General features: G+C 37.9%; 2 protein-coding genes and 1 pseudogene across 8 annotated transcripts; all 3 read left to right on the top strand.

Moving 5' to 3' along the window:
• Positions 1 to 1,858: 1,858 nt before the first annotated feature.
• RNF6 (ring finger protein 6) lies at positions 1,859 to 11,303 on the top strand. 7 transcript variants are annotated; one of them, XM_045567595.1, is made up of 5 exons: positions 1,859 to 2,195; positions 2,712 to 2,868; positions 4,589 to 4,793; positions 5,619 to 5,714; positions 8,500 to 11,303. In XM_045567595.1, exons 3-5 carry the CDS (start codon positions 4,607 to 4,609, stop codon positions 10,260 to 10,262), a joined length of 2,046 nt encoding a protein of 681 aa, XP_045423551.1. In that variant the 5' UTR covers positions 1,859 to 2,195; positions 2,712 to 2,868; positions 4,589 to 4,606; the 3' UTR covers positions 10,263 to 11,303. The 7 variants fall into 7 exon arrangements, with proteins under 7 accessions (XP_045423551.1, XP_045423549.1, XP_045423552.1 ...); XM_045567593.1 differs by having other exon boundaries at positions 2,709 to 2,868; XM_045567596.1 differs by having other exon boundaries at positions 1,859 to 2,230; positions 2,790 to 2,868.
• Positions 11,304 to 22,338: 11,035 nt separating this feature from the next.
• On the top strand, positions 22,339 to 128,609 carry LOC123649097 (phospholipid-transporting ATPase IB-like). The gene is made up of 35 exons (XM_045567009.1): positions 22,339 to 22,439; positions 27,100 to 27,199; positions 29,581 to 29,679; positions 30,717 to 30,762; positions 35,691 to 35,731; positions 38,241 to 38,314; positions 43,518 to 43,587; positions 48,864 to 48,991; positions 49,855 to 49,966; positions 51,575 to 51,729; positions 53,591 to 53,604; positions 54,507 to 54,634; positions 55,670 to 55,747; positions 60,787 to 60,875; positions 61,626 to 61,701; positions 62,696 to 62,801; positions 63,362 to 63,444; positions 64,652 to 64,701; positions 66,606 to 66,675; positions 70,605 to 70,689; positions 71,806 to 71,945; positions 76,894 to 77,032; positions 79,720 to 79,784; positions 84,040 to 84,212; positions 85,317 to 85,500; positions 90,531 to 90,641; positions 94,300 to 94,374; positions 98,711 to 98,833; positions 102,448 to 102,526; positions 108,316 to 108,377; positions 114,280 to 114,336; positions 116,971 to 117,078; positions 122,505 to 122,593; positions 126,314 to 126,412; positions 128,585 to 128,609. Exons 1-35 carry the CDS (start codon positions 22,339 to 22,341, stop codon positions 128,607 to 128,609), a joined length of 3,234 nt encoding a protein of 1,077 aa, XP_045422965.1.
• On the top strand, positions 95,621 to 97,596 carry LOC123648869 (annotated as a pseudogene).
• Positions 128,610 to 130,444: the final 1,835 nt, after the last annotated feature.

Here is a 130,444-nt window from a genome sequence, read left to right as displayed (position 1 = left end):
TTGAACTGCTCAGAATAGGTAAATCCATAGAGACAGAAAGTATATTAGTGATTACCAGGGGGTGAGGGTATGGTGGGGTAGGAATGGGGGTGGTTGCTAATGGGTGCAGGGTTTCTTTTTGGGGTAATGAAAAAGTTCTAAAGTTAGATGGTTGTGATGGCTGTACAACTCTGTCAATATACTAAAAACCACTGGATTGTATACTTTAAATTGGTGAATTTTATGGTATGTAGATTCTCTCAAGCTGTTAAAAAGATGAGGAAATGAAGAAAATATTTTTAAAAAATATTTGCCTTAAACAGTTAATATTCAATTTATTAGCTCCAAATTCAATGCCCTAGTTATATCTTAGGCTTTTAAATTTACTTTATAGTAAATATAGAATAATTTATACTATTATTCTAGTGATAAATATAGTAAACTTTAACAGTCATTTGGAATTAGCTTTTCATGAACTTTCAGTCTCATTCACATACTTATTTAGCCATCTTCAAACATTTTAAACTGTATTTATCAATTTTATATTTCATCTTGTTCATAAGATAAATTCAAATATTGAATTTAACTCCTTCCTGAATCCTTAAATAATTTTTAAATTAATATTAATAAAACTTCATATGGTGAGCTTCAATTTCTCTTAGCTGTTCTGATGTTATCAATAAATTTGATTTCAACTTAAACTTAGAAGTCTAGATCAACTACTCAATTTTGCACTTAAAATTTTAAGGCTGTCATACTATGAAGCCAAAATCTCTTAAACATGACAAGTACATAGTTCACCATATACAGAGAATCCTTTTAATGTTACCAAAGGAGTGTGGGAGTCTCCAAAAGGGACATCTGCCTAGTTTTATGTGTGGATACTGGATTGGAGAGTGAGGTGTCACTTAGAGGTATCAGGAATAATTCTTTAAAGATGAGATCTGAACTGAGTCCTGGGAGATAGAGGAAATTAGTCAGGTAAAAGTGGGGTTAGGGGTTGCTTAGGAGTTTCCATATCTTGAGGAACTTCAGGTAGTTACAATGTACTAAGACATCAGTCTTTAAAGTTATGTAGCAGAGAAGATCTTGAAGGGCCTTATAGGTTGTGTTATTTCTATGTTTTCATTTTAGTATCTATATCAATATGCTGATTTTTACAAACCTGTCAATATACCCCTACTACACTGGTGGCTCACCGATGCTAAGGACTGCGTCTTATTTGTAACCCGCGTGACCAGCATAATGATGAGGATATAGCAGTTCCTCAAAGGTTAATACAGGAATGAATGAAAGGACGAACAAAGGAATGACAAATAACAGCAGTGCGAGCACTGTCCAGCGATTAAGTCACCTGGATGTTTGGATGTCAGCAAAGGGCCCCATATCAGGCTGGGCAGAGAGCTAGTCAGGATCTTAAGTAATGGTGAAGTGAGTTTGATAAGCGTCACATCTCAGAAATGAAACCAGAGAGAGAAATGTTGGGAGTTTCAAACTGCTTTCCTCGCGGGAAAGTGAAAAAAACACAAATATAAGCACTTTAGAATTTATTAAGGTTTGTAATTTCCAGGTCCCAATGACCAGTAAGGGAAACGGCCTGGCCGATTAGTACGTTACACCCGGACAGTAAAGACAGATAAACAGACCGTTGGGTGCATTCTGTAGCCGGGCCGGCAAACAGGCGACACCAAAGCGCAGAGTAGGCGCTGGCACTTTTCAAGCGTGGAAAGCAGGCTGTGTCTGTGCGAATAAGCGGCTGCCCCGAGCGCTGGGCGACCCGGTATTTGGATTCGAAGAAGCCCTGTGACCGCGGCGCTGAGAGGGCGGAACGCGGAACGCAGGCACCCGGGATCCCGCCGGACGCAGTTTCCAGCCGCACTGTCGAGCTCCCGACCGGCGTGGAGCGTCTCCCTCCGCGGAGGGGGCAGCCTGGCCGTGGGCTATCGAACCGGCCTTCGGGGAAAAAGGGCTGGGGCCTGCCGTTCCTCCTCCGTTAACATGCCCTCCAGCAGGACCACCCCAGGCTTCCAGCTTCTCTGCTCAGTGGACGATTAGCGGGCGCAGCGGCCTCCGGAGGCAAGCCTCTCCCGTCTCCCAGCCACAGCCTCTGGCCCCTCGAGGACAGCCGCCTGCCGCAGACTTCTCAGGGCACTAGGCGGACGCGAGGGAAAGCCCCGAGTCCCACCACTACTTCCTGGAGACGCCGACGAAAGCAGGTCAGCCTTCGGGCCACCCACCTCTTCTCCAATTGGTTAGCTGCTCTCCTTATGCGCTCCCCTAGCTGGTGATTGGTTCAGAGACGCCGTCTGTCACCTGCTTCCCTGCGGGAATCTAGGTCGCTAAGGGAAGCGTTACTTGAGGCTCGGTTGGAAAGAGGTTGGTCGGGCCCCTGAGCCCAGTTTAATTGTAGTGACGACCGTCCCCCGGCGCGAGCTTCCGTCGCAACGGCCAGGAAGGGAACCAGTAGCGGGACGGAGGGTGGGAGTGGCAAAAAGTGAAGGTTTAGAAGTAAACTGGAGACACCTGACCCTGGCAGCGTCTGAGTGGGACTGGGATAGGGAGGAGGAAGGCCTTTGAGAGAGGAGGCGTAATCCCAGGAGCAGTGGCCTAAGTTTGTTGTGGGAGAAAAGAGCCTTGCGTGAGATTTTTATGACCTAATTGTATGGGGAGCTAATTTTCTAGGTGAGCGTCTAACAAAATCCATTGGAGAATTTACTTTGTCTTTGCAGCAGAGTTGGGAGACTGCCAGCCGTTCCCGGCCTTCAGAAAGACAATTTATTGAATAATTCAGCTGTCTTTTATTGCTTCAGATGGGCAGCTCTCAAAAAAGGCACAGTTGAAGGATGGATACCATTGCATATATTAAAAGCATGTTGAAAGGAAAATAAGGTATTCACTTTGATTTAATTATGGTTAGTTAAATAAGAAAATTACCTTTGAAGAGAAGCTCTTAAGTTTTGAATGATATTAGGGTAACTTGATTTTATGATATGTTTCAACTTTTTAAAGTATTTATTACAAAAGTCATTATTACTGCTGTACCTACCAGATATGCTTTGTTAACTATGGTCCTGATTATTCTGAAAATGGAAAGAAATCTTGAATTTTTAGTAATATTAATTTGCATTTGAGTGGAGAGTGCTACTAGATAATTCGTTCAAAATGACATAATAACCACTATGGAAAAAAATGCTTGAATGTGTAATGTAATGTTAGAATGAACGTAAAATTGGATAGTTGCTTACTCCGCAGCAGTTTCAACCTGTAGGCTAATTTTACTTTATATTTAAAGCAGCTTGCTTATTAAACACCTGGTGTATTTTGAGAGGCAGAGTTGAAACTGTTGCTTCACTGGCAGCCGACCCATTTGCGCCTCCAGCCTCTATTGAGTCAGGTGCTATATTACTCATATCCCTAGTGACATGCCAAAAATTGTCGAGGAATAGTTTATTTCAACTGCACAACTCCCACATTACCTTTTAACAATAGACCTGGGCCCTACCCTGGAATATTCTAACCGGGGATTGGGGACGAGATCTGGGGCATCTGGAATTTTAAAAATATCCTCAAGCGAGTTTGTTAACCATTGCTTTAGTCACTATTACAAGTCACTAAATAGGTGTGTTTAAGAAATTCCACAATATTTATGAGACAAACCATTTTCTCCCTTGATTTCCTTATAATTTAATAGTAGGCATCTCAGGAATGACATTTAAGTATAATCCAAAAATAGCCTTTGCTTAGGCAAGGTCGGGAAGTTTCCCTGGCACTCTGAAACCCATGGGACTAACCATTCCAGGCTTAAGGATGAGGCTTAATATGGGGAGACAAAGCGCTTTGATGCATTTTCACAATCCTCAAGAGCCATGGACGGTATATTGTTTCCTGTTGGGTTTCAAAGTCTTCCTGGTAGGCTTTAAGGAGGGATCAACTCCAAGTCCATTCAGTAGATATAGTAGGCTGAATTATTTTCACCTCAAAGAGCAATGGGGGCTAATATTACATTTATGAGCCTTTTTTGGAAAGAATACCATGCTGGAAAAAATGTAAATTATACCTTCCCAATAGCCCTTTACTTATTAAGTAAAGAACATGCGTAATTCAGGCCTAAAATTTACGTGAACATAAATGAGGACTTTTAAACCAACTTTACCAGAGAGTCAAAGAGGTAAAAAATGAGATAGTCACTTTGGTACTTAGGTATGAGAAATATGTGATGAACCCAAATCCAGTTTGATTTAAATGATAGCTTTAGGCAAAGAAGTAGGTCCAATTGTGTTCTATCTCCTAGAAGTTGTTTTTCATTTTATATGTAAGTTTCTCACTGCAAGATTTTGAAAATAAAGTATTTGAATAGGGGACAAAATTTAAAAATAGAAAAACCTATAAGTTAAGATTACAAGAGCCAGGTGTTGTGGTGTGTGCCTATAGCCCCAACTACCCAGGAGGCTGAGGCAGGATGATCCACTAGGGCCCACAAGTTTGAGAACAGCCTGGGCAACGTAGTGAGACCCTGTCTCTTTCAAAAACAAACAAACAAAAAAAAAAATCAAAGCCATATGTAGTCCATGACTTAACACATTGGATTTTGTATATATTGTTTGAACAGAAGGCCAGGAATCTCAGTATGAATCAGTCTAGAGCTAGACCAGTTGGTGGTGGTGAAGAAACTCAAGACTACAATCATCGTGAAAATGAGAGAAGATGGCAGCAAGAGCGTCTCCACAGAGAAGAAGCTTTTTATCAGTTTATTAATGAACTCAATGATGAAGATTATCGGTTAATGAGAGACCATAATCTTTTAGGCACCCCTGGTAAGAGATGGGTTTTTCATCATTAGATGGACAGATTTCAAAACAAGGAGAGTTATATATTTTTTTCCTTCTTCCCTCTCCCAAAATATAGTGTATTGTGTTTGTGAGTTTAAGAAGTTTTTAATATAACAAAGTAGAAAATAACTGGCTTCTGTGTGTTATAAGTAGATGAGAATATTAGACATGGAGTACTGTTACACAGATGCCAGACTAACAGATTAATGTACATCATAGTGTTAAATATTCTCATATATAGTCCTATTTCTCTTAAATAATATTTGTATAAATAAAATATGATTTTAAACCCAATTCTAACTCATTTGGAATGTTACAATTTATTCAGCTGAATTAATAACCCCCCAAAGTCCAAAGTGCTCCATAAAGTTTTTACAAATTCATTTTACAAATGAAGTAGCAGAAATTTGTATGTTATATATTGTATGTTTATATATTGATGACCTATATAATGAAGTATTGGGGTAAAATTCAAGTAAAGAATTGAAGTTTTCTTTATAAATACTTCCTCCTTAATTTCTTTTTAACTGACAAAAATCTACAGAATTATAGTTTATAGGTTCCTAAGTGTATCAACTGAAAGTACCAATTATTCAAATTAAATTTTAATAAATTTTAGTAAAACAATAAATGAAGCACAACCAGACTGATGTACATTTGTGTCAGTTGGATATTTTTAACTCTTCGATTTACAGAACATATGAAAATAAGACACTGTCTTCTACAGGTTGCTAAAAATTAGTCTTTTGTGAGTTCTCATAAAACCTGACAATTTAAAATTCTTAAATGAGCAATTTTTCATTGTTTTAGGAGAAATAACATCAGAAGAATTACAACAGCGGTTAGCTGGGGTCAAGGAACAACTAGCATCTCAGCCTGACTTGGGAAGTGAAACAAACAACAGAGGTACTGTGAACTCCATTCCATAAGGAATAGGCTTGATTGGAGCAATTATAGAAATGAAATTACTGGATCTTGTACAATATGTTTTTAATGTTTTCTGGTTTTAATGTGATATTCATTCAGATGATATTTGTGTGAGTACTATATGCAAAGCTGTATGGTTAGGCAGTACAGGACAGAGGAGTGACTACAAAGATGTCTTATACATATTGCTTTCAGGAACCTTATGTATATGAAATAGTATACATTTCAGTTAATTCCTAGCATAGTTCTTTTTAATCTTAGAATGTACGTACTTCTTCCTTTACAGTGATGTAACTCAGCTTTTAACAATTTATATTCATGCCAAGTGCAGTGGTACATGCCTATAATCCCAGCTACTTGGAAGGCTGAGGTGGGAGGATTCCTTGAGCCCAGGAGTTTGAGGCTTCAGTGAGCTATGATTGTGCCATTGCATTCCAGCGTGGGCAACAGAGCAATACACTGTCTCTTCAAAAAGAAAAAAAAATTGGCAGAAAAAATAAGAAGTGAACTAGTAAAAAAAATTTTTTTTTATGTAAGACTGAGAGTCAGGAGGAAACCTGTTTTTGTTGGTCTGTTTGTCATTTTATTGAGCAAACACTAATCCATAATATAAAAAGTTCTTATAAAAAACAAAGTACTTGTAAAAAAATTTCAAACTAAATAGAAAGATAAAAGGGTTAAAAGTAAAAGCCAACTTTCATGTCCCTCTTACCAGTTCTTCCCTCCCCAGAGCTATTTATTAGTAGTAGTTTCACATATTATTTCAAAGTCATTGTATTTGTTACAGTAAAGTCTGTATAAAAACCCCAAAATGCAATGGCTCAGCAAGATAGAAGTTTATTTCTTTCTCATGTTAATAGTCCAGGAAAGGAAATCCTCCTGGGACCCACCCAGCTAGCAGAATGGTGCTACAACTGTGCTGTCCAGTGTAGTAGCTACTAGCCACATGTGACTGTTTAATTTAAATTAATTAAAATTAAATAAAATTTAAAATTTAGTTCCTCATTCATACTAGCCACATTCAGGTGCTCAATAGTCACATGTTGCTAGCGGCTTCTGTATTGGACAGCACAAATACAGAACATCTTCATTACTGCAGAAAGTTTAATGGGACACCACTGCTCCAGGGTATCATATGCATAATCAAGCTACGTCACAACTACATCTAGGTTTTAGCTGTCAGGAAGGAGGTCCAGGCACCAACCTGAAAACAAGATGTATCACTTCTTTTCCCAGGCCATTTATCAGAACTCAGTCACATAGCCACACCCAACTGCCAGGCTGTCCACTTACTATACTTTCACAATGGAAGAAGAGTAGGATAGATTTAAGTATATAATTAGCAAACTCTTTCACACACACCATGATCACCACATTCCAGTTAATCAGTGAAGGAAGTAGCATTTAGAATGATGTTTACCTGCCCTTTACTCATACCTTCTTCCAAACTAAAATAGAAATTGAATATTAACACATTTTATTCTTTGTGTTCAGATTTATAAATTGTACTATATTGATACAACTGTTAATACTGGTCTTTTGAATATGTTTTAATGGAAAATGTAGTCATCAAATGTAAAATAGCTCATTATCTTTAGCATATAGCTATGGTTGCTGTTTATTTTCTCAGCACCAGCAGCTGATTAACAACTGTAACTTCAACATTTAAAAAATTTTTTTATGAGAGATTGCATAATGAAATGAAACCAAAGCAATCTCATTTAATAGCTATTTTTGAGTAGATCAAACTTTAAAGTTGAAGTCTGTATAGTTAATGTGCTAATGCTTTTCACTGAGGTTTTACACTTTGTATACTCCCCTGTATATAAATGGAAAATCTGAGCTTGGCACAGTGGCAGTATCATAGTCAAAGACTTTTATCTGGGACACATCTATTTCTAAATTGATTCATTGAAAAATATCAATTGAGAGTCTGATTTGTAGCAGATACTGTTGTAAAGGCTGGGGATTTAACAGTGACTAAAACAGTACAAAAATTTTTGTCTTCATGGATCTTGTATTCTAAATTAATAGAAAATGTATCTTATTGTGTATAACAGCTAACATTTATGGACTACTTCCTATGTGCCAGATATTATGCTAATTGTTTTGTATACAGTGTCTTATCCTCATGGTAACCCTATGAGATTGACACTATCTGTAATTTATTGACAAGGATACAGCCATAGAAAACTTAAGTAATTTGCCTACAGTCTCCCAAATACAGTAATGTGGTTCTAACATTATATTCAGAATACCAGATTTCCTGATATGTACATTTTTGGCAGCTTCTGAGAAATAGGATACAATTCCTAAGGTTATAAAAATACCTAGTTGCAAAGATGTTGATTCAGTTGGTTTTTCCAGAAAGATTCCACAAATACAGGATGAATTTTACATACAGTTTGCTGCTTTTATTGATATTACTGTATTGATAAAGCAATTTAAATGTACAATTTTAGTAGTGGATATATTTCTCACTCGGCTTAATATCTTGCCCATAATAGGTACTTAGAAAGCAGGAGTAATGATTTCTCTACAGCTTTGCATAAATGCTATTTAAAGTTTTGTAATTACGTAAGTAGTTTAATTTTTATAATATACTTCTGGTAGTATATACTTTTAGTTTTTTGCCATTTTTTCATTAAAATTCACAGATGTTCTTTAATTTAGTACAAACATTTTTCTTACAAGATTCCAATAAAGAAAGAAAATAAGGTAGATTTTAGGAGTTGATCTTAAGGTGATTTGATTTGCTTTCCAGACTCAGAAGTCCCTAGAGAACATTCAAATGAAGATTCTCTGCTAGAATGGTTGAACACCTTTCGGCGCACAGGAAATGCAACTCGAAGTGGACAAAATGGGAATCAAACTTGGAGAGCTGTGAGTCGAACAAACCCAAACAGTGGAGAGTTTCGATTTAGTCTTGAAATCCACATAAATCATGAGAATAGAGGATTTGAAATTCATGGAGAAGATTATACAGGCATTCCACTTTCAGATACTAATAGAGATAACACTAGAAATAGGCAGCAAAGGTCAACTAGTCCTGTGGCTAGGCGAACAAGAAGCCAAACCTCAATGAATTTCAGTGGTAGTAGTGCCAACATTCCAAGGACTAGGCTCAGTTCAAGGAGGCAGAATTCAGGGGAAGGCTCTTTCTCAACATTAGGAAGGTTAAGAAATGGAACTGGGGGAGCAGCTGGCATTTCTAGAACTAGTGCTCCACACACTAATTTCAGTAGTCACACAAACCAATCAGGTGGTAGTGAACTCAGGCAAAGGGAGGGGCAACGATTTGGAGCAGCCCATGTTTGGGAAAACGGGGCTAGAACTAATGTTACAGTGAGGAATACAAACCAAAGATTAGAGCCAATAAGATTACGATCTACTTTTAGTAGTCGAAGCCGTTCACCAATTGAGAGACAGAGTGGCACTGTGTATCATAATTCCCAAAGGGAAAGTAGACCTTCACAGCAAACTATTAGAAGATCTGTTAGGAGGAGAGGTATAACTCGTGTCTTTTTAGAGCAAGATAGAGAACGCAGAGGTACTGCATATACCCCATTCTCTAATTCAAGACTTGTGTCAAGAATAACAGTAGAAGAAGGAGAAGAACCCAGCAGATCCTCAACTGCTGTACAACGACATCCAACAATCACTCTGGACCTTCAAGTGAGAAGGATTCGTCCTGGAGAAAATAGAGATCGGGATAGTATTGCAAATAGAACTCGATCTAGAGTAGGGCTAGAAGAAAATACAGTCACTATTGAAAGCAATAGTGGGGGCTTTCACCGAACTATTTCTCATTTAGAGCGTTCAGGTATTCGAACCTATGTTAGTACCATAACAGTTCCTCTTCGTAGGGTTTCTGAGAATGAGCTTGTTGAGCCATCATCAGTGGCTCTTCGGTCAATTTTAAGGCAGATCATGACTGGGTTTGGAGAATTGAGTTCTCTAATGGAGGCTGAATCAGAGTCAGAGATTCAGAGAAATGGTCAGCATTTACCAGAGATGTACTCAGAACTGAGTAACTTAGGTACAGTTAACAACCACAGTCAGCACAGTGAAGGTTCCTCTCGAGACAGGCAGGCCCAAGAAGACAGCACTGAAATGCATGGTGAAAATGAAAACACTCAGCCTCATACCCAAAACAGTGACCACAGAGGTGGCAGGCAGTTGCGAAATTCAGACAATTTAGTTGAAACTGGAACACTACCTATTCTTCGCCTTGCTCACTTTTTTTTACTAAATGAAGGCGAGGATGATGATCGAATACGTGGTTTAACCAAAGAGCAGATTGACAATCTTTCCACCCGGAACTATGAGCATAATAGTATCGATAGTGAACTAGGTAAAATCTGTAGTGTTTGTATCAGTGACTATGTAACTGGAAACAAGCTCAGGCAATTACCTTGCACACATGAATTTCACATTCATTGTATTGACCGATGGCTCTCAGAGAATTGCACTTGTCCAATCTGTCGGCAGCCTGTTTTAGGGTCCAGTATAGCAAACAATGGGTAGTGATGGGATCTATTCAAATGCTGTATTTTAGTAGAGCTGAGTATTCAAGAATAGTTTTGCTGAGTTATTTGTGATGAACTAACGAGGATGAAAAATAACAGATTATAGTTTGAACTATTTTTTTGTGTGCTTTTTTAACTTGTTAAAAAGAGGAAATTTATATAAAATTTAAAATGCAAATGTTAAAGTATCCAAAAGTACAGAATAGTTAATATTGCTAGAACCAAATAACCTCTAAAATGTTTTTATTTTGGTAATTTTGTTATGTTAAGCACTTTTGTATCTGTACAATTCAGTAGGTTAAAAGTCAATCTTCTTTTTCTTAATAGTACAGCAGACTTGGACTTTCAAGTTTCATAGGCTTAGTACTATGTCTAGACATTGGTGTCTATGTTTTCATTTAAGTTTTTATTCTAAGGACAATATCTTTTCATGAAAGTATTTGGCTGAGTGTTCGCTAAATACATTTAAGTTATTTGAAATGTTAAATTTAATATGCAGCATACCATGTGTATATATATAGGTATATAATTTTAAGGTTAAAATAGTCTAAAAACTATAAGTCTGGTTCTAATTTAAGCTTTTGAGATAATACTGCATATGGCATAATGTTTAATATTGGCAAGATCATTTCTGAGAGAAAGTGGATTAAGAAATAATTTAAAAATAGAGATAGTTTACTGAAGCGTCTCTGACAATCTGACTTATTATACAGCAAGCAATATATGATACTAAAGTATTTATTTAGAAATGAAAAATTTAGAACATATAGGTTGTTTAACTTGAGTTCTGCCTTTTTGTAATGTTTTTGAAAGTGCAAACAATTCTTTGGGTTATTAAGTAAGGTATACAATACGCATGGTTTCTCAAATTTAGTTTTAACATCTAAAAATGTCTAAAATCAAATGTATAGATAATAAGTTTACTTGGAGGCCAAAAAACTTTAATTAAAACAAAAAACCTTTAAGAGAATGTAGAATTTATATAAACACAAAATATGCATTGAAGATCTATTTCTAACAATAAATATTAAAACAAAGACTGTATGTGAACTATTTTTTTCTATTGCTCCACTGTGCTTTATTCGCTTTCAAAATATTTATTTTGTACTAGGTGCCAGGCAGTGTTACAGGTGTTGAGGATTCCCCAGATGACAAACAGGCAAAAGTCCCTATCTTCATGGAAAAGCCGTCCGTATTTGCTCTTAGAAATTGAAAATCAATGATTATTCTTACCTTCATAATTGTTTATGAATATATGACACAGTTTTCTTGTGATACTGCTTGGTCAAAATCATAAGAACAATACATCAAGGCCAGATTCTGTGTGATTTAGAAATATCTCCACATTTACTTTTACTTTTTCATGTGATTATGTTCAATTCATTAGGTTAGATGCATGCCCAGGAATGTTAGAGGGAGTGTGTTTAATAATACCTGGAGTGAACAGTTTTTGTAAAAGTTGTGACTTTGGAGTAAATGATTTATGTAGGTCAGTTACAGGACATAAGACTGGGAAGGTTGATTTGGACCTGATTTGAAGGCTTTACATAGCATACTAAGGAATTTTTATTTTATATTCCAGACGTTAGATGTCCTGTGACAATTTTAGTGGCACATGGTAAGATTGTTTTTAATGTTTCAGGAAGATTAGTACAGTATACAGAATACAGGGGAATGGAGAGAGGGAAGCAAAGAAACCATAAAGGAACTATCGTGATAAAAACCATCATTTTTATTATCAGTTATCATCATCATTACTATCTAACCTAGAGTGATGGTAATGAATGAGAAGGGTATAAAAACATTGTTTAAAAAAAAGAAGATGTTATTTGGTCTCTTGTTCAGTATAAAGAGGTGGAAGAGAATCATATGTTCATGGATGACGAGACAATCACCTGAGTGGAGGAGAGAGAGCTGACCCAAATGACCACTATAAGGAATGCCCATTTGGACATCTTAAACATATCCTAAATCATACATCTCACACGCTTAGTTCAGTGTTATCATTTGTCCCCAATATGAGGAGAGGCTAAATCCAGCATTTATTTCTTATATGGATTATTCCTCAGGAAGTTCTATCTCCCCTGGCCTGATTGGTTAGGAAGATTAAGAGGAAAATAAAGAGGGAAATGAAAAAAAGTAGGGATACAGAAAAAAGCACATTAAATCTTTGTTTGACTTAGTCCTTTGCAAGACATAATACTGCTACCAGCATGGGAAGAAATCCCAAATAGGTGTTTGAAACAGAACTAAGTTGTGTACTGTATGGAAAATTCCCTGAAAGTAGCAGCACAGCTTAATAAATTTTGTAAATTGATATCCCAGTTGAGAACAAAGGGTTTTCTTTAATATTTTTATTCATGTACCAATAAACAAGGCAGATGACAAATACAAAGGCTCATTAACCTATTTATAGCTCTATTTAGTAATGATTGTACATTTTGTGGTTCCAACATAGAAAGGAACAAACAGTTAGAAATTCATTTGAATATTATGTTCTGTGTCAGGTCTGTAGAGCTTGTTCTTTATAGTGTGGCTGTCCGGCAAGCATCTATTTCTAGATTGCCAGCTTTCAGCTGCTCTCCCACAGTTACATCCTTTTACTCTATTTTCTTGTTGCCCAGATTTTCTAATTTCAACTAGCATTGTTGTGACCCTGGCTTATCACTGTTAGGTCATTTTCCTTTCAGTATTTACCATGAATTCATATTTAAATTTCTCAAGATCTCCTTGAAGTATTTTTGCCACTTAACATAGTAATTGGCAGAGATTAGTCACTTCACACAGCCATTTGCCTCCAACGCTGGTGCCTTTCCCTGCATGTTGGAGAAGCAGAAGTGCCTTGGGAAGTTTTCAGTCTAATTCCTCCTAAAAATATTTTTATAATTTTATAGCTTTTTTATATCATGTGTTTATGATTACCCTAATTTCCATATGCAAATACATCCTTCTGTCTCATGAATGGTCCTCCTGAAAGATATAAAACAGAAGCTGTCGGCTGGGCGCGGTGGCTCACGCCTGTAATCCTAGCACTCTGGGAGGCCGAGGCTGGTGGATCGCTCGAGGTCAGGAGTTCGAGACCAGCCTGAGTGAGACCCCATCTCTACTAAAAATAGAAAGAAATTATCTGGCCAACTAAAAATATATATAGCAAAAAAAAATTAGCCGGGCATGGTGGCACATGCCTGTAGTCCCAGCTACTCGGGAGGCTGAGGCAGTAGGATCCCTTAAGCCCAGGAGTGTGAGGTTGCTGTGAGCTAGGCTGACGCCACGGCACTCACTCTAGCCTGGGCAACAAAGTGAGACTCTGTCTCAAAAAAAAAAAAAAAAGAAGCTGTACTATAAAGATGAATCCAGAAAAGAGATGAATGAGGCATCTGAAGATGCTGCATTAAGGAACAGAGTTAGTTTATACTGAGTATGGGGCATTTTCATGCGTATTACTCCCAGACAAGAACATCTAATGAACTTCTAATCTTCTTGCATCTCTCCATTTGAATAATCTCTGGCTAGGAGAGAAAGAAACTAGAAACAGCACTCCACATGGAGGGGTAGTAGTTATTCCCTTTGCAGTGACAGGAGGCTCACTTGGGGTCTCTCCATCAGCCCTGTCTAACCCTGGAAATCAGAGAGCTGGGGTATCTGGGTTAGAAGATTTCCCAGGAAGCCAGATCCACCTATCATTGAGAACATCATGATGATGGCCATCAGAAGCAATTGTTTCCCCAGGCTAGAGACAGATTGTGAGTTATTTTCAGTGGATATGAGTGTGTTAGTTCCCGAGTATATTTGCCTTTGTGATAATTGGGGATCCATAATTACTTTAAGCAAGTTTTGTTTTGAGTATTAAATCTGTGAAGACTGAGTTGCCCCCTATATTTTTCTTATTCTTTCTTTGTGTTAAAATAACATCATCATATTTCCTCCAGAAAATAACACTTTTAGATGTATTTTTCCTCTATTGTATTTATGTCTCATTTGAAGATGGAGTAACCTCTTGGCTGCCCAGTACATATACACTGCTCCTTCTCACATATTTAATTGTAAAAGTGCTCCTACCTAACCCTAATTCAGCTGTCTTCTATGTAATTCCAAACATATTCACACTCTCCCCTGTGGGAAACAATCTAAAATCATATGTAGCTTCTGTATTACGAAGTGACACAATTTAGCCCCTCTGAGTTCAGGTTTTCTATGTAGTGTCCATCCCTCCATTGTCTTGGATTTGATCAGGTTTAATTGTGACTCCTCACCATCCTGCAGGTTATGGGATAAATGATAAAAGTAGCTTCTATCGACCTGATACAGTGAAGTGGAATAAAAATCAAACCAAAAGTGGGGAAAGAAGTGCCATACATTGATTACTGGTACAGAATATATGCCATACCTTGCTGAGTAAGCTTAGTGGGATGGGTAATAAAAACAGTCTATAAGAATTCTCTTTGTTGACTCACTTATCTGGAGGTAGAGTACATTGTCTGGTCAGCCAATCTGGCTGGCTCAGATCCTGAGTAAGGGCCACCTTCAGAAAGGCACTGAGGGAGTATCTCCCTCTGGGTGCTGGTGGTGTAATGGTGGGCAGGGGGTTGAGGGAATGCTGGTGAATGGCTTTGATCTTGGCACTTCCATGTTGGGCTTGGTTCAGGGACTGCCATAATGTTGAACAGTCATAGGTTTCTATACAACAGGGTAGGGACTTTTTTGACAACATAACTTCCTTAAAACTGTGACTAGCTCCTCAACAACTTAATTTGGGATCTTGTAGCCGATGCCAGAAATCTTATATTATTATTAATTTGCTAAAAGAATAGCCAGGGTATTACTACACCTTTAGTTTTTTTTGTTTCTTTGTGGGGTTTTTAGCATTTTTCTCAAGAGGATCTTTCTATGACTCTAACTCTTAGCTAAATAGAGTTTGCTTCTGGAATAATTAGGAAGATTAAAGAAAAGCTCCCAACTATTCCCAAAGGTGTCACCCTTGTCCTTTCATTGCGTTTCAGACCAGTGCAGTTTACAATAGGAAGGAGGCATCGTCATTTTTGTCTGTAGGGTCAGGGAGAATGACCTTTTCACTCTAACCAGTTGGGATCAAGTCCACTGCAACCATGTGGCTTGGAAGGGATTAATTACATTTTTCTTCCCAGCACTGAATGACTAGGTGTTCCTGATAAATCTGTGTTGGGGCATCTCCAAGACCATACCCAAATTTGGTGATCCACTAGAAGAACTCACAGGAATCACCATGTAGTGGTGCTCACAGCTGAGATTTATTACAGGGACAAGCTATAAGCATCATCAGCAAAAGAGAAAGGTGCATGGGATGAAGTCCAGAGGAAGCAAACTGTTTTGCAAAAGGGTTGGACCATTTTCCATTCCTACCAGCAATGTACTGGACCTAGTGCAAAATAAAATGTGAGGTCCATTGTTCAAAAAACAGGAAATATAAAGCCTTTTTCTTCTGGAGTCGCTCTCATAGAAAACTGAGATGATGTGCTGGTTATTATTATTAGCATTCCTGAGAGATCTGTCATGGTGGTTTTTTTTTTAATTTTTCATGCTATTAATTATTAGGATGAATTTTACTGCTGTTTCATCTTTATGTTGTACAACACCAGAGTCTCTGCTTTCAGTTATTTGGGTATATACCCAGAAATGGAATTGCTGAATCATATGGTAATTCTATTTTTAATTTTTTGAGAAACAACATGATTGCTTTTACTCACTTTGATTCTTGCCGAACTTCCGTGTTGCATCATGTCCACCAGAATTCGTGCTCATGGGACACGGCAAACACTGTCTGCATGGGGCAGCAAGGAGCAGCTGACGCCTCCCCGCCCTCCCCACGGCCGGCGCCCTGGTGCGCCCCGGACCGAGGACTAGCGCGGCTGACCCGCCGCCCGCTTTTGGGGAGCAAAGCGCCGCGACGCCCGCGACAGCCCAGCGAGCGACGGCGGCCGAGGAGGCTCAATCCTCAGGCAGCCCCGTCAGCGCCTTCACCGACGGGCGTGCGCGTGTACGTGCGTGCGTGTGTGCGCGCGCCTATAGACTTGGATCAGGAGCTTCGCCGCTGTCCGTCCGTGGGGGGTGCCTGGGGCGTGGCGTCGGGCACAGCCCCGGGGCTGCCGCGCGGGTGACGAAGCCGACGGCCCTCGGAGCGTCCGGCTCGCCGGCTCCGCGTCACCTCTTGGCGTCGCAGCCGCTGCTACCTCCTCGCTGAGAAACGCGACTGCGTGCGGTCCCCTCACCCTCTGCGCTTTTAACTGCTCGGAGCCTTAAACGCTCTGGCGTTTCAAACTCAGCATTCCAGATCTGTCGGATTTCCAGAAATGTCTTGCTTGCTTGCTTGCTTGCTTCTCTATATAAAAAATCTGGTTTCGAAATCTTCTGCAGTGTGTGTATCATGACTCTGACGTGTTTAGGCCACCTAGGGTAATGAAAATTTGCAATGAGAGCGTCAGTAAATGGCTTGAGTTCTTACTCCCGATTAAAGCCTGTGACTGGCGTCCCCATTGCATTTTAGAATAAACCTAAAATCTTTACACCTTCTCCAGCCTCTGCGTGATCTGTCCCCCGTGGCCCGGCCTACAGCCGCCCAGCTCCCTGCCTCCCTCCCCACAGGCGCCAGTCGAATGACCCTTGTGCACTTCCTCAGGGACACTTTTGCAGTTTCCTATGATTGAAAGATTCTCGTCTCTCTGCCAACCTCATTCTAATGATTTAGACTTCAGCTTAAAGGTCCAAAGCTTCACTGGTCTTCCAAAACTGTATTGTCCTTTGGTCTTACAACAATGTATCGTTTAAAAACAAGTATTTTGTGTTTATTTGTTTAATACCTATGTTTACTAGACAGCAAGTTTCATAAGAGCTATTTCTCTTTTGCCTCTTACTGTATTTTCCGAACCTAGTAGGAGCTAGGATTTAACTGAATATTCTGTATACTGAATGTCAGGGAGGAAGGAACTTTCCAGAAGTGTGATTATAGATCTTTGATTTTGGAAAGGTGCAAGTTTCGTAGTTTGGCATAGAGGAAACAAGTTTAGAATCATGTTTCTAAACTTTTTTGATAGTACGTTACTTTTAGTAACAACTTTTTTTTAGTATGTACTCTAAAAATATGTATATTTATTTGTTTACAAATTATAAAAATGTAATGCATGCTTACATATATTTATGTATTATTATAAAGAACACACCAAATAGAAATGTTGAAGAGCTAAGATGAAAATAACTAAAAATAAAAGTTCTAAAATAACTTCCTGCCGCTCACTTTTGAAGACAACTAGGTAGTTTGTAGGAAAAGGACTGTCCTCTACTGGTAGAGGGCGGGTAAGGACATTTGCTTTGCATTGCTGCCATCTGGTGAATTACAGGGGTCCACCATTCGTGGCCTGTGTGGTTGTGTACTCTTAGCATTCACAATCTACATTATTTTCATTCAGAGAAAATGTAAGATGAGACATTTTTTCAAGCCAGCACATCTTTAAAAGGTAGGCATACTCTGTGCAGTCATAATGGATCAGGAAACATTGAAACATTTGCAAGTGGAAGTGATTCAAAACTGAGTGTCCATCATTGTAATGTCATGGTCAATACTCTATAAAAGGGAAATAATTAATTAATCTATTACCATGTGTCAAGTCTTCCAAATTTTTGCACATGGAAGACAACTAAATTATATTTTTGTAGTTTTGATAGTGCAAATGGCTTTTTAAAAAGTCAACATTCACATTTTATTTCCTTAGACCAGACACTCCCGGGTATCTGCAGGGAGTATTTTCACAATAATACTAAGATGTTATTTGCCTTTTTCATTGAGTTGACATTTGGTGTAAAAGCAATGGGAGTAAAACTGGAGCCTTGGCACAGATCCAGGCAATGATGAAGCAGTAAGTGATGAAGTAGTAAAAATTGTTAATTTTAGTAAGTCTTGACCCTTGCATGTCTGCCTTTTTACCATTCTGTGTGATAAAGTGGGAATTATGCATAAAGTAATTCTGGTTGCATTCAGAAAGATAATTGTCTTTCTCAATAGAGGAAAAGCATTTGTGAGATGTTGGAGCTCTCAGCTGAACTATGTTTTTCAGGAACGTATTTGAAAGAGTGATTGACAAACTGGGCTTTTTCAGGCTTGGATATCTGGCAGACATATTGTCACAACTGTAATAAGTGAGCATGCCACTCCAAGAAAAACAAGTCACAGTATCATTGCTACTGATAAAATCTGAGCTTTCAAATAAAAATGACAGTTTTGGAAATCTTGTATCCACCTCCAAGAACTGAACAGTTTGCCAATACTTAAAGACCTTCTGTTAAGATCAATGGCAATATTAACCAATGTGATTGAGAAAATTCAACGAATCAATACTTTCCAGATTACCAATGATTTATGTTACAAAATTGTTCATGGGTTACAGATCCATGCAAAATGCTAAATAGGCCCATGGATTTTCAGCTAATAGGATGCAAGAAGTTCATTGATAGGTTTCATATTCCTTCCAATTGTTTTCTATCAGATATTAAAGAGATGTGTAAAAATGTAAAACAATGTCATTCTTCTCACTGTATTATGTTTTATTTTTGAAAGCATACTTAATTTTTATAAAAACATTACTTATGTTAACATGTAATGGCTTTATTAATTTAAAATACATTAACAAATATTAAAAATTTTTCTCCATGCTTGTAATTTCAAATATTGGTTACATATCAGTAGAAATAACTCCCATAAACAAAAGCTCTTGGGGTTCTACCATACTTTTTAAGAGTATAGAAGTTTCCTGAGACCATAAAGTTTATGAACCAATGACTTAGACTACAACAGTATTGGCAAAAATTGTCAATTATCAAATGTACATTAATTTCATGTTGTTTCAAGTGAGTTACTGTCTCTCTTTTTCAATAACAAAGCCGATTATATTTTTTCCATCGTTTTAAAAATTGACAAAAAATGTATACACTCATGATGTACAACATGATGTTTTGCAATATGTGTTCCTTGTGGAATGGCTAAATTATGCTCATTAACACAGGTATCAAGTGAGATATTGTCTTATGGTGTGTTTGCTCCTTGGTAAGGTACATAACATGCTTGTTTTCGCCCCTTGGAAAAAAGATGAGTTAAATGAGTATGGAGGTCTCTTTTATCCTTCTATGCTAAGTTGCAAGGGTGGAGATTCTTCAGAGGGCAATGAAAGCCCAGCAGGTGTAAGGGCACCGTGGAATTTGTGAACACGTGGGGGAGGGCGCGGCCCAGCCCTCAACCGTCAGCGCTCAGGGGCATGCTGGGAGGGTTCTCCCCTCATTCCAGGTGAAGACCAGGGACCACGATCTGGTGTTAGGGCTGTTTGTGCTGTGCGGTGACATTCGGGACGTTAGCCCCAGAAGATCAGTTTTCTAATCCGAAGTGGTCTCCCCAGCCTGAGACCGGTGAGTAACTTTGTTTCATTTTGTGTTCCTTTAAGCAGGCAGCGGCTCTCCAGCAGCTACAGTAACTGAACCTGAGCACATTCTCAACCGCCAGGGCTCACCTGGCCCCTCAGCCCCGTCAGCCGCTCCTCCTCTTGCACTCCAGGTTCCTGAGAGGGTGAAATCAGCGTCCTGTGCCTAAATGGCCAGAGAGATAAATTCATGTGTAATTTATCTACTGCTTATAAATATCCTAGTAGCTTGTACTGTAACTGTTTGGTGGATGCTAATACAGTCCATGCGATGTGTGTGTGTGTACAAAATTCAACACACACTTATATTTTCACTCATACTTCAGAATAAACAACGTTTAACTTTTGTTATATTTGCTTTCAGGATTCTCTCTGGATTTTCTCTATGCTTTTTTTTTTTAAAGAAATAAATCATTAGAGATAAAGCAAAGCAAACGTCACCTTTAACCATTACCTCCAGCTCATTCCTCTCACCCCTGACCCCAGCAACTACTGTTACGTAGGTGTTGTGCATGAGTTTAGTCCTTTATTAGGTCTAGAATTTTATATCTATCTATAGATCTATAAGCAAGATATTATATTGTAGGTATGTTTTTTAAAAAAGTTTACATAAATGATTGAATAGGACACATATATCTATCTTTTTCACGCTGTTCTTAGGTTTTTGAGATCTATCATCATTATCTATTATTGAAAGAGTCACTCTTTTTAATGTCTCTACAGTATTTCATTGTATGATTACCATGGGTTTTATTTGGCTGTTCCTCTATTGGTGGGCATTAGGTTTTCCCATTTCTCACTGTTATAAACAGCACTGAAATGCACATCTTTTTTCATATCTTCTTGTATACACATATGAGTTTTTAAAAGCCATAACTTAGGCCAAGTGCAGTGGCTCACGCCTGTAATCCCAGAAATCTGGGAGGCCAAGGTGGGAGGATCCCTTGAGGCCAGGAGTTCAAGACCAGCCTGGGTAACATAGCAAGATTCTGTCTCTATAACAACAAAAAGATGTAATCTAGAAGTACGTGGTTTGCTTTTCAAATTTATTTTACTGTTTTAATGCACAAATATGTGTTAGTTTTAATGGTCAGATTAATTAGTATTTTCCTTTATGGCTTGTATTTTTTGTACCTTTTTGAAGAAATCTTTCCCAGCCCTGGATATAAAAATGTCACTAATATTTTCATTTAAATATTTAAAGTTTTGCTTTTCATATTTGGACCTTTAGCTTACCTGGAATGTATTTTGTGAGCAGGGTACGGTAAAAATCTGTAACATAGTAAAGTACCTGCCATTTTAGAATCCTAGAGAACACTTCATTGTAAGAATTACAATTAATAATAGTATAAAGAATAAATTATAATAATTTGTATCAAGTATCTCCAGTATTTTTTATTTAAGTGGTCCAAGATGCAAAGGTTGTTCTCTAGTACCAGTCCAGGTGGGATGTCAATTCTGTCACCATGACTCGTAATGATGATAACCTTTCCTTTTAATGAAAGATTCTTGCCCAATGTCACATCTCCTGAAACTGTGAAGTGATCCAATTCAAGCATAACTGGTATACCTTAAAATCTTCTTAGATAATCTAGAAGCTTTGTAAAAGAAGTGCCTAAATTAACCAACCATACTGTAGGTCAGGTGAACATGCGGATGAGGCAAAACTTTGTAGCCCAATTCATTCGACTTCTGAAGCTTTGGTTGTGCGCCGCCCAGTCAGGTGTTGTCATGGAGAAGAATCGGGCCCTTTCTGTTGACCAATGCCAGCTGCAGGTGTTGCAGTTTTCAGTGCATCTCATCTATTTGCTGAGCAGACTTGTCAGATGTAATGATTTTGCTGGGATTCTGAAAGCTGCAGTGTATCCAGACCGGCAGCAGACCACCACACAGTCACCATGACGTTTTTTTGGTGCAAATTTGGCTTTGGAAGAGCTTTGGAGCTTCTTCTCGGTCCAACCACTGAGCTGGTTGTCGCTGGTTGTCATAGAAAATCCACTTTTCATGTCACAATCTGATGGAGAATTGGTTTGCTGTTGCGTATAACAAGAGAAGATGACACTTCAAAATGACGATTTTTTTTTATTTTCAGTCAGCTCATGAGGCACCCACTTATCGAGTTTTCTCACCTTTCCAATTTGCTTCAAATGCGGAATGACAGTAGAATGGTCGACCTTGAGTTCTTCAGCAACTTCTCCTGTAGTTGTAAGAGGATCAGCTGCGATGATTGCTCTCAATTGGTCCTTGTCAACTTCCGATGGCCGGCCACAGTGCTCCTCATCTTCAAGGCTCTCGTTTCCTTTGCAAAACTGTTTGAACCACCACTGCACTGAAAGTTGGTTAGCAGTTCCTGGGTCAAATGCGTCGTTGGCGTTGTTAGTTGTCTCCACCGCTTTAGGACCCATTTTGAACTGTAATTTGCTTTTTGTCTAACATCACCTAGTCAGATTGCAGGTCACAGGGGAGGGAGTGGGCAGGAGAGGAGCTGGTGGCTGGGAGAGCAGCCTGCCCCCAGGGGACCTGCCACGGCTGACGGTGTGAGCCTGCCTTTTCTTCCATTTCTGTGTGACGCCCCTGTGCCTTCTTGCTGCAGGACCTACTCATTTCTCCGTGGAGGGTCAGAAGGAGGAGTGAAGGATGAGCTGGCAACAAGCTCTGTATGGCTCAGAAGTGACAAAAGCCCGCACCATTTACATCAACAATCCCCTCAAGAACAGTTTCTGCACAAACTCGATCAGGTGAGAAAAGTGTATGTAACTGCGGGAGACGGGGGAGGAGGAAGAGCGGGCCTTCCTCTGTAAAACGAAGACTTTGTGGGATACATTTGTGTGATTCTGTGCTTCAGGCTGCAATAGTTTTCTCAAACCTCGAGAAACTTTAAATCCTCAAGTTCACTTAGCGGGGATCTGCCTTCTTCTTGCCTTCAAGGCCCCTGTCTCTGAATGGCCTCTGCTCTCACTTGTTCCCGTCACAGCTGTCACCACGCCACCCGCTGCTGATTGGCAACTCTTTAGCAACACCTACAAACACCAGGGAAAGTGACTCCCAAGGGGACCTCACAGATCTCCTGGGCTCCCCACCCCCAGGCTGAATTGGGGGTTGAGCATTAGGCTTCTTAAGAGTTCTGTTTCCTGCAGAATTTGCTGAGCTGAGTCCTTACTCTGGAGGCAGAGTGAGATGAAAGCTTGAAAGAAAACTATTCATACTTTTTGAGTGCCTACTTTTCTTTTTTCAACCAGGCACTAAGACCACGGGTTGGAGGCACTAGCTCTGCAGTCTTTAAGCTTTTGATTATGAACTAATCATATAGCTTAAAAAATGCATTACTCACATGACAAGAAAAGGAAGATTCGTGGAGGCCAATAAATGAAGGCAAAGCAGAAATCCAAGGGGGTGGGGATATGAAATGGGTGGCTGCTCTGGGGACTCTGCACAGCGCAGGTGACTCGGAGTTCCAGTTGTAAGGCTCAGCTGTGGCAGAGCAGTGATGCCTCGAGCCGCACAGGGTGCAATGGGAGTGGGCAACCCCGCCCTTGTAAAACCAGGACTCTGGGGGGCTGCATGCTAAGTGGAGGGAGAAAAAAATTGAAATTCTGCCTTGCAAAAGGGATATAGTGAGGAAACTTAACCGCTCTTAAACTTGGTTCTGAGTTTAGGCAAAAAAATATTAATAATTATTAATATGCACTGACCATTTTTCCATGGTTTTGCTGCTTAAATTGATATCTGTGTGATCCAGAAAAACTCAAGCTTAGAATATGGTTTAGATGCCGGATTGCAAGCATCCCCAGGCATGTGGCAGGAGCAAAGGCAAATGGTATCTGGGGGATGCTCAGGCCCTCACAGTCTTCCCAAGATGAAGTTTGAGCAAATCTGAGCTAAAAATCTGCCAACACATGAGAAACCAAGATGTCATTAGTGAGAGGCAGTAGAAAGAATGAAACAAATAAATCAATGCAAGCAGAATCAGACTTTTAAAAGACTATAGGTAGAAGAATTATCAGGTAGAGAATATAAAATAAGAGTGTTTTCTGCTGCACATGATTGTACAATATGTTTAAAGGGATAAAAGAAGATATTGAAAGTATGAATGAAGAACAAAAGACTTTTTAAAAAAGACTCCAGTAGATTTGGAAAAGGAACATATAGAGCCTAGAAATCAAAACTGATAAACTGCTAAAAAATCTCAGTGCATGGGGTAAAAAGAGGGTGGGTGGTGGGGAGACACAACAAAAGGCAGACTTCGTGTACTATAAAACAGGTACGAGAAAATACTCCTGACACAACATAGAAAGGTGAAGAATTGCAAAATATTAAGGAGTCGTTCAGAAACGCTAATGACAGAATTAGCAGCTCTAGTCTGTATCAAATCAGAGTACCAAAGTGAGAGAATAGAGGGAATAGGACAGACATTATTCAAAGAAATAATGGCCAAAGTTTTTCCAGAACAAATGAGAGATGTGAATCTTAAAATTCAGAGATCACAATAAATTCCAAGCATGGTGAGTAAAAGGAAATCCATGCCTGATTACACGATATACAGAACAAGTGAGGGCCCAGTGTCAACCTGTATGTTAAATATTAGTTAGTCATAATTGCTTTACTTTCAGATTAAAATATGCAAATACTAAATAGAATTTTTAGCATTTTTCCCAGTGAATTATTTGGAGTATCCCATTTTTGTGACTACTCTAGCTCTTTTTATACTATTTTTCCTAAACCATGAAGGACATTATTAACTCATTTTATCATAGGTGAAACTGAAGCAGGAAGAAGTGTATGATTTTCCCTTGATCACCTGGCCATTAAGTGTCAGGGTCAGAATAAAAGCCAGCCTCTTTGATCGAAAAATCCATTTTCTTTCCACATTAGTACCCAGTGTCTCTAGTTACAGATGCTAGTAGATTCTTAAGCATAACAATAAGTTTTATGTATAGTCAGGGAAATTTAGGGCCAGGAGGGATCTCAGATTATCCAGAACAGAAGAAATGAGAAGAAGTAGAGGTGTTGAGAGGTGAGGGCTCCAACTCCAGAGTTAGTGGAGTGAACCAGGTCCCTGGACAGAGTTAGTCTTGTGCCCTTTCTTTGTGAAATTTATTTAGGGAATTTACCAATATCTTCCTTCTTAGATGCAAATACTTTTGGGTATGATAAATATGCATGAAAGGCTAGTTTTAAAATTATCCGTCTAATTTATTCTGAAGTACTCACAGATGAAATTACATGATGTGTGAAGTTTGCTTCAAATAATGCAGGGGTGGGGTGAGAAGTGGGCAGTATGGACAAAACAAAGCTGGCCACAAGCTGATAGCTGTCGAAGCTGGGAGACAAGTGTGGGGGTTCATTATCTTTCCAGTCTTTCCATCTCTGTATGTATGAGAAAATATCCACAATAAAAAAAAATACTTAAAAGTTAGCTGATCAATAAATACTTTAAAAAAAGAAAAAATCCATGTGCCATAGGGACGTTGTCAATATTACAGTCAGGTGTGAAACATGAACTGCCACTTATTTGACAAGTCTTAAAACAGCTCTTTATTCTAAAAGTACTATTTGCAGAATTATATCATAACTTCTCTGGAATTTCATCTTATTTTGTTTAATGTTGTCTCATACTAATATTTGGTTTCACCAAAATAGAATTTTAAGACCAATTAAAAATAACTGGAGCTGGTAGGCTTTGGAGAGGAGCAAAATTCCTCACTGGAAGAGAAAACCTCTTCTTCCAGTGAGGAAAAACTTGCTTTGATGGGGAAATGTTATTTCAACAGTAGCTCTGCCCCGATGCTGTGTTCTGTGTTCTTTTAAGAGATGGTTAGTCAGGTACTGCCACAACAGGAAATACAAGAGGCTCAGGAAAAAAGCTTATTGTACTCACAGGTCTTAGAGAGGGGTCACCACATGCCACACAAGGTCACAGGGAAGCACCGGGTTTGGGTCAGGAGGCGGAAAGACAGGAGCAGGAAGAGAGCTTAGGCCACAGACTTTCTTGGGGTTTCCATGGGAAAGGCAGGGCAGGGCAGGGCGCACAGTTTAGGGCTGACTAGTTTAAATAAGTCTGGTACTCTTTGTACACTAGAGATATTAACTCCTTTTTCATGTGTGCTACCTTTTTTCCCCAGTTGGTTATTCATATTTCTTTCCTAACAGAACTTTTATATTTTTATGCAGTCAAATTTCACCCATTGCCGTTGTGACTTCTGGTTTCCCTGCAGAGTTTAAAATGGAACTCTCTGTTCCAAGACTGTATATAGTTATTCATGTTTTATTCTAATATTTGAATCCTTTATTTTTAAAATTTTATTAATGTGTTTATAGCAGCTTTATTGAGGTAAAATTCACATATCATTTAATTGACTCAATTTAAATTGTACAATTTGGTGGATTTTAATATATTGTCAGAATTTTACAACCATAACCACAACCAATTTTAGAACATTTTCTTCACTCCACAAAAACTCCGTACCCATTAACATTACTCCCCATTCCCCCAACAGCCCTAGGCAATCTTTTTTGTTTTTACTTTAAATTTTTCATCCAAGTGGAATTTATTTTGCTGTAAGGAATGAGGTGGACACCAGCTGAGTTTATGTTCCGATTGGCTGACCAGTCGTTTCACCTCACTTAACCCCCTTCTGTGCTGACTCTCTTTTTGGACTCAGCCCACCCGCACCTGGGTGAATAAACCAGCCGTGTTGCTCCACATAGCCTGTGTGTGAAATGTGTCCTTTGGGTCATTCACCCTTTCACTTTTAATGATAAAAAACCCGTGAAAGGGAGAAAGGAGAAGAATCAATGTCTATTGTTACTCCTGAAACTGAAGACAGAGGTTCACTAGGAGAGTTTTATCATAAGCAGGACAAGCCCTTAGGAAGTGTGGGATGAGTCTTGCTTGTCACCTGAACATAGATGTATACCTAACTTTTTATCATGTGTGTCGATCATTATTTGTCTTCTCCATCAGGTTGTAAGCCCGGAAAGGCAGGGAGCTTTGTGTTTTCTCTGGTGTATTTCAAGCGCCCAGAATCATGCCTGGCACACAGTAGTTACTCAAGAAATATTTGCTGAGTGAATAAATGAGTGAATAATCTCAATCATTAGTGAAATCAAAGGTGGAGTTCCTCTTCATCTTTCCCTTTGGTTGTGTTCAGACGACCTGCCTCTCTCCATGTCTGCTATACTCATAGCACTCAATTCCTGAAATGGGGAGAATTATTCTTCTTTTATTCTGAAATTGTTTTCTGCTAACAGTGAGTGCTTTATATAGGACAAAATATCTTTTAGGAAAGGATTGTTTTATAAACAGGTTTTATTTTTAATACATGTTTCATGTTTTCCATTACTGGTTTTAGTGTTCAGAATATCAACTGACAGCGGTATTTCTCTTTTCACCCACAGCACAACCAAGTACAGCTTGTGGTCATTCCTCCCACGGTATTTGTATCTGCAGTTTAGCAAAGCTGCCAATGCTTTCTTTTTGATCATTACTATATTGCAGGTAATATTTTTGAACATGTTATTAGATTGAGATTATTAGATAGTCTAAAAAACACTTGTTAAAAGCTCATTTAGCTGAAATAAGAGTTTGATGCAGAAAACAGATTTAAATACTATAAGAACAGAACTCTCTTCTCACAATATTTAAATCATTAAGTGAGACACTGAAGCTCTATTTTGGGGATGAAAACCCTGTGGATGCACAGCGGATGAATTGGCCCACAGTTCATCCTAACTGAGGCCTTTAATGAGATATTATTGGGGAAACTTTGGTCATCTATGCCACCTCCATAACAGAATAATTTTATTTTGAAAGGAATAATTTAAAGGAAATCCAAATAGTAGTCTAAAATAGCATCTTTTCGAAACAGTTAAATTCAAGGCTTTCCATAGTCTGGTTTATCCCTGTTTGTTCAACTTTGTTTCTAGCATGAACCCCACAATCCAACCAGGTATGTCTCCTCCCAATTCCCCAGTTTTCTTCGTATTTCCCGATCTTGGCACACACTATCACCTAAACCTAGAAGGCATTTATGTGGCTATATCCTACCCATCCTCTTAAAGGCCCAGCTCAAAGCCATCTTACTCCAAACTTCACCAAATGCTGTAGTCCACACTAATTTCTCCTTTGTACTGTAAATGTCTGCAACAATGATTTGTGCTAACATATAATAACTGGTTTTATTTCTTCCAGCAAGCTATCAATTCTTTGAGAACATACATAGTATCTTAGAAACTGCTAGGCTTTGGGATAAGAACTGAATAAACTTGTTGAATTGGCCTTAAACAGAAGAATTGGATTCAGTAAACATTTATAGAGGACACATGGCATGTGTCAAAATCTGTTCATGGACTTAAAAATTTAGGGATGAATGAATGACTAGACATAGTGCCTGCCCCTGTAGGGCTCAGAGTCTAACACATGAGTATTTTAAGACATAAAGTGCTGGAGGAACAGGGCCTGCTTCTGGCTTGGGGTGAGTGATTCGGGAAAAGCTACAGGAGAGAGGTGACATTTGAGCCAAACATTAGAGGAGGAGGAAGTTAACAGTAAGCCTGGGTGCCAAGGACGGCCTGGGGCGCCGGGGACAGCATGGAAGCTGGAAACAGGGGCCACCTTCCTGAGGCGGATCGGGAGCCATGGGGATGGGGAAAGGCAGCATTTTTACTCCCGGCCCTTTTATATATTTTGAATTGTGAAGCACGTAAATGTGTTACCTACTTTTTCATCTGGTATGTGGAGTGTTCCAGAAACAGCAGAAATTTGGTTTGGGGAGCAGAGGGTAGAGTCCAAAAGAAGCTAAAGGCATCAGCTGAGGCCAGGTTATAAGGAGTTGGTGTGTGGCCCTCGGAAGCTCGACTTCGTCACAGGGATGGCGGGTAGGCAGTGACTGTCGCAAGGAGCATGGTGGCGCGGACAGCTCGGGTTAATCTCAAATGAGGAAAAGACAGGGAGGCGTCTGCGGACAAAGCGACCGGCTTGGAGCTGCACGGTGGACAGAAGAGGGAGTTAATCGATAGCCTAAGACGTCCAAAACGGACCCCTTTCTTCCTCGATCACTCAGATTCCCTTTAAAGTTGTTCTAAGCACCATCAGGAGCTTCTGATAGACTCTATTTTGCTACATTGTGCACAGAAATACTAATAATAGGCAGAGATAATAGGGCAGTATGGAGAGTGCACACAGGCCAAATCTGGAAACTGAGGCCTAAGAACTTGCCTCAGTGTCGCGCAGCCTCAGTTTCAGTCGCTTTACTTCCCGTATTTCATGCGGTGGAGCCGCGGGAGCAGCGGTCCCCAACCTTTTTGGCACTGGGGACGGGTTCCATGTAAGACAATTTTCCCACAGACGGCGGTGGGGTGGGGGGTGCGGCTCTGGGGCTCCGTCCCCAACAGGCTGGACCGGTGCCTGTCCACAGCCGGGGGTTGGGGACCGCAGCCCCAGAGCACAGCACATAATTAATCTGTGCTGGGGAAACAATATTCTCCTGGGCCTGCAAAGCATTCCTCCTTTGCCCAAAAGGAAATAAGGTTAAGATACCAGGCTGTCTGGGTTTCTCTGCTTTGAAAAGATGCTATTATAAATTAACATTTAGGTTTTGAGCTATTCCTTTCAAAACATAGTAAAAGTGTCCTATCAGGAAGGTGATGGATGAGTGAGGTGTTGTTTAGCAGTGGCACCGGCAACTTTTCCATAAGGTGGCATTTAGCCTCACCCGCAGTGGGTGGCTTTGACATGCTAAGAGCTTCCTTCCCCTTTCTGTTTAATGTGCCTGCTGTCTCCATGACCCGGGCGGTGCCACTAGTAGTGACTTTGAGCGTAAGTAAAATATAACAAGGATTTGTGGTAAAATTGACAGTGTAATTCTGATTGCTTTGCAGCAAATTCCAGATGTGTCTCCAACAGGAAAATATACAACTCTCTTGCCTTTGATGGTTATTCTTACAATTTCGGGCATCAAAGAGATTGTGGAAGATTATGTAAGTTTACTGTTAAAGAATGAAATGCTCTCAGAATATAAAGGTATTGTTTATTGCCCTTTTTGTCAGGCAGTTGGTTGGAACTGGTATAATTCTTTCAAGTCTAGTTGGTGTGAAGAGTGAATTAAAGTTTTGAGTGTCCAAATTTTAAATTATATACTGTTTGGCTTCTATATTTGAGAGATTAACAGGACTTAATAGCTGTCATAAGAATTATGATAGTGTCTGTGGAGATATAATCCAATTTTAGGTGAAAGTCTTAAATGGCTAAAAGGAATGTTCACATAAATTATGCTACATTTTCGTTTCATTTTTAGCCTTGTCACAGGTACACGGAGATATTTAATACTGTTTTCTGCTTCCTCTGCACTCACAATCCTAATGCTCATTTTCCAGAATTGCTAGCTGTTATCATTGGCATGCTTCTTTCTGATTGCTACATCCTATAAAGATATGACACCAGTGAGACCTATTGAGTTGTCCTTTGGGTTGGCTTATCATATGAAAGAATTTTTCAAACTTGATCAAAAATCTTAGGTTAAGTTGGGGCAAAATCCAGAATTGCTAATTATATGTTTAACCCAATATGATCATTATAAGTAATAAATAATATGCTAACATTTCACATAGTACTTACTATGCACCAGGCACATTGTACTGTGCATCCCTCTCCTTTTCCCTCTCTCTCTATCCTCCCCCCCTTCTGTGTGTGTTTATACTCATTTAAATGGAGGCACAGATGGGTTTATTACCTAAGAGGTTGCATTAGCAAAGGGCAGAGCCAGGATGCCAGCCAAGGCCCGCTGGCTCCAGAGTGCACACACTTCACCACTTTGCTGTACTCCCCCCCACAGGTCACATCTCGACTGAGGGAGCCACTTGAGGACAAAATGAAACTGAAGTCAATTATAGCCAAAGAGGACTTCACAATTACATTGGCTGCCTCTATTCTTTCTTAAAACTGCTATGTCTTGTATTATGAATTGAAGTATTCATTGTGAACTTTGGATGTAATGAATTTTTTTCTCCTGTAACAGAGACGACATGTGGCAGATAAAATAGTTAACGCAAAGAAAGTAATAGGTAAGCGTGTTGGTAAATTTTGTGTGTCAACTTGAGTGGGCTTCAGGGTGCTCAAGTATTTGGTCAAACATTATTCTGGGTGTTTCTGTGAGAGTGTTTCTGGATGAGATTAACATCTAAATGCATAGACTGAATGAAGAAGATTGCCTTTCGCATTTGGGTGGGTTTCATCCAACCAGGTGAAGGTCTGCCTAGATCAAAAGGGCTGACTATGCCCTGAGTAAGGAGAATTCTTCCTGCCTGCTGGCCTTCAAACTGGGGCATTGGCTTGTACCAGCTTTTGGACTGGAACTGAAGTGTCGGCTCTTCCTGGGTCTCAAGCCTGCCGGCCTTTGGCTTGGAGCTATGCCATTGGCTCTCCTGGTCTCCCACTTGCCACTCTGCAGATCTTGGTACTGTGGCCTGTAATCACATGAGCCAACTGCTTATTCCTTATGATCTCTCTCTCTGCATGTATATCCAGTAGTGAAGAGAGCACTGACGGTCCATGAGTGATCTGGCTACAGAGATATGCAAAATATCACCATTAGATAATCCTAATCAACCACTTGCAAGAAGCGAGGATCTGGGTGTCCATGTGTATGATACTTTTAACCATTTTTGTCAAACTAATGAGTTTAAAGAGGTTGACTGTTTGCTCTTACTGTCACCCACAAAGTAGAGAAATACAAGGAAGAAGTCAGGAGTTTGAATTCACAGCTGAAGCACAATGTAAATGGCTTGAAAGCTCTTACGTGTGCCTTGAAGGAGACCCTTGTCTCCTGCAGCCACGGGGCTGCGATTGCTCACAATCAAACCCAGGATCTCATCCTGCAACTGGCTGAATTACAACACAACTGGACTTCCAGCTACAGGGTGTCTGCTGTTAAAGTGAGAACATGGATTGGGGAGCACTGCGATCCCCCAGGTTGGGATGGGGATGTGTGGGAAGACCTTGATGACACTGGGGACACTGAGCTCCTAAATTGTGACGGGTCTTCTTTGCCAGCAGAAGCAGCATCTCCACCCACAGCGGTATCAGCCTTTCCTCCTCAGTCTGAGAAGGTCAGTCTTGCGTTCCTGAGCAGACTTGAATGGCCTCCCCTGAGACGACCGCCTTGCAAGACAGTGTTAATTCTCCTCGTGACCCAGCCCCACCGCCCTTCTTTGCCTCTAGACTTACAACTAGACTTCCGTCCCCGCAGGACCCTAAGGGCAAAGTACAATGTGTGACTCCCGAGAAGGTGCACTACACGTCAAAAGAACTACTTGAGTTTTCTAACCTACACAGACAGAAATCTGGGAGACATGGGTGGGGATGGATATTAAGAATGTGGGATAATCACAGGAGAAACATAAAGTTGGATCAGGCTGAATTCATTGATATGGGTACACTAAGCAGAGAGTCTGCATTTAATGTGGCAGAATCTTGGGAGTTAGAAAGGATTGGGGGTTGGTTTTTTGGCTGAAACATGGACCAAAAGGTGGTTCACAGGGAGTGAGTTAGAAATGCCAGAACTGCCTTGGTTTAACGTAGAGAAGGGATTCAGAGGGTTAGGGCAATTGGAATGCTAGAGTGGATTTGTCATCATACCTACTCATTTACCCTGGGAGGGTCCAGGAAACACACCTGTCACCATGACTGTGAGAAATAAATTCATGAGGAAGCCCCAGCATCCTTGAGGAACTCTATACTCACTCTTCTCTGTAGGCCAGCCCTTATTGTGGGAACTGTGGCCGCTGAATTTGTAAATCTAAATGCAGTGGGAATAGTTGGATCCAAGGGTAGCTGCGGCCAATTGGCAGGTGGGTTACCGCAATGGACAGCAGAGTCAATGCAGCCATCAGGATAGTCTGACTTCCAGAAACCCATGGCATTGGCTAGTTGCTGGGTTCCCTTTAGGAAGGACCTGAAACACTGCCAAAAATTTATACTATTTGTATTTCTTCCAGCCTTCCCCAAACGGACCTAGAGTCTTTTTACCAGAGTAACTGTGCATTGGGGAAAAGAAAATAATCAGACATTTTGAAAGCTACTGGACACTGTCTCTGAACTGATTCCAGAAGACCCAAAATGTCACTGTGGTCCACCTGTTAGAGCAGGTTTATGAAGGTCTGGTGATCAATGAAGTTTTTTCCCATGTCTGCCTCACAGTTGGCCTTTACCTTCAACAAAGTATCACATTGTTTCATTATATTGATGACATTATGGTGACTGGACCTAGTGGGCAAGAAGTAGCAACTACTCTAGACTTACTGGCAAGACATCTGCATGTCTCAGGGTGGGAAATAAATGGGACAAACATTCAGGGAATTTCTTCTACCTCAGTGAAATTTCTAGGGGTCCAGTGGCATGGGGCATGTCAAGATACACCGTCTAAGGTGAGGGATAAATCGTTGCATCTGGCCCCTTCCACGACCAACAAGAGGCACAATGCACAGTGCCTCTTTGGATTTTGGAGGCAACCTATTCCTCATTCAGGTGTGCTGCTCTGGCCCATTTGCCAAGTGACCCAAAAAGCTGCTAGTTTTGAGTGGAGCCCAGAACAGAAGTCTCCACAAAGGTCCAGGCTACCATGCAAGTGGCTCTGCCACTTGGGCCAAATCATCCAGAAGGTCCAATGGTGATGAAGTGTCAGTGGCAGATAGGGATGGTGTTTGGAGCTTTCGGCAGGCCCTTGCAGGTGAATTGCAGCACAGGCCCCTAGGATTTTGGAATAAAGCCCTACGGTTCTCTATGGATAACTAGTCTCCTTTCAAGAAGTAGCTTGTCACACTACTGAGCCTTAGCAGAGACTGAACATTTAACCATGAGCCACCAAGTTACCATGCAACCTGTGCTGCCCATCATGAACTGGGTGTTTTCTGACCCACCAGGCCATAACGTTGGGATGCACAGCAGTTCCCTATTGCCAAGTGGAAGTGGGATATATAAGATCAGGCCCAACAGGCTCTGAGGCACAAAGAAATTACATGAAGAAGGAGCCTAAGTGCTCATTGTCCTCCCTCCTGTTACACTACCTCCTCTCTTAGCCTGCACCTATGGCCTCAGGGGAGTCCCCTATGATCAGCTGACAGAAGAAGAGAATGCTTGGGCCGATTTTACAGATGGTTTTGCAGGAACCACCTGGCAGTGGACAGCTGCAGCCCTATAGCTCCTTTATGGGACATCCCTGAAGGACAGCGGTAAAGGGAACTCCTCCCACTGTGCACACCTTAGAAAATGCACCTGGTAGTTCACACTGCTTTGAAGGAGAAATGGCCAGACCTATGATTGTATTCTGATTCGTGGACTGTGGCCAATGACTGGATGGTCAGGGACTTAGAAGAAATGTGACTGAAAAAAATTGGTGACGAGGAAATTTGGGGAAGAGGTAAGTGAAAAGACCCCTATGAAAGGGTGAAAAACATAAAGATATTTGTGTCCCATGTGAATGTTTGCCAAAGGGTGACCTCAGCAGAGGAGGATTTTACTGATGAGATGGATAGGATGATCCATTCTGTGGATACAGTCATCTTCTTTCCCCAGCCACCCCTGTCATCACCCAGTGGGCTCATGAACACAGTAGCCAGTGTGTCGGGGATGGAGGTCACGCATGGGCCCAGCAACATGGACTCCTATTAATCAAGGATGACTTAGCTATGTCGTTGCTGACTGCCCAGTCTGCCAGCAGCAGAGATGAACACTGAGCCCCTGATAGGGAATCATTCCCCAGTGTTCAGGTTGATTATGTTAGACTGCTTACAGACCTTGTTATTAATATTATCTTTATTTGGAGACCAAATATTGTTTAAAAAGATGCACCAAAGGGGTGCCAAGTTGACAAGGGGTGAACTTGTGTTGGTTGATTTCAGACGTCAACTTGACTGGGTCATGGGGTGCCCAGATATTTGGTCAAACATTATTCTGGGCGTTTATGGGAGGGGTGTTTTTTTGGATGAAATTAATATTTGAATCGGTAGGCTGAGTAAAGCAAGTTGGCTTCCATAGTGTTGGTGGGCCTCATCCAATCAGTTGAAGGCCTAAATAGAACAAAAACTCTGAGCCTCTCCAGAGTAAGAGAGTTCTTTCTGCATGATGGCCTTTGAACTGGGACATTGGCTTTTTTCTGGAACTGAAACATCGGCTTTTCCTGGGCCTCAAGCCTACCAACCTCCAGACTGGAACTATACCATTGACCCTCTTGGGTCTCCAGCTTGCTGACTCACTCTGCAGATTTCGGACTTTCAAGCTTTCATAATTGAATGAAATTCCTTATACTACATCTCCTTCTCTTTCTAAAAACACATCCTATTGGTTCTGTTTCTCTGGAGGACCCCAACTAATACAGTTGAGATACTAGATTGAGCTTTTATTCCCACTCACTATGAGAAAATATCCAATTCACCAGGTATATACATACAATATGTTTTATTGTAATAAAGACAAATATTTTGTGACATATTTAAAGAAATATAGAAATAACAAAGAAGGAAACACAGTTTTCAAATATTAGAATCAACAATTATGTTAATCAGAATAAAAGTAAAGAAAAAATATGGGAGGGATGGAATAGTCAGTATATGAGCAATTTTGTCCTTAAAAAGATCTAGGTGTTACAGATTCTCTTCCAGTCCTAGTTTTGATATGTGCTATATTGGTAACTAATTAGAAATATATTATCTTGCTTTTCAGGCTATTAACCTGATAAGCAAGATAATATATTAATATAGCCTCTATTTGTCTGTCATTATGTTACATTATCTTATATATATTGTTCCATTTTAGTAAAGTGCATATGAACACAATTTATATACTCCTGCAGTGTATGCAAAAATTAAATTAACAAAGACAACACTTTATAAAGAAATCTATCCAGTTTTTTTAATCTATTTAGTAAAAGGTATTACTATTTTGAACTCTACCTAACGGAATAATTATAATTAATACATAGCTGTTTCTTTCTCAGTGTTAAGACAGAATTCATGGCACATGATTACGTGGAAAGAGGTAAGGATGTATTTGAACTGTTAACTCAGTAATAAGCACCTACTTTGTATTTAAAGTTACAGATTTTTACCTGTGAAATACATCTTCAAGAACTATACTATTATCTCCGTTTTGTAGATGAGGAAGCAGAGCATCCTCAAGAGTATCTTGCTCAAGGTCACCCAGCTAGTGAGGATGAAAGTGGGGTTTGAACTCCAGTCAGTCTGTTTGGAAGTCTGCCTGCTCCCCAGCGTACCTTGGTGTTATCTCTGTGTCATTGTGGAGAATATTTAAAGATAGTGCTTCACAGATGGTTGCCCAGGGTTCAAGTTAGTCTTTATCTAGTGAATATCTCAGGGAATGTCGTAATGAATATTTGCTGTTGGAATATGCCTTCGTCCATTTGAGCTGTTATAACAAAATACCTTGGACTGGGTAACTTACAAACAACAGAAATTGATTTGTCACAGTTCTGGAGGCAAGGAAGTCCAAGATCAAGATCGAGGTTCCAGCACCCCCACAGATGGTGCTGTGTCCTCACACAGTGGAAGGGACAAGGCCATTCCCCAGGTCCTCCTTTGTAAGGGCACTAATCCCACTCATGATGGCTCCATGGCACTATCATATCGGAGGTTAGTGGTTAAACACACAAATTGTGAGGGACACATTCAGATTACAGCAGGATATAACCTAGAGCCACACTGAGTGTGTCTGGGCCTACATACTGACTTTGTCCTCTTCAGTAAATAATTGATGACATATGTCAAATTCTTGGAGAGCTAACTCTAAGAATGTTTTGATTTCTAAGTGTCATCAATATTTCTTTCCCTGACTGAGACAAAAGCAATTGACTCAATAATGATTGTACTTTGCTCCTCTCACTGGGACTCAGAGTAAGAAGCCATGGGGGGGCAGCACCCCATTTCCAGTGGCAGAGTCTCGGGAGCTGGATCCGTGCGTGGAGACAGGGCCAGGCGAGGAAGCCAGACTGCAGCGCTGGGCTTCCTGCTGGGCAGAAAGTGGCCGTTTGCTTGAGCGCTTTGTATCCCCAGTGCCTTGCCCTGGCAGAACAAGTTAGGCAGCCAACGCCGGGGATTCTTGTCTCTCTTGTCCTTTCTGTCCCACCTGCATGGTACAATCAAATGGAGCAGTTTGAACACGAGGAGCTTAAAAAAGGAAAAGGGAATTAATCTGGGGGTGCTGTGGGCAGAGATGAAAAAGAGGGTTTTTAAGAGATGTGGTGGTAATGACTGCCCTTCAACAGGTCTGCTTTCGGGTCCTTGGGTACCTACTTTTCTACATCAATGTTGTTTTAATTGCACTGTTTCAACTTGTCTTATTATAGCCTTTGGTGGATCTTGCTACAAGTTAGTTGTTTATGTAAGTTATAAATGCTTTATTAGCCATCGCATTGAGAACCACATATAAGGTGTCAGTGTTTTATTGTCAATCTTTTTCTCTCCTCTAATGTTGAACTTGTCCTCTACATTTTTAAAGACACATTGCAGATTTTAAGGTTCTCACATTGATCTGAGTATTTAATTAATCTGTGGCTCAATTATTAATTAAGATAGGAATGATCTGTTGAATTATATTATATGAAAAATCCAGTCTCCTTGTTCTTTGTTTCCTCAGCAAGACATTATTACTATTGTTTTTTCCATATAGGTCCAGAAATTGGTTTAGGAAAGAATTTTGTGCCCCTGCTGTTCTAGCTGCCTGGGAAGGGCCTGCTAGTTTAAGAGTTATGTCATCAGTGCTTGGCACAGCATAAGAGCACCAGTGTTATAGAATAAGTACACAAGAAGAAAGCGTCAAGACCTTATAATGCTTTCCCTGTGTATTGCACCAAGTGTTTACGTTTCTCCCTCTTATTTACAAATTAGAATTCATCTATACCTTCGATCATTCATTCATACATTCAGTGCTCACTACAAAGCTCTATGCCAAGCTCTGGGAATTCACCTGGGGGTGACACAGGCATTTTCTCTGCTCTCACAGAGCAGCAGAGAAGGGACCATTAAGCAAGCAATTGCAGTTGTGAAAGTGTATGAATACCATATCATTGCAAAAATAGCACTGCCACTTTCCTTTTTCACCTCCTTCCTGATGTTGAAATGTCCCATCCTAGAGCAAGATCTGTCAACTGCAGCACTATTGACATTTCAGAACAAATCCTCTGTTACAGGGACTGTCCTGTGCATCGTGGGATGTTTAGCAGCATCCCTGGCCTCTACCCACTAGATTCCAATAGTCTCGTCCCCACTACCTCACTGTTGTGACAACAAAAAACGTCTCCAGACATTGCCAAATGTCCTGGGTGGATAGGGAGAGCAAAATCACCTCTGGTTAAGCACAAGTGTTTTAGAGGAATGAGTCCATCAGAAAATAAAATCGTTCTAATGTAGCTGAAATTTATTAGGATGGCTAGAAATATTTCACACTGTACTTTTTCTTGAGAACATTTGACACATTTTGCCTCTGTGCTTTTAAAATTCATGCTTCCATCTTCTCTCTCCTGGTTTAAAAGGTGAATGTGGGTGATATTGTGAAGACCTCAAACAGGGAGTTCCTTTCTGCAGACATGGTCCTGATTTCTTCCAGGTCAGTTATGTTTGTGGGCGTATAAGGAACTTTTATTCTGAATTGGAAATTTTAAGAAAACCAAAAAAGGCAGAAGGCACTTTTCTCTCCGTCACGCTTTTCACCTTATAGACTCGTGACTGCAAACTTTCCTATACAGGGACAGAGAGTAACTCTGTTCAGCCTTGTGGGCCACACGGTTTCTCTTGCAGCTGTTCAACTCAGCCTCTGTAATGACAGAAGCAGTGTAGGCAATAAGTAAATGAATGAGTATGGCTGTGTTGCAATAAAACTTTATAAAGCAGGCAGGGGCTGTATTTGGCCTGTGGGCCAACAAACTAATCGATATGTTGCTTAGTGATACATACAAATGTTATAATGAAAGTACAGAGAAAATCAAAGGAATGAATATCAAAAATATTAACATAGTTGTTATTTTGGGGAGAGAGAAAGAAAAATGAAATTGAAAGGCCTTTTAGGTACTGTAAATAGATTTCTTAACCTGTAATATATATAAATAAATATTCATTTTATTATCATTCATAAAAATAAAATTCATAAAAATAAAATTATTATCATTCATAAAAATAAAATAATTTTTGAGTAAAATATATTATACCCTATAAACTCTTGTGGGTATAATATATTTTACTCAAAAATTATTTTTTTTAGTTTTCTTTTTCAAATTTATAAGATATATATATATTTACTAGACTTGGCTTTTGTTTTTAAATTATGGTCTATTACTAGAAACATTTTCAAGTAGGTACCATCTTTATTGGCTTCAGAGTTGCATATATCATAATCAAATTTAGTCAATATTATAAAAAATTGGAACCATTTGTCTAAGGGAAAAATCTGGGGTATATGAACAAGCTTTACCACTTGGAATAGATATTTTCTATTTGTGTTCTTGGTTCTTTCATCTCTTAGAAAAAAAGAAAAAAATCTTGCATTATCTTTTTACATGGTGGTTGTAAAAAGAGTGATGAAAAAGAAGAATGAGAATATGCTTTGAAAGTAGAAATACTAGTACATGGTTCTTGGCTACTCTAGGCTTGGATAAAATAGTAGTAAAATGATTGTGATTCTGAGTGTATTAAATAAATACAATATTTCTAATTTGGTAAAGGAATATTACAGGCCTTTAAAAAATTTAATGTTTTATAATGGCTAATTCACACAAATATTTCAAATTTTAGAAGGTATGAAAGGACATCCAGTGACATCTCCTTCTCTCCTCTGTTTCACTGCTATCAGACAATCAATGCAATTATGTTCCTGTATATACAATATTTCCAGAGATGTTTATGTTTATACAGGCAAATACATATAATACATATACCTATATTCCCTCTTGTATTCTGCATGCTTGAAGATTTCATTTGTAAATGAATGTAGAATAATTTCTTTTTCTAGTGTCTTAAGGTGGAAGGTTAGATAATTGATTTGAGATCTTTCTTTTTCTTTATTCCTTTTTTTAATGTAGGTGTTTCACAGCTGTACATTTAATTCTAAACACTGTGAGCAGCCTCCCATATGTTTTGTTATGTTGTGTTTTGCTTTCATCACCTCAAAGATTTTTCTAATATTTCATTTGATTTCTTTTTAACCTGTTTTGATTTCCTTTCAATTTTCCATTAGACTATTGCTTAACTTATATCCATTGTGATCAGAGAATACACTTTGTATGATTTCAATCCTTTAATTTTATTGCGGCTTGCTGTATGGCCTGGCGTATCCTGGAACATGTTCCACGTGAGCTTGAGAAAGGTGTGTGTTCTGTGGTTCTATGGGGGAAAGTTCTATAGGTGTCTGCTAGATCTAGTTTGTGTACAGTGTTGTTCAAGTCTTCTATTTCCATGTTGATCTTCTGCCTAGTTGTTCTAGCTGTTATTGGAAGCAGAATATTGAAGTCCCCAAGTATTATTGCTGAATTGTCTATCGCTTCAATTCTGTGGGTTTTTGCATCACGTATTTTGGCCTCTATTGTTCAGTGTATATGTTTCTAGCTATTATATCTTCTTGATGGATTGGCTCTTTTGTCATTTAAAAATATTCTTCCTCTCCAGTACCAAATTTGTCTTAAAGTCTATTTTGTCTGGTATTAATATAGCCAAAACAGCTCTCTTAGTTATTATTTGCATGGTATGTCTTTTTCCATCCTTTTAATTTCAACCTATTTGCATATTTGAATCAGAGTGAGTTTTTTGTAGACAGCATATATTAAATACTATTTTAAAAAAATCCGTTTGCCACTATCTACCTTTTAATTGGGGAATATAGTTCATTTATATTTAATGTAATTACTGATAAGATAGAATTTACATGTGCCATTTTAAAAATATATATCTTATGTGCCTTTTATTCCTCAGTTTCTCTGTTATTCCTCAGTTTTTCCTAAATAGATATTTTATGGTATCATTTTAATTTATTGTTTTTCTTACTATATATTTTTTAGTTATGTTCTTAGCAATTGCCTTGGGGCTTATCATTAGCCTCTTAATTTACAGCTATCTTATTTGTATTGATATCAGTTTAGTTCCATAATATATAAAAACTTTGTTACAAAATAGCTTTGTTCTCCTTCCCCCTCTTTTTTGATATTATTATCATTACAAACTACATTTTTATTCATCATGTGCCCATCAACACAGATATATAATTATTGCTTTATGTATTTGACTTTTAAATCAGAGAGAGACAATAAGGAGTTACAAATAAGAATGCATATGTGCTGTCTTTTATGTTTACCTATCTAGCTACCTTTACAAGTACCCTTATTTTCTTCATGTGTATTCAGGAACTGTTCAGTGACCTTGCACTTCAGCCTGACAAATTCTCTTTTAGTATTTATTGTATGGCAAATCTACTAATGACAATCTCTTTCAGTTTTTGTTTATTTGTTATCTATTTATGTTTTAATTACTATCTCATTTTTGAAAGGCAGTTTTACAGGCTATAGAGTTTTTGGTTGACAATTTTTTCTTTTAGTGCTTTGAATATGTCATCCCAGTGCCTTCGCTACTCCAAGCCTCCTGCTGAGAAGTTGGCTGTTAATCTTCTCTAGCATCTCTTAGATGTGATAAGTAGCATCTTTCGTGCTATATTCAAGATATTTTTGGCTTTGGCTTTCAAGAGTTTGATTATGATTTGTCTGCATGTGGATCTCTTTGAGTCCTATTTAATTGAGCCTCTTGGATGTGTAGATTAATGCTCTTCATCAAGTTTGGGGAGTTTTGGCCATTATTTCTTTTAATATCCTTTGTTCCTCATTTCTCTCCCTTCTCTCCTCTGAGACTCTCATAATGCCTGTGACAGTACACTGATTGTGCCCCACAGGTCTCTGAGACGTGTTCATTTGCTTAATTCTTTTTGCTTTCTGTTTTGAGACTGGATTATTTCAATTGATCTATCTTCAAGTCCACTAAGTCTTTTTCCTGCCTGCTAAAATCTTCTCTTCAGCCTCTCTAGTGAATTTTTCATTTCAAGTTACTGAACTTTTCAACCTCAGAATTTCTATTTGGTTTTGTTCTTTTTTTCTTTTTTCTTTCTTTCTTTCTTTTTTTTTTTTACTAAACTCTATCTCTTTATTGATATTCTCTATTTGGTGAGACATGTTCTTATATATTATTTCTTTCAGCATAGTTCTTTTTAGCTCTTTGAACATATTTAGAATGTCTGATTTAAAGTTTTGTCTAGTAAGTCTCAGGTCTGGACTTCATCAGGGACAGTTTTAATTGATTGCTTTTTTTCCCTTGTGAATGGGCCATACTTACTTTTTCATCATTTTATGTCTAATGAATTTTTGTTGAAAAGTGAACATTTTAAGGAATACAATGTGGCAACTCTGGAAATCAGATTCTCTCTGCTCCCAGAGGTTTGTTTTTGTTGCTGCTCATTTCAGGTTTTTCTTTTATGCGTTTTGGTTAGTCTATTGTTTACCGTAATTGTTATCCATCACCTCAGGCAGCTGCAGTATTAAAACACTTTCCTGTAAATGTTTTCAACATGTCCCACTCCCTTGCATCAGGAAGAGGCTTTTAGCACTGGGTGAGCTCTAGTGAAGTCAAATAAAAACAAAACTTTCAAGGGGGAGTCTTCTAGAGAACTGTCAAACAGAGTGAATAATGGCTCTTGGGAATGAGGCTTTGAAGGAGCTTTAGCTCTGTTTAGCTCCCTCAGTACCAGGAATGTGGTTTTTATTTTTCAAAGTTACCACTAAGCTAGAAAGCAGGCAATGGAACTAGGCCAAGTTAAAATATCACAAAGCCCATTGTTTTTACCAAGGTTCAGTCATTTTTCTCAAATAAAATTTCCCTGTGTTGCTTTAAGCATTTGGTTAATTTTCAGAGTTCTGAAATATTGATTCTGACAATTTTTGACAATTTTCTCATTGTTTTTATAGAAGAGAAGATTTTTAGAGATTCTTACTCTGCCACTGGTATCCACAATGAAGCTACATTTTAAATATTAGATTACATATTAGTTATTATTTGGGGGTATATGGTCTTGGATAGTTAAATTAATACAGATTATTTTAATTTAAACCTGATATTTCACTGAATGAGAAACAATCGAAAGAGACAAGTCAGAGTCTAAGACTCAATAAACTTTAATGGACAATTTTTATTATTCTTTGTGGCTTTCCCTCCAAAATGATATTTATTTTCATAAATGATTTGGCATTTGACATGGAATAAAATCTGGCAAGGTAAATATTTGTTAATTCAGTGCCTTGATTCCCTAACTGTTGAGGTAAGATAAAAATCAGAGAAGCCCCAAGTATAGATTTTGTCACAAGGCCTCTGCTCTGTCCACATTTATCCTGGAAGACATACCCTCATTCTAAAGGCCATAGAGCCTGGGCCTTTGGGAATTATAATGGACCTGTTTTAGAAAATAACAGAGTTTTAGATTTTACCTCAGATATGACAGTTCTGAACTATATAACATCCATTGATCTTTAGCAATTTTTGGGTGGGGGCTGAAGAGAGTAATCACATAGGATGTAAGGGTAGAAGCTTCTCTACTGAGCTGTTTTGCAAGGTGAAATTTAGGCTGGTGAGATCAGATTGTTAATATCTCCTGGCAAAGTAGTTGTCTGTAGTACTTTCAATTTTGAAGAATGTATATTGATGTAGGTCACATATACTTACCATTATTAAGAAAATAATTTGTTGAAGATGTATTAATTCAGTATTATTTGTTTTATTTTGCTTAGTGAACCTCAGTCTATGTGTTATGTAGCAACATCTAATCTGGATGGAGAGACAAATCTAAAGATACGACAGGTAAAGACATATTTCTTTTTTTTTTAATTTCAGCGTATTATGGGGGTACAAAAGTTTAGGTTACATATAGTGCCCTTGCCCCCAACCCAAATCAGAGAAGACACATTTTTTTTTAATCCTAATTTCACACCTGAGCCTACAATGTCAAGTTTTGCGAGGTGTGGTTTAAAACATGCAGATGAATAAACGTGATTCACTACATAAACAGAAACAAAAACAAAGACTGCATAATCATCTCAATAGGTGCAGAAAAAGCATTTGATAAAATCCAGCATCCTTTCACAAGAAAAACACTCAACAAACTAGGCATAGAAGGAACATACTTCAAAATTATAAAAGCTATGTATGACAAACCCACAGCCAACATCATACTGAATGGGGAAAAGTTGAAAGTATTCCCCCTAAGAACTGGAATAAGACAAGAGTGCCTACTGTCACCACTTCTATTCGACAAATTATTGGAAGTCCTAGCCAGAGCAATCAGGCAAGAGAAGAAAATAAAGGGCATCCAAATTGGGAACGAGGAGGTCAAACTATCCCTGTTTGCTGATGATATGACCTTGTATCTAGAAAACCCTAAGGATTTCACCAAAAGACTCCTGGATTTGATAAATAAATTCAGCAAAGTCTTAGGTTACAAAATCAATGTACACAACTTAGCTGTACATACTAATAACAGTCAAGCAGAGTGTCAAATCAAGGATTCAATACCATTCACAATAGCTGCAAAGAAAATAAAATACCTAGGAATATACTTAACAAAGGAGGTTAAAGACCTCTATAAGGAGAACTACAAAACACTGATGAAAGAAATCACAGATGACACAAACAAATGGAAAAATATCCTATGCTCATGGATTGGTAGAATAAATGTCATTAAAATGTCCATATCATCCAAAATGAGTTACAGATTCAATACAATCCCCATCAAAATACCAGCGTCATTTTTCACAAACCTAGAAAAAATAATCCTGAACTTCATATGGAGCCAAAAAAGAGCCCAAATAACTAAAGCAAAAATCTTAAGCAAAAAGAACAAATCTGGAGGCATGACTTACCTGAATTCAAATTATACTACAAGTCTATAGTAAACAAACAGCATGGTACTGGTACAAAAGTAGAGACATAGACCAATGGAACAGAACAGAGAACCCAGAAATAAAACCATCTGCCTGCAACCAAATGATCTTTGGAAAAGCAGATAACAACATACACTGGGGAAAAGATGCCCTATTTAGTAAGTGATGCTGGGAAAACTGGATAGCCACATGCAGAAGAATGAAACAGATTCCTATCTCTTGCCAGATATAAAAATTAATTCAAGATGAATAAAGACTTACATGTAAAGCATGAAACTATACAAATTATAGAAAATGTAGGAAAAACTCTTTTAGACATTGTCTCAGCGAAGAATTTATGACTAAGACCCCAAAGGCAAATATAGCAACAATAAAAATAAATAAATGGGTCTTAATTAAACTAAAATGTTTCTGTACAGCAAAGAAAAAATAATAAACAGAATGAACAGACAATCTACAGAATGGGAGAAAATATTAACAAACTATATACATCTGACAAAGGACTGACATCCAGAATCTACAAAGAATTCAAACAAATCAGCAGGAAAAAACCAAACAAGCCCATTAAAAAGTGGGCAAATGTCATGAACAGAAGTTTTTCAAAAGAAGATAGACAAATGGCCAACAAACGTATGAAAAAAATGCCCAACATCACTAATCATCATGGAAATGCAAAGTAAAACTACAATTAGATAAAAGGTAAACTACCTTACCCCTATCAGAATGGCCATTATTAAAATGTTAAAAAAGAATAGATACTGGCGTGGATGCAGAGAGAAAGGAACATGTACATCCTATTGGTGGGACTGCAAATTAGTACAACTTCTATGGAAAACAGTCTGGAGTTTCCTTAGTGAAATACATATAGAGCTGCCATTCAATCCAGTAATCCTACTGCTGAGTATTTACCCAAAGAAAATGAAGTCATTTAATCAAAAAGACACCTGCACTCAAATGTTTATCACAGCACGATTCACAACTGCAAAGATGTGGAATCAATCTTCAATTCATAAGTGGATAAAGAAAATGTCGTATATATATATATATATATACCATGGAGTACTACTGAGCCATAAAAAGAAATGAAATAATGTCATTTGCAGCAACTTGGATGGAACTTGAGAACATTATCCTAAGTGAGGTATTGAAGGAATGGAAAATCAAACACCATAAGTTCTCGCTAGTAAGTGGGAGCTAATAGATAGGTACATGTGGGCACAAAGTTATATGAAGGACATGAAAAATGAAAAAGAGGGAATGGTAGGGCACTGGATATAAGATAAAAACTTACTTCTTGGGTACATTGAACACTATTCTGGTGATGGGTACACTAAAAGCCCTGACTTAAATGTTATACAAGGTATTCATGTAACAAAAACATTTGTACCTTCTTAATATTTTGAAATGAACAATAAACAAACAAAGGGGAAGAAAAGAAAAACTGTATGCTGTCTACATGAACCTCACTTCATGTATAATGGTATAGGCAGTTTAAAAGTAAAAGGATGGAAAAAGTTATATTAGGTAAAGATCAATCAAAAGAGATCAGCAGTGGCCATATTAATATCAGATAAAGTATACTTCAGAGCAAAGAAAATTACCAGAGACAGAAAGGGACATCATACAATGAAAAAAGTATCAAACCCACAAGAAGTATCAAACCCACATAGCAATTCTATTGTATATACATGAAAAAAAAAAACAGAGCTACAAAATATATGAAGCTAAATTTACAAATATAAAGGATAAATATACAAATCCACTATTATAATTGGAGACTTCAACAACTCTCATCAATTATGTGTAAAATTTAAAACTATAAAACTTCAGGAAAAAATGTAGGAGAAAATATTCAGGATCTAGGACTAGGCAATAGTTTTTAGATTTGATACAAAAAGCATGATCCAAAAAAGCAAATATTGATAAATTGGACCTCATCAAAATTTTAAAATTTTACTTTTGAAAAGCATAAAAAGGCAAGCTACAGACTGTCTTCCACATGGTATCTGGAATATAGAAAGTACTCTCAAAACTCAATGGGAAAAAAAAATCAAACCAAATAGAAAATGTGCAAAAGACATGAAAGAGACATTTAAGCAAAGAAGATATGCAAATGGCAAATAAACTCATAAAAACATTGTCTACATCATTAGCTGTTAGTAAAATGCAAATTAAACTCACAGTGAGACAGTGATATATACCTATGAGAATGATCAAAATAAAAAACTAGGACACCAAATGCTGATGAGGATGCAGAGAAACTGTGTCACTCATAAATTGCTGGTGGGAATATACAGTGGTGCAGCCACATTGGAAAACATTTTGGCAGTTTTGTGTAAAATTAAGCATGAACCTATTATATAGCTCAGCAGTTGCACTTCTCGGGATTTATCCCACTGAAATGAAAATGCATCTTCACACAAAAACCTTTGTACGGATGTTTATAGCAGTTTCATTTGCAGTAGCCAGATGTCCTCCTGTGTGTGAATGGTTAAACTGTGATACATCAATACTTATTTTTTGTATGTTGGTGTGATATTCAGCCACCTCATTAAACTCTTATACATTTTTATGATTTTTAAGTCAAAAGTGTAGGATGTTTTAGGTAGCCAATTCTTTGTCTAAAGGGATCATTTAAAAAATTTTCACCAATTTTAGATATTTATTGCATATTTACGGAGTGGAAAGAAGAGCCTTAGTAAGGTTTGAGGTTTAATGTTTTCTGAACATACAGTGTATAACTTATCACCATGGAGGTTCTATTTCTGCTTCTTTTTTTTTTGAATGGGGTAATTACCCAGGAATAATGCTTTGTTTCTATTTTTTCTCGTCTCATGGCATTGCCTAGAAACTCCAGAGCAGTTAAAAATAAATTGTATGATAGAATCTAGTCTCTTCTTCCTGAGTAACATGGAAACCTTTCTAACATTTCATAGTTAGGTATGACGGTTGCTTTGGGGTTCTGGTAGATATCCTTTGCCAAGTTAGGGAATCTTCCTTATGTTTGAAGTTTGCTAATAATCCAAATTTTTCAGCATCTATCAATGGGGTGATGACTTTTCTTTTTTAATTCATTAATATATTACTCTTGAGCATCTGTTTTTGAGTTTCCTGGCAATACATATTTTCCTCTTCTGGGAAATATTTGTTCATGTGTTTATTCATTTTTCTATTGGAATATTTGTATTGTCTGATTGATTTATAGCATTTCTTTATGTATTTTTATATTAATTCTCTGTCAGAATTATATGTGTTGTATATGTCTTCTTCTAGTTGGTCACTTGTTCTTATGTTTAGTTTAAAGTGTCTTCTGGTGAACAAGAGTTCATACCAAACTATTTCAGTGTGGGTTTTTGAGTGTTAAAACTTCTGAGATCTTGTGACTATGCCTGAGAATATTTGTGTTAAACTTTTTACATTTATTTGACGTTTGAAAAGATGTAACATGCTATATTGAGGTCTTTTATTTCAATACTTAAACATAAAAATCCACTGTTTTCCTGCATCTTATATTCCTGCTAAAAGGACTTAGGACAATTTGATCCTTGTTCTCCTGAAGATGATCTGCCTCTTCTCTCTCTGGAAAGTTCGCATCATTTTATTGGAACAAGGATTCTCTAGATCAGTGAGTCTCAAAGTCTGATCTCTGGACCAGCAACATTATCATCTTCTGACAATTGTTAGACATGCAAATTCTGGCACCCCACCCCAGACTCACCAAATAAAAATCACTGGAGGCAGATCCCAGCAATCTGTATTTTAGCGAGACTTCTAGGTGAATCTGATGATGCCTGCAAAAGTTTGGAACCACTGTTCTAGATCCTTGCTACTCCAAGTGTGATCCACAGTACAACATCGTTAGCTGCGTACATAAATGTACCAAACGTTATACGATATTTGGTTATCGTGATTACACTTTCAAAACTGGTATTTTTGGCAGTGATGAAAACTTAATTTTTCTGGTTCTTTTGATTTTATTAAAATTATTTGCAAAATGCTGTAATGGAAAACTCTTCTAACAAAGTTTATATTAAAGTTTGATATGTGTTATTTAATTACCTAGTAAGTGCAGCACATTCTTAAATACTGACTTTTATTATCTTCTTCTATTAATATTTACTACTGGAGACATGGAACTGTACCCCACAGTACATTAAACTTTTATTTTCATTTCACCCCTCTGGTTTTATTTTATAGGCTTTGCCAAAAACAGCTGAAATGAAAATGGAAAAGCAGTTGTTAAACCTAGATGGAAGAATAGATTGTGAAGGACCTAATCGTCATTTGGATAGCTTTACTGGAACTTTCTACCTAAGGGGTGAAAGGTATCATCTTTCTCTTCTTAAACATTTTTCTTTTATGGAACATAGAATGTGATGGTTTTTATTCTGTCAACCAATAATATTTTAAAACATTGTACTTGTTCATATTTTACTTGTCTTTGAAATGCCTTGAAGCATCTATTTATTAATAATTGTTTAAAAATAATTCTTAAATATAGATGGAATGTGTATGGACTTTTCTTGATAATCATATCTATAGATGCTAGGGCTAGAGAAGTCAAGTCCAAGTTCCCATACAGTATAAGTACTTAGCACATTCTTTGGAGTAAGTCAGTGGGAAGAACAAGGTTTTGAAAGTGACCAAAGAGAAGCCACTAGGAATTTAGTTTGATAATAATGGAGGAGTTTTCCTTGCTTCTGCTCCACTTCGAGATACTTTCCGCTTAATGCTTTCATAGGAACATCTTTTATACAGCGCATGAACCTGCTGTCGGATGGGAGGAGCCTGCGGAAATATGGCAGACTGAACGTGCTTTCTGTGCTCGGAATCACCACATGTAATCCTGTCTATAGATTACTAAATTGGCACACAGGTGTCTATTTATTTACATGTTTCTCTCTGACAAATTTTATAGTAACCCTATGAATAAAAGATTATTTTTCTCTCTAAAATTTTTAATCAACATTTGTTTGGAACAGTGAGAAGTAGATACTAAAGCAAAAATTTTTCCGTGCTCTTTTAGGAATAGGTGTTTTTTTATGAAGACGTATTTGTTTATTGTCATTTTCCCAGAAGGTGTAACTTGACAAAAGAAAGTATACATAAGGTGAAATTTATGCTTTGTTTACATTGTGAAAAGAGAAAACTTCTTTGGTCCTTTATAAATGCTCTTTTTGACTTTTAGGCCTTTTCCAATTGGGCCTGACCAGGTCTTGCTAAGAGGCACACAGCTTATAAATACTCAGTGGATAATCGGCATAGTCGTCTACACTGGATTTGAAACCAAATTCATGCAGGTAAGATCATCTGTGATGACACATACTACTTTTCTTTCCCACCTCACTCTTTCTGTCCTGGAATTCCACCCTGCAATAATGCCTTAATGTGTAAATTTTACTTCAGATTCTGCTTATTAAGGAACACAGGCTATGATAATGATATAAAATGCAAGTTTGATTACCAGAAAAAAGTTCGTATTTGGACAGGGGATCAAGGTTAAGAATCAGCCGTTGCATGTGGTTCACTGGAACCCACACTGTCATGACCTGGGATTCAACTGTAGCATGCACGGCTCTCTGACACTACCCATTTTTGTTTTCCGTCATCTCCGAAAGATAACACTGTATTGTTTAATTGTATACAGGGTGGTACAACATTTCATTGAAGATTTAAATGTCTGCTGTAAATTAACGAACAACATTTCATTACTCTCCCAGTGTGCTTGGTCTGTGCTGCCGCTCACGACAACGCCACTTTGTGGATCTCAGTCATTGCAGGGATCATTGTTCATGTTGACTGTGTCATTTCAGAATAATACAAATCTCAGAGAGGGATTTTGCATGGCTTTAGGAAAGAAACAACTAGTAAAGATAAATACTTCCTTACCAAAGATTTAAAAGCCAATACACTTAGCTGAAAACTATTCTCTGTTATACAACATTTGAAACTATTATTTATACATCTTAATCAAAGAGAAGAAATAACATGATTGCTTTGCATATACATGTAATATTATATATGTGTTTATATGTATTTATGTAAATATATTTAAATGAAATTACAAGGACATGCCCTTGTAATATGCTTAGTGCAATTAAACCTAGGATTTTTAACCTTATCTATTTGTGTGCTTTCTAAGAGTTATTTGCATTATTAACTCATATTTTCATAACTTGTAAGCTTTGAGCATTTATCCTTCTACATTTTCATTAAAATGTGGAAATGGTAAATTTAATCTGATTTAATATGATTGAAAAGTTAAGAATTTTTTGGTCTATGTCTCCATAGACCTCTGCAGACAGTACACAGAGATTTATAAGAAAACCTGAAGTCTTAATAGAAACTTAACATTTAAAGCTCTCATTTCAAGTAGGTGAAACATCTCAGAAGATTCTTCTGAGCTTAGGTTTCCCTAAAATGTGCACATTTTAGGACTACTATTGTACTGATAAAACCTTGAATATTTTCCCAACAAACTCAGGTGAAAGATATCTTTTCATGGTTTTTAAACTAGAAATAATTCAATAACCAGACATGGTAAAGCCAATAAATTAGTGAGGTCTTATTTTTTCTTTTCTGCCTGTACAAAAGGTCACCTAGACTGTGAGATTTGCCACACTTGGTGTTTTTAAAAACCCTAGAATGGTGATGGATCTTCTATATGAATGTGTTTTCTATGAAGTAGTAAAACACTCTTTAGGACTCAAGTAGAGAAGCCATGCTCATTCAACAACGTGGTGCATTTTTATTCTGTTAATCAGCAAACAAAATGTATTCTACTTTCTACTATTAGAATTTTCCTTCCTCTTGCAATCAAAATGTTTGTACACTATAATTTCTTTTTTGTTTTGCTTTGTTTTTTGGGTTTCTTTGGGGTGTGTTTGTGTGTGCATGCTATTGTGCAGAATTCTGTCCAATCACCTCTCAAGAAATCAACCGTTGAGAAAGTGACCGACATGCAAATCCTCTTCTTGTTCCTGCTGCTTGTGGTCATGGCCGTGGTGAGCTGTGTGGGAGCCATGATCTGGAATAAGTCGTATGGCACAGACATTTGGTACATGTGGGAGGGTAAGTGTCAGAGGATGGCAAGAAGCTGTAATTTTTTAGAGTTGTTACATTTTTAAAAATGACTTTAAAGACTTTTCCATGCTTTTATTTAAAAGGCAAGGCACTTATTCTAACTGTTGTATTTTTTTTTTTTGAGAAACTGATTGTAATGACTATTAGAAACAGAATGTTACCTCTTAAGATTTTATTTTATTTTATTTTTTGAGACAGAGTCTCACTTTGTTGCCCAGGCTAGAGTGCTGTGGTGTCAGCCTAACTCACAGCAACCTCAAACTCCTGGGCTCAAGCAATCCTCTGCCTCAGCCTCCTGGGTAGCTGGGACTACAGGCATGTGCCACCATGCCCGGCTAATTTTTTCTATATATATATTTTTAGCTGTCCATATAATTTCTTTCTATTTTTAGTAGGGACATGCTCTTGCTCAGGCTGGTCTCGAACTCCTGAGCTCAAACAATCCACCCGCCTCGGCCTCCCAAAGTGCTGGGATTACAGGCGTGAGCCACTGCGCCCAGCTAGATTTTTAAAATTTATTTTTAATTACCAATGACAATTGTTTATATTTATGGGATGCAATGTAATGTTTTTATTTATATATACATTGTAGAATATTTAATCAAGCTAATTAACAATATATACATTACCTCACATACATATCATTTTTTTGATGGGAGAACATTTAAAATCTACTCCTTTAGCAGTTTTCATATATACATTATTTCTCCAGAACTTATCCTTCCTGACTTACTGAAACTTTGTATCCTTTGACCAACATCTCCAGATTCGACCCCCCACCTAGTCCTTGGTAACCACCATTCTCGTCTCTACTTTCATGAGCTTCACTTTTTATAATTCTACACATGAGTGAGTTCATGCAGTATTTGTGTCTCTGACTGACTTATTTCGCTTAGCATAATGTCTTCCAGGTTCATCCATGTTTTTGCAAATGACAAAATTTCCTTCTTTTTTTTTAAGGTTAAATAGTATTCCATTGCATATATATGCTATATTTTCTTTATCCATTCATCCATTGATGGATACTTAGGTTGCTTCTATTATATATATCTTGGCTATTGTGAATAAAGCTGCATTGCACATGGGAGTGTAGATATCTCTTCAACATACTGATTTAATTTCCTTTGGACATATATCCAGAAGTGGGATTGCTGGATCATTTGGCATTTGTATATTTTTAAATTTTTTGAGGAACCTCCTGGTGTTTTCCAAAATGGCTATGCTAATTTGTATTCCCATCAACAGTGTGTAAAGGTTTTCTTTTCTCCAAGTGCTCACCAACACTTGTTATCTTTTGTCTTTTTGGGAATTGCCATTCTGACAGGTGTGAGGTAATATCTCATTTTGGTTTCAATTTGCATTTCCCTGATGACTAGTAATACTGAGCATTTTGCATGTACCTGTTGGTCCTATTCAGGCCCTCGCCCATTTTTTAATCAAGCTATTTGTTTCCTTTCTATCAGGTTGTTTGAGTTTCTTATATATTTTGGATGTTAGCCTTTTATCAGATGTATGGTTTAAGATTTTTTAAAAGATTATTCTGACAATCACACATAATTATGGCATTCCACAATAAAGGAGAGAGATGGGAGTCAGGGCAGAAGCATGAAATTGTAAGTCAGATACACGAGGGTCCCAGCCTTTGACTCTACCACTTGGTAAATATGAGAACTTGTACAAGTTTCTTTACTTCTCTGAGCCTTACTTCCCTCATTTGGAAATGGGGATAATACTTACCTCATTGGGTTGGTGGAGTGCTTTGTCCACGTGAGTGGTGCTGGGAGAATGGGGGAAATGGGCATGGGGGCAGGTATTCAGTGGTTAAATTGACCTTCCGTTAGTAAAAAATTTAAAGGTGAACTGGTATCTGGCATTAAATGTTAAGCATGTTTTGTTCATGTCTTCCTATGTCTTAGAGTAAACCATTATCATCTTTCTGCTTTTTCCAATTTATCTCTAGAATTTTAAACTACTCTAAACTTCCTTGAGTGGACCAGTTTGGGAGCATTTTAGGAATAAAGAAACTAAAATGTAGACTTTGTAGATAGGATCAAAAATCAAGGGTTTGGCTGGGTGCAGTAGCTCATGCCTGTAATCCTACTCTTTGGGAAGCTGAAGCTGGAGGATTGCTTGAGCCCAGAAGTTCAAGGCTGCAGTCAGTTATGATCACACCATTACTCCCCAGCCTGGGCTACAGACCCCATCTCTAAAAAAAAATTTTTTTAAAATCTTTAATCCGAAAGCTTCCCATACTCCTTATTACATGTTTGGTGTTTAACTAATATATTCTTAAAATATTTCACATTTGTGCCCACTTTAAAAAAATTTATTTATTTTCTTTTTTAGAGATAGTCTTACTCTATTGCCAAGGCTAGAGTACAGTGGCGTGATCTTAGCTCACTGCAGCCTCAAACTCCTGGGCTCCAGAGATCCTTCCATCTGAGCCTTCTGAGTAGCTGGGACTCAGGCATGCACCACCACACCTGGCTAACTTTTTTATTTTTATTTTTTGTAGAGGTGGGGTCTTGCTATGTTGCCCAGGCTGGTCTTGAACTCCTGGCCTCAAGTGATCCTGCCTCCTTGGCCTCTCAAAGTGCTGGAATTATGAGCGTGAGCCACTGTAGCCAGACTGTATCCACTTTTAATAACAATTTTCATGGAGAAAATTCATAAATTTTATAATTCAATAATGCAAACAAAGATGCACAAAACCAATGTCTGAAGCCATGATGTGGTTCCTCTGATTTTCTTCCACAGATTCCAGCTCCCATAGCCTTGTATTTGACATGCTGGTGTTCATCATCTTGTACCACAACCTCATCCCCATTAGTCTGCTGGTCACCCTGGAAATTGTGAAATATACTCAGGCCCAGTTTATAAACTGGGTGAGTATTAAAGTCAGAATGTTTTTAAAAATTCACTCTTGAGCTATGGCTTTTGGTTTTCTTTTGTAAAGAATCAATGTCACTGAGTCCCCATGACATGGCTGGCACAGCTGGTGGGCCAGATCAGCTCAGCATTGTCCCAGCCTGGCTCACGGTGCCTGGGCTTCTTGATGTTCACCTTGAGGATGCCGTATTTTTTTTGTTGTTGTTCGTTTGTTTTTTTCATATTTTTTTTTAGCTGCTAAGAAAGATTTAAGAGGTAGTTGCTTAGTACCAAGTGTAGAGACATAGTTAATCCATTGAAATTTAAGACTCTTGATAAAGGAAGAGAGAAGAGTCCAGTAGACTTACAGATCTTGGCAAGGATGGCAGAAATGTAATCATTCCAAGAATCGCTTTGAATTAAGGAAACGGTTTCTTAGGTAACAACCATGTATTGACTGTCATTAATACTTACTCAGCTGGGACTGAACTAATTTTCTAGTTTGAATGTGCGGTTGCAATTTTTGGTTATATTTTTAAATATTTTTCTTTGAAATAAAATTATTGCTAAATATCACATATTAAAAATATCGTCTCAGTATGCAGTTGGATTGTCATCATTCGAAGGGAAATATTACTTTAGTAGCCACAAAGTGAAGCAACTGCTTTCAAATGTATCCCCATTTATTTTCACAAGACTCCTGTGAGATCTGTGTTGTCGTTCCCATTTTATAGCTGTAGTAGCTGAAGCGCAGAAATGTCAGTTAATTTACTCAAGGTCCACACCTTGTCTGAGATTTGAAAGCCAAGTCTTTCAATTGTAGATCAGCAACAGATCAAAATTTGTTTCCATGTGGCACTGCCTCTCCTGAATCAATTCTCCTAAAATATGTGAGAAACTGAGATGCGTTGGTTTAATCTAAGTGTTCTACACTCTCCATTGTGAATTCTTTCTAAATGTTAGTCACATAGAAACGCAGTGTGTAACCGTCCTGAAGCAATTTTGCGCAGAGTTCTGACTCTGGTTTGGGCTGTGTTTTCCATTTCCTGCAGGATGAAGATATGCATTATAAAGTAAACAATGTCTACGCCGTGGCCAGAACATCCAACCTCAATGAAGAGCTTGGGCAGGTGAGGGTCCCTTCAGGAATTGAACAATGTGATAGGAGCTTAAAAGAAGGCTCTAGGAAGGGCTTGTGCAAATTAAAATGGCCAAGTCAGCCATGGAGTATAGTTTAAATTGACACATGGATCCAGGTGGGAATTTAAAAGCATACTTTGCTCAAAATATTGATAGTATTGCACCATGAGCAATAATACAGCATCATGGGTAATTTATACCACTGCATTATGTTCAAGCAGGACAGACCCCACACAGGTTTGTATGTGTTTATGAGAGAGTGGAAGAGCTGGAGAGGAAGGCAGGAGAGGCTGTGGTTGGCTCACGGGTCTGAGGCTAGCTCTCAGAGTCAGCACCCCCCGCCCTGCCTCCCAGGGATAGATGACCCAGATGAAGCATCCCAAGGGCTGCTGCAAAGTTTGACACCTGCCAAACATCTGCTTGTAACTGCCAGAAGAGCAGTAATAAAACTTCTATATTTTTATTGAAAATTCCTCTGAAAGGCAGAACCTGACTTGGAATCTTGCTGTTGAGAGCCTGGGAGATACTAATCATTAGAGAAACACAAATCAAAACCACAATGAGCTATCACTTCACACCCAATTAGGATGGCTATTTAAAAAAAAAGCAAAAAAATAAACAATAGAAAACAATAAATGTCATTATTGATTGGAACCCTTGTGTACTGTTGATGAGAATGTAAAATGAGAAAGCAAAATGGTGCAACTATGTGGAAAATAATACAATGGTTCCTCAAAAAATTAAACATAGACCTACCATATGATCCAGCAATTCCACTTTTGGGTATATACACACAAAAAATAAAATCAAGGGCTCAGAAAGATAATGTATACCAATGTTCATAAAATCGTTATTCATAATAGCAAAAAGATGGAAACAACTCAAATGACCATCAGTGGATGAATGGATAGACAAAGTGTGGTTCATCCCTACAATGGCATATTATTCTGCTCTAAAAAGGAATGAAATTCTGACACACGCTACAACATGGATGGACCCTGAAGACATTATGCTAGTGAAATAAGCTAGACACAAAAAGGACAAATATTGTATGATTCCACTTATATGAGGCACCTAGAATTGTCAAATTCGTAGAGACAGACAGTAGAATAGTGGTTTCCAGGACTGTGAAAAGGGAGAGGAGGGGGTTACTGTTTAATAGGTATGGGGTTTCACCTTGGGATAGTGAAACAGTTCTGAAGCTGGACCGAGGTGATGACTGCACAACAATGCAAATGTACTTAATGACACACAAAAATGGTTAAAATGGTAAATTATGTTATGTATATTTTACCACAGTAATAAAACATGCTTTAACACTGCTTGCCATTCTGTAGATATACACTGCTTTTGTCCTATCTTTTGGTTTTAAAATCTTTTAACACTGCAGATAAAACTATCATTATTATTATTTTACGTGGCAATGCTTATTTAGATTTATCTACATACTAACCAATGTCTTTGCTCATCTTTAATCCTCATGACTCAGAACTTTCATTTGAGGTTGCATATCTATTGCCTGAAGGATGTTTTTAGCGTTTCCTTTAGAAAGGATTGGTGGTTGTCAATTCTGTCAGGTTTCATATGTTTTCAAATGTCTTCATTTCCCACCTACTTAAAACATGATTACTTTTTCTCAGAACCGTGAAGGCATTCCATTGTCCCATACCTTTGATGATTTGGGGAAGTCATCTGTCAGTCTAGTGTTGGTACCTGGGCATGTCATTGGTCTTTTCTTCCCGCTGTGAAAATTTTCTCTTTAGACTGACATGGTTTCACTGTCGTGTGGCTTTTTATTTATCCTGTCTCGGATTCACTGGGCTCTGAGAATGTGAGAGTCAGTGGCTTTCAATAAGTGTAGAAAACTCGGATCTGTGTTTGAATACTGGCTCATCTCTAGCCTCCGGTTTCTTTCCCTGTGGGGCTAGAGGTAGGATGGCCCCTTTGTGTCTGCCCCCCCGCCACGCGCTCTCCCGGCTGCAGCCCTCTGCGCTGGAGGGTCCCCTTCACCCTTCTGCTCTCCAGTGGTCTCTTCATCAGACTCCGCTCTGCTGTTTAATCTTTCAATTAAGGTTTAAGTTTTCCAACCATTATAATTTTAACTTTCTAGAAGTTTTATGTAGTTTTAAATGTATGCTCTATTTTTATTTTCCTGTTCATGTTTTAAAACTACTCTTTTTTAAAAGCTCACACAAAACCGTAGTTATTTCATATTCTGCGTCTGTCCGAATTCTTCATGGATCTGATTCTGTTTCCCTTTTTTCTGCTGGTTTTCACTTGGGGTGTCTAGTTTTGATTATGACCCCATGATCCTTGGAACTTTTTTGGGTAGGAGTTCTTTGAGGCTTGGGTCCAAGTTTCATTTCTACAGAAAGGATTTGCATTGACTTCTGCCAATCACCCGAGACCACGTTATTTCAGTCCTCTGCTCGAGGTGGTTCGGATGCACAGGCTGTGTGGATTTGGCCACAAGCACCCAGAGAAGCCAGCTTGTGTTGACATTCTCTGGAGAAGTATATTTTTCTTCCATCCAGCCTCAAGGTTTAATTAGGCAAATTCATTTGCTGTCCCACTCTGCCGGGCAGTTTACTTGTCTTTCAGGCTTGTTTTGAGGGGGGTGTCCCCAGCCAGATTTATGGAGGGGTCTTCTGTCCCACCCAGGACAGCCATGTGCCTGTAGCCCCTGAATCCTGAGCAGCCTCTAAGATGAAAATGTTAGGGATCCAGGGAACTCTTGGAGCCCACTTTTATACTCACCCTCTATCCACGGTTTACTCTAAATTTGACCTCTGAGGATACCTACTTCTGGGACACCTTTGTGATGTATTTTAAAACATGAACTTTTCTTTTTTCTTGCATTACACTTATTTGTATCAGAAGGGTGGTTCACATTGTTAGTCCCTCATATTGTGCACAAGGGAAGATCTCTTTTCCCCTATTCAATGGGAGATCTTTGTTCACCTTCCCAGTATCAACTTCTTATTTTAATTTTGTAATTTATTTTTTGCCAGGAGATTACCCATCATCTCTGCTAGCTTAATATTTGTCAGAGCTGAAGGTAATATTTTGAAAAATCTCTTCTGTATCTGTAGTTATATCTCCTTTTTTATTGCTCATCTTATATATTTTAACACACACTCTTCCTTAAGGTTTTTCGTACAGTCTATATTATTGATCTTTTCAGAGAATCAAATTTTAGATTTATTTATATATCCACTAATCCATATTTTATTTCATTTTAGTTTTTTATTCTTACTAATTCCTTCACCTGTTTTTTTTTTTACTTTTTTCTGTGTTTTCTTAAACTGAACACTAAGTTCTTCTACTTTTAGCTTTAGTATTTAATAATGAAATATTTCCACACAGTTTCCTCTGCTTGCAGCTCTGACTGAATCCTATACATTTTGTTGTGAAGAACTTTCCTTATTTCTTTTTAGATGGTTTATTATTTCCACTTTGATTTTCTCTTTGACCAAAACTGTGTTTCTTAATTTCCAGGTAGTTAAGGTTTTTGGTCCCTCTTTTTACAATCTATTTCTTAGTTATACTGGATTATGATGCACAAATGTGACTTATAAAAACTCTACTTTACAAATTTTGTCCATGATTTATTTATGGTCAATTATATAATTAATTTTTAAAGGGCATTTAAAAATATGTATTTTTTCTTTTCTGTATCTGTCAAATCAAGTTTATTATATTTTCCAATTTTTCTCTGTCCTATCTTTATTCAGATCCAAAAGAATTCAGATCTAAAAAAATCTGAAATTCTGAAAGAAATGTTCTGAATTCTCTAAGAATTATTTACTTTTATCAAGTCTCTTGTTTTACGTATTTAGTTACTTTTTGGGGGGGTTCATACAGGTTCTTAATTGTCATATGTTCTTCATAAAGGTTGCCTGTTATCATTACTTTATATTGCTCTTGAAAATTTTTTATACTCTGAACTTTAACTTCTACTTTGTTATTAATATTGCGATTCCTGCTAGTTGTTGATCTCTATTTACTGTACCTTTTTCCATTTTGGATTTTCTCTTTATATTATAAATTACATTGTTTAAATGTGTTTTTGTGTGCGTGTGTGTGTGTGTGTGTGTGTGTACAGCATATATGACACTTTCTGCTTTTTATTATTATTTTATTTATTTATTTATTTATTTATTTAGAGACAGAGTTTTTCTTGCTCTGTTGCCTGGACTAGAGTGCAGTGGTGTCATCATAGCTCACTGCAACCTCAAACTCCTGGGCTCCAGTGATCCTCCTGCCTCAGTCTCCTGACTGACTGGGACTATAGGCATGCACCACCATGCCTGGCTATTTTTTTTTTTTTTTCTGTGTTTTGTAGAGACTGGGGCTCACTCTTGCTTGAGCTGGTCTCGAATTCCTGACCTTGAGTGATCCTCCTGCCTCAGCCTTCCAGAGTGCTAAGATTACAGGCGTGAGCCACCATGCCCAGCCAATTTTTTGGGGGGAGCATTTACTTTATTTAACAAAATCCACAGTTAATTGGTATCTCTCTCTTCTTCCCAAATAATACAAAGACTTTAAAACTGCTTAACTCCATATTGCTTTGCATTGTTTGTTGAATAGAAATGATCATCTACAGAATTTCCATTTGTCTTTAGACATGAGCATATAGTTGTGAGCATGATTAATATGGTTTTGAGTTTGTTTTCATTTTCATGTGACTATCTACCTATTTAAAGTTTTGTAGATATTTTTGATGGAATTTCTTGTGGCAGGAAAATGAACTTGGACTTCTGATTTTCTTAGGTTTGATGGCTTAAAGTGTACTTTGCATATTTACTGTATAATTTTGCCTCCAGTGAAAAACAGAGTAGAGTAGTATAGCCTCCAAAAGTATCATAAATATTAAATATAGAATGCTTATAGCCTGAGCTGCTTGTTTTCTTAAAAAATCTACATATTATCAGGCTTTAACGAGAAAGAACTTCATTTTGCTGTCTTTGCTCTCTAAATACATTTTAAATTTATGTGATTTATCATGTTCATTTTTTTCTTTGTTTAGGTAAAATACTTATTTTCTGATAAAACAGGAACCCTCACTTGCAATATTATGACATTTAAGAAGTGTACCATTGCAGGTATAATTTATGGGTAAGTGTTTTTGTTGCCATATTCTATTGGAAATTCTCATTTTTTTCCTTAAAATTAATTAGCTTTTATTTACTCCAAGACTTATCTGAATTTCTGGTATTCTAGCTGCATGTAAATGAGACTGAAACTTAATATAGCCTAAATAAAAACTTGCAGTTGTTAAAAATATATGGTTTACATTATTAGGATTCCTAAGGAATTTTATATTTAGAGTCTTGTAACGGTTACATTTCCTCCCTCATTTTTCCTTAGAAATCATTCAGACAGAAGTGTTGGTAATGGAAGAAACTTCAGGTTATAGACAACATTCTTTTCCACTTTGCCCTGTTTCTTTCCCTGCAATCAACTTTTGTTAATACTGGAGTATTAACACAAAATACCACAGCTCTCTCTTGTCCAGACTTCAAATGGCAGTTTCTAGAAGCTCTGCTGGATAGATCTTCCCCTTGCAGTATTCAAAGAACCTAGAATCTAGCCTTTAATTTATTGCTTTTGTAGTTCTCTGTTTCAAATTCCTTAGTACTGTGTAGTTTTTAACGCCAGTTTAGACATTTTCAAAGGCCATTTTGCAGCTTATGCCCTAGGAGGATGGATCATTTGACAGAACTTTATTTACTATAGTTCTGTAAACTCTTTAAGTGTGATCTCCCTGAAAACAGAAGATGGGGCTACGTGTGACTTTTGATGCTTTTGACTGTTGACTGGTGCCACCATGAACGTTTTGTTGATCTTTTCCATTCTTCCTTATAGTCAGACACCTTCTTACACCACAGAATCTCAGGAATTTAATGACTCCAAATTATTGGATTTCCTTGAGAATGGCCACGTAAGTCTGTTATTCTCATTCTAAGGTGACACAGTAATGCTCTATAACTTTAAAACATATATATGTCTTCCTGAAATGTATCATTTTCTAAATATAAAATGAGTGTCTGGAAATTTTTTGATGTCCATATAATAAGCAAGGGATTTTGTACCAATATTATGAGCTAAGCAACTGAGTTTATGAGTGTGAGTGAATTTAGACATTATACAGGAACTTTTACTATGTAGCAGTCTATGTTAAGACTGTCTATCTGCTTTTCGACTATTTGGTTCTATTGAATGCTACCAATATCTTCACTGATCTGCTTTAAGATGTTGATGTACTTGATTTGAAATCTCAATCTTCTCAAAAATTAATCTTTTAAAGCATGTAAGATTTGTTTAAAAACCTTCCGAGGACTGGCACCACACTTACAATAAAATCCAAACTCATTACGATGGTCTTCTCTTCAATTTCGTTCTATGTTGTTGTTCCCTTTGCTCAACATGCTAAAGTCATACTTGCCTAAACACTCCACAAACACACAACACTTTCCTGACCGGGGCCTTCGAACCTGCAATTCCCTTTGTCCAGTGTGTGCTGCCATCCCTGTCAACCACACAGACTGCTGACTACCCTTACTGCTTAGATCTTAATGTCAGTGTCATCTCCTCAAGCGTCAGTCCCTGCCCATCTGTCTACAATAGGCCATTCTTTTCTCCGTCACGGTTCCTGCTTGTTTGCTCCAGCTTTGGGAAATCCTCTCTCCCCCAGGAGAATAAAAGCTCCAAGAGGGCAGAGTCGTCTTGTTCCCAGGGGTCTCCCAGCCTCCTATACCGTCCCAGACTTGGCAGCCACCCGCAAACACATTTTGAGCGCACGGTATGGTTTGGGGCTGGTGCCTGACTTTGTGTGCACCTGCGGTCAAACCTCAGCTGGCACAAATTGCAGACCATATGTAACTCTCGTGTTGCTGAAGTTGAAAAAGATTCACCAACTCTGTGCCTTTTTACAGCCCACAGAAAAATACATAAGGGAATTTTTTACCCTGTTATGTGTGTGCCACACGGTTGTTCCTGAGAGAGATGGAAATAATATAGTCTACCAGGCATCCTCCCCAGGTAGGTGTCACGTGCCCGTAGCCCAGCATGCCCGGCGGGTGATGAGGTCTCAGAGGAGGTGGGTGCCGCCTTTCTCCTGCCCTCGAGTTCCTACAGGCCGGGCATTTGTGCTCCAGAGCAGCTCTGAGCCCCTCTACAGCCCTGGGGCTCCTGGTTCCCCACCCTAAAGACTGGGAGGGCGCTCAGCACCCCGGCTCTGCAGTGTTTGGTGGTAACCAGTAACAAAGCAGGGGTAAAGTCAAGGCCCTGCAGCATTTTATGGAGATGCTGTTAATGGCTTTGAGAACAAACAAGATCATGATGAAGACTAAGGAGATATTTCACTGACAGCCTGGTAAAATCATTTTAGCTCAACTGGAAGAGGCCCTATTAACCAAATTTCCTCTTTCATGAATAGTTTCTAGCACCTAGAAGGACAGATAGGGGCATTTGGATCATTTTTAAGCCAAGTTTTTAAAAAGATGTGATATTTTAGTGATGGAAAATGGCAATCTGTATTAAATTAAATTCAGTGTTATACCTTTGCTCAATTCCTACTAATACAAACTTTTTGTTGACAGATGAAGCAGCTTTAGTGAAAGGAGCAAAAAGACTTGGCTTTGTTTTCACTACAAGGACACCATACTCTGTCACCGTAGAAGCTGTGAGCAGCACCCTGACTACCTGTAGACACTTTACACGGACCTGCTGTTCCAGAGAGTTATAAGTATACAGTGGTTCAGAAGGGAGCCCTGCAGTCACAGTGCCCGGGACTCCAACCTGGCCCCACGCTTGCAGCCATTATTCTCAGACGTGTTCCTTAGCTTCTCGGTATTTGTCCCAGGTTTCTCATTAAGCCTGTCATGGGGTCCTTGTGAGGATTAAACAAGTTAGTATCTATAACATACTTGGAATTAGTGCCTGGCACATGGAAAGTGCACAATTAAAGCAAGCTATTCCAAAGAGTTAAAATCATTAGAACTTCAAGAAATATACCATATTTTTCCTACGAGGAATTAATGTGGTTTAAACTATTTTTGGTGACTTCTGTTATTGTGCAGATTATTCACTTTATATATATATATGTATATATATATATCTCCTTGTTCTGCCTTGATAACCACAAGTCTTTGATATGGGGAAGAAATTGAAGCAATGCAAACATGGTGACCAACATAGGTTTTTTTCTTTTTTTCCTAATAATAATGCTGTGGTTAGAGATGTTTACTAGACATTGAGTCCTTGGTGGAAGCTACTGATTAATTCATCTTTATATCCATAGTACCTGGCACATCATGACTCTCAAATTAGTTAAAAGTCTGCAGTGCCTTACTGGTGATGCTGGGAGCTAAGAGATTCAGAGATAAGTTCATCTTGGCTACAGGAAATCAAGAGGCTGTGACTGGAAATATTTAGAAAAGAAAGCATCATTGCTGTAAAACTCCATACATAGCATGCCACCTCTTCAAGTCGTCTAAGCACTAAGGGTTTCATCTGACCTGTGCGATATAGCAAAGAGATGGATCTGTTTCCCCATTGCCGTCTGCCGACTGTCTCACTCGCTACGCGCACCCTGCCACCTGAGAGCCTTTATCAGATGTTTCTATAGTGCCAAGTTTAGGTTGCGAAGAGAGCTGCGTTTGTCCTAAACCGGTGCTGTTAGAAACTCTTGTGCCGTTAATATTGGCCAGGTTGCAAACAACGCTCTTCCCAGAGGAGGGTGCTGTCCTCTCATCAGGCTGGCAGGAGAATTTATATTTTGAAGATGTGTATTTGGGGGGTAGCACTTCTTTGTGACCGGGGTAGTGAATGGTTTTGCGAGATGAATACTTTTTTCCTCAGTAAGAGTATGTTGTCTTCTATTCCTACAGATGGGAGAAAAATACACCTTTGAAATTCTTAATGTCCTGGAGTTTTCTAGGTAAGCTACCTTTCCATAAAGTTCATGTATTTCCCAGGGCTGTTTCCATGACTAATTAAATTGAGATTTGGCAACGCATATCAAAACTCCGGCACAGAGTCATGAAATTCTACTTAGCCTCTTCCTTGGAATCTCACCTCTTCAGGCCTCATTAGGCCAAATTCCCTTTTGTAAGTTCACCTGGGTCTTTCCTTTATGGCACTTGTCACAGTCACAGTGACGATTTTGAATCAACTGTCTTGCTAACTAGACTGTAAGCTCTGGAGGGCAGGAATCACCTCCCACAGAGTTTGGTATTCAGTAAGTGCTCAATAAATATTTGGTGGAAGGATGGATGTTGGAAATTATTTTCACAGATAAACCAAGATCTGTTTCTTTAAAAGTAGACAGTGAATTAATGCTTTTTTTTTTTTTTTGAGACAGAATCTATCTCTGTCTCTTGAGCTAGAGTACAGTGGCATCACTATAGGTCACCGCAACCTCAAACTCCTGGGCTCAAGTGATCCTCCTGCCTCAGCCTCCCAAGTAGCTGGGACTACAGGCGTTCACCATGACATGAGGCTAATTTTTCTATTTTTAGTAGAGATGGGGTCTCTTACTTGCTCAGGCTGGTCTTAAACTCCTGAGCTCAAGCAATCCTCCCACCTCAGCCTCCCAGAGTGCTAGGATTACAGGCATGAGCCACCATGCCTGGCCTATTTTTTTCTTTTTAAAGGACAAAAAAATTTTTTTTGGTCTCATAGACTGGGCTCTAATTAGGCCCAGCTGAGGGGGCTTCCAGGGAGGGGAGCTACGTCTCCCTCTGTTTTTGCCCAGGCTTGCTGGCACGCTGCTCACTGGTGGTCCGGTGGAGTCGCCACCTTGGTGTAGAATGTACTACATTGTGGCTCCAGAGTGGGCTAGAGTAGGAGGAGGAAGAGGAAGATGAAGATGACAAGCACAGAGAGAGAGAGAGAGGATGGGAGGAGGGGTGAGGGGTGAGAAAAGCGTGGGAGATGGAGCGAGACGAGCATCACCTGTGGTCATCATTGCGCTTCTGTTGCTGGCTCACAGCCTTCCTAGTTCCTTAACCTCTCTGTGCATGGGTGTCTTGATCTGTAAAATGGGAATAATAATGGTATTGCCCTCAAGGATTGCCGTGAAGATGAATAACAATGCCCGGTACGTTATAAAAACTTACATAGCACTTACTGTGAGTATTTACTATTATTTCTATTATTTTAATTGGAACACTGTTTTCTGACACTTAGGTGTTTGGATTTTACTGTTCCCAACTCCCTCCCCTGCCCCCAGAAGGAGACGCGTCTTCTCTCCTTCGGGAATCGTTGAAATGATTATATTACATATGTATAGTATGTATTATATGGCATATAATATTATATATAATATGCATTTGCATATGTATAACATATAGTATTATATAGTATATAATTAATATTACTATTAATAATAGTAATAATTATATATTATATATTACATGAAATGTGTTTTATACAATATGATAAACATATTCTATATGTATTATATACACATATATGACAATCGTATATTCTACATTATATTATCCATATATTATATATATGTACTATATATTATGTATGTAGTTGTGCTAGTAAATGCCACAGAAGAAAGGAGAGTACCTGAGAAATGGCAGTAGGGGAAGGCCATGGGGATTTATATTTAGAATCCTAGTTGAGTGGAGACCAGCAACTGAAGAAATATGATGACCTTTTCACAAATTACCAGCTGAGGACTCTGACTACTGGGTTTCTTTTGACATTGATTTTGTGTGTGTGTGTGCGTGTGTGCACATGTGTGTGTGTATGTGTGTGTGTGTGTGTGTGTGTGTTAGCATCATGTACTGAAGAAAATAGAAACTAATGCTATGTTTCCTGCTGTTCTAGTAATAGAAAACGGATGTCCATAATTGCCCGGACTCCTACGGGCAAGCTGCGGCTCTACTGCAAAGGGGCTGTAAGTACAGGACTTGGTTACTCACGTGAGCTCTTTCTCTCTGTGTTCCAGCAGCGTGTAGGAAGCCTTTCACAACTTCTCAATAGTTTTAAATGGTGTTGCTTTTTATCTGCTGTTGCTATTGGTTGTTGACAGCATTGTCCAAGATGGAAAAGTTCATTTCCAGGTAGCCCAGAAGCTTCCCCCGCAGTCAAAGCCTTTTGAAATTTATGGTGGCTCACAGCAGAATGCTCCTGTATAAGCTTTAGTGTAAGTGAGAAGTCTGCTGTCACTCAGCTGTTTCACTGACTACCAGTGATTACACAGTTGGTGTAAGGATTTGTAGCAGGAATTTTGGTCCCAGTTCCAAGCCTAAAGTGCTTGATTTGGTGGGTATCAGAAATTCACTTTTACCTCTGTAAATTTTTTTAAGAACACTTACATATCTGTTCACTACCATGTGTAGTGAGCTTTATGGAGGTGTAATTGAGGTTTATTGGAGTAAGATAAACTGCACATATTAAGGTGTACAATTTGATAAGCTCTGGCCCTCATCTGCTTCCTGTCACTATAAACCACTGATCTTTTTACTGTCTCTATAGATTTGTCTTTTCCAAAATGTCAGGTAGTTGGAGTCATACAGTGTTCATACATTTACTAAAATTTTATATAAATGAAATCATATAGTATGTATGACATTTGTTTGGCTTCTCTCACTCATAATTATTCTGAGATTCATCATGTATCAATACTTCCTTTCTTCATATTGTTGAGAAGTATTTCTATTTTTTTTTTTTTTTTTTTTGAGGCAGGGTCTCACTCTGTTGCCTGGGCTGGAGTGCAGTGGCATCATCATAGCTCACTGTAATCTCCAACCCCTGGAATCAAGTGATCCTCCTCCCTCAGCCTCCCATGTAACTGGCACTACAGGTGTGCACCCCCACACCTGGCTAATTTGAGTAGTATTTCATTGTATGGTTTTATCACAGTTTGCTTATCTATTTACCCATTGGTGTAGATTTTGCTTGCAGTCTTGCATAATGCTTTTATGAACATTTGTGTGCAAGTCTTCATATAGACATTTGGTTTCACTTCTCCAAGGTGCATACCTAGGAGATGGCTGGGTCTCATGGTAGATGTAGGTTTAACTTTTTAGAAACCAGCAAACTGGTTATATTCCTACCAGCAATCTCTGTCAATGCTTGGCATGGTTAGTCTTTTTAATTTTAGCCATTCTAATAGGTGTATGTGTCATTGTGGTTTTAATTTACATTTACATTTAATTTACATTTCCATACTGTGACTGATGGTGGTGAGCAATTTGCAGTTTGAGGTGGGGGTCCCCAAGACCATCCCTATTGTTTGGAGATTCACTAGAAGAACTCAAGGGACTCAGCAAATCCTTGTACTCTCACTTGTACTTGTACTTGTACTTGTACTTTTACAGCGATGTAGTAAAGGTACACAGCCAGACCGTAAGGTAAGAAGACACAGGCAGAGTCTGGAGGAATCCACTGCAGGCTTCCCAGGGAGTCACCCAGGGAAATTGCATAACAGTTTAGGGAGTTGGTTACCAGCCAGATTCCCAGAGGCCAGCCAAGGGCCAACCTTGCAAGTAGGTCTTTCTAAGGATAGTGGTCTCCAACCTGCTATGCTAACTTTCTTGCACACTCTCCATACATTTCTTTGGCAAAATGTCTGTTTAAATATCTCCCATTTTAAAAAAGACTTTATTTTTTAGAGAAGTTTTAGGCTCCCAGCAAAACTAAGAGGAAATTACAAAGATTTCCCACATCCCCTCCCCCCCGCCCCACACAAACAGCCTCCCCGTTATCAACATGCCCCCGCCGAAGTCCTGCATTTGTTACGGCTGATGAACCTACACTGACACATCATAATCACCCAAAGTCCACAGATGGCATTAGGGTTCACTCTTGGGGGTGCACTTCCTATGGGTTTGGATAAATGTAGAATGACAGGTATCCACCGTTATAGCCTCATACAGAATATTTTCACTGCCCTGAAAATCTCACTTTCCACCTATTCCTCCCTCCCTCCACTCGGCCCCTGGAAACCACTGATCTTTTTTACTGTCTCCATAGATTTGCCATTTCTAGAATGTCAAGTCGTTGAAATGATACTGTATGTAGCCTTTTGAGACTGACGTCTTTCACTTAACAGTACGCGTTTACCGTTCTGACGTGTCTTTTCATGGCTTCATAGCTGGGACCAACACCACGTCTCCTAACTGTGGGTCACTGGGATGGCTTTCTTAAATTACGAGCTTTTCCCTTTTGGCTGGTGGGAATAGGGATTATATCTACCTCTGTGTGAGCCCCAGGAACTGCTACCGCTAATTCTTTCTAGTGATTCTTTCTTTGGAATCTGACACTGTCTTTATATGCATTGATCAGCACTCTGCTAAATACGTGAGAGGTTCTGCTGCTCTTGGAGTTTTCTCTTTCTGCAGTCCCTTCCCTTTGCACTCTGCCCTGTAAATTCTAGTTTTCTGACCTTACTAGGATCTCGACTTCATCTCCTCAACTGCAAACGTCCGCTAGACTTCATCTGCTTTCCTTATCCCTGCACTGTGGTCTGGAAACTGTCTCAAAACAGTACGCCGGGCAATCACTGGGCTCACCTTATTGTCTCCTGTCCTTTGTTGCCTGCAGCTTGAGAACCACTGTGTCATATATTTTATCTGTAAGTGCAGATCCTGTCCCTTACCCGCTAGCTTCTACATTTATGTGTTTTACTCTCTCTCTCTGTTTCATAGCATCTTGGTTGTGAAACTCAGACCCTTTGGGCTCACCAATCCATTTTATAAAAGCTTTGGTGAGCAATGTGGCCTTTATGAAAATTATTGTAGGAAAGTTGAAGGAGGGAGTTTATATAGTTTATATCTCAGCCTCTCATTTCCAACAGAAAAGAACTTAAAATCAATACTCAAAATTTTGGAAGCAGGCTTCTACCATCATGCTCAGCCCACCTTTCCTCTTCCTGCTCTTCCGTGAAGGTGGAGGAAATCAGGTTCTTCCGTTTCACACCCTCCCACCTGCACATTCAAGCTCATCCCAGGCTCAGCCCGACAGATGTCCAGTCAGTGTAACCCGCCCTCCTGCCCGGGCACGGCGGGCATTACCTGATACTGGATCAGCCCATTGATGCCTAACAGCTGCCCGGCTCGGCTCTCCCTCACCACAGAAAGCATCATATCAAAGTGTTTATTCCAATCATTTACAGTCCTCACAATACTAGCAAATTGGTGAATAAAAGATTCTCCATTGTGTTACAAATTTATAATGGTATATTTTCTATTGAATATTAGTTTTATCATAACATGCAAGGAAACAAAATACATTTTCTTATTTTTCCTAATCTCAGAATAGTACAGGAAAGTACTTGGAATTACTAAACCCTGCCTGAAATATATAGAAAGAAATTCAAGTTAAGGTTTTCTCTCTTCACTTTGTTCTTGACCAATAGTGTTTCTTATCTTGTAGTGTCTCTTGGAGAGAGATCCACTTGGGCTGGGACCGCCTACCTTCTCCTTTAGGGTTAGAGAGCTGGCTTGCCTTCGAATCACATAGGATGTGGCATTTAACTCTTCTCATTATTTCTGCTAGGTGTGTGTTTAATAGATTTTGTTTGTTATTTCTTTGATGAATTTGAGGATACGGAAAGCAATGGAATCTCATGTTACTCCTCCCTGCTTTGTGGTCTTCTCCAACATGTTTTATTTATAGTGATCAGACTTAGTTTTCTTTAAAGTGACTCGACAAATTCATACTGTAAAGCTTATTTCTAACTCATTCTGGGTTTGAGTTTTCATTGTGGTGACTCAGACTCATCTACACCTATTAGATAGAACAACACAATCTTAAAGCAGTATTTAGAATTCTGCCTGGAAGGCTTATATAAGATGCTAATCAAAGGGAATTTTTTTATAGGATACAGTGATTTATGAAAGACTTTCAGAAAATTCTCTGTTTGTGAAGGAGACATTAGCCCATCTAGAATATTTTGCCAGAGATGGTAAGTAAAAGTTGTTTGGAATCTCATTTCCTTTGGAAATGCCTTTCTTAAATGTTGAAATTACAACCTGAACACAGCCACTGATGCTTGCTGGGCACATAAGTGGACAAGAGTAGCTCATTTGTATATGTGACTTTGTAATTGTAACGCCTTCTGTTTGCTTAAGTGTACGTGGTTTCCCAGACAAATCCTGGTGAGACGTTATTGTTACATTATTTTTCTTTTTTCCCCTCTCTTCAGCAGTTTAGTTTATAAGCTGATGCTTCACACAGACACATGTATCCAACCTTAAAGTATGGCTATTTTGCAAGGTTGTACATTGGGCCTTTTTTGCTGTCTTAAAAATCTAGATGTGCTATAGGCAGGTAGCACCAGGTAGAAACATATAGGAACTATATTATAATTGAACACAAAAAAGAACAACCTCTATTTCTTATATAGAGAGTTAATTTCTAGGGAATCCACAAGACTTTGGATATTTTGTAGGAGTTAGACTAAAATATTAGAGTATGGATTTAAAATGGTTTAAAGTCCTTGAAAAATAGAATTTAAATTAATTTTCTGTTGTTTTTGAGATTATTTGATAAGTGACTGAAAAACTGAAACGCTTGTTCATTCTCTTATTCATTCAACAAATTGTTATTGAGCATCTACTAAGTGCCATTCACTGTTCAGAGCCTCTAGGACAGTAGCAAATAAAACACAGGAAGCTCAAGCCCTGAAGGGATTTACCACTAAGTAGGTGGAGCTGTGTGCTAGGAATAAAAATAAAGCAGGGTAAGGGAGCAGAGAGTGATTCAGTGCTCTCTCTGCAGGGCGATTTAGGCAAAGGCTGCAGGAAGGAAGGTGGAACTATGTGACTTTCCAGGGGAAAGCATTCCAGGTAAAGGGCAGTGAAAGTGCACGAACCTGGAAGTAAGAGGACCAGCTGGGAAGCCACAGCAAGTGACGAGAAGCAGGGAAGAGGTAGCCAGGGAGCCAGGGGCAGACTGGATAGGACCATGTGAAGAACTTCACGTTTCCGTGAATTTTAAAATGCTTTTGAATTTTATTTTCAAATGTTTCACTTTTCCCTGATCACTGGTTGCATGATCTACACTATGTTCTTTCTTGCAGGTCTGAGAACTCTCTGTGTTGCTTATACAGATCTAACTGAGAAGGAATATAAACAATGGTTACAGGAGTATACAAAAGCTAGTATATGTTTAGACAACAGAATTCAAAGAATGGAAGAATGTTATGATATTATCGAAAAGGTAACCTAGCCCATATGTCCTCTACATGCCAAGATAAATATGTGAAGGAAATCCATTTATTAATGTTTTCATAACTTAATGTAATTATTAAAACTGAAATTTTGGGCTTTTTTCCTTCAGAAGTATAACTCTGTTTTATCACACTGGAAATTTATAAAATGTTTTTATAAAATATTTCAAAATATTTCTCTGTCTTCTGAATCATATCATAATCACTTCAGTCTTGTAGTGTTTTTTTTATAACTCTTTCCATTTCAAAAGAAATATTCATTATAGAAAAACAAGGTGGAATAATAAATAGAATAATAATGATTGAACAATAGAATAATGAGTACTAATAATAATGAATAGAATAATGAACATCTGTAATGTTGGGCTAATGACTTCTTAAGTTCTAGCATGTAAGTTTCCAATCTCTTTCTTTATATATTTGTGTTGCATATGTAATATTCCATTGTATATATTTAGCACACACACACTAATTTTTCTAATGAAAATTAGCATGTGCTGTGCAGACTGCTTGAATTATCAATTTTTCACTTAATAAATTGAGAATTTTTATGTATTATTGAATATTCTTATATGTTATCTTTGTCAACCTAAATAACAGAGGGAGGCTTTCTAAAAGAAAATGGTAAGTATTCAGGACTAGGACACTGCAATGAATATATATGTGCCATAGTGCACTAGGTATGTATTCAGGGAGGTAAAGGAAGACAAATATTATTTTAAAAATGAGAAAGATTACATAATTGTTTTGAGATAATTATTCTTGGTTACAAGTGTCAATAATAAGGGTGATACTAGTCTGGGGTTGTACAGGCAGTTGGCAGGCAGAGGTATTTTTTTTGGTAAGGTTGTGGTGGCGTTTGTGCAAGGTTGCAGTTTTTTGTGGAGTCTCTTGTGATAGTTTTTATCAGTATTTGTGCATTAGAATCCTCCCTGTCTGGCCTTTCCTAGCATTATTTGTCAGTGTTTTTTTTTAAAAAAACACAGGGACTCCATTTTGATTCTGACAACTTTCCCATTCTGTATGTTGTCTGTTTGCTCTGTTGATTATTTCCTTGGCTGTGCAGAAGCTTTTTAATTTAATCAAGCCCCATTTAGTTATTTTTGTTGTTGCTGTAATTGCCATTGGGGTCTTAGTCATAAATTCTTTGTCTAGGCTGATATCTAGAAGAGTTTTCTGTACATTTTCCTCTAGAACTCGTATGGTTTCATGCCTTACATTTAAGTCTTCTATCCATCTCAGGTTAATTTTTGTGAGTGGTGAGAGATATGGATCCTGTTTCAATCTTCTGCATGTGGCTATCCAATTCTCCCAACACCTTTATTGAATAGGGATTCTTTTCCCCAGTGTATATTGTTGTCTGCTTTGTCAAAGATCAGATGCCTTTATTTGAGTGGTTTTATATCTGGGTTCTCTGTTCTGTTCCATTGGTCTATGTCTCTATTTTTGTGCCATTAGCATGCTGTTTCGGTTGCTATAGCCTTGCAGTATAATTTGAAGTCTGGTAATGTTATTATAGCCTATTACTATACAGGAACCCGACTGATGTGTTGGTAAGGTGTGGGGAAAAGGGAAGTGTCCTATGGTCCCACAGTTAGCTCTCAGTTGTTTAGTAGGTCTGAGTTGTGTATTTCCCTTCCCCCACATCAAAGGCTAGAAGGGGCTGGAGATTGATATTTTCCTTCCTCCAGATTGGTGGCTCTGTTAAACCCAAGTTTGTAAGGCTATGATAAAATAGTTTCTCTTGAACACAGGCCTCTGTGAGGCGAACAGAATAATCTGGGTATATTTCAAAATGGTTACTTTTTTGCTCCTTCTGCCATAAACTGGAGGGCTTTTTTTCTCTGGTCTTCACAGTCAGAACATGGTGGGGCTCCTGGAAGTAAAATTCATGAAAGCATGGGAGCTCCTCCAAAACTGAGCACCCCCAGAATTTTCAGCTCTCAGGCTAGTTCATACTGTGCTTCTAGCAATTCATCAATTACAGTTCCAATGTTCCCATAAGTGCCAGTTCTAGTAATAGGCCTCTGTTCCCGATCTCTGGTTCTAGTAAGCTGAAACTCTCAGCATATGTCTCTCTGTCTGGCTATAAGGGCAGTAGTTTGTCCTGTGCCTTCAGATCTCTGATGGAACTAAAAAGAGTTGTTAATTTTAGCTTATTCAGCTTTTCTTCTTGTGAGTATTGGAGTGACAACTTCCAAGCCACTTCTGTGTTGATCAGGAAACTGTAATGACTTTGCCCATTTTTGAATTGGGTCATCTCTTTATAGTTGAGTTGAAAGAGTTCTTTATGTATTCTGGCTATAAGTTTCTTGTCAGCTGTATAATTTATAAATATTTCGTTCCATTCTCTAGGTGATCGTTCAGTTTCCTGATGATGTCCTTTGATGCACAAAAGTTTTTAATTTTTATGAAATCTGACTTCATTATTTTTTTGTGTGTTGCTTGTGTCTTGGCGTCATACATAAGATGGCTGTATCTAACCCAGTGTCACAAAACTGTATTTCTATATATTTTTCTAAGAGTTTTATAGTTTTAGCTCTTATATTTAGGTGCTTGGTCTATTTTTAGTTGCTTATTATATATAGTATGAGATAAGGTTCTAACTCTACTCTTTTGTGTGTCAATATCCAGTTTTCCCAGTGTCATTTCTGAAGGTACTATTCTTTGCACATTGAATTGTCTTGGCACCCCTGTTGAAATCAGTTGGCCACAGTTACAGGGGTTTATTTATAGTATCTCATTTCTATTTCATGTCTGGACTTATCCTAGTACCACACTCTCTTGATTTCTGTTGCTTTGTAGTAAGTTTTGAAATCAGTAATTGTGATATATCCATTTTCTTCTTCTATTTCAAAATTGTTTTGGCTATTCTGTGTTCCTTGAAATTCCATATGGATTTTAGAGTCAGCTTGTCAATTTCTACACAGTAACCAGCTGGAATTCTGTTGGGGATTGTGTTGAATCTATAAATTAATATGGAGAATATGGTCATTTTAACAATATTAAGTCTTCTGGTCTTTGAATATGAGATATTTGTCATTTATTTACATCTTCTATAACTTATTTCAACAATGTTTTTTAGTTTTCAGTGTATAATTTTTACACTTCCTTGATTAAATTTATTCCTAAGTATTTTATTCTATTTTGGTGCTATTATAAAATGGATTTTTTTCTTAATTTCATTTTTTTGAATTGTTCATTGAAAGTGTATAGAAGTACAACTGATTTTTGTATATTGTTCTTGAAAGAACAATATCTTGTATCCTGCAAGACTGACAAACTCATTTATTGGTTCTAATAGGTTTTTTAGAGGATTCTTTAGAGTTTTTATACACACACAAACACATCATTCATCTATAAATAGAGATAGTTTTTTCCTTCTCACTTTTCATTTTGGATACCTTTATTTCTTTTTTTTGCCTAATTGCCCTGGCTAGAACCTCCAGAAAAACGTTAAATAGAAGCAGTGAGGGTAGACATCCTTGTCCTATTCATGATCTTGTAAGGAAAGCATTTAGTCCTTCTCCATTAAGTACAATGTTAACTGTGGGTTTTCCATTGATGTCCTTTATGAGGTTGAGGAAGTTCCCTTCTATTTCTAGTTTGCTGGCTGTTTTTATCATGACAACGTTTAAAGCATTCTTTTAAAGATTTCTGTCTTATACCTGGAAACATAAATCACTACTGAAAATACTTTCTGTGGGAAATTTTATTTTAAAATGCAAAGTTTTAGTATAGAAATATCTTTAAAATATTACAGCAGATATGGGACAAAAATCGTAATGGAAATAGATGCTTAATAGGATCAATTTGTCTGAATATTTAGCATTTATAAACATTCAGCTTGTCAATAAAACTAAAAACGTTATGGCTATTTAAAAGTTTTAATTTATTAGTTATGTATGCTAGTATTTCAATTAAATTATTTTGATTCTAATTACCAGCATTGAATCAGCTTGCCTTATATCTTAATTTCACTTTAACAGTTGATAAATGTAATATAAAATACTCTTAAACCTTTAGATTGTTTTGGCTTCTGGGAAACGCATTACAGATTATCTGAGGTCATCTGGTCTATCTCTTTGTGCTTTATAGAAACCTTTCTTTCTACCACCAAACGTCTGTATCCCTGCAGTGACAGGGAAATAATTCACAATAGGAACAAAAAGTATAAAATAAATTATTTAATGAGTAAGAACCTTATGAAAAATTGGCAAACTTTAATTAAGAACAAAATGAAGGACCTAAATAAATGGGTGGGTATTTACAGTATCTATAAAAACCCAGTGACAATTCTTAAAGTAATGCAATGCAGGAATGCATCCAATGCCCAAGAGGATTTTCACAGAACTTGACAAGTTTGTCCTAAAATTCATATAGAAGTAGGAGATGGCCTAGGATTGTCAAGGTAATTTTTGAAGAAGAATAATAAAGAGAGTGCACTTACCTGACTAGACATCAAGACTTATGTTAAAGTTACAATATTTAAAGTAATAGGTAGTGTTTATTGACTACTTATTACCTACTGGAAATTATTCTAATCCTTTACAAATATTAACTCATAAAAAAATTCTATGAGTAATTTTATTTTCCCCACTTTTAAGTTTTATAGATGAGGAAACTGAGGCACAGGAAAGTGCTTATGGTCCCATATCTAGTAACTTACAGAGTTAGAACATGAATCCAAGAGCCTAGGTTCTTGCCAGTCATGCTACACTGCCTCACGCTGCGATAAAATAGACCAATGGAAAGAATAGGAAAAACATTTGTGTGTGTGTGTGTGTGTGTGTGTGTGTGTGTGTATGTATGACCTTGAATAATAAATTATTAGACTACAAAACTTTTGTTGATATTTTCTATATTTATTCCATCTTTAAAATGTTTCTTTTAAAAAAATCTTTAATAATAAAAAAGATCTCTTTCAAAAACATCTAGGAATTTTTTCTGCTTGGAGCCACAGCCATTGAAGATCGTCTTCAAGAACATGTTCCGGAAACCATAGCAACTTTACTGAAAGCGAACATAAGAATATGGGTCTTGACAGGAGACAAACAAGAAACTGCAATTAACATAGGTAATAGACATAAAGACAGTTTTTAAAAATCTCTTCGTACATATATTCTAATTATGTCCCAATATCAAGAACGTTCGGCTAAGCTTCTGTTGGGTAACTGTTTCACGTCATGGGAAGGATGGAGAGCAACACAACCTTGACATCACATGGCAGGGAGTTTGGACAAATTGGCAAAGCAAACTCTAAATGTCTCCTTCACATTCTTGAACTGCAGAATGCAGAATGCTAACATGAGTTAGTTTCTTGTTCCCTTCCTTCAAAACTCAAGTGACCGGAATGATGTGGCCAAAGAATGCCAAGAAACGATGGCAGTCTTCCAGCTTCTAGAAGTTGGAAGAGGCAAAAGATGAATGTGTCTTGGAGCCCCCAGAGGAAACCAGCTCTATCAACACATTGATTTTAGCCCCATAAGTCACCTTTTTATTGCCCTACAGTTTATATACCTACTTTTGCATTGTCTATGTCTATTCATAAAAGTTTGACTATTAGTGAGAATATCCAGGTGGCTTTTTTCCCCTCCAGTTTCCAATGTTACTTCTTCCTGCCTTTATAGTGTTTTGTTTTTTTTTTTAACTTCACTGTTTGACTGTATCTTAGAGTGCAGAAGAAGAGCTGAAAATCAACTGTTAGCAGTAAATATGCAAATTTTGATGATGAGAAAGAGTTGCAACTACCATTCTTTCCATGATCATCCTGATACCAGTTGTAGTTAGAGGGACATATAGGAAAAAATGACTCTGTGTGTACTGGAAACCTTTGCATGTTGTCTCCATTAATTTTACTTGACCTTCTTTCATTCAATGAATGTTGAGCACTTGCTATGTGCCAGGAAATTCTAGGAACTGGAAATGAAAAGTTGAGTAAGAATATCTCTCTCTGCCCTCTTGGAATTTACATGCCAGCAGAGAAGACAGAAAATTAGCAAGCAGATCAATGTATGTTGTGATATTATTGTGATGAGTGCTAAGAATAAAAACAAAGCAAGGCACAGAGAAAGACAGGGGGACAATTTTAGATGGAAGACCTGTTAAGGAGGGGACATTTGAAGCAGAGACTCAAAGGAAGAGAGGGAGCAAGCACTGGGAAGGTCTCAGGGAAGAGCATTGCAGGCAAGGAGAAGAGCAAACACGAGGGCCCTACAGCAGGGAGATGCTTGTCATATTTAAGACACCACAGAATGGACAATGTGGCTGGAGCCAGGGAGCAAAGCAAAGAATAGGCAAGCCACAGTAAGGAGCTGGTAGGGTTCTGGGCAAGAAAGTGAGATGATCTGATTTATGCTTTAAAAATATTTGTTACCTATCATGGGGGAACTAGACTAAATCGAAGAAGGGAGACCAGTTAGGGAGCCTTTGTGGAAATCTAGACGAGAAGTGAGGGCGACTTATTCTAGAGTGTGATGAGGACTGTGGGACAGGAGCTGAACTTGAGACACATGTGGTAGGTTGAACTGTCAGCCCTCATTGACGTGGATGCAATGAGTGTAGACAACCCTGTTTCAAAGAGTTTGCTATGAAGTAAAACAGAGAATGGGGTGGTAGCTGGAGGAGAAGAACATAGAGCAGAGGAGCAGAGAAGGGTTGGTTTTTTTTTGAAAGAGTTACTTAACCTCCCTAAATGTCAGTTTTCTCTTCTGTAAAATGGGGACAATAATAGCTTTCACCTCACTGGGTGGTTGTGAGGATGCCTTGAAGCCACCCCTGTAAAAAGCTTAGCTTGGTGCCTGGCACTTAGCAAGTCCTCCATGAACATTTGATATTAACATAATCATTTAGGACTCATATCAGGAGTCCAACTGTGATGTAGTTACTCATTTATCCATCTGATAATAACCTGATTCTTAGATAATTGCTATATTGAATTGAATCCATTTCAAGAAAAATGTTTAGTAACTGTGGTAGTTTTGGAAGAAGAAAGAAACTCTAATTTTTTAGAGCCAGGCTTGCAGACTCAAACATCTGGAAGAACCAGGAAGGATGGGAATAAAAGAAAATGCACACATGGGGTGTGGGGTGCGCAGTGGGAGGACGGCCCCCACTGAAGGGGTGGCCAGCACATCCGTGCCTCATGGAAATGCGTGTCCACTGCGGGCACAGGTTTGTAGTTTCTGAAAGATAATCAAGGATTCTCTCTTTTGATATGAAATATACTGATTTGTAAATGAAATGAGACTTAAAACATTCAAGTTGAAAAGTTATCTCATTAAACAATCATATTGAATGTTATTTTGAGAACTACGTAAGTTCACTTCTTTTAGTCATACCTAGAATTTTATTAGTATACCAGGTGTAATACTAATGATATAGCAGTTTGATACAGCAGAATTTGACTTCCTGAAAGACTTGGAATTATTATAAAGCATGAATCTAAGCTCACGTCATAGAAAGTTAATAAAAACTGAAATCCACAGATGTTGAAAAGTACAGATTTGGCCATTAGTTATTAATATATTCACCTTCCCAATCGTTTCTATTTAAGTTGCTTACTAAGATTAAAATGAACCTACATTTTAATTCCTCTTCCCTCCGCAACCTCTTGTTTGGCCTTTGTTGATGGGTTACTAGGCTTTGAAATAGTCATGAGAGAGAATAATAAAGGAAGAATATAAACAGATCATTTTTTTCTTTTTAATGTTCATAGAAGGCATTAGGTCTTCAAATGTGATATCTTTATTTTTCTCTTTCTAGCATATTCCTGCAGACTAATATCAGGTCAAATGCCTCGTATTCATTTGAATGCAAAATCACTTAAGGTAAGTGATTTTTAAAAATTATATTTCATATAAGTGCAACCTACTTGTTACTTGGGGGGTATCGATCTCCTTAAAATCTACATCAGATTGCCTTGAACTCCCACTCAAATCTATTGGTTTTCTCCAAGAATCTGCACATTCTACTGGTCTTCTGCCCTAGGTCCCTGCCAGTTCCTGCCTCTGCTGAGTTTTTGTTTGTACTCCACTCTGTGAGGCTAGTCCTTTGTCACCTCCTTGGTGTCCAGCCAAATTCAGAACTCAGATCTCTGATTTTAATAATAAAAAAGTGAACAAATCTCTGTGTGTATAGCAGTTTTTATCAAAAGTTTGAGTAGATTATCAGCATTTATATTGCAAGAATGAGAAGAATTTGCAATCAAATATTGAACGTCCTTGCCCTTATCTAGAAGTTGAATGGCTACAGTTATTTTCTACTAAATTTTTTTTTACTGTATAATTTTCTTAGACTGACGTTGAAAGAATTTTAAATAGACTTCATTATTCCTCCTCTGACACTCTTCCTTATTTAAAAATTATAGCTCCGAGTTTCTGACATATAATTTTTCTTCTTCAAAAAAACTTTTAAAAATATTTCTTACAGGATAGCTCTGCTGGCAATGAATTCCTTTAGTTTTTGTTTGAGAAAGTCTTTACTTTTCTTTCACACTTGAAGAAAAATTTCACTAGATATAGATTTCTAGGTTTGTGTTTCTTGTTCATTTAAACACTCTAAAACTATTTTATTCCGCTCTCTTCTTGAGTGCATGTTTTTTTAGGAAAAGTCTGCTGTAATTTTTATCTGTGTTTCTCTGTAGATGAGGTTAGTTTTTGTTTTCCTCTTGCTTCTTTCAAGATTTCCTTTTGTCTTTGGTTGTCTGCAGTTTAAATATGGTATGTCTAGGTGTAAGCCTTTTGGTATTTATCTGAGCATACTGGGTCTGTGTTTTCATGTCTGCCATTAAGTTTTGGAAATTTACAGCCAATAGTACTTAAACACTTCTGTTTTCTCTTTCTTCTCCTTCTAGTATTCCAGTTACATATTTGTATATTATAACTTTTAAAATTGGTTCCACAGTTCTTGGATATCCTGTTCTAGTTTTTTAAATTCTTTTTTATTTCAGTTTATATTTCAGTTTGGGAAGTTTCTATTACGTATCTTCAAGCTCGCTAATTCTTTCCTCAGCTATGTCCAGCCCACTGTCGAGGTGATTGAAGGCAATCTTCATTTCTGTTACAGTGTTTATTTATTTCTAGGCCTTTCTTTTATTCTTCCCTAGAGTTTCAATCTCTCTGTTTATATTGTCCATCTGTTCTTTTATGTTGTCAACATTTTTCATTAGAGTCCTCAACATATTAATCATAGTTATTTTAAATTCACTGTCCGATACTTCCAAAATCTGTGTCATATTTGAATCTGGTTCTGATGCCTGCTTTGCCTCTTCACATGGTGCTTTTTCTTGCCTTTTAGCAGGTTTTGTTGATAGCTGGACATGATGGATGTGGCAATAGGAACTGAAGTAAAAGGATTGTAATTTTGAAATTTTGTGCTAATCTGGCTAGGAGCTGGGCTGTGTTTAATGCTTGCTGTCGCTGTAGACTCCAGAGGCTCCAAATTCTTCCAGTGTCCTTGTTTTTATTCCCTGATGTCTTTTGGACTTCATAGGAACTCCTCCTTAAATAGAGTCTGTATCTTCCAGTTCTTTCATCTGAAATGCCCTGTTATTCTACAAGGGCCCCGTTGGTGTGGTGGGGAAGTGTTCTATAATCTTATGATTTAAGCTTGTTCTTTTAGTGAGCCTGAAACTTGGAAGGCACTTGGGTTTCAGCAATGACACATAAAGAGCCTGGATCCACCATTCCCATCCTCACAACGGCCCAGGGCCGTGGTCTTCACAAGTGCTTCTTGGCCTTTTTTTCCTCCCCTTAGGTGAGACAGGAAGGCTAGAAGGGGCTGGAATTAGGCAAGTGCCCTTCCCTCTAGGGGGCACAGGACTCTGGTAAAATCTTTAACCTTGGAGAGCAGGCATTTGTTACGGAGAGTGCATATTTCAAAATGATTACTCTTCCCATCTTCACAGCTGAGCCTTGAGGGGAATTTTTCTTGCCTTTTAACTATGATAACTAGTGAGGTTTCTCAATGGAAACCCATGAAAGTGGGTGGGGGCCTCCTAAGACTGCAACCCAGGGAGTTTCTTACTTTTATTCTAACCCACACTGGCCCTCCAGGAATTCACCACTGGTACCATGTGAGTCTTCCTACCGGTTTATGTCTCCAGCAGCTTCTGTTCCAGGGAGGCAGATCTCAGCTGTGATTCTCTCTGTTTACTTGTCTCTCCAGATTTGGGGGTGGCAGTTTTCTTTGTGATCTCAGTTCTCCAGTGGGTACAGGAAAAGTCGATTTTCAGTTTGTGCAGCATTTTTTTCTGTAAGAATTGGAGTGGCAGATCCAAGTGCTTTACATATAATTGCTGAAACCCAAGTAACTTGATTCATTTTTTTACCTTCAATTTAAGTTTGTACAATGAATGGTATTCAAGTTTTTGAGAGGAAAAAACAGTCCTAAAAAATATTATTGTGGTTTTTAGCATAGAGGTCTTACATGTAATTTGTTTAATTTATTTCTAAGTATTTTATGTATTTTGGCAATATTCTAAATGGGTTGTATCATAATTTAATTTTCCAATTGTTTACTGCTAATATACAAAAATAAACTTGGAATACTTCACTGCCCAAATCTTCCACTCTGCCACTGGCATGAGAGTCATTTAGCTAAAATTTGGAGCTTTTAGAGGTTCATATGAATTTTGAAGGAAAAATAGGTCAGGGTGAGAAAAATAAGTTAAGGGAGGCAATTCCCTTATCTTGAATTGAGTGATGAGTTTACCTCCACAATATACTTTTTGGACACCTGATACTCTGTTTTGCAGACATTCACTCCATTATTCTGTTCCCATCTTTTAAATATTTTCCCCAAATCCTTTGACTTTTCTGGTTTATTATTAGCACCCTTCTGTATTTTCCAGCTAATGTGAATCCATTCTTATTTATATGCTTTTTAAAACAGCGTTATTGAGAGATAATTCACATGGCATACAATGCATCTGTTTAAAGTGTACAATTCACTAGATTTTAATATAGTCATAGACATGCGCAGCCATCACCACAGTCAACTTTAGAATATTTTCATCACCTCTAAAAGAAACTCCATACTCTTTAGCTATCACTTCCCTCTCCTCCCTTCCCTCCACCCCTAATCTACCCCTCCAACTACCAGTCTACTTCCTGTCTCTATGGGTTTGCCTATCTGGATTTTCATGTGAATCAAATCATATGATATGTTGTCTTTTGTAACTGCTTCTTTCACATATCCATAATGTTTTCAAGGTTTGTCCGTATTCTAGCTGCATTAGTACATCATTGTTTTTTACGGCTAAAGAATATTCTGTGTGTGGTGGCTCACACCTGTAGTCCTAGCACTTTGGGAGGCTGAGGCAGGGGGATCACTTGAGGAGGGGATTTCAAGACCAGACTGAGCAACATAACGAGACCTCATCTCTACAATAAATAGAAAAATTAGCCAGGTGTGGCATTTGCCTGTATTCCCAGCTACTCAGGAGTCTGAGGCAGTAGCATCATTTGAGCCCAGGAATTTGACATGGCAGTGAGCTACGATGAAGTCACTGCATTGTACCCTGGGCAACAGAGTGAGACCATGTCTCAAAAAAAAAATTCTATTGTGTGGATATACCATATTTTGTTTATCCATTCATCAGGTTGTTTCCACTTTTTGGCACTTAATGCTGCTATGAACATTAGTGTACTAGTTTCTTTGTAGACATAGATTTTCATTTTTCTTGGGCATTGCTGTGTTGTATGATAACTCTGTGTTTATTCATTCGAAGAACTGTCTTCCACAGTGGCTGCACATTTTACATTCCCACCAGCAGTGGATGAGGGTTCTGATTTCCCCACGCCCTTGCCAATACTTGCTGTTAGTTGACTTTTTGAATCTAGCCATGCTAGTGGGTATAAAGTGGTATCTCACTGTGGTTTTGATTTGCATTTCCCTGGTGGCTAATAATGTCAAGCATCTTTTCATGTTATCCATTACCTATTTACTTTTTAGTCTCATTTCAGTGAAATTTTTGAAGAGAAGAAAGGTAAACACATAGCTCAGTCTACCACCTTGACTCAGACATCTTTTAATTTATATTTTAACATGAGAATATAAAGTGGTATCTCCCCTTTGTTTTAGGCAGCACAACAAATTATTGATCAGAACTGTAAAGATCTTGGAAACTTGTTAGGTAAAGAAAATGACCTAGCCCTAATCATTGATGGTGAAACACTGAAGCATGCCTTCCATCCTGAAATTAGGAAGAAGTTACTAGCTTTGGCCCTCTCGTGTAGAGTTGTATTATGTTGTCGGTAAGAATATATTCACTGTTCTTTTTTCCTCCCTGCTATACTTAATACTGCTTTATGTAAAGAAAATATAGACAGGTTTTTGCAGAAGCAAAGTTCCTTTTTGGGATAATATATGCTTAAACTGAAACGAATAGGTGTTTATTTAATTCTAAGTGTCAGGTTTAAGATTTACTAGAAAACAATTTATAATTTTTCAATGGTAAATTGGTCTCTATTTCTATTGTTAGCTTTAGGGAATACAATGTCAAGTTGATACTTACTTCAGGTTAATACTGACTTACTGATAGTAAAACATAACAATTATGCATAAGTATCTTGAATGAATGCTAATGAAACAACATACTAAATTCTGAGAGATGAAGTTAAATCAATGATTAAAAAATAGCTCTATTTCCTGTCCGCGTCACCACCTGAGCTCTGCACCACCTCCCCCCACTCACGACACCTCCCCTTTACCCCCAGTCTGTGGACAAATTGCCTTCCATGAAATTGGTCCTGGGTGCCAAAAAGGTTGGGGACCATTGTGTTAAGTTACTTAGCTTTTGTTAGTTTGTTGTTACCAGAGCATAATCTGGACTCTCCTGATATCTTCATTTTTTACTAATAACATGTCCTTGTGTTATTCCAGTTCCCTTGAGTGTAGTTAGATTGTTGAAGGCTACTCTACGTCCCACACTGAGACTTTTACATAGTTTCAGAAACAGCGGGCCTTCACTGCTTCCTCTCATGCAGGCAGACGATGTGAATTAACACGGACAGCGGGGAGCTGTGGGAAATGGCAAACTGAGGCCTCGATGCACGTCAGCTGGGCAGCTGATCGTGCCTATTTCTTTTGAGATGTTGAAGAGGCTACTATGTGGTTTTTTTTTTCTGGATTTTTTGTTGGGGGGGGGTGGTTGTTTTGTTTTGGTTTTGCTGTGGGTGGGTGGGAACTTTTTAAACAGCTTAATTAAAGAATTGGGAAATTTGCCGGTGAATGAGGTTTAAATGTGCCTGTGCCCAGATTGTTGTCGACTGCTTTGTAAAGACTTTTAGAACAGTGTAAAAAGTAAAATGAACCAAAACAAAACACGGAAAGGTGGCTGTTTCTGCCTTCCTTTTTAGCCTGTCTCCCCTCCAGAAGGCTGAAATAGTGGACTTGGTTAAGACGGAAGCACAGGCCACCACCCTCGCCATCGGGGACGGCGCCAATGACGTGGGGATGATCCAGACGGCCCACGTGGGTGTGGGAATCAGTGGGAACGAGGGCATGCAGGCCACCAACAACTCGGACTACTCCATCGCGCAGGTCAGCGGCGTGGGATGCCAGCTGGGCTCAGGAAGGTGCTAAAGACCTTCAGTCCACCCTGTGGTCTACCCTCCTCTGTGAAACTACTGCCACATGTGGGGTTCTCCTAAGCTGTGTACTGGCACACTTTGGAGCAGTAGAGGTTCCCTCTGACCAGCTATAGAGTTGTCCAAACTGATGCCACCAAGAATCTATAACCCTGCTAATATAATCTCCAAATCTTTCTTCCCCCAACCCACTCTTTTTAAAAGGAGACTCTGCCTCTTTGCAGGCTTTTTTTTTTTTTTAAATAGACTTTATTATTTAAAGCAGTTTTAGGTTCACAGCAAAGTTGAGCAGAAGGTACAGAGATTTCTTGAATACCACCTACCCCACCCACATAGGCATAGCTTCCCCCATTATCAATATCCCCCACCAGAGTGGTACATTTGCTACAGTCATTGAAGCCAAATAAAGTGTGGAGATGAATCTCTGACATTAAAACATTTTACTTAGGAAGCAAGAATTGCAGTTTGGGACATACACACAGACTGGGTGGTCTTTGGTATGTCTGAAGAAAAATGAGAAGGTTAGCGGTTTTGTTACAAAAGAGAGAGAGGGAGATGTTACACATTTCTCCTTCAGAAAGTTCATTGGCACTAGGAAGGTTTGGGGGAGCTGGCAAGTTTTGATTGGTAAGTGACAGCAGTGGGTAAAACTCCTTAGAGTCACAGCAGGCAGTTTCAGCAGCCGTGAGCTGAGCTGGTTTCAGGCCACAGCATGCAGTGTCAGCAGCCAGGCTCACAGAGAATTACATTCTTGGAGCAATGTTATATGCCCTGACTGGTTTTCCCCCTTTCTCTGAAAGCATCACTGATAACCATTTTGTAGTTAGGCTTACTTGTCCCTCAGTGCTGGTGTGGAACTGACCAGTTGTGTCTGTCCCATGTCAGGGGGAAGGTACAGTGGTCGATGTCAGGGACCAGGGCCACATTTCAGTGACAAAGAGGCCAGAAGGAAAAATTTTCTCAGGACAGGTCCGTGTAGGATCCAACATCAAATCCATCTTACCGGTTCCGTAGGCATCAGCGAGCATCTCAAGGCGTTGAGCTAACATCCTGTTAGAAGAGTTGGCTTTACAAAGATTAGACAGGCAATAAGAGCAAAGTTTAAAAATAATACTACAAAATATTGTCAATCCAGTTTGAATAACAGTTCTAAACTATGAACCTAATTTTGAAGGTAGCCAACTAAACGAAACAAAAAGTCCAGACATATCTGATAAGACTTGTAGTAGGTAGCTTGTTTTTTAATCTGGTATAATTGTGTTACTACTTCCCCAGAGGAGTTTATCCATGTGTAGCAAGTAGTATTGGCAATTGTACAAATGCTACCTTGTTGAGCTAGTAAGTAATTTAGAGCAATCCTATAATCCAACACTACTTCAGCAAGGGAATCTAGGGAAGTTTGTTGAGCTGCAGTGGCTTTAGCTTAGAGTCAACTATAGATCCAATTGTTAAAGATAAATATTTGACCATTGTTTCTAAGTGACTGACTCTGATCCAAGGGATAAAGAATCTCTGGTCGGATTTATGACTCCTGGGGAGGCATCTCTTTTAAACCTGTAGGTTAAGAGATGTCAGCCAATGCCCAGATTTTGTTAAATCAGTGTAATAAAATGAATTTCATTAAATTGATTTAACAAAATCAATTTTGTTAAATTTAAATATAATCCAGAAATATCCTAAACCACATTGGCTTTTTATTTTCCATTTATCAAGGCATGATGTTGCCCTCGCATGTGGTTGACTGTCAAATCCTCCACCAATGAAAATATATATCCTGGTGGGGCACAACAGGTAATCCCATGTAGGGTACCTAGTGTGTTAATAGTTATTTATAGGGAGGTGTAAGTAGTATTTATACAAGTTTCTATTATTGAATTATTACATTGTTGGAGACCATCAACAATTAGAGGGCCAGGATCATAAATGTTGCAATTTGTCAAGTTATGTTTTTTACAGTTTTTATTTATAATTTTGAAGTCTTTTCTATAGACCTTAGGCACTAAGTTTCTGATGGGGTCTCAGTAACTCTAGGACATTTCCTGGCGATAGCATGGAGTTCAGCTTTAGTGCAAGGGACGTTAGGGTAAAGCAGGGAATCTGAATACATGGGTCTAAAAGTTTGTAAAAGGGACCAGATGTACAATTTGAACAGTTACATTGGGAACATGGGTAAAATCTGTTATGGGGTGGACTAAAGATTTACTTGCATAATGAATAGATTGAGGTTTTTGGTGACAAATTCAACAGTTAATTACCTTTCCCCATTTAGAAATGGATTGGAGTCAACTATAATAGTTATGAACTGGTTCATTTGGTTCTTGAATATAAGTTTGAATTTTATTTCAGTCTATGGACTTAAGAAATGCTTCAAAGAGGGCCCTATGTAAATTCCTTGTAAATTGTCAAGCCTTTTCCAATACTGTAGGCCAGATTCTAGGGAGGTGCATACAGGTCTTGCTAAACCCTGTTGGGGATTGGTCCAATCTGCTTTTGCTGCCCAGTGTGTGGCCTGGCCTTTGTCCACAGCATGTGAGCAAGTTGGTAAAAAGTGCAGCACGAGGCTGGTAAGCCAGAGTAATAATGTGAGATTCACTAGCAAAGTGATGGGGCCTGAGTAACTCTAGGTCATTTGCTGGCTGTAGCAGGGAGTTCAGCTTTAGTGCAAGGGACAAAAGAGACCTGGGGAGTCTCAGGATCATTAGAGGGCCTGATTTCAAAGGGGCACATTTTGTAAGCTGAGGTTGGGAAGCAGAAGGAGGCTACTAGTGGGGAATGACTTAACAGAGAAGAAAGGAAGTTTGGGAAGTGAAGAGTAGAGGGGGAGACAGTGGACGGCACCTGAGAGACAGAAAGATCTGGGGATTCTAAAGCCTTTCTCTCCTCTCTTAACTGTTTGTTTGTCTCACTTAATTCAGAAACGGTATTTTGGATTGAGGCAAGTTTTGATTCTTGATTGTGTTTAGATGCTTCAATGTAGCAATTAAGACACACATTCCATTCAGATTATTTAGTTTTAGAGCTGCAGGTTTCTAATCTGCTCCTGAGATGGCCAAGTTTAGAGAGATCAAAAGAACCCCCAAAGGCCACTGTAACAGAAACCTGAAAGAGGAAGGCAGGGTTTTGTGAGCCCGCCACCACGGAGCTTCCATTTCAGACCAGCTCTTGTCCTCCCAGGGGAACCTCCCACTCTCCAGCGCCCGCCAGCGCGAAGCCTCTTCTGCCTTTGCTCTGGGCTCTCTCATCACAGCGGCATTTGTGATCATGCAGATGGTGTGATTTCAGGCTTTCGTGTCTTCCTTCCTCCCACCCACCCCTAAATGCTACAGTAGCCAGTCCCCGATGCAGGAGATTGATTTGATTCACACTTTGGCCCCTATTAAAAAGTCATTTTGGGTTAATGAAAGCACTTTAAGCTGCATCGATTTTTGTTTCCCATCTTTCTTTAATTGAGAGCAGCCTTGACTGGAGATAGGGCGAGGTTATTCAGCCATGGTGTGTGCCATTTTGTACCTTTCCCAAAATGACTTCTTCTCACCCAGTACTGTGGTGGACATTTTCCCACTTCTGCCCCATCTGCCGCCACCCTTACTCGAGCTGCAGCAGTAGGTCAAACCACCATCCTTTACTCCGTGCCCCTTGGTAACGTACGACTTTCCTCTTTCCCAGAGCACGTCAGCATGATATTCTGCTCAGAACTGAGATCTCTTTATTTCCTGAAGAAAGTAAATTATTTGCTGCACCCTCCCCAGAGTTTTTAATATTTTTAAATAATCCTAAGAAATAGAACTTTGATGTAGAATTTTTTCCCTGAAAATAAATCATTGCAATGCCAAAAATTGAGATAATAAGAATGTTGTCTGTAATGACTCAAGTTTAATATTAGGCTCTATGTTTAAAAAAAAACCTTTATTTTTAAATTCACTTATTTTTGGTTTAGCTATGAATTTTATAATTCAATGTTTCCCTCCCTGTCCTGCCCCCTTTATTTTCCCAACACTTAAATAGACTTCTTTAAAAGGTTTAGTTTTCCCATATGCTCTTTTGAAGTCAGTATTTAAATCTAGGAGTCACTAAATTGCTATGAATTACCTCATTTTATGGAATAACTCACCTGAATATTTATTTGTTCAAAAAAATCTTATTAAGTGCCCATCACATCCTGGGCATGTTTGTAGGTGTTCAGATTCATCAGCACATAAAGTAAACCATGAGTCCTGCCCCTGTTGAGCTTACATTCTAGGGGGTAAAAATACATGACAGTACAATAAGCAAGTCAAGCATGTCTTGTACTAGAAAGGGATAGGTGCCATGGAAAAGGAAGTGTGCATGAAGGTGAGGAGGCTGAGTAGTGTGGCAGAGGTTGCCCATTACCTCCCGTTTAAATTTTTGTTTATTTTTCTTTTATTTATTATAATAAATGGGGGACTGATTCCTATAAGGCTTTGTTACTTCACCTGATCTCAATATATTCTTTTTACTTTTTTATTTTTTGAGACAAGGTCTCACTCCATCACGCAGGCTGGAGTGCAGTGGCACAATCATAGTTCACTGCAACCTTGAACTCCTGGGCTCAAGTGATCCTCTTGCTTCAGCCTCCACAGTAGCTGGGACTATAGGCACCCTCTACCTTGGCCTAGCTTGATGTTCTTTTCATTAAATAATTTTGACCCCTTCTCATTATTAAGATCCTAAATGTGTATCAGATTCAATTAAAAGCCATGCATGTGACAAGCACTTGCTGGGCAAAAAAGTGATATTTAATGGGGTTTTTTTTGAACAATAAGAGAAGTTAATTTCATTTATAGTGAACTGCCATGTCAGGTTGTCAATGGAGTTGATTTTATTCTTCTCACCTTCTGTGTTTTATTCTCTACAGAGGGAACTGCTGGGTTGCAAAATACTGGGAAAATGACCTTTTGTGGATTTTATCACTAAATAGTAAGTTCATTTGAACTTGCATTGACTGTTTTTTCTGTTTTTCAGTTTAGCTACCTTGAGAAGCTTCTGTTGGTTCATGGAACTTGGAACTATTTTCGAGTGACCAAATGCATACTGTATTGCTTCTACAAGAATGTCGTACTGTGTGTTGTTGAGGTAAGAAAGGAGATGCCATTTCTTCCATTGAGGAGTTAGGTCTTTTCCTTGACATCAGGCTTGGTAGTTTAATTTTTTTTTCTAATATTTATCTCGCTTAGAGCTGTTAATGTAATCCTCCTTTAAGTTTTTGTTCACAAAAATGATCAAGTAAACAATATATGTTAAGTTGTCTTAGTCCACTTGTGCTGCAGTAAGGGAATACCTGAGGCAGGGCAATTTATAAAAAGAAGAGGTTCATCAGGCTCATGGTTCTGCTGGCTGTACAAGAAGCATAGACCAGCGTCTGCACTGGTGAGGGCTTCAGGCTGTGTCCACTTGTGGCGGAAGGCAAAGCAGAGCCAGCACATGCAGAGATCACATGACAAGAGAGGAAGCAAGAGAGAGAGAGAAGAGGGGGGACTCTTTTGAACAACCAGCTCCCATGGAAACTAATAGAGCAAGAACTCGCTCGTTACAGCAAGGATGGTACCAGGCCATTTATGAGGGATCAACCTCTATGACCCAAACAACTTCTATCAGGCCTTACCTCTAACATTGGGGATCCCTACAAATCTACAACAACAAACCTAATTTAAAACTGGGCAAAGGACCTGAATAGATGTTTCTCCAAAGATAATATACAAATAGCCAACAAGCATATAAAGTTATATTCAACATTACTAATCATTAGAGAAATGCAAATCAAAACCACAGTGAGATGCTATCTCACACCCATTAGGATGGCTACTACCCAAAACATAAAAAAACAAATAGAAAATAACAAGTGTAACAAGTGTTGGTGAGGATGTGGAGAAATTGGAATCCTAGCACACTGTTGGTGGGAATGTAAAATATTGTAATCACTATGGAAAAGAGTGTAACAGTTCCTTAAAAAATTTAAAATAGAATTACCATATAATCCAGCAATCTCACATCCAGTCATATATTCAAAAAAATTGACAGCAAGATTTCAAAGAAATATTTACACACCCAGGTTCATAGCAACATTACTCACAATAGCCAATAGGCAGAAGCAACCCAAAGGTCCATCAATGTTTGAATGGATAAACAAAATGTGATATATGTACACAATGGAATATTATTCAGTTTTATAGGACCTATGAGTTTTATGCTTTTATGTGTTTTTATAATGGCAAGTGTTGACCTTTTGTTTTCATGTTTAGAACTCTCTTGAGCATTTACTGCAGGGCCAATCTAGTGGTGAAGTATTCCCTTAGCAATTGCGTTTCTGGGAATGACTTTATTTCTCCTTAATTTATGAAGTTTAGTTTAGCAAGATACAAAATTCATGGATGACAGTTCTTTCCTTTAACAAAATTGAAAAAAAGACTCTAATATCTCCTGGTGTATAAGGTTTCTGCTGAGAAATCTGCTGTTAGTCTAATTTCCTGTATAGATAATTTGACATTTTTCTCTTGCTAATTTTAGGATATTTTTCCTTTATGTTGACTTTAGATAGTCTGATAATTATATGTCTTGTGAAGTTTGCCTTGTAGTGTATCTCCCTGGTGTTCTGTGAGCCTCTTGTATCTGAATGTCTAAATCTCTAGCAAGAGAAAGGAAATTTTCCTCAATTATTTCCCCAAATATGTTTTCCATAAAAACCCTCAACAAACTAGAGGGAACATATCTCAGAATTATAAAACCCATAGATGACAGACCCACAGCCAACATCATACTGAATGGGGAAAAGTTGAAAGCATTTCCCTTAAGAACTGGAACAAGACAAGGATATCCCCTCTCACCACTTCTATTCAACATAGTGCTAGAAGTCCTAGTCAGAGCAATCAGACAAGAGAAGAATATAAAGAGTATCCCAACTGGGAAAGAAGAGATAAAAGTAATGCTCTTCAATAATGATATGGTCTTTTATCTAGAAAACCCCACAGATTCCACCAAGAGTCTCCTGGAATTGATAAATAAATTCAGTAAAGTCTCAGGATACAAAATCAGTGTATTAACACATAAATCAGTAGCAATTCTGTATCATAATGACAGTCAAGCTGAGAGTCAGTAAAACAAAAGACTCAATACCATTCACAATAGCTACAAAGAAAATAAAATACATAGGAATATACTTAACCAAGGAGGTGAAAGATCTCTATGAGGAGAACTATGAAACTAGGAGGAAAGACCACAATGAGATATCACCTGACCCCAGTTATTAATAGAATGGTATTTATCAAAAAGTCCAAAAACCATAGATGCTGGTATGGATGCAGAGAGAAAGGAATGCTCATACACTGTTGATGGGACTGCAAATTAGTACAATCTCTATGGAAAACAATATGGAGATTCCTCAGAGAACTAAAAGTATACCTACCATTCGATACAGTAATCCCTCTATTGGGTATTTACCCAAAGGAAAAGGAGACTTTTCATCAAAAAGACACCTGTATTTGAATGTTTATTGCAGCATAATTCACAATTGCAAAGATGTGAAATCCACCCAAGTGCCCATCAATTCATGAGTGGCTTAAGAAAATGTAGTGTATATATACCATGCAGTACTACTCAGACATAAAAAAGATGAATTAATACCGTTTGCAACAATCTGGGTGAAACTGGAGTTCATTCTCCTAAGTGTGATGTCTCAAGAATGGAAAACAAACACTGCATGTACTCACTATTAAATTTGAACTAACCGATGAGCACACATGTACATATGAAAGTAAAATTCAGTGTAAATCAACCAGGAGGTGGGGGGGAGGAAGGGGGAGAAAGGGATGGGCAAAAACCTACCTAATGGGTATTATGATCACTATTTTGGTGATGGGCCCACCTTTTAGCTGGGACTCAAGCATTACAAAAGTGATCCATGTAACCTAAAACATTTGTACCCCTTTAATATTTTGAAATAAATAAATAAGGACTACCTCTTATAGTTAAAAAGAGGGAATTGAGGTTCCTGTCTTCATAATCCCAAACTATGAAATGTGACCAAAGAGGATCTTTTTCTAATTTACAGTGTTAACTATATGAAGAGTCTTATGACTAATGATTCACTTTAGTAAATCACCCCTAACATGTGAGTTTAGGGTGCAGGCCATGAGTCATATGGATCTGGGCTCCAATCCCATCTCTGCTGTTTGTTATCTGTGTGGCCTGAGTGACTGATTTAATCTCCATGAACTTTGGTTTTTCCCAATTCTTAAAATGAGATTATAATAATATCTAGTTTATAATATTATTTATGAGAATTAAATATGATAATGTATTTAAAGCAACATCATAATGCCTGGTGCATATGTGCCCTGCATATGCTGGCCATTACTGTTAACACACCGTACTATAGATAGGGTATTTGAGAAAATCGTGCCCACGGAAGACATAGTTTGTTACTTGTTACAAAGGCAGACATTTGTTACTTGATTTGGGAGATTTTTTTGCAAATAACATTTGCAAGAAATTCATATGTTAGTATAAAGATGTATGCCATTAGTTACCAAAGTACATCGATATTTTTTAATATCAGTGATATGTGGTATTTGCAACTCATAATTTATGAAGGAACAATTTTATGGGCCCTACCAGTAATTATTCTCTAGCAGCTCAGCCAACTGAAGGGGTCCCTTTCCTGTACCACTTCTTTTTAATGTATGGATATATAATAAAACACTGATAGACTGTTTCATTTGGCTTCCTTGTCTTTCAGCTTTGGTTCGCCTTTGTTAATGGATTTTCTGGGCAGATTATATTTGAACATTGGTGCATCAGCTTGTACAATGTGGTAAGCATTTTTTATCTCTATCTGACAACATGCAGACTTTAGTAACATTCTCCACTGTTTGTGTCTGAGGAGTGTTTCTAAGTCAATCATCTGTATACTTAGCAGGCAGCACAAATATAGGTGTTCCTCAAATTTTGATGGAGTTACTTTCCAATAAACCCATCACAAATGAAAATGCGTTTAATATACGTAGCCTATCAATCATCAGAGCTTAGCCTAGCCTACCTTAAATGTGCTCAGAACACATATTAGCCTACAGTTGGGCAAAATCATCTAACACAAAGCCTATTTTATAATAAAGTGTTGGACATCTCATGTAATTTATTAAATACTGTATTGAAAGTGAAAAACAGAATACTTGCATGGGATCACTTGAGGACAGGTGTTGGGGAGCAGCCTGGGCAGCATAGCAAGACCCCAACTCTAAAAAAAAACTTAAAAATTAGCCAGGCATAGTGGCATAGGCCTATATTCCTAGCTACTCTGGAGGCTGAGGCAGGAGGATCACTTGAACCCAGAAGTTTCAGGCTGCAGTGAGCTATGATCAGGCCATTTGCACTCCAGCCTGGGTGACAGAGCAAGACCCTGTCTCTAAAAAAAAATTTTTAAATTTAGAAAGAATAAAAGCAGACTTCTCATTAAAAACCATGCAGGCCAGGCCAGCCGTGGTGACTCATGTCTGTAATCCTAGCACTCTGGGACGCTGAGGTGGGAGGATCACTCGAGGTCAGGAGTTCGAGACCAGCCTGAGGAAGAGCGAGAACCCGTCTCTACTAAAAATAGAAAGAAATGATCTGGACAGCTAAAAATATATACAGAAAAAAAATTAGCCAGGCATAGTGGTGCATGCCTGTAGTCCCAGCTACTGGGGAGGCTGAGGCAGGAGGATTGCTTAAGCCCAGGAGTTTGAGGTTGCTGTGAGCCAGGCTAATGCCATGGCAATCTAGCCCAGGCAACAGAGCGAGACTCTGTCTCAAAAAACCAAAAAACAAAAAACAAAAAAAACATGCAGGCCAGAAGACAATGTAATATCTCTAACATTCTGAAAGAAAAAGAAATTCTAATGTGGCTGCTGTTTCATGCCAAGAGTTGTCAGTTCCATGAGTTACTGGGGTGGCATTATGCTTCCAGGAGGAGTTTGTTGCCATACTTTGGCATTAGGATTTAAACCAGTTCCTTTAGATGTTATCTGCGCATTTTACCTTCCTCCCTCCATGGCCCCACATGTTGCTTTCCAGCGGGGTAATACAGAGCCATCAGAAGATATGTGTAAGGAGTATGAAGTAATGTATTCTTCATCTTGTGAAACCACAAGAAATACTACAGGCCTTGAAGAATCAACTGATGGAATGATTTTAGGACCAGAAGATCTGAGTTACCAAATATATGATGTTTCTGGGAGAAAGCAAATCAGCAATGTCTACAGAAGACCTAAAAGAATGTCTGAAGAAACATTTAGAATTTTGTTTCTCATGAGAAAATTTGTCAGAGGATCATTACTTGATATCTCAAATGGATAGTGATCAATTCATCCCAATTTGGACAGTTGCCAACATGGAAGAAATAAAAAAGCTGACCACAGACCCTGATTTAATTCTTGAAGTGTTAGTACAAGTTGGTACGAGTTGGTGAGAAGAGTGAGAAGGTGAGACCAAGTCATAAGCATTGTATTGTGATTCTTAGAGAGATTCCTGAAATACCACCAATGGAGGAAGTAAAAACTTTGTTCAAAAATGAAAACTGCCCCAAAGTGATAAGCTATGAGTTTGCACAAAATAGCAGCTGGTATATCACTTTCCAGTCAGACAGAGATGCACAGCAGGCTTTTAAATACTTAAGAAGTTAAAACATTTCAGGGCAAGCCAATCATGGCAAGGATAAAAGCCATCAATACAGTTTTTTGCTAAGGAATGGTTATCGACTCATGGATTCTAGTATGCATAGCCAGCCCATTCACACTCGCCAGTCTTTATACAGCCTGTATATAACCCTCATCAGCAGTACTCGGTCTGTAGTATTGTGCCTCAGACCTGGTCTCCAAATCCTGCACCTTACTTAGAAACACCACTGGCTCCCTTTCCCAATGGTAGTTTTATGAATGGCTTTCATTCACCGGGATCTTATAAAACAAATACTGCTGCCATAAATATGGGTCGACCATTCCAAAAAAATTGTGTGAAGCCTCATTTTAAGTCATCCAGTGGTTCAGAACACTCAACAGAGGGCTCTGTGTTGTTGGGGGATGGACAGTTGAACAGATCGAATTCAAGGAACTTTCCAACTGAACAGCATAGCCCTGCAGTAACAGGTCTCCAGGAGCAAACTTACCTGACAAAGGGGAGTACCACTTTGCAGATGGAACAGAACAGGGATTATGGCAGCAGCAGGAGAACTCTTTTCAGAGGTCAAAGACGACGAGAAGACAACAGGATCCCAAGACCCCATCCTCAACAGCTGAAGCAAAGCCTCCAACACTTAAGTTTGACTTGCTAGCCTCAAATTTTCCTCCTTTCCCTGGAAGGCCATCAAGAATGCCAGGTGAACTTGTTTTGGAGAATAGGGTGTCTGATGTGGTTAAAGACAAAGAAAAGGATAATGAAGAGTTGAGGGTTAGTTGCCCAATGGCTGCAGAGAGTGAGCGGACAGACTGCACGTCTGCCCAGCAACTCAGTGTGAGCACTGGTCCTCCATGTGCAGCTGAGCTCCTGTGTGCAGCACAGCTCAGCAAGAAAAGGATCATAGGGGATTCATTTAATAAAGGATTCCACTGTTCGGAAGGATGTTCTCAACCAGGTAACTATACCAGTTTCTTCCCCAACCACTGCAAAGCCATTAGGGGCAAATACTGCTTCACCACGTAATAGTAACACAAATGCCACTATGGCCGTGGCCCTACAGGAACCCCAAAAGCTAAGTCATGCTGAAGTGTGCCAGAAGCCCCCTAAAGAGCCATCTTCAGTTCTTGTGCAGCCCCTGTGGGAACTTCGCTCCAATGCAGTGTCTCCCACCAAAAATGAAGAGAATGAAGCTCCTGACAAGTCTGTTGAGAAACCACACGAAGCCAGAAGCAAGGACTAGTAAGGTCCAAGGCAATGCCATTCCCAGGGGAGCAGCTGAAAAATCGGGGAACAGAGACGCCAGTTTAGCCATAGGACTATATCCCAGGGAGTGACGTGATATAATGTCAAAGAGGGATATGTGCTGCCCAGATCACCAAAGTGAAATAAATAAATATTCACAAACTTCTCTCTCTTCCCATTAAAATTGGGCCGTGGCCACACTGACCTGTTTCAGAGGGGAGCCGGTAGCCAGGAAGGAAACCAGAATAAGTACGTCTGTGAATCATTATGGATTTTGGAGTTGTGAGCAGTACGATCCCAAAATTCATCTCTAATGTGATTTTTAAATGCTGGAACGTTCCAATCAGTGTGTATATATACACACACATGCATATATATATAAAGTATAATTTTTCTATTTTTGTTTTTTATTTAATTTGCTGAGATTTTCTGCCTGGAATCAATTTTGAGGGTTCAGATTTAGCTTGGGAAAAAAAACATACATCCTTCGGCATAGGAGATGAGGGAGCGAGAGAAAGTATTTTTTTGAACAAGCATTTCTGTAAAATTAGAAATTACATTTTTTAATCTATTTAAAGTTTGGCCTGGAGAATGCCGCCCCTGACTATAGGTCCCATGTTGCAAAGCGGCTCTGTGGCTGGGCGCCTGGTGTGGTGCGAGTGTGCGGAGGAGTGACTGAAGCCAGACCTGCTGTCATGTCAGTGAGTGATGTGACAACTGAATGTAATGCTTGGGTAGTTTGAAATTTGGTCCATCTTTTTAACCTTGCTAATATTTCATTCAAGAAGTTGTTACACTCTGATTGTACTTGCAGATGTGACTACCAATCAGTTTGGTACTCAATTAAAGAATAGAGATTATTTAAAATATCAAAAAATTTCATCTTAGACCTGAGTAGATAGGTCAAATGGACTTGGGAGGTTTAAACTACCCTGTGATCCCTGCCCCCCAACATGGGGAACAAAAGTTTTTTGATCAATCAGAAAAATTATGTCATAATTTGACTGATTAAATCTGTTTGAATCTGTGACTCAATAATAGTTCCTTTGTAAATAATTTTTGTTTTAAAGAGTTTAAGACTTAGCACAAGATGCAAAAATTATAGTTGAGAGTTCTATATATCCTTCACCCAGCTTCCCCCATAATATTTTAATAATCATCTTATCAAAGGTAGGAAGTTCACACTGGTGCAGTATTACTAACTCAGGTACAGACTAAAAGCTCTTTTTTAAAATAGATTCTTGTTTTCCATGTAGATTTTCACTTCATTACCAGCTTTTACGCTGGGAATCTTTGAGCAATGTTGCAGTCAGAGGAGCCTGCTCAAGTATCCACGGCTCTATACCATATCTCAGACAGGGGAAATTTTCAGCACAAAGGTAAATAGAAAGTTTATTGCAGGTCTTTCATCTAACTTGATCCAAAGGTACCTTTGGTCTCTTCCCATCCCAATGCTTTAGGAAAAATAATTTTTAAAACATGAGGAATGCAGCCTTGTGCCATCTTCATGCTACTGTAGCATAGCCAGGCAATTGAGGTTTGAATAAGAGAAATAACAGTATTGGGAAATGCAAAAAAAGTCTTGTGAAAAAGAAGCAAGGTACCACGTGTGGTCTCACAGATTGGGCACTAAACAGTGTCAGGAGGCATGTTGTGGAATGGGTAGTCCTGGGAAGGACAAAAGAGGAACCAGGGTCACTTTTGGATGAGACACGGCTTCATGGGATTCTCTTGGAATGACTGCTTCACGATACCATAGGCGTTGACATTCAGTGGGGGAGTTAAAGGAATTTTACAGGCTGTGAGAACAATGACATACACACTGTCAAATCTGAATAAGCCTAACTGTACGTCTCAATCATTTGTGAAGCCTTTACAAATTATAGACACGTGGGAGAAACATAAAAATCCTTTTAAAGGTATTCAGACTTGTTTTATGGTTCAAAGTATAGTCTATCTTCTGAATATTTCATCTTTGCTGGAAAAGTGTATTAGGTCAAATTTGAAGATAGTTTTATTCAAAATGTCCACGTTTCTTACTGATTTTCTGTCCACTTGTTCTGTTGGTTACTGAGAGGTGTGGAGATCTCAACCATAATTGTGGGTTTAGCTATGTCCCCTTGAAGTTCTACCAGTTTTGCTTCATGTATTTTTGAAGCTCTGTTCTTAGGTGTATAAATATTTAGGGTTGTTATATTCTCTTGATTTATCTCTTTATCATTGTGAAATGATTTTTGTTATTTCTAGTAGTATTATTTGCTCTTAAAATTTATTTTGATAATAATATAATCACTTCAGCTTTTTCTTAGTGTCTGAATGGTGTTTCTTTTCCCATTCTTTTACTTTTAACTTATTTGCGTCATGATATTTAGAAGTGTTTCTTGTAGGCAGCTTGTAGTCTTACTTTGTTATCTGATCTGACAATATGTGCTTTTTAATTAGATATTTAAGGCATTTACATTGAATGAGCTTATTGATATGGTAAGGTTTAAACTTACTATCTTGCCATTCTGTTTGTGCTACCTTTAATTTTTCCTACTTTTTCTACCCTTTTTGGATTATTTTTTATAAATTCCAATTTATCTTCTTTGTTGATTTATTACCTATAACTCTTTGTTTTCTTATTTTAGAAGTCATTTTAGGGTTTATAGTATATGTCTTTAAGTTATTATTATTTACCTACAAGTGATATACTACTTCACATATACTGTAAAATGCTTAATATAATATTGATTCCATTGTTCTTTTCCTAACCTTTGAGCTATTGTTGTCATACATGTTAATTTTACATATTTTATAAACCCCATACTATATTGTTCATATTTTGTTTAAATAACTATCCTTAATGATTTAAATGGTAAGAGAAACTCCTATCTTTTCCCATATATTTGTCATTTTCAGTGATCTTCTGTCCTTTGTGCAGATTCACATTATTATCTGTTGTCATTTTTTTTCTGCCTGAAAGACTTCCTTTAACATTTCCTATAGTGCAAATCTGCTGGTGATGAAGTCCTTCAGCTCTTGCATGTATGAAAAAGTCTTCATTTCACCTTCATTTTGAAGACTTATTTTTGCTTGGTATGAAATTCTAGGCTGTTAGTTTATTTCTTTTAGTATTTTCCATCGTCTTCTTGTTTGCATTGTTTTGATGTGAAACTGCTGTCATCCTTGTCTTTATGTCTCTTTAAGTAATGTGTCCTTTTCCCCTCTGACTGCTTTTAAGAATTTCTTCTTTATTACTGCATGTGAGCATTTCATTCTGATGTGTCTTGTTTCTTCATGTTTCTTATGCTTTTTGAATCTGTGGGTTTATAGGAGTAGGATCAGCAAACTATGACCTACAGGCCAAATCTAGTCCTCTGCCTATTTTTATAAAGAAAGTTTCGTTGGATCATAGCCATGCTTATTTATTTACAATTATCTATGGCTGTTTTAGTGCCACAATAGCAAAGCTGAATGGTTGCAACAAAGATTATGAGACCCTCGAAGCCTAAAATACTTACTACCTGGTTTACAGTCTATGTCAAATTTGAAAAACTGTCAGACGTTATTTCTTCAAATTTATTTTTCTAGCCTTTCGTCTGCTGTGCTTTCAGTTACACATAGGTCACTTGGAGTTGTACAAAACCTTTCTGAAGCTGTATTTTTATTTTAGCAGCTTTTCTTTCTTTCAGTATTTCATTTGGGGTATTTTTTTGTCACTTTGTCTTCGAATTTACTTCTGCACTATCTATCTGCCATTAATTTTCTCTTCTGCAATGTTGAATCTTCCATTAATCCCATTCAGTATACTTATTATCTCACACATTGTAGTTTTTGATCCCTAGAATTTCTATCAGAACATTTTTTATACCTCCCATGTTCCTACTTAACTTTGAGCACACAGAATACAGCTATGATAATTTTTTCTCCCTTCTTGTCTGCAAATTCTAATGTCTTTGTTCATTCTGGGTTGGATTTGATTGATTTATTTACTTCCTTATTTTGGGTAGTATTTTCCTGCTCCTTTGTTTGTCTGGTAATTCTGGACTTGGTGCCTGATATATGAATTTTACCTAGGTAAGTGCTGGATATTTTTTTATTCCTGTAAATGTTCTTAATTTTTTCTCTGGGACACAAGCAAGGTAACTGGAAACAGTATGATCCTTTTCAGTGTGACTTATAAGATTTGTTAGACAGGACAGGAGCAGTGCTAAGTCCAGGGATAATTATTGTCTACTATTGAGGTAAGAACTTTCTATATACTGTCTGAACCCAATGTTCCATGAGCCATGAGGGTGTCTAATCTGACATTAATTTTGTTTTTGAACTGGTTTCTTACATTCTTTCCTAAAAATTGCCTTACCCCAGGAAATTCTGGGTCACAGGCCAGATATGTTTTTCCCACATTCTTTTCTAGTTCTTTATTTATAAGTCTCTCTGCCAAGCATGCAAATAACTGACATATTTAAAACTGAAAGAGCAAAGCCTTTTGTTTTTGTTGTTCTATCATCTAACTAATGTGTACCCTTGTTTGACTGAGGCCAGAAATTTTATATTATTGAGATTTCATTTTTGTGCATTATCTGTTAAAAATTATTTTGACCAGGGTCAGGGTGTAAATGTAAAGGATCAGAATATACCATATAAAGTATGATATGAAATTACATTTAAAGCACTATAATTCAAAAATTAAAAATATTTTTGTCTTTTTAAAAAATTACTTCTGGTTCTGTTTCACTGGATAATTTAAGACTTCATAATTTTTATAACAAATATGTTTTAGTTCTATACATTTATATTTAATAAATTTATTTTTAGAATAATATTATTCTATAGTTTCACAGTCATTTCTTGTAAAAGTAGAATTTTAAAAATAGATTTTTTTCAATCTCCAGGAAAACATTTTAGCTTTGTAGCTGTTTTATACACAGCAAATATACTTCACAGTATGACAAATTTTTAGATTTAGATGAAAATACCATCTTGATTTTCTTGTTTTGTTTTCTTTTAGGAGTTTTGGATTCAATGTGTAAATGGTGTGGTCCACTCATTCATTATCTTCTGGCTTTCCAAAAAAATGCTGGAGAAGGGTAATGGATTTGTTGTTTCAAATATTCAGCAAGGAGTATGTTATTCTCACTAGAGTTAATGTTTTGTATGTGTGTCTTTCCACAAAAAGAGCTCGAGGACACAAAAATAGAACTTAGAAAAAAATAAAATATTCACGTAAATCTTATGTTAGGCATTCCTCTGGCTAACAGATTGCAGTCTGAACAAGTAACAGCTGACCTTTAGAACCCATCCTCTTTGCCTCTAACATGTCTAAATTGAGAACTAGTGCTTTTATTGTTAATCTCTAATATTTGAGTCAAGAATTCTGATGGAAAACACAACATTTCCAAAGAATTGTAGATAACCATTATAAATATGTTCAAAGAACTAAAAAAAAAAATCATGCTTGAAGGTGTGAAGGTATGAAGACGATGACTTACTAAATAGAGATTAATAAGTAGATAGAAATTCCAATAAAGAGCCAAATGAAAATTCTGGAGTTGAAAGGTGTAATAACCAAAATGGAAAATTTGTTAGATGGGCTCAACAGTAGATTTGAACTAGAAGAAAGAATTACTGAAATTTAAGTTAAATTAATAGAGGGTATGCAATCTAAAGAACAGAGCAAAAATAGGATGAAGAAAAATGACCAGAGCCTCAGAGAAATGTGAGAAACCTTTAAACACACCAGTGTAAGCACAATGGGAGTACCAGTACAAGAGGAGAAAATAATGGAGTAGAAAAAATTTTCAAGGAAATAATAGCTGAAAAATTCCCAAACTAGCTGAAAAACATTACACATCCAGGAAGATCAAAGAACTCCAAGTAAGATACATGCAGAGAGATCCACAACTACACATTGTAGTAAAAATGCTGAAAGCAGCAAAATAAAAATGACTCATTATGTACAAGGGAGCTCCAGTAAGAGTAACAGCTTTCTTCTTATCAGAGAAAATGGAAGCTGGAAGGCAGTGAGATGACAAATTTAAAGTTCTGAGATTAAAAAAAATAAAATGTCAATCAAAAATTGGTTGGTATGGCTAGAAAAACAATCCTTCAAAAATGAAGGCAAAATAAGGGCAGGTTTGGTGGTGCATGCCTGTAGTCTCAGCTACCTGGAAGGCTGAGGTGAGAGGAACACACAAGCCCAGGAGTTCAAGGCCAGCCTGGGGAACATAGCAAGACCTCACCTCTATTTAAGAAAAAAGTGAAGCCAAAATAAAGAAATTCCAAAATAAACAAAACATGACAGAATTTCTTGTTGGAAGACCCACTTTTCAAATAATACTGAAGGTAAAGGACATCTATGAAAACCCACAGTTAACATCATGCTTATGGTGAAAGACTGAAGGTTTCACTCTCAAAATCAGGAACAAGATAACAAATGTTATTTCTACCATTTCTATTTACCATTGTGCTGGAGGTTGTAGTTATTACAATTAGGCAAAAAAATGGAATTTTCCGGGTTAGAAAGGAAGAAGTAAAATGATCTCTATTTGCATATGACATAATTTTTTATATATAAAAAACTAAAGAATTTACTAAAATACTGTCAGAACTAATAAGTTTCTAATAAATTAAGCAAGGTTTCAGGGTATAAGATCAATATACAAAAATCAATTTTATTTCTACACAAGAGAAATAAGCAAGCTAAAAATGAAATTGAATCAAAATGAAAGAAATACTTAGGAATAAATTTAACTATCTTTGTTCTCTTTTTGGTTATTTTTAGTTTCTTTTCCCATGTTTTTAAGTTCACTGATGTTTTATTTAGCGGTGTCTCTGCTGTTAAGCACAATTCAGTGACATTTTCTTTTCATGTGTTACTATTTTTTATCTCTAGAAATTCTGTTTGGTTATTCTTCATATCTTTCATTTCTCACCTCATTATGTTCATATTTTTCTTCAAATTCATAAGCATGTTTGTAGTATTTACCTTAAAGACTTGTGCTAATTCTAACATCTCTATTATTTCTGGATTGGCTTCTATTCACAATTTTCTCTTGGTTATGGATCAAATTTTTGCTTTTTTTTGCATGTCATAATTTTATAACGGATGCTGTACATTCTGAATTTTATGTTGCTGAATAGTCTTGTTGCATACATTTAAACAATTGGACTTTGTTTTGGCAAGCAGTCAAGTTGCCTGTGGATCAGTCTGATCCTTTCAAAACTTGGTTTTCTTCTTTTGAAGTTGAGTCTAGTGTATCATTTACTCTAGGACAAATTTCGTTCCTTTACTGAGGTTATCTCATTTTGGGTCTCTACTGAATGCTTCATGTATGGAACAAGGTCTTTTCACTTTGCCTTATGAAGACTGGAGCAATTCCTAGCTCTATATTAGATCTCTCAATTTTTCAGCTTGCAGTGCTATAGTAATTCATTTTTCCATGATAGTTGCTTTTTGCTGGCCTTGTGGAATTTCTCAGTACACATAAGCAGATTGGCATTCAGCTAAGGGCTTATGAGGACTCCTCTGTGAATTTCCGGAGGTCATTCTTTGGATAGTTTCCATATTCTGTTCTTCAAGTTCCAACTACTTGGCCTCTCTAAAGTCCAATGTGTCTCATTAACTCAGCAAAAATGAGCTTTCTTTGGGCTCTCCCTCCCTGCACAGTAGTGTAGAAATTGCCTCCAGGTATGAAGCAAGGACAATGGTAGGACTCAATTTTTTACTCTTTCATGGATCAAAGTTCTGTGCTGCATTTTTCCCAATATCTGAAAAAAAGTTATTTCATATATTTTGTCGAATTTTCTAGTTGATTATAGTAGGAGAGAAAGCCCTGTTACTTCTTCATGGGTGGATGCAGACGTCTTGGTCATGCTTAATTTTTGTCTCTTGATCTGTCATGGACTGAGAAAGGTAAGTGAAAATCTTCTACTATCATATTTGTTTTCCTTTTTATTTCTCATAATCTATGATTTAGAAATGTTTATTATTTGTTGCACAAATAGTCTTACCTGTTTCATATTCATTGTAACTTGTACCATTTGATTTTACAAAGTATCCTTCTTTGTCTTGTATAATTCTTTTTGGTCTCAATTTCTTTGTAACTAATGTTAATATCATGTCTCATGCTTTTATTAATAATTTGTATTTTCCTTGACCATCTTTTATTTTTCAAACTTTACAAATTACTGTTCTAGGTGTGTTCCTTGTACATAGTATAGAATTTGGTTTTATTTTGAGATTCACTCTGAAATTTATCTTTTAAAAATAGATTTGTTTGAGACATCTCATATGACTTTGCATCTCCTGTTGTAATACAGTTTTGTAATCTTTAGTTATGAAATTGTTTTTTCTTGCTTTTTTGTGTAGCCTTCCAATATTCAGGAAGGTTTGAATTTTTGTTATAAGTTTATATAAAAATCACTCTATTTCTTTAGACAAATCCATTTGTTTCTTCATATGAATAATGATAAAATTATCATATTTCTCTTCCTTCTTCCTTCACTTTCCCCCAGCATTCCATTATCTTGCACATGGCATACCTTTGTACTGTTCAATATACTTATAATTCCATTTCTTAATTTGTTAGCTTTGAAGGTTCTTTATTGACTTGTGGTTATTACAGGTGAGACCATCTGCAAACTTACTCTACTTCTCATCTATGCCACCTGTGCCATAACGTATTATATAAAATCGCATCATTTGCACATTGTATAGGTACATAACAACACCCAGACTGATTATTCTAGCACATTTAGGTTTTTTCTTTTTTAGTCTTAATTCTACAGTTAAATATATCAAATGCTCTCAACAGGTCTTTTTGTTCCAGCTTCTCCAATCATTTCTTTGTTGTCTGGTTCTAATAGGATTTTGTTGCAATATTCTCTTGTAGGCATTTTTCATCTGGTAAGTTTTGCTGCTCTTTTCCACTCATTTCCTTTCAAACAGACATAAATGTATAGTATAATGAATAATAACCACACAAATCATGAAATAGAACATTCTGCCTCTTATAAAATAGTCTCTTCCTATGGGTGCTGTGCCAGTTTCCTTTATGTTGTTCTTCATGGAATTACGGTTGACCCTTAAACCATGCAGGGGTTAGGGGTGCTGCCCCTGTGCAGTCAGAAGTCTGAGTGTAACTTTTGACTTCCCAAGAACTTAACAACTTACCTTCTACTCTCGACCAGAAGCCTCACTGATAACATAAACAGTTGATTACCACATATTTTGTATGTTATATGTATTATATACTGTATTCTTACAATAGAATGAGCTAAAGAAAAGAAAATGCTATGAAGAAAATCATAAGGTAGAGAAAATATATTTACTATTCATTAAGTGAAACTGGATCATCATAAAAGTCTTTATCCTTGTTGTCTTTGTGGTGAGAAGGCTGAGGAGGAGGAGGAGGAGGAGGAAGAGGGGTTGGTATTGTTGTCCCAGGGGCAGGAGAGCTAGAAGAAAAATCCTCACAGAAGTGGACCTGTACAGTTCAAACCTATGTTGTTCAAGGGGCAACTGTTCCAGCTATTTGAAAAAGGTGTTTTTAAGGAGCGTATTTTTGCCAGTGTTTTCTGAGTTCTGCTCCCCTATGTCAGTTTTATAGTTACTTTATATCAGAGAACTTTTACTACCACTTACCAAGCACATTTTCTGTGCTCACCTTAACACCTTGGAAGCCCTAATTTAATTAGCTTCTGAATTTATGGATTTTTTTTGTCTCTGTTTTTGTGACATGGATTTTGTGGAGACTTTCTCTGTTTGCATTTTTGATTTTGTATAATATCCAGAAGGAAAGGAATTTCTGTTTCTCACCACTATGCTCATACTAGAAGTTTTCCTTCTGTCCCAGTGTAGCTTATACTTTGTCTCTCTCCTTTGTGAATGCATATCTGGACAATATAACCAAATATCACCTTCTGATGTAGTAGTTTTCTTCCCTTTTCTAGTCAATTACAATATTGTTCTCATCTGTAATATTATCCCACTCCCAGTAAAATTCACCGAGTTTAAGTCAATACACAATCCAGACCATGATAGTCACACTCCCAGCTGATCTAACCTGACCCACATATTTATCTGTAGTTTCCTTCAATCAAATGCCCTAAATATTTCCTTTCATGTAGTTTAAGAAAAGGCTATAAGCTTTGAGTATTTTAGTGGGTTCTAACTCAGGAGAAAACAGAATAAATGAGCTTCAAGTACGTGAGTATACTATTTGAATCAGTATTAGGGTCAGGAATTTGCACTCCAAAATTTCTATATCAACCAGGACCAGAGACCACCAATATATATTTGAGATTTTTTAAAAGTGTAAAGAAGATATGAATAAATCACCTTAATCTTGAGATAGTATTGATCCTTCACAGAGGATGAAATTCATAAATTTTATAACAGATTTAGCAATAATTGAAGAAAATTGTAAAATTATATCATAACTTTGAATGATCTGTTAGGCTTATTATTTTAGTAATCCTAGAAAAGAAATAGTGCAAAAATATGGTGAAAAAATTCTTAAAATCCCAATCTTGTTACCTAGCATTTCCCACTGGACTGTTTGACTTTCAAGGTAGAGGTATGGCCAGATAATTTAGATGCATATAAAACTAGGTTTAATAGTTACATTCATGTACTCCTTGTGATGTATTTATTCATTTGTTACTTAATATATCTTTAGAGAGAGTAAGAGATAGAAAAAGTGTTACAATTGTGATAGGCAAAGGAAGCATTGTTGTCATTGTCAGGGAAATTGAGAAACATGACCAATAATGGATAAATATTTTTTGGTGTCCAGTATGGGTTCCTGTGGTAAAAATAAATTTGATATCTGCTTTTTGGACTCTGTAAAGATAAAATGACTTTTTCACTTTTCAGATACTGTCTTACAACATGGTTACACTACAGACTATTTGTTTCTTGGAAATTTCATTTATACGGTAAGATCATCTATGTGCATTAAGTCACTTACCCTAGCTTTTAGTATAACAATTCAGGAATTATAAGACAACATCCCATGAACTTGTAGTATCCCTCACACTTCAAAACCTTTTCCAGGAAGAAACTATTATCGTGATTTCATATATACATATGTATATTTCTAGAAATGTGAAATGTAGAAATTGTAGAAATATGCAAATGTATGTTACCCACCTCCCCTTTTTTTGGTACAAGTAGGAGGATGCTCTTCTATATCTTGTTTTTGCACTACACAGTGTGCCATGGTGACCATTATAAATCAGCCTATAAATTATCTACCTCATCCTTTCAGGGCTGCTTGTGTGAATAACTCACTATTATTCATTTGGCCAATCTCCTATCAGAAGACATTAAAGTTGCTTTTGGCCCTTGGCCATTATGAACAGTGCCACAAAGACTATTCTTTATATGCATGAGTAAATATATCTGTAGTATAAATTTCTATAAGTGTAATTGCTGGATCAGTGAGCATTATGAATTTTGAAAGACATTATCAAATATTCCTTCAAAGAGGTAGCACAAATTTAGTGATAATAATGTCAGTTTCCCCAAGCATCCATGGGAAGTGGTCTTAGCATACTTTTTGATCCAGTAGGTGAAATTATATCCTATTGCAGTTTTGCTTTAAGAGTGAGCATATCTGCATAAGGTTAACAATCATTTCCATTTCTTTTTCTGAGAACAACTTGTTGATTTACTTTACCAATTGTTCTATTGAGTTATTGGTGTTTTTCTTATTAATTAAGAGTAATTGCTTATATGTTAAGGATGTTCTTTTTTTCTCATATTTGTTATCAAATATTTTCCCAGTTTCAGATTTTCACTTTTCATGATATTTTTGTCATGTCAATATATATTCTTTATATTATATAATAGTTGTATATTTTTAGAGGGTACATATGGTGTTTTGATACAAGCACATAATGGGAATTAATCAAATCAGGGTAATTGGGGTATCCATCACCTCAGGCATTTATCATTTCTTTGTCTTAGGAACTTTCCAATTCCACTCTTTTAGTTATTATAAAGTATACCCTAACTTATTGTTGACTATATTCACTTTGTTACACTATCAAATGTTGTTCATTCTGTCTACTAACTATATTTTTGCACCCATTAACCAGCTCTGTTTCATACCCCCACCTCCCCACTACCCTTCCCAGCCTCTGGTAACCATCATTCTACTGTCTGTCTCTGTGAGATCAATTGTTTTTAATATTTAGCTCCTACATATGAGTGAGAACATGCAAGATTTGTCTTTCCGTGCTTGGCTTATTTCACTTAACATAATATTCTCCAGTTCCATCCATGTTGTTCCAAATGGTAGAATTTCATTCTTTTTATGGCTATATAATATTCCATTGTGTATACATGTACCACAATTTCTTCATCCATTCATCCATTGATGGACACTTAGGTTGACTCCAAATTTTGGCTATTATGAATAGAGGTAAAATAAACATAGGAGTGCAGATATCTTTTCCATATACTGATTTTACCTACTTTGGATATATACCCAGCAGTGGGATTGCTGGGTCATATGGTAGTTCTATTTTCAGTTTTTTGAGGAACCTCCATACTGTTCTCCATAGTGGTTGTACTAATTCACATTCCCACCAACAGTGTACGAGGGTTTCCCTTTCTCAGTATCCTCGCCAGCATCCCTTATTGCCTGTCTTTTTTATGAAAGCCATTTTAACTGGGGTGAGATGATATCTTATTGTAGTTTTGACTTGCATTTCTCTGATAACTAATGAGGTTGAGAATTTTTTCATATACCTGCTGGTCATTTGTATGTCTTCTTTTGAGAAATGTCTATTCAGATCCTTTGCCCATTTTAAATTGAATCATTTGATTTTTTTTCCGTTGAGTTGCTGGAGCTCCTTATATGTTCTAGTTATTAGTCCCTTCCCAGATGGATATTTTCCATTATTGTATCCCATTCTGTGGGGTGTCTCTTCCCTTTGTTGATTGTTTCCTTGGCTGTGCAGACACTTTTTAGCTTGATGAGGTCCTTTTGTCTAATTTTTCTTTGGTTGCCTGGGCTTTGGGGCTATTACTTGAGAAATCATTGCCCAGACCAATGTTCTGAAGCATTTACCTAAATGTTTTCTTTTAGAAGTTTCATAGTTTCAGATCTTAGATTTAAGCCTTTAATCCATTTTGATATGATTTTTGTATCTGGTGAGAGATAAGGGTCTAGTTTTATTCTACATGTAGATATCCAGTTTTCCTAGCACCATTTATTGAAGAGACTGTCCTTTCCCCACTATATGTTCTTGGCATCTTTGTCAAATATAAGTTCATTGTAGATGTGTGAATTTATTTCTGGGTTCTCTATTCTGTTCCATTGGTCTACATGTCTGTTTTTATGCCAGCATCATGCTGTTTTGGTTGCTATACTTCTGTAGTATAATTGGAAGTTAAGCGATATGATTCCTCCAGTTTTGTTCTTTTTGCTAGGACGGCTTTGGATATTCTGGGTCTTTTGTGGATCTATATAAATTTTAGGATAATTTTTTCTATTTCTGTGAAGAATGTCATTGGTATTTTCATGGAGATTGCATTGAATCTGTAGATTGCTTTGGGTAGTGTGGACATTTTAGCAAGATTGATTCTTACAGTCCATGAGCATGGAATATCTTTCCCTTTTTTTGTGTCCTCTTCAATTTCTTTCATCAGTGATTTATAGTTTTCATTATAGAGATCTTTCACTTCTTTGGTTAAGGTTATTCCTAGGTATTTTATTTTATTTGTAGCTATTATAAATGGGATCACTTTCTTGGTTTCTTTTTCAGATTCTTTACTATTAGTATATAGAATCGCTGTTGATTTTATATCCTGTAAGTTTACTAAATTTGTTTATCAGTTCTAATAGTTTTTTTGGTGGAGTCTTTAGGTTTCTCTAGATATAAGATCATATTGTCTGCAAACAAGGATAATTTGACTTCTTCCTTTCCAATTTGGATGCACTTCATTTCTTTCTCTTGTCTATAGTGGGTATCCATGTTTTGTTCCAGAGCTTAGAGGAAAGACTTTCAATTTTTCCCCGTTCAGTGTGATATTTGTTGTGGGTCCGTCATATATGGCTTTTATCATGTAGAGGTGAGTTCCTTCTACATCCAGTTTTTATCACTGAATTTATTGAATGCTTTCTCAGCATCAATTGAAATGATCATATGGTTTTTGTCCTTTATGCTGTCAATATGATGTATCACATTGATTGATTTGTGTATGTTGAACTAGTGTTGTATCCCTAGGGTGAATCCCATTTGATCATGATGAATAATCTTTTTAACGTGTTGTTGAATTTGGTTTGCTAGTATTCTGTTGAATATTTTTGCATCTATGTTCATCAGAGATATTGGCCTATGGTTTTCTTTTTTTGTTGTGTCTTTGTCCAGTTTTGTTATTAGGATGATACAGATTAGAATGAGTTTGAAACTATCCCCTTCTCATAAATTTTCTGGAATAGTTTAAGTAGGGTTGGTATTAGTTCTTCTTTGGATGCCTGGTAGAATTCAGCAGTGAAGCCATTAGGTCCTGGGCTTTTTTTTGATGGGAAGATTTTCATTACTGTTTCTATATCATTACTTATTAATGGTTTACTAAGGTTTTGACTTTCTTCCTAGTTCAATCTTGGTAGGTTGTATGTGTCTAGGATTTTATCCATTTCTTCTAGGTTTTCCAATTTATTGGCATATAGTTGCTCACAGTAGTCTCTGACAATCCCTTGGATTTCTGAGTGTCAACTGTAATATCTCCTTTTTCATCTCCAATTTTATTTATTTAGATCGTCTCTCTTTTTTTCTTTGTGTGGCTAAAGGTGTATTGATTTTGTTTATCTTTTAAAAAACGTTTTGTTTCATTGATCCTTTGTATTTTTGTTTTAATTTAATTTTTTGTATTTTTGTTTCAATTTCATTTCTTTCTTCTCTGATCTTTATTATTTCTTCTACTAATTTGGGGTTTGGTTTGCTCTTATTTTTCTAGTTCTTTGAGATGCATCATTAGGTTGTTTATTTGAAACTTTTTTGAGGTAGGCACTTACTGCTATAAACTTTCCTCTTATTCCTGCTTTTACTGTATCCCATAGGTTTTGATATGTTGTATTATCGTTTTCATTTGTTTCGAGAAATTTCTCAACTTCATTCTTAATCTATTCATTGCCCACTGGTCATTGAGAAGCATATTGTTTAATTTCCATGTGTTTGTATAGTTTCCAATGTTCCTTTTATTTCTTATTTCTAGTTTTATTCCCTTTTGTTCAGAAAAAGTACTTGGAAAGATTTCAGTTTTTAAAATTTTTTTAAGATGTTTATTCAAAGTCCAAGGGCTCTTTGGTCAGCAGGTGGTGAATCCTGCCAGGACTGGGTCCTTCCCTTCAGAGCATATCTCCTTCTGGCCCAGGGTGGGTCCAGAAATGCCATCCAGGAACTAAGGCCTGGACTCAGGGGCTTCAGGAGTCTGGTTGGTACTTAATTTTACTGTGGCCGACTACTTCAACACTCAGTGTATCACTTGTCTTACTCCCTAAGAACCCACCTTGTGACAAAATCATACTTAACAAGAAACGTTGAAAGCTTTTTCTTTGAGATTGGCAATAAGACAAAGATGCTCATTATTATCACCCCTCTTCAGCACTGCAGTGGAGTTTCTAAACAGTGTCATAAGATAAGAAGATGAAATAAGAAGCACAGTCGTCCCTCCGTATCCACGGCGGATTGGCTCCAGGATGCCCGTGGATATCGAAATCCATGGATGTTCAAGTCCCTATAACCTACGCACATCCTCTCATATACTCGAAATCATCTCCAGATTATTTATAACAATTATGTATAATTTACTAATACAGTGTAAATGCTATGTAAATAGTTATTATACATATTTATTTAGGGAATAATGACAAGAAAAAAAATCTGTACATGTTCAGTACTGATGCAACTAACCATTTTTTTTTTGAATATTTTTGAGCCATGGTTAGTTGCCTGCATATGGATATGGACCCATGAATACAGAGGGCTGACTGTATTTACACTCTTTGGAAAGAAAAAAATTGGTTTTAAATCTTAGATGATATGCGTGTATATATAGAAAATACAAAAAATTCTATAGATAAAATATTATAATTAATAAAAGAAATTGGCAGCTTATACTGGTACTGATATTTAAAAATCAATGATATTTTAATATATCAGCAAAAATATTTAGAATATTCAAAAATTTTAAATATCATTTTATAACAGCATCAAACATGAAAAGCATTTGAATAAATCTAACAAATAATGGTTAAGGCTTCTTTGAGAAAAATTATAAAACTTTATTGGAGACATTAAGAACATCTAATGGATAAATATACCATGTTCAGTGAGAGAAAGACTAAATACTGTAAGAAAGTCAACTCTCCTCAGATTGATTTATAGATTTATTGTAATCACAACCAAAAGCACCAGAGGCTTGGTCAGCTATTTCTAAAATATATATAGAAATGCAAAAGGCCAAGAATAGTGAAGACACTCTTTGATTTATAGTGGTTTCAATTTATCCTGTTTATCTGTAGTTTCATAAATAACACTTATGCTACTGATACAGAATGCAAATGTAAGAGCTGATGGTATAAGCATTGATTTTAGTCATATGTTAAAGGGTTTCTAAACATGGAGTATTTATTGAAAAACACCGTGTCCTGCTCAGAACTAAACCTAGCACAACACTTAGCAATTTAGTGACATCAGAGTCCACCATACATGGAGCAGAACTGGGGTGGAGGGTCACAAAAGGAGTGGGGAGACTTGGATTCTAACGGAAACTTTTAATATATTTTTTCCAATCTCTTTCCCCTTCCCATCTCACTTTGCACAGTATGTAGTTGTTACCGTCTGTCTGAAAGCTGGGTTGGAGACAATGTCTTGGAATAAAGTGAGTATTCTTTAGGATTTCTCCTCAATCTCATATAGCTCTTTGTATGCTGATCTGATTTACCTTTAAGCTTTAGAAAAATAATACACATTATTTCTGGTCTCCATATTTTACTTTCTTTTGGTTTGTATATTTGAGTGATGATTTAAAGTATCTAATGTCTTTAGGATATTTATTTTTCTGCCTTACATTTGAATAGATCCAATTTAACATGCCATTAATTGAGACCTTTCATTTACTATTATTATCCAAGTACAGAATTATAACAAGAAATGTAACTAATACAGTAAAAGAAGGAAATACATATTGTCTATACCTTTCAGTGTGAATGATATTGACATTTTGGTTGCTATTCCTTCAGTCTGTGTTCTGTGCCTGTGTTTTTTCCCCCACAAAAAGAGAATCATTTACTTAATATTCTTTAACTTACTTTTTTCCCTTAATTAATCTTTAACATTTCTCCATATCTTTAATTTTTGTGTCTCATTGAGTGATGGATCACATTTCATCACATGAATGTTTATTATTTACATTTTTTTTTACAATAAATGTTTGAACTTTTGTTATTATAAATAATACACAACAAATACTGTTATGGACATATGTGTACTTGTGTATTTACAGACATGAGTAATACTTTCCTTAGATTATTATAAAAAGTGGAACGTCTAGTTAAACAGTTTTATTTCTTATGAACTTATCAATAATTTAAGTGAATATGTATACATACAATCACAGCTGTGAATGAGTTGTTTTCCAACTTGTACTGGAAAAGTTTATGAGAAAAAATAAATTTTTATTAGCTTGTCACCTTCGAAGAATTCTGGCATGTCACATATTTCTTTTCTGATGCAATCAATTTAGAGTTCTGACTGCTGCTATCTGCCCAACTGGACATCAACACTAAGTTGGAACTGAGGATTTTTAAACAAAAATATTTTATTAGTAATTCATAAGGCATACTAATTGTAAGTGTGGTATTGTATCACATTAATGTGATATAAATATAGAAATAATTATTTTCTATAATTTAAAGGAAATGAAACTATTTTTTCCTTTTAATTGTTAAATTCTCTTCAATAAGAGTGTTTCTTAGATCCATGCTCACTTATAGTGAATCTTGTTTACTTATTCATATATATTTATTTATTTACTCCAAGTTCAAAGCAGACTTAGCGAAAAGCAGAGGTCTCCTTCCTGGCCCAGACACACCAGGCTCCTGCCTTCCAACCCCCAGGGCATTAAGAAGGAGCCTGGGGAGAAGTCAAGAAAGGGAAGGGACTGGTTCTCACTTTTGCTCTTACGCTACTCTGCCCTGCGGGATGGACAAGGGTTCCCGTGTTGCTTCCTTGCGGAAGAAGAGGATGCTGGAAATGACTGTTTAAGCACAGGGAATGAGCCCAGGAAGAGAGATAACAAAATACCTCTCAGAGCAGCGCAGTGTCTGGCCACCACCCCCGTGGTGATAGTCCTGACAGAGATCCGTCTGAAGAGACTCCTTGAACCATGCAGACATGCCCACCATTACAGGCAACGTGTGTTGTCGACTACGAGGGAACAGTTACATGAAAACATGCTGAGGTTTTTGAAAGTTTAAGGTCCCTACTTTTGAGCTGATCCCCTTCTCCAGCATCTTCTGGGGGATCCCAGGGAGAGCCCCCAGTTCTGTTTCCTATAACCAGAGAGGAATCATTTGACTAACAGATTACTTGTAAGGAGCTTGGAAAATGGCCTTTGAAGGTGCCTCATAGACACATACCCAGAAATACCTTGAGAAATAGAAAGAGAAATAGCAGACTGGGTTTTTCTCTTCATATTTTTATTGTTCAGATATAATTAATTAATGAGCAGCCTAATAGGATGAAATCATTGGAGCCATTGAGAAATCATCTAGTGTAGCTAATTGCTTTATTCATATATTGGTATATTGATAATAAATAAAAAAATAAATCTGCACCCAGCATAGCTGGAAGTTTAGGACCGAGGTCTCCGAGGCATTCCCTTAGCATTCCTCTGCTAACACAAAGCAACAGATCAGACACACAGAAGTTACCTCCTTAGTATTCACCATTACAGAATTTGGCACAAGCTCCCAGACCTAGACATGGGCGATCATCTTGCAGCCAAAGTCTGTACCGGGCTCCTGTGCATAGTTCCCTCAATCCAAGAATCACAGCTTATGTCATTGTTTCAGAGCTACGTATATACACAGGACAAACAGTTACGGTCAAATTTTTTCTCTCAATTATTTCTATTCAACCTTTTTTTCCTGAAGAAAGTTTTGTAACAATAAGTAGGCAGAAGCAGGTAGTCTCATTAAATAACTCATCAATTGTACAAACCACTTCTGATTGAGAGTGACCATTTTCCCTGAAGACACTGAGTGCCTCATGGCTCGGACGACCAAGGTGCTGTTGTTTTAGTGGTTTCTTGAGTGCACAGCAAAATATTCTGATGAGTGTGTTAGACAGGGAGTGTCAAATCTCAATTAATTGAAAGATTATCAATATCTTCACATAAGAACATGCAGCCTGGACAAACTTATTGTTTTGCTTGATAGAGCTAAATAAATATTTCTTTTTCTTTTAAATAAAAAAGACTGAAGCGTTTCTATGATACTCTTTTTCTCTGCAGTTTAGTCATATGGCAGTTTGGGGAAGCATACTCATCTGGCTGGTGTTTCTTGAAAGTTTCTCTTACTTCTGGCCTGCTGTTCCCATCGCCCCGGAGATGACACGACAGGTTAGTTCTACCAACCGTGAACGTGATTTACATTCCTTATGAAAACTTATGATCAGTAACAATAAAAGCTGATGTTACCTACTTTCAAGATAATTCTGGAAGAAAATACAAAATCAATGCAATGAGAAGTAGCTGCTGATCCAATTAAATTCTGGTGTGGTTATAATAGAGATTGTTGTATCTAAAATCTCATTACTTCAAACTAACTGTATTAACTGCCCTTTCTAAAATTTATATTGTTTTGTGTATAACTGAAAAAAGGTATAATGTCTGAATCATTTAAAACAGCTAATATTACAATTATGTTTTTCATGCAGGTGTGCTGCATGCTCAAATTATTTGGTACTTGGTAATGCACACATGGTAATCAAGAAAAAATTTCTGCCAGATGCATTGGCACATGCCTGTAATCCCTGCCTATAATCCCTGGCTAATTTTTTCTGTTTTTAGTAGAGATGGGGTCTTGCTCTTGCTCAGGCTGGTCTCAAACTCCTGACCTCAAACGATCCTCCTGCCTTAGTTTCCCAGAGTGCTCAGATAACAGGTGTGAGCCACCGCGCTGGCCTATGAGGGTTCTTGATGGTGGTATTGATCTTATGGGTATAATACATGTCAAAACATATCAAGTTGTTTACTTTAAATATGTGCAGTTTATTGTATTTCAATTATTCCTTAATAAAACTGTTAACAAAATGAAATTTTAAAATAAGCCTTAATTCATAAATGTGGTAGAAGAACCAACGTAGCAAGGGAATGGTGATAAGCTGATTTTATTCCCACTTTAGGAGAGAATATTTATATTATCATAAATTTTGTATTGAGTTTAAAATTTGGTATTCCTGCATGTTTCTGAATGTTTTAAATGTAAGTTGGGTTTTCTAATGAAGGAATACACAGTTTTTTGTGGTTTAGATATTAAATCAAATGTTATTTTTTATTTGATCCTCAGTGAAATGTATATAATGACAAATTAAATTATCCCTTGAAAAGTCTTTTCCCCAATGTGCCTTCCCATGTACGCATCTAGAGAAAACCATTCTCCATTGAGGGGGCCAACAGTAAGTTATTCTAGGCTTAAGCTGCCTGTTTCTGCATCCAAGGTGTTAATGGTATTTATTGTTTCAGTTCTTAAATATACTCAAATCTAGAAAGAGTGAAAACTAACTCCTTCACACTTGATTCAAAGACATTCATCTAATTTCTTCTTTTCATTTGTTTCTATATCTAGTCAATAAAAAGCCTTCTTAGCCTTAGCAGAACTGCCAGGATTGCCAGCAAAGACATACAATGTGTTTATGTAGAGAAGCTCTGTTGATTTCATCATGCACACTCCAGAGAAAAGGTTTTCTACCCTGATTTGACACGGCATGCAAGAAATTCCTCATTTCCTTGTCCAGTGTGACAAGCAGACCTCCTGAACATAACTCCATCCATGCTGAAGTTACCCAAGTTGGTTTACATTTGTTTTCCATATAAAAGTCAAAGGTCTCAGTATTCCTGAATCATAATTTTGATTCGAGCTACTTGGGATTGTATTTGAATGACAAGAGGACTCTTGGCTTTGTGAAGTACATTAGAAAGATAGAATTAGTGATGCAGATCCATGCATGGGTGATAGGTCAGGAAGTCAATCTATATTTTAATTTGGGTCAATATTAAAGTTAATAGGTTGAAACAGAAAGAAGAGATGGTGTTTTCATCCACTCTGATTACTCATTAAGGAAATTGTTCTTTTGGACTCTGGAGCTCAGCTGAATCTTTTATTCTATTGAACTCAGCTGAAGACTTCAGGACGTTGTGTGTGCTCTCAAGATTTCTTGAGCCTACTCCAGTCAGTCTTCTAAAGGAGTTATAAGGAATAAGTGAGCCAACCGACAAATAAAGATGAACAAAAGCTGTGGGGAAGATCACCTGAGTTTATATTTGCTTATTTGATTTGTGGCAAGAAAGTATATAAGTGAAGCCTCCCAGTGCGATGATTCTGACTGCAGCCTGAGCTGGAGTGCAGGTCAACAGATGCGAAACTACCTGGTGAGAACCGACTTGAGAGTACTGACCGGAACGGGGGAGTTATCCTATCAGAATATTTTAAAGACAGGCCTTAGGGCCACACTGGAAGCTGTCTTTACGTAGATCATAACCAGTTGACCTTGTCCAAAATGTAGATAGGGTGGAAATTATCAACATTTTGTAGATAATTGGAGCTGAGGAGATAAACAATTGGGACAGTTCATATTAGGACTGTCCTATCTCGCTACTGATGGTTTATCTTGTTTCTAATGCAAAAATAAATGCCTGAAACAAAAGGGAAATGTTGTCTTGACCGGGTTTATTTTTTACCAAATGTTCGACAGCTCTCCCTATGCTTTCTACTAAATATTTTAAAACAAGCATCCTCTTGCTCTCTGTACTTCCTAAGTCCTGTTCTTTCCTAAACTGCTAAAATCCAGTTTTTGCCTCTATCACTTTTCTAAAATTGCTTTTTCAAAAGTTGCAATTAAACACTTGCAGTCAAATCCAATGGGAATTGGACCTCTCAGTTCGAACTTGTATCTACTTTTTCACATCTTTATCTCCTTATTTTCTTGGGATTTTGGGTATTTTCTTTCTTGTCCAACCCCTCCGACTGGTTCTTTCTCATCTCAGAATTGCTCTGTAAACACTGGTGTACCGTGTAACTTCTGGTAACATGGATCTCAGCAGAAATGAGTATACATACTAAAAACACGTGCTGGATGAAATAGTCTATAGTGATTTCGTATATGTAGGTGATCTCAACATAAAAAGGATTCCCAAAGTCCCCCAAATAAAGAGGGGGCTCAGTGCCAGAGTAAGAAACTTGAGCTGACGTTGACAGTCCAGGGTGTGTTAGGTACTGACATGGGACTGAGAGACAGGGAACTGGATTCTAACAGTACCTTTGGGGTGGGATGTATGTCTTTGGCATCTGTGAGGGAAATGAGGCTGGAAATGAGGCCACTACAGTAGTCTGGGAGCCACAAAGTTTTGTTGCTCCATCTTGAAAGGGGAGAAGAAAAATCACCATTGACTCTGCTCAAAAGCATCAGAAAGCTTGCCACCTGTTTGAGTTCTAGACTCTTAAGTCTCTGTGAGAAATATTAATAGAAATACTGTTCCCCAAGCTGCACCACGCCAGAGTCTCAACATAAGTACTGTACGTGCTGCAAGAATCCCAAGCAAATACAATAACACTAAAATTAATCCAGGTTTTGTTGAAATGCCTTGGACTCTTCCCAAAAAGTCATTATAAAGCCACCCCCAGGGGCTTTACTTTTCCAGGTATAAAGTGTTCCCACAGAAGAAGAAAACCTACTGAAGACAGGAGGATTCTTTAGACAGTCGTCATGTAACACGTAGTAGAAGAACTTATTCCCCAAGAACTGGAGACAAGGAGATAAAAAGCCATCTGAAAAATAATTAAAATAATTTAATTAAAAAGGAAAAGACTCAAACCTAAGTTTGAAAAGCACAAACACTGAGATACCTTTGACAAAGAGCCAAGTGGAGGTTATGTAAATGAAAACACATAGTCAACTAGTGGGGTCCAGCTAAGTCATTTCTCACAGGGAAAGTTATGGCCTTAAATCCATGTGTTAGAAAAGAAGAGAGGCCAAAAAAAATCTATGACTTAAACTTCCAGCTCAAAGCTCTAGAAAACTAACAGAGAAGCAAATGTGAGAAAACCAGAAAAAGGAAATAGTAAGACAGCATTGAAATAGGAAACAGTTGCACAGTGGGGAAAATCAACGAAGACCACAGTTGGTTCTTTGAAAAGTCTAATAAAACTGATAAACCTCTGGCAAGATTATTAAGGGAAAAAAGGAAGAGAATAAACACCATTAACAATATCAGACACTGTGGCAGCCATGAGGAGCATCACTGGCTACTGGCCCCAGCTTCCAGCCCCTCTGGACTCACCCCTGCACTCACAGGGAGGCTGCTCTCAGACAAGGACTGAGCATGGAGCACTAAGGCAGGTCTCTTATAGGCATACAAACTTCTCCTCCAGTGGGTGACTTTGACTGAGGACACCCCATAGAACTAGCTAATCATGTCTTGGCACTGTACTACAATCCAGGATTCCTCCTACCCAGGCTTTCTGCCATCCCTCTCTCTTTGCACAGGTGTCAGACTAGCAACATGGTCTGAAGGCTTTCTCTGTCTTCTCCTACTCCCTCCCCCAGTGAATCTCTTGTTCATATGAACCTGTCTTGGTGTCTTCTTCTTGGCTAACCCAAAGTAACACACACATCAGAAATATAATGAGAAGGCATTACAAACAACTTTCCACAACAAATTAATAAATTTGTGTAAATAGAAAAATCCCACAAAAATACAACTTAACGAAACTGGCAGAGACAGAGACTCTATGGAGTTTTGGCAGATAATTGGGGGACCCCAGGCACTCAGCTTGTTTTCCCCTCAGTTCATTTGGCAAATTCTGGAACAGCATGAGGTAGGAAGCTGAAACATCAGAAGAAACCCTCCAGAGAGCAGAGTAGAGGATTGAGCAGACTCAGGAGACAAATATTAGAGTTTGGGACCTACCAGGAGTATGGCTTTCAATGAACACACTAGGAACTCAGTTGAAAAATAACCCTGGAGAGTTAAAGGCAGTCTAGAGGTAGAGGGAGCCTTACCTAGTCTCAAATCAGTACAGTCCCTGATGGAACTGAAATGATCAGGTAGCCACCAACTAATCTGCTAGGCCAAGGGAAGAGTGAATAATCTCAGGAGAATATAATGGCATACTTGTTTTAAACACAATGTCTAGCAGTTACAGTTGTATTGCTAAGTAATGTAATATCGAACCATCCTTGCATTCCTGGAATAAAAACTATTTGATCAAAATATTTATTTGGTTGGTTGTTTATAGATTATACTATTAAATTAAGATAGCTAATACAGTCAGCCCTCCATATATGTAGGTTCCACATTCATGGAGTCAACAAACTTCAGATCAAAAATATTTGGGAAACAAATTCCATAAAGTTCCAAAAAGCAAAACTTGAATTTGCCACACAGCAAGCACTATGTTGAATCCACACAAATGAAGTGATGTGTAGGCACTGTATTAAGCATTATAAGTAATCTAGAAAGATTTTAAAGTATATGAGAGGATGACTGTAAGTTATATGCAAATACTGCTCCATTTTATATGAGGGACTTCAGCACTGGGGGATTTTGGTATCTGCAGGCAGGGCAGGGCTAACTACCGAGGGATACCTGTACTACACTTAGGTTTCATGCACCTATGTTGGTTTAGTAGTTCAGTTTTCATGACTGCCTCTGTGTCTTTTCTGGTGTTTTGGTGGAAGGGAGGAAACTGACAGCTGCACTGCTACTCTATGTTGACCAGCTGAAAGATTCTTCTTTAAATACTCTTTGTTTCTGTTTTTTTGTAGGGTGACATGGTCATGGCTTGTCCACACTTCTGGCTGGGTTTTTTCTTAGTCCCTACTGCGTGCTTGATTCAAAATGTAATATGGAAATTGTAAGTTGAAAAATGAAGTGGTAACCAAAAAATATATTGTCGTGTTTAACTACCCATTTCCAATTTTACATCTTTCAAATTAAACTGAGTACCACTTTATGAAAATTAAGTGTCATGGGACTTTCAAAGGAATTAAATGTCCTCTGCTTTTTGCCATTGAAGATGTACCAACAATCTATTTAGAGTGGAAAAAATACAGAATCAAAACACATGGAAGGGTATATAAAAATTGATGGTAAAATTACATAGTTCATAATTTTTTTCTGAAAACAGGTTCATTTCTTCATTCTCTAAAAGCATGACTTGTGTAACTTTTATCTACTTTACAGGAACCAAAACCTGATGCCTGAGAATCTCAGATTAAAAACTGATAATAAAATAAGCAAGAGGAGGGAGATATTCAATAGAAAAACATTCTTACTTTTTCAAAAAATTTGGAGTAAGAATTTCTCAAATATAGTTATTCCAAAATATTTATATTTTAGATTATAAGATCTCAATTTTTTTTTTACCAAGTCCAATAGAACTTTAAATGCAGGTGTTAGAAATTTCTGAAATCTCTAAAATTAAAGGTAAAGTACCTAGGAAATTATAAGTTTTTAAAATTAAAAATAATTTATAATAATATTTATAACACATATTCTGTAACAAACAACAAAGATCTAAAATATTATGAATTTCAAACTAATTAATGAACAGAGAAAGGCATATACTGGAAGGGATAATATTAATTTTGCTTTTTGATGTCCAATTCTTCCCTAATCTCTCTACATATCAGGCCAAACATAATTACCTGTAGACTCCAAAGTGGAGAACTGAATCTTTCCCAAAGTTTCCCAACAAATACATCAGATTTTATTCCTTGTCCTCCTCCTCTTGTCTGCCTTTTCTCCCCTCCTCCTCCCTCTCCTGTGTGTGTGTGCGTGTGTGTGTGTGTGTGTGTGTGTGTGTGTGTGTTTGCTCATGCACATGTGCACGGTCTTTTCATTTATCCCACTTTCAAGAAGAATTATCTTGCATAAGAGTTTAAAAAGCCTTTTGAAGAACTCTTCATGCCAGTATTAATTTGTCAACCAAAGTTAGCAATGGGAGATGGGGCGAAAGTACTGATAAATTTGTAATATCGGTGTTTACCTGTATTATCCTGAAGGTAGACATGAGGTTTCAGAGGCAGAGACAGACAATTATTACCCAGGACAACAGCCACAGTGGTTCCCCTTGCCCCAATCTCTCCCCCTTCTTGGGTGATAAAATGAGGAATGGCCAGAGAGGCCTGCAGTTTCCAAGGTTGACCTGCAGGAGAGGAACTCAAAAAACATGAACCTGAGAGTCTGTGTTGGAGAATGACAGCTGTCCCCTCTCCCTTCCTGAGAAAGGAGGGAAACTCTGCTTCCTAATGTTAAATAAATAAATAAATATATAGATAAATTCATTCTCCTCAGGAAATGAAGGAAGAAGGATCCTGGGTTTGTACCCTTTGGAATGTAAATATGTTTCCAGGTGTGAGATGAAACACACATCTCTAAGGTTACAATTTGTGGAATATCTTCATGGCTCCAGGTCACATCCCTCTTTGAAATATAAACACTTCTGTCCTAAGATAAAATTGTTTTCTCTATTTGACAACTTTTGCCACCTGGGGAGAAAAACTTTCTAATTTAAAGAACAGCTATGAACTCAGTTTTGTATCAATAGATCTGTAATTTTGTTCATTAAAAACAATCATAATCAAAAAATCCCCAAACAAGCCATTTTCCATTATTTGGGCACCTTCAATTTGGCTGCACAGCCAGAAAGGCCTGTACTCAGCACCAGAGCATTCCTGGCCGCAGAGCTGGGGCTGTGGGAGGCAGAGCTTCTAATGACCTGGAATATGTAGAAGGCTCCCAATTTAAAATAAACCAGAGAACAATTTTCCATATGAAAATGTGTATTGGTGTTAGATGTCTGTACTTTCTCTACAGCTTTCTTACCATAACACAAAACCCCTTCATTTTAGATAAACCACAAACACGCCCTGTGCCCTCTACTTCAGCCACTCTCCAAAATATTCTCCTTTATTATTCCTGACCTTTCTTTGGGTTGTGATGTCCAAAAGTGCCCTGAGCTGACCATACACTTTCATAACGAGTAATCACGAACTTTTGAACCTTTAAAAGAAAGTCTGGCTTCTTTTCTCCAAGACCTAAACCATATTTGGTTAGCTGTTTTTCCTTCCTTTTTGTTTTGTGAAAATACTTCCCGTCGATAATGCCCTGATAAGTCTTGATGGTAGGCAAACCTTGTGATCAATTGTGAGAAGAGCTTGGTAAAGGGTTAATTTATTTATATTTGTTTATGTTTATATATTTGCTCATTATTTTACTTTAGCCAGAGAGGATTGCAAAAGATAAATACAATGCAAAAAGAGAGACATCACAGGCCTTAAGTCAAAATATTGATTGCTGATGGAGGGGAAGGGGATGATAGCTTATTTTTTTAGGGAGCAGCTTAGAAAATTCCTTAAATCAAAGCATACCGCTTAGATACACTGAATACACAGAGGTGTTTTTCTTCAGTTGTACATTAGCATTTAGGTTTGCTCTTTTTTTTTTTTTTTTTTTGAGACAGGGTCTTGCTCTGTCGCCCAGGCTGGAGTACAGTGGTGTCATCCATAGCTCACTGCAGCCTCAAACTCCTGGGCTCAAGTGATCCTGTCACCCTCGGCCTCCCAAAGTGGTAGGATTCCAGGCGTGAGCCCCACTGCACCCAGCCACTATTTCATTTTTTTTACAATTTTATTTTGAGGTGCATGGTATCACTTTCTACCTGGAATGCTCTTCCCCACTCTCTCCTAGTGACTGCCTCCTCCCTTTAGACCCCAGCTCCAATCCACTTCCTCAGAGCAGCCTCAACAAACTCCTACCTCTGCCTTGTGCTGTCACAGCACCACGTGGGTACCGCTCCAGTGCACTGTCCTCTCTGGCCTTGCTCACTTGTCTGCTTGTCTGTCGTCTGCCTCTCCCTGTGTGTTGGAAGCTTGATGAAAGTAGAGATGTCTGGTTTTGCTTTGGCAGCTCAAGAAATATATTTACAGAATGCATGAATGGATGAATGGTGAATGCCTGAGTATAGATTTAGACCCCAGTGAAAGGTTGAGCATCCAACTGGGTCACCTTGTACATTTCAAGTCAAGAGTCTGCAGGCCTGACACCTGAAGTACTGAGAGTCCACTCTGCCATTGTAATTGCTATAAGTGGCACCACTAGCCCCTGGGCTCTCTGATTGGAGTAAGGATAAGAGTCAGCACACAGCTGAAGCTGAACTCATGCATCAGGATTCCCAAATAGTGACAATGGCAGAAAAAGCCACATGGATCAGTCCTATGAATCTTCAACTACACCTGTCTGGCTGGGGTCTGGCAGGCCTACCCTCTGGAGCCAGGGCCCTCCTGCAGCCTAGACACACACCCAGGTGCGTGTGTAGGCTTGCACAGGAAGGCCGCGGCGTTTGGGATGGCTGGCTGCTTACATGCACCACCCAGCTCCGCCCTGCACTGCCCTGAGAACAATCTCAGCTACTAGGAAAAGAGTACAGGGAGGAAGAGTGCGTTGCTTTGCCTTCCACCATATCACCTACAGCCAAAGGACGCCCAGCTGTCACCTGAGCAGGGAGAAAGGAGTCATTACAGCATGTAAAGCTCATGTGTTACGTTCTTTTTGTCTTTCCCTCTTGTTACAGGATTGGAAATACCTACAACAAGACTTTCCTAGAGGAGGTTCGGGAGCTGGAAAGGGTCAAAGTTACACAATTTGATCTTTCTGGAATGTCTGAAAGCAGGTGAGGCTTTTGTTCCTTTTTATCCTGATTTTTGTTAGGAACTCTTGTCCTTTTTCCCACCTTCCCCTCCCAGGCCCTTCCATACTCACCATGATTCCCACTGGGTCTATTAAGCACATGTCCAACAGGCACCCTGACCTTCATGTGCCTCGGGCCAAAAGGCGTGGAGTCACTCTCACTTTCTCTCCCTCATATCCCACACCCATTGTTCAGAAAATCCTGCACATCCCACCTGCAAAGTAAATTGAGAAGACCACAACTCACAGATTCTACAGTGTTACCGGTGCAGGCCCCTGCTCTCCCCTGGGTTACTGCAGCCACCTCTGCACCGGCCTCCCGGCCTCCTCCAGTGCCAGAGCCAGAGGGAGGAGGCTTTGCTGGTGTAAACTAGTCACGACAAAAAATAACTGATGACGTGACAGTACCAGGTGCTGGTGAGAACGCAGAGCAGTCAGAACTCTCGGAATCACTTTGCATCAGTAACCATTTCTAACCGGTTTAAACACACCTGTCCTGTGACCCAACAGTTCCATTTCTGGGTATTTACACAAGAAAAATGTTAATATATGTGCACAAAAGACTTGTATATTGTTGGAAGTTTTATTTGTAACAGCCCATAACTGGAAACAACCTGATTTTCCATCAACATGGGAATGGATAATGCAAATAAATTCATACCGTGGAATGTTACTAAAAACAAAACAACTATGAACTCTTGATTAACATAAAACATGAGTGACTCTAAAAACACTATATTCAGAGAAAGAAGCCAAATCCTATACTGTATCATTCCACTTATATGAATTTTAAAACAGTCAAAATTAATCATTAGTTATACCATTCAGAGCAATTGTTACCCATTGAGGCTTTGACTGGAAAGTTTCAAAAGAAAGATTTTGTACAAAAAGAAAATATTCTATATCTTGACTTGGGAAATAGGTACGCAGTAAATACCTCTGTCAAAATTCATCACATTTACTTTTAAGATCTATGCATTTTATCATATACATGAACCTCATAGTTTGGCTATGCTGGTGTGCACCTGTAGTCCTAGCTACTCAGGAGGCTGTAGCTTGAGCCCAGGGGTCTGGGGCTAGTCTAGGCAATCTAGTGAGACCCTGTCTCTTAAAAAAAATGAACCACAATAGAATAAACCAAAACGAAAATATAAACACAATATAAATGTACACAAAAAAGCTCACATAACAAAGGACTAATCTCCAAATAGACAAAGTATTTCCAGAAATCAGCAAGAGAAAGACCAGCAAGCAATAGAAAGATAGATAAAGTGTGAACAAACAGTTCATAGGAAAGGAAATACAAATGGCTCTTAAACATATGAAAATATTGTCAACTTTAATCACAATAAAAATGGCAATGATGAGTACATGGGAACGACATTTTTTCATTTATCATAGTTGGCAACCCTTGGCTGGGGAAGATGTTGGAAAAGAAAGACTTATAGTAGGTAATTTGATGCTATTTCACTATTTATCAGAAACACAAAGGCATATAGCCTGTGACTCAGCAATCCCTTTTCTGGGAATTTTCCCCCTCCTTATCCCCCGTATACTTGCATATATCCCAATGTTAAGGATTGCAGCAGCATTTGGAATAGCAGACATTTAGGGACAACCATACCTGTGTGGCATAACCACACGCTGAAATACTTTCCAGCCATAAAGAGGACTGAGGAGCTGTCTGTGCACTGAGATGGAAATGTCCCTAAGGTGTATTAACAGAAAAAAATCAAATGCAGACGCCATGTACAACATGCAACGTTTTGTGCAAAGGATGGGGATAATAAGATTACACAATCGCATTTACTTATAAAGCACCCCTGCAAACTGACCCAAGAAACCAATGCTAGTGATCACCAGTGAGGACTGGAAGGGCAGGCCCAGACAGACAGGAGGCATGAAGGTGGAGTGTTAGCATTCTACCTTTATTTATTTTCTTTTTAAATGTTTGTATCATGTACATGTTTTATCTGTGGCAAAGGGAGAGACTGAGTGAGAAAGAGAGAAAAGAGGAAACGTAAATGGATAAATAAATTCCAGAAAGCCCGGAGCCAAATGCACTTCAGCTCCTAGCTGTATGAGCAAAAGTAAAATCCTGATTTGATTCTTTTAACTACCATGAAAGATTTCAGCTCTTCTCTCTCCTCTTCAGACAGTCCCTAGAAACCTTCCTCTAAGCAGGAAGAGCAGATTTCCAGCTTGGCAAGAGGCAGGGGCTCTGGGGATCAGGGGGCCAGCGTCAGGAGCAGGAACTGAGTCACAAGGGGAAGCTGGCTTTAGGGGAGACCCTTGTCCTGCAGGAGGCCATGGTGTGGGGGTGCTGTTGTGTTTTCCGAAGACAGCTGCAATTTGTCACGCAACTTCTGAGCCCCTCAAATCCCTGGAAATGCCGGAGTACATGGCAAATCTGACACAGCAGAAGGCTCCCATGGCCTGGTGACATGCAAGAAGTGAGAAAACAGAACAGCCTGAACTACATGGGTATTTTTTTTTTTAAAAAAACCCATCTTTCAGCTTATAGGGAAAAAAAGAAAAAAAGAAAAGGATGAACTTCCTTAACTATACCCACAACGGTGGCAGCCTTGGAGGGGGCAAGTTCATAAAATGACCCCATTGTTTGGAACTTAGAAAGTCTCACACTTGGATTTCCACTGTGGTGAGCTTTGGGAGCTGCAGAAGGAGGTCCCCGCGTGCCTATGGCCGACCTTTCCTGACACACGTTGCCAAGCCTTTAACCAGGGTGGTTTATTACACTTTGCCATTAGAAAGTTGGGATAGAGGTTTTTAAGATACACACCGTAAACTCTAAGGTGGTCTGGGAAGCCAGAGGGCTAACAGGACACTGATTGTTCAGTTCAGCTATTTGGAAAGGACATTCGGAGAGCTGTATCTAACAAATGCTCACAGCAAAACACTATTTTATAAGCAGTACCTTGCTGAGAGTGTCCAGATAATGTCTATTTTATTTTCAATGCATGGACTTTCTCCAAAACGTGAGTACAGTTTTTTACCTTCACCTTGTAACGTGATTTTTTTTTTCCAATAAATTCATTTGAGATCTGTTCCAATGAACTAAAGCCAGGCTGGATTTGATTTTCTCCCAGGGTGAAGTCAGAAAGTTTCCAAAGATCCTCAGTTAGGCAGCCCTGCGAGCTTGTCTTCCAGAACTCTTCTGTTGATCTGAGTGTGCCCCGTAAGTAACACACTGTAAAGCTGGTCGACACTGAAACCCCATCTGCCCACAAGAAAGATGAGTAATTAAAAGCAGGTCATTCTACTTGGGGATATTATGCCAAGTGAAATAAGCAAGACACAAAAGGACAAATATGTATGATTCCATGGATATGAGATCCCTAGAGCAGTCCAATTCATAGAGACGGAAAGCAGAAGGGTGGTTGCCAGCGGCAGGGAGGAGGGAGGAATGGAATGTTAGCATTAGTTTAATGCGTGCAAAGTTTCGCTTTTGCAAGATGCAAAGAGTTCTGGAGATGGACGGTGGTGATGGTTGCACCACAGTGTGAACGCACATAAAGCCACTCAACGACACTTAAAAATGGTTCAGATGGTAAAATTTATGTTATGTGTATAATTATGTGTACAATTATAAAAAATAGACGGAAACTACTTGTATTATCTATTTTCAAAAATTAGGTAGTTCTTGTATGGAAAAAGAGCTAAATTAGATTGGAGAAGTTAATGTGCCTGGCCTACAGCAAGTGCTTTCACCAAGCAAGTCGTTTTCACGTAGGACACGGGGCACATTAGAATCCTCGGGAGGGCTGTAGAAAGGACACACTGGCATCCGACTCCGCACAGAGCAACTGTGGCCCCAGACTGGGTACGCCTAAACATGTCCCGAGCAGCTCCCACATGGCTGGGCTTACAAACCCCTGCAGCACCACGCCCTCATCACGTCTGCCACCTGCCCTGCCCTAGTCGCTGGCCGGGCTGACGTGGCCGGTGTGTCCTAGTCCATTTGCAGTCTCAGTTTCTGTCACCAGAATATTCACCA

This window comes from Lemur catta, chromosome 13 (genome assembly GCF_020740605.2).
Source record: "Lemur catta isolate mLemCat1 chromosome 13, mLemCat1.pri, whole genome shotgun sequence".
In the NCBI taxonomy this organism is placed as follows: Eukaryota; Metazoa; Chordata; class Mammalia; order Primates; family Lemuridae; genus Lemur; species Lemur catta.
This window is presented reverse-complemented; position numbering and strand designations above follow the sequence as displayed.

What these genes read in the sequence shown, in the direction of transcription:
- LOC123649097 (XM_045567009.1), top strand. Translation starts at nt 22,339, where the DNA reads ATGAGCTGGCAACAAGCTCTGTATGGCTCAGAAGTGACAAAAGCCCGC. An exon ending in TGATCATTACTATATTGCAG is followed by an intron (nt 27,200 to 29,580) that starts GTAATATTTTTG and finishes ATTGCTTTGCAG; the next exon opens with CAAATTCCAGATGTGTCTCC. An exon ending in AATGTCCTGGAGTTTTCTAG is followed by an intron (nt 64,702 to 66,605) that starts GTAAGCTACCTT and finishes CTGCTGTTCTAG; the next exon opens with TAATAGAAAACGGATGTCCA.
- RNF6 (XM_045567595.1), top strand. Translation starts at nt 4,607, where the DNA reads ATGAATCAGTCTAGAGCTAGACCAGTTGGTGGTGGTGAAGAAACTCAA. An exon ending in TAATCTTTTAGGCACCCCTG is followed by an intron (nt 4,794 to 5,618) that starts GTAAGAGATGGG and finishes TCATTGTTTTAG; the next exon opens with GAGAAATAACATCAGAAGAA. An exon ending in AAGTGAAACAAACAACAGAG is followed by an intron (nt 5,715 to 8,499) that starts GTACTGTGAACT and finishes TTTGCTTTCCAG; the next exon opens with ACTCAGAAGTCCCTAGAGAA.